The 144179-nt window shown below is 41.5% G+C and overlaps 1 protein-coding gene and 2 long non-coding RNA genes across 3 annotated transcripts; all 3 read left to right on the forward strand.

Moving 5' to 3' along the window:
• Positions 1 to 29100: 29100 nt before the first annotated feature.
• On the forward strand, positions 29101 to 57322 carry LOC310716352 (alpha-tectorin-like). The gene is given in 35 exon segments (XM_083523478.1): positions 29101 to 29152; positions 29287 to 29346; positions 29506 to 29554; positions 29974 to 30000; positions 32639 to 32665; positions 32826 to 32852; positions 32993 to 33019; positions 33174 to 33200; positions 33475 to 33501; positions 33636 to 33662; positions 34456 to 34480; positions 36319 to 36442; positions 36690 to 36968; positions 37099 to 37194; positions 37294 to 37447; positions 37540 to 37793; positions 37890 to 38036; positions 38113 to 38692; positions 38789 to 38934; positions 38938 to 39372; positions 39468 to 40014; positions 40101 to 40699; positions 41245 to 41800; positions 41957 to 42153; positions 43284 to 43493; positions 46879 to 47067; positions 47158 to 47447; positions 47642 to 47919; positions 48081 to 48200; positions 48293 to 48477; positions 48574 to 48734; positions 53053 to 53298; positions 54221 to 54383; positions 55373 to 55475; positions 56910 to 57322. Coding segments are annotated over 32 exon segments (6312 nt in total). The 5' UTR covers positions 29101 to 29152; positions 29287 to 29346; positions 29506 to 29514; the 3' UTR covers position 55475; positions 56910 to 57322.
• Positions 57323 to 76920: 19598 nt separating this feature from the next.
• LOC310716547 lies at positions 76921 to 78195 on the forward strand. Its single transcript, XR_014530602.1, has 3 exons — positions 76921 to 77070; positions 77143 to 77290; positions 77750 to 78195. It is a non-coding gene; the product is annotated as an uncharacterized lncRNA (long non-coding RNA).
• A 42746-nt stretch (positions 78196 to 120941) lies between these two features.
• On the forward strand, positions 120942 to 128454 carry LOC310716544. The gene is made up of 3 exons (XR_014530597.1): positions 120942 to 120994; positions 128078 to 128134; positions 128216 to 128454. It is a non-coding gene; the product is annotated as an uncharacterized lncRNA (long non-coding RNA).
• Positions 128455 to 144179: the final 15725 nt, after the last annotated feature.

The following is a 144179-nucleotide window of genomic DNA, read 5'->3' on the forward strand; positions in this document are numbered from 1 at the left end:
AGTAGCTTTTTAAATATAGTCACTCAACATTTAAAATCGTGGTAAGAATATATTGCTTACTCGTCCGGAATTATATCTTCCTCTGTGTCCAGACGCTTATCTGAGTCGCACTCTTTCTCTGAGAAGGTAAATTCTTCCTCACTGTCCAGAACCATCCAAAGTGCTTCTTCACTTGTGCAGCGTGGCATCATCCAAACGCACAGAAAAAAAACATTTAATTCTATGATGAAGCTTGATATTTCATGCCATTTTTGGGGGTCATGTACATGATTACCTGGCTCACCTCAGATCATTTTATAATCACACACTATTTGTTTGTGATTAATTGTTTATTTTGGTTTGTTTGTTTACTTTCTGTAGATTGTTAATTCATTTGAAAGTAGACATTTCAACTTTTCTATACATACGTTTATTAAGTCTGTGAGGTAGGTATTCAATGAGATTCAGGTTTAGTTTTAATGTTTAACACAGGTTTTTATTTGCGTGTCTGTGAGAAGAGATGACAGAGAGCGCCCCCTGTCTGTGTTCTTTATTTTACACAGATTTTCTTTATTTTGCACAGCATTTTATTATCAGTGAATACAAAAAAATGTAGACCCTTTACAGAGTTACAGAGTAAAAATAACAGAGGGTTAATTACAAAGTTGGATAAATGCCAGACATCTGGTAAGCTTTTCTTTTCATTTGTCCTTGAAGAAGAATTTGTGTTAAATGAATATCCTCAGTATAATTACAACCAGTTTCTAATATTTAATTTTTTGTTTTTTATGTCATTGGGTTAAAAAATGTATTTGTAATGAACCTTGAAGGTTTTTGAGATGCTTTTCATACATTACAAATAAATGTTTTAAGCCTGAGGCCACATCATTAAAAGTTGATTAGTCGAGGCAAGTCAAGTCAAGTGGCTTTTATTGTCATTTCTACTATACACAGTGGTACACAGTAAAAACGAGACAACGTTCCTCCGGAACCCTGGTGCTACACTAAACAACAACAACATAGAGCTACAACACAACACAAGCTACATAAAGTGCATCGAGTGCAACCTGGTGCAAACAGTGCAGACGAAAAACAGTACAGACAGACAGTGCAGACAGACAACACAAGACAAGACACAACACAAGTGTCTTGTCACAAACAAGACACAAGACAAGACACAAAACCCAAGATAGCGCCAACAAGTGGACTTACTGTATGCTCTGATTATATGACTTTGCGAGGAGAACTGTAAAAACTATACCCGGGAGTGAATATAAATGGACACAATGTAGTGCAAAAAACAGCAGCAGTCTAGAGGTGCAAAAAACAGCAGGTAAACAGTGTAGTACGGTCAAGTATAAATAATAATAAATAAATAATGGTGGAATGGATTAAGATGAGTAACGGGTGTGTGTTAAGTGTTAGGTCCAGGTTGTACATTTCAGTAACACACATTGAGTGTTTGTGTGTGTGCGTGTGTGTGTGTGCGCGTTTGTGTGTGAGTTCCCTTTCAGTTTTGTGTATTGAGGAGCCTGATGGCTTGCGGGAAATAAACTGTTGCACAGAGTACCGTACCAGTGTCTGGTGGTCGTACACATAAACACAGCTGACTCTGGTGTCTATGTATTGTGAAAGGTCGGGCTAAATATGGTGAAAGCACCATTTTTGTATCCAGAGAGGCCGCTGCGAGCTACTGCCGCGCCGCCATCTTGGATTACACAATGTACAAAACAGTAAATTACGTTTCATACATTACAGACATATCTTTTTACATTTATTACTTTAAACATGTTATGGATTGTTTTTTCTTTCATTTCACATAATGTTTCAAATATGTTAATTGTACACAAAGCTAGAACATGTTCACTGTAATTTTATTAAGAATGTTTTGAGAATATTGAGGTAACAATATTCTCAATAAAATGTTGGCACACTGTTTTATGATAACAAAGAAGGAAAACTCTTTGCCAAGGAAAAGGCATATGAGGAGCTAAATGAGAAATTGGACACTAAGGAAGGAGATGCAGTAGCCCGTTGCAGTAGCCCAGAGATGCAGTTACTCCCGTAGCGGCACTACGGAAGAAAACTAGATTCACAGTTCCAACATGGTGGCTCTAGGAGCCTGTGGCAGTAAGAGGTGAACATGTTCACCATCTCAGAGCATGATGTGAGGGGGGGCATTCAATAGAGTGAATACCAGAAAGGCAGCAGGACCAGATGGCATCACAGGTCGGGTTCTGAAAGCCTACGCTGACCAGGTAGCACCGGTGTTCACCGAGATATTAAACCTCTCACTGGAACTGTCTGTTGTCCCCTCATGTTTAAAGCAGTCCACCATTGTTCCTGTCTCGAAGAAACCCCAGATCACCTGCCTCAACGACTATCGCCCTGTAGCTTTGACCTCAGTAGTGATGAAGTGCTTTAAGAGACTGGTCAGAGACTTCATCACTAAATCACTACCAGCCACACTGGACCCATTACAGTTTGCTTACTGCTAGAACCGTTCTACTGAGGACGCCATGCTCATCTCCTCCACACTACGATGAGCCACCTGGACCACATAAATGGGAATTATACAAGGATGCTGTTTGTGGAGTACAGTTCAGCATTTAACACCATAATTCCCTCCACACTCACCTCTAAGTTGGAGGTCCTGGGACTCAGCCTGCCGCTGTGTCAATGGATCTCTAACTTCCTGACAGACAGACCACAAGCCGTACGGGTGGGCAAACACACCTTATCCACCCTCACCCTTAGCACTGGAGCTCCCCAGGGTTGTGTTCTGAGCCCCCTGCTGTACTCACTATACACATACGACTGTGTGGCCACTCCCAATCCACAACCATCATCAAGTTTGCTGATGACACTGTTGTGGTGGGACAACCTTCTCCTGAATGTCAGCAAAACTAAGGAGTTGATAGTGGACTTTAGCACGAAGCAGTAGCGGTCATACCAACTGCTAAACATCAACATCAAACACAACACCCTGGTGAAGAAAGCCCGGCAGCGTCTGTACCATCTGAGACGCTTAAGGGACTTTAAACTACCCCTTTAGGTGCTGAAGACTTTTTACACTTACCATTAAGAGTGTTCTGACGGGTAGCATCACTTGCTGGTTTGGGAAAAACACCATGCAGGACAGGCGAGCCCTCCAGAGGGTGGGGTGTTCAGCTGTACCATCCACACCGAGCTCCCTAACCTGCAGGACATCTACAGCACGCGGTGCAGGGCCAGGAAGATTGTTAAGGACTTCAGCCATCCCAACAATGGACTCTCTTCTCTGTTGCATTCAGGGAAACGCTTCCGCTCCCTGAAAGCGAACACAGAGAGAATGAGGAGGCGCTTCTTCCCACAGGCCATTCTAAGTTTAAACCAGGAAACACCCAGGATCTAAAATGTGGCCCACTCTCTCCATCATCACACATTTTCTCTTCACATTTTTATTTTTTTTGCACTACAACACTTTAAACTCTGGACTGTCACTTTAGCTCTGGACTCGCACCGCACAGTGCACTTTATATTTAATACCACACCATACCGCACACAAACACTTTGACAATCACATAAACCACCTGAAATTGTTTACTGATTTACTGTTTACTGCCATAAGCATATTTTGTAAATACACATTTTTTCTCATATATATCTTTATATATTCTTATATTTTATATAGTTTTATACTTTATTTATCTGCCTTCTTTTTCTTTGTTTTATATTCCTCATCCTATTCCCTCATGCCGGACGGTCGTAAAAAGCATTTCACTGCATGTCATACCCTGTATGTATGTGTATGTGACAAATAAAATTTTATTTGATTGGATTTGATTTGATTTATACCGATTGTCCAGACAGAGGAACCGAGCTGGGAAGGATGCTGTTAGTTAAAGCAATAAAGGATGGAGATGGAAATGTTAGGAGGATGAATAGTGGAAAGTCGGTTGGACCAGATGACATACCGATAGAAGCATGGGGATGTTAAGGAGAGATGCAGTAAACCAGATTGTTAAACAAGATTCTGGAAGGTAAGAGGATGCCTGAGGAATGGAGAAGGAGTCTTTTGGTACTGATAAAGGAGAAGAATAAGGGAGATGTGCAGAACTGCAGTAACTACAGGGGGATACAGTTGATCAGTCACAACATGAATTTATGAGACAGAGTAGTGGAAGCCAGACTGAGAGAAGAGGTGACCATCTGTAAACAACAGTATGGTTTCATGCTGATGAAGAGCACGACAGATGCATTATTTGCTTTGAAAATGTTGATGGAGAAGTATAGAGAAGGTCAGAAGGAAAATACACACGTACGACAGGGTGAAAATAGGAGTTTATGGTATCTGGGGTCAACAGTGCAAAGTAATAGAGGGTGTGTAAGAGAAGCGCATGTAGGACGTTTTGGAGACAAGGTGAGGGAGGCAAGTTTGAGATGGTTTTTACATGTGCAGAGGAGGGACATGGGGTATATCTGTAGGAGAATGCTGAGGATGGAGCCACCAGGAAGGGGGAAAAAAGGAAAATCCAGGAAAAAGGTTCATGGATGTGGTGAAGGAAGACATCAAGTCAAGTCAAGAATCATTTATTGTCATTTTAACCATATATAGCTGACTCATTACATATTGAAATGAAACAATGTTTCTCCTGAGCCCTGGTGCTACATAAAAACGACAATCACAGAAAACCCAGGGTTAAGGTCTAGTAAGTGTCATCAAGATGTCACAAGACACTGTAAGACAAATACACAAGACACAAAATAGTGCCGTCAGTAAACCTGTTGTATTTTCTTTAGAACGTGATAAGAATGGGAGGAGGAAATAAGCTTTCCTTAGCCTTCTCAGGACATAGAGACACTGCTGGGCTTTATTGGTGGTGACCAGGTGAGGTTATCCGCCAAATAAACACCAAGGAATTTGGTGTGTTTGACGATCTCCACAGAGGATCCATCAAAGTTCAGTGGAGAATGGTCTCTCTGTGCTCTCTTTTGATTTGTCGATGTTCAGAGACAGGTTGTTTGCTCCACATCATCATCATCATCATCGGTCGAGTCTAGGTTGCAGGGTCCAGAGGCTTCTTCGGTTTAGGCACGACGAAATGTTTCCTCCACAGTTCCTTGTTCTTCCCTAATGCTCGAATTTCCTCAGTACTGAGTGGCTCCTCGCCCTTAGGAATGAGGTATGAAGAGATCTGTTGTCGATACGTCCTCCTTGGCATGCCAGGTCGAAGTGATGGTCGAATTTTGGACTTGTACAGGACGAAACGATTGACTGGTTCATCTTCGGCCATGTGGATGCAGTGGCCGGTAAAGTTGAGCTGTCGCTGACGGATGGTGTCGTGCAGTGGGAGCTCATTAACTCGTTTGTAGAGTTCTTAACTCGGTCTACGGATTGATTGATACCCAGCATTGTCCGGTAGAATGCCCTGGCGTATTTGTTGATTTGATCACTGAGCGTTTCCGGTAAGATCTAGGTCTCTCAACCGTACAGCAAGATGGAGATGCAGGCGGCTTTGAAAATGCGGAGCCTGAGATGAAGACGAAGTTGAAGTTGTCAGGATGGTTCTGAGCTTGTTGAATGCTCCCCATGCAAGGCCAATGCGTGCGTTGATGTCCTTTTCGCTCGATGCCATGTGAGAGCCAAGGTACTTGAAGTCGTCGACGACTTCGATGGTTTCGCCATCGATGGTAAGTGGCTCGGTCTCGGTTGTGCCTTCGGGTAGATTGAGGCGCATCTGTTTGGTCTTCTTGATGCTGATATCGAGACCAACTTGCCCAGCGTTCAGTTTAAGTGCGTCCAATTGTCCCTGGGACTGTGCTGCGCTGTTTTCGAGTAGTGTGATGTCGTCTGCATGGGCAAGATCGTTGAGTTTGTAGTCCGGTATACGTGTTGTGTTTCGCAGTGTCCGGCCACTCTTGTCTTGGTCGTTGCCTTTGTGCGTTAGAGCGATCAGCAGGAGGGTTTGAATACTTAAAACGTAGTCAATCATGATGTCGAAGAGGAATGGTGCGAGCACGTCGCCTTGTAGCACTCCGGTTGTGATGTCGAAGGGTTCGGAGAGTTGGCCTTGGACGTATACTTGATTCTTTGCCTCGTCGTACAGTACCCTTATTGCAGCCACAATCTTCACGGGTATGCCATAATGTCGCAGGATTGCGAACATCATGTCTCGGTCGATTGAGTCGAAAGCCTTCTTGAAGTCAACGAAGGTGATGAATAGTGGAATGTCTTGTGAGTGCGCCCCGTCTATTATGCGTCGCAGGATGGTGATCTGCTGGATGCAGCTGCGACCCTTTCGGAAGCCGGCCTGATTTTTCTGTAGCTTCTTGTCGATGTGGTCACGGATGCGGTTCAAGAGCATCCGGTTGAAGACTTTGGCTGCAATGGACATCAAACTGATACCTCGCCAGTTCGTCATGAGTTGGAGGTTGCCCTTTTTCGGCAGCGGGATGATGTAGCTTGCGGTCCATTGTTTGGGCGCGTGACAATTCTTGTAGACGAGGTTGCAGATGGTGAGCAGTTCGGCCACAATGACGTCGCCACCGTCTTTGGGCGCCTCTGCTGTCATGGCGTAGTCTGGTCCGGGTGATTTGTTGCGACTCATGTCGGCGATTGCCTGTGCGATTTCACTTCGTGTGAACGCGGTCGTCTTGATGGCTGTGATTGGAGGAGATGGTCCTGGATGGTGACTCAGATCGGCATTAGAGTTGGAAGTTGCTCTACGACGTGACGGGACCAAATCGTCAGCGTGGCTTCGGACAAGTTTTGTCCACGCTTTGACCACGCTCCTTCATGGCGAGATTGCTCTCAGGCCCGCGTTGTCCGAGCGGTTTGGGTTGAATCCCGGTTCTGTATGTTGTGGCTCCATTTCGTATTCTTTGCATTTTTCTATCGGCATTTTGTATTTGTCTTGTGAGATTAGACTCTTACTGGGTTGCAATCCCTTTAGCAAGAGAATTTGGCTCGTATTTTTACAGTGGCCTTCTGTGTCGTTTCTTAGCCCTTATACCCACTCTCCTCCAGGAGTGTTAACGAGAGGGTACAGGTTTTCCATGGGACACCATGGAAAATGGTGAACGACTATGCTCCACACCAGGCTGTTAACCATTGCACCTCCTCTCTGTATGCTGACTCATCGTTCTTGCTGATGAGAACCACCATGGTCTTGTCTTCGGCAAACTTAAATATGTAATTCGAGTTGTGCATTGCTACACAGTCATAAGTCAGCAGAGTGAACAGCAGTGGACTGAGCACACAGCCCTGGGGTGCCCCAGTGCTCAGTGTGGTGGTGCTGGATATGCTGTTTCCGATCAGGACTGACTGAGGTCTCCCAGTCAGGAAGTTTAGGATCCAGATACAGAGGCAGGTGTTCAGGCCCAGTAAGCTCAACTTCTTAATCAGGTGCTGAGGAATGATTGTGTTCAATGCTGAAATGAAGTCTATGAACAGCATCCGTACATAAGAATCCTTGTTGTCTAGGTGGATGAGGGCCAGATAAAGGGTTTTGGGGATGGCATCGTCAATGGAGCAGTTTGGACGATATGCGAACTGCATTGGGTCCAGTGAGGGTGGTGGTTGGGTCTTGATGTGCCTCATGATGAGCCTCTCGAATCACGATGGGTGTGAGCATGACTGGATGATAGTCATTGAAGCAGGAGACAGTAGACTTCTTTGGCACGGAAATAATGGTCGTCATCTTGAGGCAGGTAGGAACAATGGCATCACAGTCACAAGCTGGGTGGTTCCGCTGTACTAGAAGTGGCCGTGGATTCTCTTGGCGTGTGCACGCTTCACCTCTCTCATGGCACAGGACAGTTTGGCCCTTGATGTCTTTAAGGGACCCCGCCTTCATAGCAGGGTCTCTTGATTTTAGCAGCGCACACACCTTGGCATTCATCCACTGCTTCAAATTGGAGCGTGTAGTAATAGTCTTGTAAATGGTCATCAATGCACTTGCCGATGTAGCTAGTCACTGTTGATGTGTACTCCTCCAAAATTGCTGTTGGTTGCAGCTTCCCTAAACATGTCCCAGACAGTGCATTCAAAGCAGTCCTGGAGAGCAGACATGGATCCTGCTGGCCAGGTTCTCACCTGGTTTTGAGCTGGTCTTGAACGCCTGCTGAGCAGTCTGTATTCTGGGATCAGCATAACGGAGATGTGGTCTGGAAACCCGAGGTGGGGGCGGGGCTTCACCCGGTATGCGCCCCAGATGTTTGTGTAAACAACATCCAGCGTGTTTTCTCCTCTGGTTGCAAAGTCCACATTCTGGTGAAATGTAGGCGCACAGTATTGAGATTTGCATGATTAAAATCTCTGGCGACAATAAACAATCCTTCAGGGTGTGTGTTTTGTAGTTTGCTAATAGTCCCGTAGAATACGCTGAGCGCTTCCTTAGCATTAGCACTTGGTGGTATGTACACTCCGAGTCTAATAGTGGTGGTGATTTCCTGTGGTAAATAAAAGGTCTACATCTCACAATCATAAACTCCAATGCACTCAGCAGTGTCTGAACTCACGCCGAGTAGCTTGTTGGAGTCTGATGTAGTCCAATTTATTGTCCAGGAAGCAGACATTTGCCAGCAGGAGAGATGGTAGAGCAGGCCAGCTAGGGTTAGTTTTTAGTCTAGCACTAGCCCCCGCACGCGGTAAGCTAGTGCACCTGCCTCTGTATCTGCATCGCTTTCCATTGCCCCTCCTCCGGTCGCATAGGTTCTGCCGCAGATCATCATTTATTGTGTTATTTATTGGGGTTGTTTCTAAGTTCGTGAAGTGTTTGGCGGTGGTACACAAGGACACCGGTTGCTCCGATGTCCATATGTTGCGTAAGGTGGGCTACAAAGTGAAAGTAGCACCATTTGGTTCTGGAGCGGCCACTGCTAGCTTTTGCCGTGCCACCATCTTGGATCCAGAAGATTGCAGGTAGTTGGTGATAAAGAGGCAGATGTAGAGGACACGGGGGTATGGAGACGGATGATCCGCTGTGGCGACCCCTCATAGGAGAAGCCGAAAGAAGTAGACCTGTGGAAGGGAAATAAATTGACAACTGATTTCCACCTACACCTACACTTTAGTTTGAGCTGCTGCCTTATAATGAAATTGTAATAAAATTAGTATAATGTAGAGTATAATGAAATTGTTAGTGTGCCAGTCATTCAGCTTAAATTATATTAAACTTCAGAATGAGTTATATTTCATATAACTTAAAAAAATAATAAAATTGGTTAAAAAATTTTGATGAGTTGAAGTATTAAAGTAAGACGATTTTTCACTCTAAGCCACTCATTAACAATGAGTAAAAAAAACAACAAAAAAAACAGACCATCAACTTCAAAAATGATGCACGTGCTGCCTAAATCTGCCTTTGTTCAAAAAAACAAATATTAGTGAAAGAAAATTAAATAGCCTAATAAAATTAAATATAGGATAAATATCAGTTGTGTATATATAATGAAGGCAAAAAAAAGCCTAGTTGTTGGAAATTATACAACATTTGTTCGAACTGATGAAGATGATCGTGTTATAAAGTTACTAAGAAAAAAAGGATTCCTGCTGGGTTTTTTTTCTGTTGCTTCAGTTTATAATTCAAAGGGTTTTATGAAGATAACTTTTTATCCGTATAGTCCTATGATGTGACTGACAATAGAACCAAAATATACACGAAAAACACAACGTAGATTCACGCCACAAATTTGTTCATGTGCTGTAATCTAAATTGAGGCAGCAAGCGACCGTCTTTAAACCTCAAATAAATACTACATTGAAAAAAATGGCGCCTATAAAAAGCAATGTGACATGTTTATTGGCAGTAACATCAAACACTTTAGCATGCTTCCTTAAAGTGTGGGACATGCCATGTTTTTAGTGCGCTTCTTCACAGAATTGATAACAGAGGTGTTGTAGAAACAGTCTGTGAGATCTGTGAGATCATATTTTTATTTGGATTTTTTATTTTTTGCAGTAAATACATGATCTTGAATAGGTCTGTCTGCATTTTAGCTTTTTCTTTATACATATACATATTTTATTATATGGTTATGGCTAGGTTTAGAAGTAGAATTGGGATTAGCGCCTCAAAAATATCTTAAGAATGCAGCTGGCCATACCACCATTCTCTCAGTAATATATCGTTTTTCCAGGATGACCCACTTCATACCACTTCCCAAATTGCCCTCGGCCAAGGAACCTGCCCGGCTCCTGATACAGCATGTTTTTTAGCTCTATGGCCTCCCAAGTAATATAGTCTCGGTTCACTGCCAATTTCTGGAAAGAATTCTGCCGCCTCCTGGGTATCTGTCAGCTTATCTTCCAGATTTCACTCGCAGAACAACAGGCAAGCAGAAAGGCTAAACCAAGACCTGGAGATAGCCCTTTGCATCCTTTGCACTGATGACAACACCTCGTGGGCTTCACAATTGATTTGGGCTGAATATAGCCATAATACTTTTTTGTCCTCAGCCACCGGCCACTCCCCTTTCCCGGCCGCTTATGGTTACCAGCCACCCATTTTTTCCTTCCAAGATGTTGAGGCCTCGGTACCGTCAGCAGGTGGCGGAGAGACGGCCACCACGGAGGCCCGGAGCGGAGCGATGCCCTCGGCGGAGAGCGGAGACTGAGCGATGTCCGCCACGAAGACCCGGAACTGAGCTATGTCCACCGAAGAGGACTGGAGCAGGGAGGTGTCCTCCAAGGAGATCCGGAATGGAGCGAGACCCTTGGCGAGGACTGGAGACGGGGCAAGGGGCGACCCAAGGCTGCGTGATGTCCTCGGTGGAGGTCTGGAGCTGAGAGACGACCACACCGGTGACCTGGAACGGATCGATGTTACCCAGGAAGGTCTGAAACGGAGCCTCTTTCACCACAGAAACCTGGAATGGAGTGACTCCCTCAGCGGAGACCCGGACCGGTACGACGACCTTGGCGACCACCGGAGGTGGGGTGGAGCTCTCAACGGGGCTTACGGGCTTGAAGACCTCCTTGATGGAGACCGGAGATGGAGCGACACCCCTGACGGAGTACCGAGGATGAGCCATGCCTTCAGCCAAGTCCTGAGGCCAGACGAAGCCCTCGATGGAGCTCAAAGCGAGTCTTAGCCTTGGGAGGAGCTCGGGAGCGAGACGTCGCCTTGGGACAAGCTCGCAGGCCTTATGTTGCCTTCAGGAAAGCTTGTATGTTGGCACACTGGAGATGAGTGAGTAACAAACCCCTGGTGTGCATGATTGAAGCCCTGATTGAAAGTGGAGGCAATGACAGCTGCCGAAGGGGGCGTGGCAGGTGGATTCCTGACAATATATATATATGAAAGATTTATGACCAAACTTTTGATGTCACCCATATGAGGATGGGTTCCCCTTTGAGTCTGGTTCCTCTCAAGGTTTCTTCCTCATATCATCTAAGGGAGTTTTTCCTTGCCACTGTCGCCACGGCTGCTCATCAGGGACAAACGCACACCATTCACCTTCACTGTTGTTTTCTGTAAAGCTGCTTTGAGACAATGTCTGTTGTGAAAAGCGCTATACAAATAAACTTGACTTGACTTGACTTGACTATATATATATATATATATATATATAGGGTGTCTGTGACCTGTTTGAATCTTAATTATTAAAAAATTAAATTCAAAAGTTTATAAATGTTTTTTTCGCAGTTGTTATATTAGATTTTTCGTGGTTTTTTAAAGTTATTGTATCGTTTACAAATGTTTAAACAATTAAATAAATGTTTGATGTGTTTCTTAAGCAGGCTAGTTTTCATAATATTGATTCTGCTATTTTTATGTTATTAAAGTATGCACTATAATCCATGTCTTTGGTGGTGGTGGTGGGGTGGGGTGCTGGGGGCAGGCCTTTATAGGATAGTTAGTGCACAATGTTTCAACAATGTTATAAGTGAAACATTCTATGAAAACAGTCTGGGAAAATAAAACTACCAGCTGAAAACATTATAAAAATGTTAAGGTATAATGTTTTAACAATTTAATCCAAATATTATGCCTAAGCTTTTATAGTTCATCACAAAACATTTTTATAATATATTTCGAGAATGTTATCTTGACAAACAGAACAAAATTTTAAGAACAAAAAACTTCCTGTAAAAATCTTAATTAGAATGTTAACATGTTAACAACGTTTTCACTAAACATTTTCAGAATGCTTTCAAAATATGTTATCCTATATTTGAAGAGAACAGAAAAAATTTAACTACCCCCTGAAAACATTTTAGAACATTATTCCCTAATGTTTTTGTAATATTATCACTAGACATTTAAAGAATGTTTTTAAAAAACTATTTCTTGCCTTTTAGGATGGCACAACCGCAGATGGCGCCCGGCCCCCAACTATCAGATTGGCCAAAGGGTCTGGCTTTCTACTTGTGACCTGCCACTCAAAGCTGTGTGCAACAAACTCACCCCTCATTTCATGGGCCCGTTCCACATCTCCAAGCTCATTAACCCCACCGCAGTACGTCTCAAACTCACCAGAATCCTACGAGTCCATCCTACTTTTCATGTCTCCCGCCTCAGACCTGTCTGGGCATGCTCCCCATTCATGAAGCTCATGTTGATTCTAACGCTGATTTTGATTCACTGATATAAAAGTAATGTTAAATAAACCACTGACATATTATTCTGGCATATAAAGTTGTAGCACATGTAGGCACATGTGGAAGCAGGCGCAGGGCCAAGTTTTAGTCTGTGAATGGTGCTAGAGCAATAAAAAGGATCACACACATGTATGTTTTAACGAATGAATGTTGTCATTTGCAATAAGTGAGGGATGGCCAAGAGAGAAAAAAAGACACACAGATTTAGGTCGGTGTGTGTGTCTACTAAGACTTTCTTACGTTTAAAAATGAAAGAAGCAAAGTGTACAGTAATGAACTAAAGCCAGAATTCGACATAACGCTTGAAAATCAGCTGCTTAATAATAAGTTGTTGGAGAATCTGCCACAGATCCTCTAGACACTGTCTTGTACTTTAATGTAGCAAAACCGAGAAGCCTTCATTATATTTAATAAAGTAGCAAGTTATTTTACAGTTTTTAAAGATTGCACCATTATTGTTTTAATTACATGGAAATTGTATAATAAAACATTCTATTTCTCCCTTAGATGAGTTTTATTTGTAATCCTAATCATTAAATTAATTAATAAATATCTTATAGTTAATAGTTTTATATTTTATATATATAACAAATATTTTTATATAATTATAAATTATTATACTTATTTCATTCATTTTTACCATACTTTAAACTTTTTTATCTTTTATTATATTTCTTTTATGTTTACTATTTAGACAGTCATAAAAAGCACTTCATTGTGACATGCTCTGTTTAAATTTGTAATTTTTATTTGCAAAATTATTATAATTAAATATGACCTGCATAAAGAAGTAATTTAACATTTCAAAAATGAAAATACATAACTCCTGATTCCAGCAGATCATGTGACCTGCAATTGATTTGCATTTAGCAGTTCAGTTAAACACCCAGAGATACAAAAATTGTTGGCAAAGTTTCTAATTCCTTCACGTATCCCAGGAATGAAACAAAACTAGTTAGTGTTGTGGCTACAGGGAAGGGCAAGAACAAACCCACAATTAACATAGATATTATCGCTACAGATCTTTTACACTGATACATTCTAGCACAATTGCACACATTAATTTCTCTTTCACTTGGACACATTGATCTCATCAAATTTTACACATTTGCAGAGCAGTAAAATCCCCCTATGTTTTACTTTCGGCATTCTTGCTGTTCTAAGTCAATTTTCCATATCCATATATTAAACCGTTTTTATTTAAATATTTATTTAAATGCATTTTAGCTCCACCAGTGAGGGTAACATCTAATAAAATCCTGGTTCTAGGGTTGGGGGTATCTGTAGATAATTGACAATAGACAATTGTGACAAGAGCTGGACAGAGAACTTAACATGGTCATGTGAACTGCTGAATTGTGTATAATCCCCTTACATTTACTCATTTTACCACCAAGACACCTGTTGGTCTTCAATGTGTCGCAAGGCAATTCTGAAATAGTGAAAGAGTAAAGCAGCATAGGAATGATCATATGTTGGATAATCACATAAGGAACAAAAGCCATAGGCTGCTTTGGCAATATTGTGAGATGTGCATCTGCAAGCACAAGTGCATAACTAATTTATTCCCATACTAAAAATTACAATTTACAAAATGGTAACAATCAGACAGGTGGGATTTAAACCAGCTTAAAGCTTGTCCCTGAATGCCGATGTAATTCTGTAAGCGATCCAGAAGAAGACCATGATCTTTGTAGCCTTAGTCTGAAGCTGAAAACAGGTCATTAGTGATTTTAACTAGAGCAGTTTCTATGCTATGATGGGGCCGGAAACCTGACTGAAACTCTTCAAAGATATAGTTTTTTTGTAAGTAGGAACATTACTAGGCAGAGACAATCTTTTCTAAGATCTTAGACATAAAAGGAAAATTTGAAAAGGGTCTGTAATTTGTTAGTGTGTTTAAATCCAAATGAGGTTACTTAATAAGGGGCTTAAAACTGCTAACTTGAGGGGTTTAGGGACAAGACTTAAAGATAGTGAGGAGTTAATAATATTGAGAGAAATCTCACCAGCTGTATGGAACACTTCTTTCGGTAGTTTAGTTGGAATTGGATCTAACAGACATGTTGTTGATTTGTCTTTGGTATTAACATTATACAGCTGGTGGTCCCCTGGTGGTCTAGTGGTTAAGATGCAGCGCTCCCACCGCTGCGACCCGGGTTCGATTCCCGGTCAGGGAACCATCCCCAGCCACTCTTAGTGCCGGTCCCAAGCCCGGATAAATTGGGGAGGGTTGCGTTAGGAAGGGCATCCAGCGTAAAACATGTGCCAAATCAAACGTGCGGAGGATCCGCTGTGGCGACCCCTAACGGGAGAAGCCGAAAAGAAACTTTATTAACATTATACAGCTCTTCCTGTCCTGTACGTGTAAAGAATTGTAGTTGTGGAGCTTTAGGTACTGGATTGGATCAGGAGATGCTGTCAGGGGTTGAACCTCAACCTTTGTGTTTCTGGATTTCTTCAATGAAAAGAATTTTAACTCCTCACTACTAAACTGTGATGAAATACATTTTTCAGATATCTGATTTGTAGTTAGTTTAGCTATTGTACTGAAAAGGAACCTGGAATTGTTTGGTTGTTTCCTATGAGTTTGCTCAGGTGCTCAGTTCTAACAGCTTTTAGTGCCTGTCTGTATCTGAGCATACTCTCTTTATATGCAATTCTAAATACCTCCAATTTGGTTTTCCTACATTTTCTTTCCAGATTAAGTTTAAGTTTAGGCAGGATACTTTTAAATCTGTCCTTAGTGGTCGGAACTATAGTCCTTCCAAGTCGATAACGTGGTGAGACATGACTGATCTGCTCTACCGGTAGTGTGTTCAATACGAGGTAATGGTCTGTGATGTCATCACTCTGTGGTAAAATATCTATATCAGTGACGTTGTCTCTGTGGGATATTAAGTCTAGTGTGTGATTAAAATAATGAGTCCGTCTGGTGATGTTTTATTTAACCCCAAAAGAGTTGAATAATTCCACAAATTATAGTCCTAGGGCATCATTTACATGATGATATCTACATGAATATTAAAATCTCCTACAAGCAACATTTTATCAAAATTGGGTTAGGGTTAATCAAGAAAATCAACATAGGGCCCTGGGGGTCTACACAAGGTGGCCAGAGCGAGAGATATTAGGAGTTTTCTATTTATGTCTGAAAGGTCATTTTTAAGAACGAGCACTTCAAATGATTTAAACCTGAATTCAAATTTTTAACTAACATTAAGAAGGGCACTATAAATGGTTGCTACACCTCCCCCACAACCAGTCTGACGGGGCTCATGCTTATAAACATATCCTGACGCTCTAGACTAATTTAGACCCATATAATCAACTTTGTTAATCCAAGACGGAGTGCATCAAGTTTAATATCTGTAATGATTTAGTTTACAACAGAAGACCAAACTTTAGAAATGTTTTGTGTTTGCCTATCTGGTATTTTAACTGTAATAAGATTATTGTAGTGCATTTATTCCTTGGTCTTATTATACAGGGAATAGACAAAGGAATTTCTCTATAAGGGGCTGTGTGTGTACTTGTAACTATTCGGTTTGTTGTACAGCAACTATCATTATTGTGAATTGCACGATGTCTTCCAAGTCAGATTGTGTGCAGTTGTGGAGAACTGCTGGGCATGCAATTAAATAGCTTTGAAACAACAAATAGAATAAACAGCGTAGATATTTGCCCTACAGCAGTCATTCCAGTTATACCTGCATGAATGCATCTAATACCTGTAGTTGATTTGCAGCTGGTTATTAAAACCTATGGTAAAAACAGAAAAGCCTCTTTAGACACAGCAGTCATTATTTGGACCTTAAAAATGCAGCATCAATCCAGGAATATATGGACAAACTGAAGATCCAATCACATGTCAAACTGAAGCAGCAATATACATTCTGACCTTCAATATAAAGTAGTAAAAAGGACATCAAACCACCTCTCAGTCTATAAAACACAAATGTTGGATATGTTATTGGCTTTGTCCTGATTCATATGCATCACTGAAAACTTTAAGGAGCATTCAATTCTTAAGTCCATCTCAAACCCTGGTCATGCCAGGATTAAAAATGAAGTCTTCTGTAAAATGGTAGACCCAACAGGGTGGTGAAGATCCTTTAATAAGAACTTTATTCAGAACAATGTACTTATTCCTGATGCCCTTTAATCATTAGATTCATTAGAACTCATTAGAAATAAATTTGATCCTTTGTTTAAAGAGATTTTATCGGTAAATAATCTTGCAAGTGTAAGGAAGAAGCCACAAGACATAATACAATTATTAATTGTATAGTATAGTATATTGAATTTAAAGATAGAAAGTATTAAACTAACCTTTGCTTTCCTTTTAAAAGATATTTTAGGGTTAAATGTTGCCATTTGTTTTGTTCCAGCATTGTGCAAGAAGCCTATAAAGATCAGACAGTCTATGGCAAAAAAAAAAAACTAACCATTTTATATCTGAAAAAAGAGAAATATAAAATTTATCTGAGCCACTGCTAAAGCTTTATATTAAAATTAATATAAATAAATGAATATAAATAATCAACTACTATATTGGGCAACAGACAATAAAAGGTTTGGTCATGAAAAAAACTATAACAACTGATAAGAAAAACTTTGTGGAAAACATTGCTTTAAATCTCACATTATTGTATACAATCGCAACATTTGTTTTTGCCCCTAATTTTCATGAGCTGACCTCAAAGATCTAAGACTTTTTCTATGTACTCAAGAAAGATGTAGACAGATTTGTAGACAGATTTGTGAACAATATTTGAGAGAAATAGGTCTATTTCTCTCAAATATTGTTCACAAATCTGTCTAAATTTGTGGTAGTAAGCACTTCTCCTTTGCCAAATTAATCCATCCACCTCACAGGTGTGGCAGATCAAGATGCTGATTAGACAGCATGATTGTTGCTTCAAGCTGGCAGCACAATGCCACAGAATGCAGGTTTTTTCCAAAGGAGTTTTAGAGAATTTGGCAGTACATCCAACCAGCCTCACAACCACAGACCACGTGTTACTACACCAGCCCAGGACCTCCACATCCAGGATCTTCACCTTCAACATTGTCTGAGACCAGACACCTGGACAGCTGCTGCCACAATTGGTTTGAATAAAGAAATAATTTCTGCTCAATCAGCACATAAACACCGACTGACTAAAGACTCCACTAATATATGTTTTCACCCTCGACTTGAACACAGTGTGTGTGAGTCCCGAACACTAATTGAAAGGTTGTTCCATAACTGTGGGGTTTATAAGAGAAACATCTGCCCCCTGCTGTAGTCTTCATTATACCAACAGATAGCCTGCACCTTTTGATCTAAGTAGGCGTGGAGGATCATACTGGTACAGAAGTTCACTCAGATACTGCGGTGTGAGAGCGTTAAGTGCTTTATACGTCAGTAGTAGTATTTTATAATCAGTGTGAGATGTAATTGGGAGCAGTGTAGATGATTAAAACAGGGCTGATGTGATCATATTTTCTAGATCTAGTGAGGACTCTTGCTGCTGCATTCTGAACTAACTGAAGCTTATTTATGCACTTACTCCAACACCCAGACAGTAAAGCGTTACAGTAGTCTAATCTAGATGTTACAATAGCATGGACTAGTTTTTCTCCATCCTGTAACAACATTCATATTTCTAATTTTAGCAATTTTTCTAAGTTGAAAGAAGGCGATCCTGGTGTCAAAAGCTGCACTAAGTCGAACTAAACAAATAAAAAGACAAAACCCTGATCATAAACCAATAACAGGTCATTTACCACCTTAACTAGCGCCGTCTCTAGCGCAGAACTGCTGTGCTTCAACCTTTTCTAGAATCTTGGAGATGGACAGCTGACAAGGGCCAAGTGCAGTGAAATTAAAGCCTGATCGGCCGCTAAGGAACTGTGCAAAAGTAAGGCCTATAAGTATGAAATATAAAAAATAGAATATATTTTTTAAACAATAGGGTGGTATATAAAAATGTGTACTCCTTTTGCACATCTAAATATATTTGCACTAAGTACAACAGGTAATCCGTGCTGTTTCTCTACAGATCCAAACAAATGACACACACCATGTGTATAAGCAGAATCAATAAAGATGTTGGCTGCTTTTCCCTTAGCCAACTGACATGCTGTAGTTGAAGCTTTAAGCTCTGCTAATTGTGCTGAACAAGGTTAAGGACAATGTTGTGGCACGATGGTGTCAAACTGATCACCAGTGTTGGGCAGTAACGCGTTACCGGTAACACCTTACTTTTGACAGTAACTAATACTGTAACGTGTTACTTTTAAAAATAAAGTAACTTTGTTACCGTTACCATATGATGCGTTACCCGTTACTTTTTTAAATGAATTAATTTGGGCTGAAGTGTAGACTACAGCCTAACTTGCTTACAGCAGCGTCGCATTGTAGGATTGGTGGATAAACCACTGTAAACACGGAGAAGACGCGCTGTAGGATTGGTGGATTACCCACTGTAAATTTGAAGAAGACGCGCTGTGGGCGTGTCTCCGTTTATTCAGGTCTGTGCAGCAGTAATGGCGAGTCGACAGCAAGACGAGTCTCTCAAAGTGGAAATATGCTCATTATTTCACTTTAGTTGAGCATAAAGACAAAAACTTTTAAGTCAAATGTAAGCTGTGTCTTTCTGGTTCGAAGCTCGTATCTACTGCGATAAACAGCAACTCCAATCTGTTGAAACACCTCCAGGACCTCCATGCCTGAGGAGCTAGTAGCTAGAAGCTAATCCGGTGTTCTGTTCTACATTGTTGATAGTTTTCATACTTCAGCTGTGAAAGGAACATTTTTAAGAGCTCAACACAACAGCAGAAGCCACTTTAGTTTTTGATTGTGAATATATTATTCTGCTTGTTTTGTTATTTATTTCAGAAATCCTTGTGATATATTCAGTATGTGCTGCTCTGACTTTAATAAAATAGTGTTTAAAAATTACTCTGTGTTTAAGTCAGTTTTGTGTTTGTATAGACCATAATGCATAAAAGGGCATTAATGGGAACATTAAAGAAGGTTCTTTAAAAAAGTAACTAAAGTTACTTTTAACAGTAACGCATTACTTTTTGGTGTCAGTAATCAACAAAGTAATTGAGTTACTTTTTGAATGAAGTAACGAGTAACTGTAACTAGTTACTATTTATTAGTAACGAGCACAACACTGCTGATCACTATCTTTTCTTACAACTGAATATCCTGCATGCGAACCAAGATGATCTCTGAAACATGAATCATCTACAAAATAATTAACATCTGCCTTAGGAATGGGTGTCGACTCTAAATCTGGGTGCAAACAAGTGAATGCTAATGACTCAGCAACACAATCATGTGGCGTTCCCTCAAACTTCAAAGGGAGCAATTCTGCTGGATTCACAGTTGTACATCTTTTAATTGTCACATCTGGATAAGCCAACATAGATGAATATGAGAGAGAATCAGCCTTCCTTGCTTTAATAGTTCCACAACTTTGTGGTGTGTGTAATTAATAACAGGATAAACCATAGTCTAAGTAGAAGCCTTCTCATATACATGAGCTGGCCTGCTGTTTTCACAAGTTCTCTAAAAGTGTTGGTTTTAAAAGCATAATCTTCTAACTGTCTGAGTGTCAGGGATCCACCAGCCACGGGAATTTACAACTGTTTACATTGTCGGAGTATATTTTGAATTGCCCCGCCCCCATCTCAGATACTCAGACCACTGCTCTGTTATGTTAATTCCAGCATACAGACCGCTCATCAGACGCTCTAAGCCGGTTCTAAAACAGGTGAAAACCTGGCCAGAAGGAGCTACTTCTGCTCTTCAGGACTGTTTGGAGTTTACTGACTGGGACATGTTTAGAGAGGCTGCAACCAACGGCGGTTCCATCAACTTGGAGAAGTACACGTCATCAGTGACCAGCTACATTAGCAAGTGCGTTGATGATGTGACCATCTCCAAGACAATCACTACACGCTCCAACCAGAAGCCGTGGATGACTGCAAATGTGCATGTGCTGTTAAAACAAAGAGACTCTGCCTTCAGATCAGGGGACAAGGTGGCCTTAAAAACAGCAAGGGCCAAACTGTCCCGTGCCATCAGAGAGGCAAAGCGCGCACACGCGAAGAAAATCCACGACCACTTCCAGGATGGCGGAGACACGCTGCGCATGTGGCAGGGCATCCAGGCGATCATGAATTAAAAGACAACATCACCTGCTTGTGACCATGACGCCTCCCTCCCAGATGCGCTAAACGACTTCTACGCCCGGTTTGAGGTACAGAACAACATGAAGGCAAGAAAGACCATCCCTCCTCCCACTGACCAGGTGCTCTGTCTAACCACAGCTGAAGTGAGGAAAACTCTATCCAGAGTTAACCCATGGAAGTCTGCTGGACCTGACAACATTCCTGGCAGAGTGCTCAGGGAATGTGCAGAACAACTAGCAGATGTCTTCACTGACATCTTCAACATCTTCCTGAGCAGTAACTATGTTCCCACATGCCTCAAGACAACGAGCATCATTCCTGTGCCAAAGAAATCGACTGTCTTCTGCCACAATGACTATTGTCCCGTCGCGCTTACACCCATCGTGATAAAGTGCTTTGAGAGGCACGATTAAGACACAGCTTCCACCATCCCTGGACCCCATGCAGTTTGCGTATCATCCGAACCATTCCACGGACGATGCCATCTCCACAACCCTCCATCTGGCCCTCACCCACCTGGATAACAAGGACTCATATGTTCGAATGCTGTTTATTGACTTCAGCTCAGCATTCAACACAATTATTCCTCAGCACCTGATCGAGAAGTTGAGCCTACTGGGCCTGAACACCTCCCTCTGCAACTGGATCCTGGTTCCAGACCCCAGTCAGTCCGGATCGGGAACAGCATCTTCAGCACCACCACACTGAGCACTGGGGCCCCTCAGGGCTGTGTGCTCAGCCCACTGCTGTTCACTCTGCTGACTCACGACTGTGTAGCAATGCACAGCTCGAACCACATCGTCAAGTTTGCCGATGACACGACCGTGGTGGGTCTAATCAGCAAAAACGACGAGTCAGCATATAGAGAGGAGGTGCAACGGTTAACTGCCTGGTGTGGAGCTAGCAACCTGTCTCTGAACGTGGACAAAATGAAAAAGAGATGGTTGTTGACTTCAGGAGAGGACAGAGCAACCAATCTCCACTGATTATTGATGGATCCTCAGTGGAGATCGTCAAGAGCACCAAATTCCTTGGTGTTCATCTGGCAGACAACCTCACCTGGTCACTTAACACCAGCTCCATCACCAAGAAAGCCCAGCAGCGTCTCTACTTTCTGAGAAGGCTGAGGAAAACCCACCTCCCTCCCCCCATCCTGTCCAAGTCTTAATCATAAATAACCTGCCTGATTTATCTCAGTTTCACATTAAACCCATAACTGCTGATCATCTTGATGAGATGGCGAACAACATAGACCTTATCCTCACTAGCACTTTAGACACTGTTGCCCCCATCTGGTTAAAAAAGGTTCGAGAACAAGCACCTGCACCTTGGTATAATAGTCATACGCATGCCCTAAAGAGAACAGCACGTAATCTGGAGAGAAAATGGAGGAAAACTAAATTGGAGGTATTTAGAATTGCGTATAAAGACAGTATGCTTAGCTACAGACAGGCGCTAAAAGCTGCTAGAGCTGAACACCTGAGCAAACTCATAGAAAATAGCAAAAACAACCCCAGGTTCCTTTTCAGTACAGTCGCTAAATTAACAACAAATCAGGGATCTGAAAAATGTGTTCCATCACAGTTTAGTAGTGAAGACTTTATGAATTTCTTCACTGAAAAAATAGATAACATTAGAAAAACAATTGTGGCAGTTCAACCTCTGACAGCATCTCCCGACACAATCGTACTTACAACTCCACAACTACACTGTTTTACATGTATAGGACAGGAAGAGCTGTATGATGCTATTATGAAAGCTAAATCAACAACATGTCAGTTAGATCCAATTCCCACTAAACTACTGAAGGAAGTGTTATATACAGCTGGTGAGCCTCTTTTAAATATTATTAACTCCTCACTATCGTTAGGTCATGTCCCTAAATCCCTCAAGTTAGCAGTTATTAAGCCCCTCATTAAAAAACCTAATCTGGATCCAAGCACGCTATCGAATTACAGACCAATTTCAAATCTCTTATTTATGTCTAAGATTTTAGAAAAGATTGTCGCTGCCCAGTTATGTAACCACTTGCAGGAGAACAATATCTTTGAAGAGTTTCAGTCAGGTTTTAGGCCCCAACATAGCACAGAAACTGCTCTAGTTAAAATCACTAATGACCTGTTTTTAGCTTCAGACCAAGGCTACATCTCCCTATCAGTTTTACTAGATCTTAGTGCTGCGTTCGACACTATAGATCATGATCTTCTCCTCGATCGCTTACAGAATTACATCGGTATTCAGGGACAGGCATTAAGCTGGTTTAAATCCTACCTGTCCAATCGTTACCATTTCGTAGATTTAAATGGAGAGCTATCCAGGATAATGCTAGTAAATTATGGCGTGCCACAAGGGTCAGTTCTGGGACCCCTGCTTTGTACAATATACATGCTTCCATTAGGAAATATTATTAGAAGGCATGGAATTAGCTTCCATTGTTATGCTGATGATACCCAGCTATATATTTCATCCAAACCAGGCGATACAGCTCAATTAGCTCGCATAACTGAGTGTGTTGAAGAAATAAGAGATTGGATGACCCATAACTTTCTGCTATTAAATTCTGATAAAACGGAGATTTTGCTCATCGGCCCAAAAAATAGTACACAGAAGCTCCAGCATCTCAGCCTGCATTTAGACGGTTGTTCTGTAACTACTAGTTCAACGGTAAAAGACCTGGGAGTTATTTTAGACAGCAACTTATCTTTTAAAAATCACATCAATCAAGTTACAAAAACAGCCTTCTTTCACCTTAGAAATATTTCTAAGCTAAGAAATATGTTATCTATATCTGATGCAGAGAAGCTCGTCCATGCGTTTATGACCTCTAGAATAGACTACTGTAATGCATTACTAGGTGGATGTCCTGCATCATTAATAAACAAGCTTCAGTTAGTTCAGAATGCCGCAGCAAGAGTTCTTACTAGGTCAAGAAAATACGATCATATAACCCCAATCTTATCGTCCCTACATTGGCTTCCTATTAAGTTTCGAATAGACTACAAACTACTGCTACTCACTTATAAAGCACTAAATGGTTTGGCTCCCATGTATCTCTCCAGTCTCTTAACACGCTACAATCCGTCACGCTCCCTGAGATCTCAAAACTCTGGGCTTCTAGTAGTTCCTAGAATAGCAAAGTCCACTAAAGGCGGTAGAGCATTTTCACATTTAGCTCCTAAACTCTGGAATAGTCTTCCTGACAGTGTTCGGGGCTCAGATACACTCTCCCAGTTTAAGTGTAGATTAAAAACATATCTTTTTAGCAAAGCCTACACATAACACACATCACACACATCACATCACAACCTTGTGCTCCAGAACATCTGATCACATGCACATTATCAACTTGTGCTGTTAATATCATGAACAGCAGCTACGCTAATTCCTCTCCACTGCTTCTCTTTCTCTCCCCATCCCGAGGCATCCTGAGGTTTGGCCAGCTCCAGTCACGTCCCACCTCGTGAAGATTATGGACCTATGGATGATCATGGAGAAGTAGATGCCGAGTGTTTAAAGGCCCTGGCATGGAGAAGCTGATGCTGGATCTATGATGATCACAAATTGTTCTGTATTGTTGAAAGATTTATGACCAAACTTTTGATGTCACCCATATGAGGATGGGTTCCCCTTTGAGTCTGGTTCCTTTCAAGGTTTCTTCCTCATATCATCTAAGGGAGTTTTTCCTTGCCACTGTCGCCACGGCTGCTCATCAGGGACAAACGCACACCATTCACCTTCACTGTTGTTTTCTGTAAAGCTGCTTTGAGACAATGTCTGTTGTGAAAAGCGCTATACAAATAAACTTGACTTGACTTGACATGTTCTACAGAGGGACCATTGAGAGCATCCTGAGCAGCTGCATCACTGCCTGGTTTGGGAACTGCACCGTCTCGGGTTCGCAAGACCCTACAGAGGATAGTGAGGACAGCTGAGAAGATCATTGGAGTCTTTCTCCCCTCTATCATGGACATTTACACTACACGCTACATCCGCAAAGCACACAGCATTGTGGATGACCACACACACTCTTTACACTCCTGCCATCAGGAAAAAGGTTCCTAAGCATTCGGGCCGCCACATCAAGCAACATTTTCTTTCCCCAAGCCATCAGGCTTCTGAATACACAGAAATGAAACGGAACACACACACACACACACACACACACACACACACACACACACACACACACACACTCACTCAATGTGTGTACCGAACTGTACAACCTGGACTAAACACTTATCACACACTCATCTCAATTCATTCCACAACCATTCATTTATTTATTATTGATTATACTCGACCGTACTACACTCCTTAACTGCTGTTTTTTGCACATTTATCATATGTATCACTTTTATCACTATTATACCGTTTACATGCTGTCTTTGCACCTCTTGACTGCTGCTGTTCTTTTGCACTACATTGTTATGTTTGTTCTGTTTATATTTACTCCCAGTTGTAGTTTTGACATTTTACATTTCACCTCGCACAGTACTGTATAATTTGAGTTTACAGTAGGTTTACTCGTCAGCGCTATATTGGTTTTTTGTCTTGTCTTGTCTGTCTGCACTGTTTGCACTAGGTTGCACTCGGTGCACTTTATGTAGCTTGTGTTGTGTTGTAGCTTTATGTTGTCTAGTGTAGCACCAGGGTTCCGGAGGAACATTGTCTCGTTTTTACTGTGTACTGTGTACTACTGTGTATAGCAAAAATGACAATAAAAGCCTCTTGACTTGACTTGACTAATACTGTGAGAGAATCTTAATGGTACTGTTCCAAAGATGAAAAACAAATCAGAATGTAATCCACATACTCTAATAACACTATCCAGCACTAATTCTTCATGGTCTGCTTTCAGCACTTGATTAAACACATGTGGTGAATGTTTAAAACCTTGAGCTATTCTGGTGTTTTTCTGCATATGTAAAGGCAAACAAATATCTAATTTCCTCTGCGAGAGGAACACTAACAGAGATCAATAACCTGAAAAAAATAATCCACAACTTCATTTGGAGCTCTTAGGTCATGGACTAGACACCATTTAGATTGCCAATATTGGTGTGCTACAATACCTGGGTGTCTGAATTAGTTATCCAGCTTTTAGCAATCTTTCTATCGTCTTATGAATGCCCTGTTCTGCTTCAGGACGTAATGAATACTGTTTGCCTTTGAGGCAAACAAGCATAACTTTAATCCTAATTGGGGTTGCTGACTTTACCAACCCTACTTCTGTGTCATGCTGAGATCATAGCTCATATACAGTATCATACCTCTACCGGTGTAGTTTTACCCTATTTTACACTCCTCTTGCTTTTGGACATTCCTAAACTAATCTTTTAGGGAGACTGCTTTCTATCTTAGGGATTATTGTTATAATTAAACTTTTCAAAGTTAAGGCTTCCACTTGTCTTAATGTACCATCAATTGCTTTGTGTCGAGTTGACCACTGTACTTTACAGAATGTTGAAACCACTACTTAGTAAAGATCTTCAAACTTCAAAAAAGGTCTAAGACGTATTTTCTCCCACAGATAGTCTATGATTGCTGACCAATTTACATATGGCCATTTAATATTCCCTGATTGTCCTTTACAAATTTCACCCAACAAAAAAAAACTTCAGTCAAGACACACACGCTCCCATACACATCCCTGTATATATTATCTCTTTGGAAATGTGTATAAATTCTCACAGTCTTGTACTCTGCAATTAGATCAGAAACGTTCTCGTACTCCTCTAAGGGATTTAGAAAACCCTCAGCCATATACTTTTTTTATTCTAATGTGTCTAGAACAATCTCTTCCAGTTAAAACCTTTTGACAGGACATATCACCTTCAGGGTCAACTAGGGTTTAACTATTAAAAGGGAATTTATCTTATAATATAAACTATAACTTCTCTGACTATAACTTCTATTTTTTTAAGTACGTGAATACATTTGCTCTACTACATTTACTTGTACAAAAGCTCCGCCTATTAATCTATAATGATATATATACACCGTCTCAAATGCGTGCTCAGAATGGGTTTGCTCAATCACTACGGCTTCTCCGTCTTGTTTATCAAATAATTTTCTACCCACACTAGTCCTGAACCTTAGTGGCTCTGTATATATCTACCTCTACCGTTATCATATATATTTACGTTTTTTACGTTATTTACAAATTTATTGTTTCACTATTTGGATCACACTAATTACAGCTATAAAAATAAAATATAAAACCAAGTTCTAGGAAGATTTTTCTTTAATCCTTTCCTCTCTAAAATACCAAGACCTAGTTCTATCGTGAGTATTATTACCTTCTTGAGCTTCTACAAAATACGTTTTTGCCTCGTACACACACACTCACTCCGACACTCTCCATCCCTCTCTCCCTGCTCTGCTCTCGGAGATTCACCAAGGTAGCAGAATCCAACATCAAAACAATACAAAACTCATAACAACAATACAACATATAATCCTTGCACCTGCTCCTCAGGTGCCTGCAGGTGCCTTGGGGTGACCTGGAATTCTCGGCCTCCTTTCACCTCAAGGGTGGTATTTACAGGATTTAGCGTGCAACACTTCTTACTTATAATCGCTGCCCATCAAGACCCACAATATACTAAAGGTACGTACTATGTCTTTGAGAACAAGAACCCTGTTTATTGATTATGTTCTTTATTTAGGAGAAGCCTTACAAGTGTTTTTACCACCACAGACAGACCCCAATTGTCCCACAAGCACTAATTAAACTAAAGCAAATATGCTTATCTTTTGTAGCTGCCACTGCTTGGGGAATGTCGAGATGTCTGTCTGCTACAGCAAACCCAGACAAGTCTCTAACTGAGACAAGAACAAACAAATTCAGTATAAAAAATTATAGATTTAATGCAGAATCCAGTGTTATGATTCCAAAGGCATTATTCCACCAGAAACAGTCAGACTGTCTCCAAAGTCACAGCAAAAGCATAGCCTTTTTATACTCTTTCTTACAGTCTAGATAACAACTCCATTATCTTTAAAATATTCGTAAGTTTAATAATTGGTAGGTGCTTTCTATCTTTATTATTATTATTATTATTATTATTATTATTATTATTATTATTATTATTATACAAAACAGGATAGAATCAGATTCAGCATGGTCCAGGATGGCCAGACATAGCCTGTCCATGACCTTCAAACATGGTCATTGCACCTGCACTGACTTATACTAGAAACTAATGCCTTCACACATTTAATCACTTTATTCGGTTATACTGATTGCTTAAAGTAATAATAAAAAGTAATTAAGATGAACAAAATTAAAGAATGAACAAAATAAATCAATCAAATATCAATCAAATATGACAAAGTACCATACACTCTTTAAATACATTTTACGGTGCACTATTTTAGTGCAAAGTTTGCACGAAAACATCTTACACAGAATGTCCCACAGAGATTTACCTGAAAGGGATTTACCTGTGCAGCGAAACAGAGAGAAAAAAAAGCATCTGATTCCTGTAAGTCACATGACCAGCTGTTTTCTGTAATTGAAATGGAGCATCTGAAAGTGTTTAAATATGCAGCTAAACCTGTGAGTGCAGTGGCCCCATGACAGGGATGATTGATTTGGGTGTGACAGTAAAATAATTAAGTTAAACAATGCAGTAAAAGATGAACATGATGATCTCTACACATATGTATATATTGTCATCTTTCGCCATCTAAAACAATTTAATGTTCTCAAAAAATATCTGAAAGATTGTGTTTTAATCTAAACTCTACTTGAAACAATAGATGAAACCTGAACTGTGGTGTTGTTTTTGTACAGATACTGATAAATCACCAAACAACTCAAATAAAATAACAATAAAAACATATCAAGAGTTCTAAATTTGCATTAGTGTCTAAATTCGTGTTGGATTATACTTAAGCATTAGAATTGTTAAAAATTCTCACTGAAATTCTAAGAATTTTTAATAGGGTGGTACACAAGCGACACATTACACATTACTCTAAATGTAGCGTGAGTTTAAGAGTTGAACTGGCAAAGTCACTGATTATTAAAAGATAATATTAATAGATTTGCATAATACAATGTAATAACATATATAAATAAATGTTGCCTTGAGAAAAAATCCTTTCTGTGCTTCATCTTGAAGAGAACATTTGAATGTAACTTTATAACATCCTGTTCAACCAGTGGCGAGATCATAAACTGACACCAGAACATTTATCCCAATTGTTTCGTTTAGAACATAACTGGCAAAAGAACAAGGAAATGGACTTGCCCAATACCTGGGTTAGGACATTCCGTATAGGGTATGGTCCTATAGGTATGGTCCACCCACTTAGCACCTTTCTCTATTTATGTACTTTTTTTAGAAGGTTGCTGCAGGGGTATGAGAGGCATCAATACTCACAGACAGAGAGAGAGAAAGAGAGAGAGAGAGAGAGAGAGAGAGAAAGAGAGAGAGAGAGAGAGAGAGAGAGAGAGAGAGAGAGAGAGAGAGAGAGAAAGAGAGAGAGAGAGAGAGAGAGAGAGAGAGAGAGAGAGAGAGAGAGAGAGAGAGAGAGAGCAGGGTAACTTTTTCAGAGGTTGCTCTGCAGTAGTTTAACAGGTAAGAAGAAAAAAGATTATTATTATTATTAGTAGTAGAGCTGAGAATGTAAATGAAACAAAATATTTCAATTAATTACACTAAAAAAAGTAATATTTTAATAAGAATCGTTTAATTAATATTGTATTATAATGATGTGATTTGATGTTTTTGATCCAGTTATACACAATGATGCGTCTAATTCCACTGTGTGTGCTGATCATCCATGGTAAGATACTGACAACTGAACTACAGGTTGTCCCAAAAGTCTCCATAGACAGGAAAAATTCATTTTATTCAGCAAAAAAATAACCGTATTTATTTAAAAAATCCTCTACATTATTGCCCTTTCAAAATGAAAATAAATAAAAAATTTAAAAAAATGTATTAATCATGGAGCCCTCTCTCCAAACTTTGACTGCTAGATTGGTGTGTGATGCACCGCAAATCATGTTAAAGAATATATATATATATATTTTTTTAGACATTTGGTAAATACATTTTGCCCAATTCGACTACTGTGGGTCACACTGTATTAACTACTGTTATAAAGTACAAAATAGCAATTAGTGAAGCTCATGTTATTTATGTTCTCTGTATGTTAAACATCTTACGTTTAAAACTGACAAAACATGATCTTCATTACAGTGGGACTAACCACAAGCCAAAGATCAGGTAAATAAACTTGAATTTTTTGCAGAAATATTTTACAGTATTAATTTACTGTTTCCTAAAGTGTTTTGTAGTCAATGGTAATACATTGTTCATATGTATGTTCTTTATTGCACTGTGACAACTCTGAAACCAAACAATAGGTTACTAAATTTCACTATAGAGAGATGTGACACATCTATCAGGATTAAATTAGGAACTATTTCCTCAAGTGTTCTGTGGTCAGTTGTGCCCATATGTTCAGTATGTTCAAATTGTCCATATTGATCTTTACTGCAGATAATCAAACTAAGGACCAAACAATTAATACATTTCAGTTTAAACACATGAAACATTTCTCAGTATTATTTGAAAAAAAATACTCTAGATTGATTCTCTGGCTTTTCTCTGGAGTGTTTTTTGTGGTTATTGGTGTTACATTGTGACAATGGTATAAACTGTTTTTTATATTATTCAGAAATGTCAATTGTATTAAATTGTCCATATATAGGCATTTTAATGCAGCAGGACAACCATCATATCGAACAACAGTTCCCTTTCAGGAACTCGAGCTGCTTCAAAATTAATTGTGACCGTTTCCACGTTATCCACACTCTGAATCACGTGTGTAATTTATCCGATTGTAAAGTGCGGCGCCACCGGCGTGGTGATGTCACGACCAGAAAGCAGCCGGCGCTAACTTCTGTGTGTATTGTCTGTCCATATTGTACGTTTAACAGTTTATGTGGGGAAAAAAAAATATGTCAAAGCACACCTTTCAGCTATGCCTATGTGTGGCTTGCCTGGAATCAGAAAATGCTAAGTTGGTTCTTGAGGGAGCCGACTGTGCACATTGTGCTCGCATGTCCATGCGTACGCTCCGCTGCCAGTGGGCACTCTCCTTATCAGATCTTTCCGATAAGGACAGGGCCATGCTGCTAGATGCCACTCTGGTGCCGACTGGACTATTCGGCAACTCCATAAACAGTGTAGTCGATGGAGGCCAAGAAGCCGGTGGCAGCATTGTCATCGAGAGTTTCAGAAACATAGCGTTGCAATTTGCACTTCCCCTACCAGAGATCCTGTACGATGTTCTGGGCTGAAGCCCCCTGTGAGATGACAGATTTGAGGACTATCACTTTCAATAAGAGAGCTTCTACCAAGAAGTCCTCACATGGGACATTCTTGGAATCCTGCCGAGAAAGGGCGTGGTGCACCTCATCACACGGACCGTCAACCATGCCACAATCAATGCTTTAGGGCACAACCAGCGCCAGCGAGCATCCTCCTCTATTTCTGCCTGGTATTGCAGAAGACTTGGAGAACTCCCTGCCTCCTTCAAGACTGCTAGAGCTGCAAAAAGACGTAGCCCTGGCTCTGAGCATACCAGAGGTCAGTCTCGAAAGACTGATTCCCTTAAGGGACTACATGGCAGCCTGGAAAGCTCTGCCAGAGGTGTGGTTTGGTTGGTCCTGCGTACTGTAGACAGAGGCTATACGATTGAGATCGAGTGGGACCCTAGTGGGACCTGAGCAGGCTCTGGTCATGGAACAAGAGGTAAACACTCTCCTGAGAAAGGAGGTCATTGAGGTGGTCTCTCCATCACAGGTAGACCTGTTTGTGACTCAAGGGACGTCACACTGTCCCCTCTGGTTCTCATTTACACCTCCATCCCCCTTAGGGCTGGAAGCCTTGGCTCAGGCATGGCCGAAGCTATGCTTGGACGTGTTTGCCCACGCTGCTTCTGGGAGTTCTGGAAAATGTTCACCAGATATCCATCTCCTCCTGGTGGCCCCGTGGTGGCCGGACAGACCATGGTTTGTGACCTGGTAGCCCTTCTCGACCACCCTCCCTGGAATATTCCTCTCAGGAGGGATCTTCTCTCTCAGGCAGGGATCACAAGAGTTCACCCCCCCCCAGAGTTGTTGAGGCAGTAGATGTGACCTCTGGGGGGGGGGTGTCACCCTAACCCTAACCCGTAGGGTAAAGTTTTAATGAAACTTCACTGCATAATTGGTCACCAAATCAAAACCCTGGAAGTTAAGCAGCTGGCTAGATATGTCCAGCCCACTGCTGGGTATTCGAATACTTCCCCGGTGGGTGGGTGTGAGAAATATACCTTGCACGTAAAAAAAAAAAAAAACTAGACAGCGATTGGCGGGGCTGTCAAATTTATCTGGTAATGCCATCTTTGGCAGAGCTTGCAGGTCTTGCAAGAGGTGTGTATTAGTGTCCTGGTGTGCCTTTAGCTGTTCTAGGTAGGCCGCTCGCATTTCTCCCTGATAAGCAACAACAAACTCCAACTCTTGAATAAAGAGAAAAGGCAGGCAAAAGGTTCGGTAAACAGGAAATCTAAATCAGCAAGGCAAACAAAGTTCGATAAACACACAGGCAAAAATACGAAGGTCAATGATTGGAAACAGGTTTCAGACACAAAGTAAAAAAGTGAATAAAAGTTAAACGAGTTAGCACAATACGTCCTGAATTTAGGTAGCATTAGCACTAGGTAAATATGCTAAAAGCAGGAAGGGTTAGAGGTTCACAGAAGTGTTCACAACTCGGGGAAAGGTGCCCTCTTTTGGCATGGCAGGGACGTTAAAACTTGGTCTGTTGCATTGTCTCAGTACTATTTAATTGTTTATATATATTTTCTCCATTGCAGCCAGACAAATGTTGAACCAAACATCACGTATAAAAGTTTTCATTTAAACAGATTTCACACATTTCTTTCTATTAATGTAGAAAATATTTCATTTAAATGTTTTGTGTTCTGTAATATTTTGGTTTTCCTATGGTGTTAAATTATGTAACTGGTATAAAATGTTCTTTATGTATGGTCTTTATTCCAGCAAGTCAACCCACAATCCAAACTACAGGTAAATCATTTTCAGTTTAGACCGACTTAACACATTTTTCTGTATTTATTTAAACAACACTTTCTCCTGGTTTTTGTGGTCTATGTGATTAAATAGTGTTAATCGTATTACAATTTCCATATGTATTTTCTTTATTGCAGCTGGGCAACCATTAAACCAAACAGCAGGTACAGATATGGTGCATTACCCAGTATAGTTAAAATAATTTTTTTAAATGTATTTAAAAACTACATTTAAAAAGTCCATGTTCAGTGTTATTTGGTTATACTGGTATTAAATGGTGTTAATAGTAATTGTTAATATGTATGTTCTTTTTTGCAGTGGTACAACTGTCAAACCAAACAACAGGTATATCATTTTAAAATAATTTAGAACAAATATGACACGTTTATTAGTTTTGATTAAGAAAATATTTTTGCAGCTCTTTAAGTAATTGTGCAGTAAGACAAACTTTGAGCCAAACAGCAGGTAAATAATTTTAGATTTAGACAGATATGATACATTTCTCAGTATTGTTAAAGAAAATTCATTCAATGTTTTGTGGACAATGGTTTTTATTTGTGCCATTGGTTTTAAATTGTATCAGTGGTAATTGTCCATATATATATGTTCTTTATTCTAGTTAGTCAACCTACAAACCAAACTGCAGGTCAATAAATATCACTTTAGACAGCTGTAACATTCTGCAGTATCGATTTAAAAGCTATTTTCTAAAGTGTTTTGTAATCTATATTATTAAATAGTGTCAATAATATTGAAATGTCTATATGTTCTATATTGCAGCTGGACAACCATTGAACCAAAGAACAGGTAAATATATTTTAATTTAGACAGATGTAAGATCATTCTTAGTATTGACTACCTTATTTTGACAGTGGTGTGAAATTATGCCAGTAGTAATGCGAGAATTTCTCAGTTTTTATTTACAAACATTTTTTTTTCTATTTTTTCCCCCCTCATTGGTGTTAAATTGTCCTGACGGTATTAAATTGTACAAGTAGTATTCAACCGGGGTCGACTGCATGTGAGACAGGAGTTTTAGCAGTCTACCACAGAAATGATTGTAAACCAACTGCAGAGAAACTGATATTTTGGAAGAAAAAAAAAATTGTGTCTAAAAAAAAAATCACAAAATAAAAAAAAAAGTAAAAAAAAAATTAATTGTTTATAATAAAAAAGTTGGCAAAAAAAATTGAGGCAGAGCAAAAAAAATAAATAAATAAACCCACAAAAAAAGCACAAACACAATGGCGACATCTAGTGGGAAAAAACAGGAGAACACAAGAAAAAAATTTGATATAGCCGGATCCCTCATATTCTGACAGTATTCAGTCAATAGTATTAAACTGTCTGACTGTATGGTTTTATTGCAGCATCACAACCCTCGAGCAAACAAAATATATATTTAAATTTAAACAGATGATAGACATTCCTCAGTATTGATTCAGGAACTTTTTCATCCTTTTTATGGTTAACAGTGTTTTTAATAGTATTCAGTATTGTTAATCGTATAATATTGTTTTCAATACATTTTGTTACTAGTTTTGTTAATTTGTGTCAGTCGTATTGTGTCAGTCGTTCATATGTGTGTTCTTTATTGCAGTGAGTCCAACTACAACCCAAACAACAGTAAAAACGTAAAACGTTTAGTTAAGACAGATGTGTCATTTTTTTTATATTGTTTTAGAATCAGTTTACACAAGTGTTCTGGGTCAAAGCTATATCATTTAAAATGTACACAGATATAACAAATTTCTCATTTCTTAAAATTTGTGGTCATGTGTGTAAGTCGTGCCTGTTTATACATGAGATTTGGACGGTGCGCAACAAACGTTCGCTGTAAAAGCCTTTAAGAAGAATGGTGATAGTGTGAGTGCTGCTCAAGTGGAATGTCGGTGTCATTACCAGTTAGGACATCATGATTGTGTCCTGTCTGCTAATTTCGAAGAGAATATTGAGGCTGTTCGAGTTGCCATCATAAGGAGCCCTCACAGCTCTGTTTGACAACACGTATCATCAACGGGTTGAACTGTTTCTTTGAAATGACACAGCCATGCTGTAATTGCATGAGCAGATGGGACCACTCTACTGCTCCATTATAATTAATGGAAAGAGGGTTCTCTCCATGTTTCTTTCAAAAACCTTAAAAGACTACAGTTGTTGTTTTTTTTTTAACTTATTGTGCATCCGGAAAGTTTCACAGCCCTTCACTTTTTTTCCCACATATTATGTTTTGTTACAGCCTTTATTCCGAAATGGATGCAATTCATTATTATCAACATTCTACAAACAAAATCTCATAATGACAAAATGAAAGAAGTTTGTTTAAACATTTATTTAAAATAAAAAAATGTGAAAATTTACATGTACATAAGTTTTCACAGCGTTGCCATGTCACTCAAAATTAAGCTCAGGTGCATTCTGTTTCCACTGATCATCCTTGAGATGTTTCTACAACTTGATTGGAAAAGGCACATGACAGCTCGCTTTTGGTCTGATGAAACATAGATTGAACTCATCATAGGAGGAACGGCTCATCACCTGGCCAATACCATAGCTACAGAAAAGAATGGTGGTGGCAGCATTATGCTTTGGGGATGTTTTTCAATGGCAGGAACTGAGAGACTGGTCAGGATCAAGGGAATTAATGCAGCCATGTACAGAGACATCCATTGATAAAAAAAAAAACCTGCTCCAGAGTGCTCTGGACCTCAGACTGGGTTGATGGTTCATCTGCCAACAGGACAATGCCTCTAAACTAGACTACTTTGTAAATGTCCTTGAGTGGCGAGCCAGAGCCCAGACTTGAACCTGATTAAACATCTTTTTAGAGATCTGAAAATGTCTGTGCACTGACACTCCCCATACAACCTGATGGAGCTCAAGAGGTTCTGAAAAGAAGAATGGGAGAAACTGTCCAAAAATGGTGTGCCAAGCATGTAGCATCAAACTCCAAAAAGACTTTAGGCTGTAAAAGGTGCCTAAGGAGCTTTAACAAAGTGTTAAGCAAAGGCTGGGAATACTCATGAACATTTTGGAATAAATCTGTAACAACAAAATGTGTAAAAAGTGAAGTGCTGTGAATACTTTCCTGATGCACTGTATATTTTTGTGTATAAGTTGTGATATACTGTGTGTATTGACAACTTTCAATCAAAGACATCAATAACTTATCCACCAGCTAGATCAACTACATTACAACTTTACTTTGGGTACAGAAGGAAAGTAGTATGGTAGAAATCATCAATCAGACTCAAAAATAACTTTAGAATGCAAAGGTGCAGAATTTAATTACTGGAAATTATAGATAATGATAATGATTAGAAAGAAATGGGCTACCCCACTCATCTAGGGAATCCTTTTTTTGCAGGTACTTTTGCTTATCTAATTAAACAAATTTGGTATTTTTTCATTTATTTTGCCTTATGCTGTTTTAATGTGTTGTATATCTGTTCTGCTATGTCTTAGGACCCTTTTACCCATTTGGAACTGGAGACATAGTAAATGACCGGATAGATGATGGAAGTTCATCTGTTATCACTCTTCAGCAACCATTTATATATTTTGGAACCACATACAACCAAATGTTTGTAAGTAGAACTTAAATTAATGTGTATCATGCCTAGTAATTGGGACAGTTACTTGGTAATTACCCAGTAATTTGACTTCTATATAATGTAAATGTACAATCTGCATTTTAAGTTAAAATGATCATGTGAACCCAGTAGTGCTGTAGCAGAGCCTGTAACTGCATATTTTAAAAGTACACTTAAACACCATTAATAATTTTTTGCCTTTTTCATTTTATGTAATTGAACTAAAAAAAATGTCTTATAGGTAAACAACAATGGACACTTAACCTTTAATCAAGCCTGGTACAGTTACACTCCCTACCAATTCCCGGCATATGGTGGCCCAGACTTGATTGCCCCATTTTGGACTGACCTTGATAACCGTGGAAATGGAGTCATTTCATATCACCAGTTCACTTCTGGCAATGTTCTCACTCAAGCTACTCAAGACATCAGTCGCTATTTCCCTCAGCTGAGTTTCAATGCTACATGGGTTTTTGTTGCAACATGGGATCGAGTGGCATATGTCCCTCAAACTGGCACGGTAAGAAGAACTTTGTAGCTACTTTATTAGAATAAACATCATTTAAGATTTCTAGCAAATAAAAAGAATGAAATGTCTACTGTCCAATGTACATTTTGTGAGAACATAAATAAATATTTGATTGTTTCAGGAAACATCTTTCCAAGTAGTTTTGATTTCCAATGGCCATTTTTCCTTCATTTTGATGAACTATGGTGTGATTGCTCCAACAAACCGAAGTGTGCAGGTACAAATGATTTAGAGACATAAACCATTTATTTATTTTAACCAGTGACGTTGACAAAATTATAGTTAATAAATGCATTTTCTTAATTATTTTTATCAGGCTGGTTATGACACAGCTAACTCCAGCTACTTTTTCTCAATTCCTGGGTCATTTCAATACAACTACACAAGTTTTTCCTACAGCAGCAATGTGAATGTCCCAGGACGATGGGCTTTTCGTGTAGATCATGGATCACAAACCTGTCAGTTTAATGGTAATGTCAGGACAAAATACATTTAGTTGTCACATTAAGTTCCTATTTATTTTTACAGACTAGAAATAATCTAAATTTTTTTATTCAACCAGGTAATATAGTGCCACAAGGTACTGTATTCTGGACAGATAACTCTTGCCAGCAGAAATGCACTTGCACTCGGTCGGGTCTCCGGTGCGTCTCAGAGCCATGTACGTTTTCACAAGCTTGCCGTCCGGCTGCTTTCCAGTATAGCTGCCAAAACGTACAACGCCGAACCTGCACTATTTCTGGTGATCCGCACTACTACACCTTTGATAATCAAATCTTCCACTTTCAAGGAACTTGCACATACATCTTGTCTGAGGTTTGAAAGAATTTATTTTTGTGCAATTATTTTAGTTTAATTTACTAACACACACATGTGGGCTCGGGAAATATCTAAACATACATTTCTTTGAAGGCTTGTGGCAGCGGCTTGCCATACTACCGCATTGAAGGGAAAAACGAGCATCGGGGTAGTACACATGTGTCATGGACACGACTGGTCAGGGTGTTTGTGTATGAGGAGCAACTGGAATTAGTAAAAGATCATCCATATGAGGCCAAGGTCATTATTACCACATTTTACTATATATAAATAATTTTTACTATTAGCTGATTTTGTTTTCATTTTGTTTTATTAGGTGAATGGAACCTTTGCAGCAACACCATTCAGCCTGAACAATGGCTCTATCCAAGTCTACCGGTCAGGTTTTTCAATTGTAATCAGTACAGCATTTGGATTGGTTGTTACATATGATGCATTTTCCTATGTAACCATCAATGTACCTTATGAATACCAAAATTCCACATGTGGTCTGTGTGGTAACTTCAACCACCAACCAGCGGATGACTATATTTCTCCTTCAGGAGTAATCCTGAGCTCAGATAGGGAATTTGGAGACTCCTGGAAGGTACAGGGAGACACAGATCCTGGGTGCGAGTATACCCGGTGCTCAGGTCTTGCATGTGCAGGTTGTACCACATACCAGAGTAGCCTTTACAGTAACTCAGACCACTGTGGTATCTTGGCAGCTGCCAGTGGCCCATTTGCAAATTGCCACTCCACTCTGTCACCACAGAATTTTCTAGACAGCTGTGTCTATGATCTATGTGTCGGAGGTGGATACCAACCAATTCTTTGTCAAGCAATCAGTGTTTATGCTGCTCAATGCCAGCAGCAAGGCATACAGCTGGGTCAATGGAGAAGAACGGGATTCTGTGGTAAGTAAAATATAAAAAAATAGTCATACTTGCCAGGAAAATGTTTTGTTACAGCATAAAATATAATAATACTGTTCTACTACAATCTACTTTCAGAAATACCATGTCCAGAGCACAGTCACTATGAGTTTCAGGGAACAAGCTGCCCAGCAACGTGCAGTAACCCCTTTTCACCTTTAAACTGCACCTTACCAAACCAGGAAAGCTGTATCTGTGATGCAGGCTATGTCTTAAGCGGTGGTTAATGTGTTCCTCAAAGTAACTGTGGCTGCACTTTAGAAGGACTTTACTATGCTGATGGTCAATCAGTGGTATTGGACAATGACTGTGGTAGGATATGTACCTGTAGAAACAGTGTTATGACCTGTCAACATCATCAGTGTGGTTCACAGGAGGTGTGTACCATCAATAATGGTGTAAGAGGCTGCAGACCTACCAGTTATTCCACCTGTTGGGTTGACCGACTAGGCTCATATCACACCTTTGATGGGGTGGCTTTCACTTATCCAGGAGCCTGTGAACTCACACTCACAAGATTTATTGGATCTTCCACAAGACCTAATTTTTCAGTTAACCTGCAGAGAGTCCCCATGGGCACCGTTGGCTTTTCTAAGATCCTGAAGTTTGAGGCAGAGGGATTTCAGATTTCTATAGACATTGGGGAAGGTGGAAATATACAGGTGAGTTAATCGTTTACAGAAACAAGACAGTGCTGATCAATCAGACCTTTGACAATTTATCATTTAATTTGACAACATATTGCTTTCCCTTACAGGTTGATGGACACCTGGTTGCTCTACCATACAGTGTTGGTGCTGGTCAAATCCGTATCTACCATGGCAGTGTAGATAGTATAATTATGGAAACATCATTTGGGGTAACTGTGAGATCCGATTGGTCACATCTAATTAGAATTACAGCACCCAACACCTACAGTGGGGCACTTGCTGGTCTGTGTGGAAATTTCAATGGAAACCAAGGAGATGAGTTTTACAGCCCAGATGGAGTTTTGTTAAACAATACACAGGAGTTTGCGGATAGCTGGAGAAATGGTTCTCTTTCAACCTTCTGCATAGGATCAGAGGTCATCTCACCAGTACATAACAGCAGCGAGTACTGTAGCATCATTACCTTTACAAACGGGCCGTTTGCTCAGTGCCACGGCAGCCTGGACCCTCAGATTTGGTTAGAACACTGCAGACACAATTTCCAACAGACACATGGTGCCAGAGAGGCCATGTGTGAGGCTCTAAGAGACTACGCTGTACTTTGCCAGCAAAATGGTATCAGTGTGGGAGAATGGAGAAATATAACCAACTGTGGTGAGTACTTAAAATAGTAGTTTAAAATAAGGCAATGGCTAGTTTGTATATATATATAAATATTTATTCATTACATTTTTTGTCAGATTCCACATGCCCCGCCCACAGCCATTATGAGCTATGTGGCACTTCCTGTCCTGCAGCCTGTCCAAGTCTGTCTTTTCCATTCCCTTGTACCCAACATTGCCAGGAAGGTTGCCAGTGTGATAATGGGCTACTGCTAAGTGGAGATCAGTGTGTTCCTCCTACAGACTGTGGCTGTTTTCATGAAGGTCGGTACAGACAGAGTGGAGAGCAGTTCTGGTCAGGTGAGCAGTGCCTGTTACACTGTGTATGTGATGGGACATCAGGTATTGTTCGCTGTACTCCTGCCTCTTGCCAAGAGCAGGAAATATGCCGTTTCATGGACGGAGAATATGGCTGCCATGCTCAACCCAGTGCCACATGCTCAGCTTCAGGGGACCCCCACTACAGCACGTTTGATGGACATAGATTTGACTTTCAGGGCACATGCCACTATACACTGGCAACTGTATGTAATGATACTCGAGGGCTACCATATTTTCATGTCACTGCACGAAATGAAGCATGGAATGGCGGATCAGTGTCAATCACTGTTGAAGTTTATGTCAATGTGTCAGGACACCTGGTGCACATTTCACGCGACATGTATGGCACAGCTGAGGTGAGTTTTAAGGACAAAAATAAAGTATGTTCAATTTTAAACAGTGGAAAGGTATTAATTCAGTAAGAAAAGACAATGCAATATATGAGGTGGAATATTTTGGGCTAGATCTGTTTACAAGAACTAATTTTATTCAATTCATTTTAATTCATTTAATTCAAGAAGCTTTACATAGTGTGATCACATTCAAAATAGTCAACTTGCAATGCAACACGGTGCGCTCAGCGTTCCTGCCACTTCTGGAATGTGTTCTGGAAGTCTTGTTTTTTAAAGATTGTCAAGCACCTTCTGGATCTTCAACTTCTGCTTAAGGGCAAAGTGTATTGTTCAATGATCATGATCAAATGCTTAGTTTCACCAAAATGTTAGAGTTGCTCATTGTAATAACTTGCTGTCAATGATTAAATCACAGATGTGGTGATGCACGTGTTTAAAATAGTACCCACTTAGCACCATAAGTCTGGACACATTTCAATACCACCTTGTAAACTTCCCTTTGTTACCACTATAAAAATTAGTGTAAGATTTAACTTTCTTTCCTCCAGATTGACAGTGAAACCAGAAATCTTCCTGCCCTGCTCGACTCTGGCCGTGTGTTGGTTTATTTCAGTGGAAGAAACACATTTATTACAACTGACTTTGGTCTAAGTGTGAGTTATGATGGCTCTTGGGTGGTACGAATCACCGTTCCAGGGAATTACAGTGGAGCCACATGTGGCCTTTGCGGTAACTTCAATGGTGACACCAGTGATGATTTCCGTTTGCGTTCTGGTACGCTGACTTCTTCTGCTTCAGAGTTTGGAGCTGACTGGAAAGAGGGCAACGACACAACATGTAATCACGGATGTGGAGACGCCTGCTCACTGTGTCCAAACCCATCTAGAGCACAGTCTCTGTGTGCACTCATAATGGACAGTCAGGGTCCTCTGAGTTTCTGTCATGCATATGTTGATCCACTTGTCTATTTTAATGACTGTGTCTTTGACCTGTGCCTCTCTCAACACTCGAATGATGTACTGTGTCGTTCCATTGAAACGTATGTCAGTGCCTGCCAGTCTGCCAACATCAGGATTTATCCCTGGAGAGAAAATACAACATGTCGTAAGTGATTTTAAAGGGAATTAAAACAGTTAGATTTAAGTCCTTAATGATGCAATTTTGTGTAGATTAGATTATTTAAAATGAATAAGGTTTATCATTATTATAAATATAATAATTCTTAGTGAAAGGTCACATGTGTGTATACTAATTCCTCAGGTATATCCTGTCCTACAAACAGTCACTATGAGCTGTGTGGCTCAGACTGTGGACACACCTGTACCAGCACTATGAATAACACATGTGAGGGGACATGCAGAGAGGGCTGTTTCTGTGATGATGGCTTTGTAAGGAGTGGAGGAAACTGTATGCCTGTAGAGCAATGTGGTTGCTCACACTATGGATTCTACTTCCAGGTGAATTTCTGCCACTATTTGATTCTATCTTTCACAGCTGTACACCACTTTTAAACCAATCTACATTTTGCAGTGTTACAATTTAAAATTCAATCTGACTTAATGGCATTATCTATGTTGTGTGATATGGTGAAACAAATAGTTATTTGTTTCATTTTGACTGAACATATATACTTTTTTCCCACGCTTAAACAACGAAGCGGCTTATTTATGTATTTTTCCTGGGTTTTTCCCGGTTTCACAAACTTCAAGCCAAAAAACTGAGCGACATAACATTAGACAAATGAAATTTCCGAACGGAAAGAAAAAACGCACTTCACCTGTGTTCTGAGCTGCACGGCATCGGGAGAAAAGCTTCCACCGGTGGAGATTTTTAAACGCACGGCGATGCCAAAAGATAAACTCTCGAGAGAAATAGTTGTGAAAGGAAGGAGGAAGACAGTGAACAAGGACTTTCTTGGTAGGCTACTGTTTAGATACAAGCCGTTGTAACGTGTTGAGTCTGGGTGAAGGGAGAGCTCGCTAACTCCAGTTACAACAAAAATCATATAAGCACAGACAGGTTTCCAAAACTCGTGCTTTTTTATTTTTCTTGGCAACAGCATTACAGTTTTAAAGAAACTTAAATAAGCATCAGAAAATAATAAGGACATATTCCTCGCTCTTGCACACATGCAGTAATACCGGTAAAAAATGCAGCGGCAGGCTATTCACAAAATACCGCTATGCTCTTAAAAGGGCCGCAACATATTTCACCCGTTACACCATGTAATGTGTCTTTCATTAAAGCCTGTGTAAAGTTTATTAGTTTCAGTGTAGACACCTGTGGCTTATTTATGTTCAAAATAAAAATCTTTGTAAAATTCAGTGGGTACTTATATTTGCGCTTAATAGTCCGGAAATTATGGTACATATAAAATTGGCTATTATATAATTAAATACAACACAGTTAAGCTACATAACAGAACATAGAGATACATAACGGCCATGGACAGAAATTATTTTAATTTAAATTATTTGTATATTTTTATTGCATAAATGATAAGTATATGGTTAAAATAACTATATATCCCTCTAATCTTTAATCTAAACTCTTTTCATAGTAAACCCACAGTCTTTTTTTCTTGCAGATCGGTGAGGAGTTCTGGACTGAACAATGTTTACAACACTGTAAATGCTTTGGTCCCGAAGATCTGCACTGCATCTCTGCCTCCTGCACGCCCACTGAGGAGTGTGTGGTTAAGAATGGTAGAGTCGGCTGCCACAGTCAAATGTCAACATGCATGGTCTCGGGAGATCCCCATTATTATACCTTTGATGGAGCTGTGGCTCACTTTCAGGTTAGAACTGACTGTGTACATTTATGAAAATTCTGAAAAAAAAGGTTAGGGTTTAATTTTGGAAATCAAACATTGTATGGCATGGCAGCATAGTGGTGCAGAAGGTAACCTCAGTGCCATACAGCTCCAGGGCCCTATCTTTAATCTAGAGTTCAGGTTACTGTCTGTGTAATGTTCCTTCAGCACGGTCCTCATACATGTGGGTTTCCTCTGAGGATCTTCTTTCACTCCATTTCATGAGTGGCTTGGCTCAGATCCTAATGTGCAAGTTGTGTCTCAAGTCAAGTCAAGTCAAGAAGCTTTTATTGTCATTCAACCATGTATAGCTGATGCAGTACACAGTGAAATGAGACAACGTTCCTCCTGAACCCAGGTGCTACATAAAACAACATAAAACAACAGTAAACAACAGTCACAGAACAGAAGAACACAGGGCCAGGAACTAAGATCCTCGCCACATAAAGTGCATGTGTGCAACTGGTGCAAACAGTGCAAAGACATCACAAGACAGTGCGAGACAACACAGGACAGTGCAGGACAATACAAAATACACAAAATATAAAAATAAAAACAACAATAGCTCCGCCAGTAAAACCTGTCGTAACAGAATAAGGTGCACAGTAGCAGAAAAATGTAAACAGAGAAATGTAAACAATTGTGCAATAGCAGCAATCAAAAATAAAGTGATCAGTGACCAAAGGATTTGGAGAGAATATTGTGCAAAGAGAGCAAGTCCCGGAAGATCAGCAACAAACAACAAACGGCATGTAAACATTATTGCGACAATGAAAGGTGTAAATGGTGTTGAAACCTGGGTATGCGAAGTGTATGTGTGTTGAGTCCGGTTGTACAGATCAGTCACACAGTTGTGTGTAAGTGTGTGTGTGTGAGTATGTGTGTGTGTGTGAGAGAGAGTTCAGTTCAGATGTTTGTTGAGTAAGTGTGAGTGTGTGTGTGTGAGTATGTGTGTGTGTGTGAGAGAGAGTTCAGTTCAGATGTTTGTTGAGGAGCCTGATGGCTTGCGGGAAAAAACTGTTGCACAGTCTTGTTGTGACGGCCCGAATGCTTCGGAACCGTTTCCCTGATGGTAGGAGGGTGAAGTGTGTGTGTGACGGGTGTGTGTGATCGTCCACAATGCTGTGTGCTTTGCGGATGCAGTGTGTGGTGTAAATGTCCATGATAGAGGGGAGAGAGACTCCGATGATCTTCTCAGCTGTCCTCACTAATCTCTGTAGGGTCTTGCGATCCGAGACGTTGCAGTTCCCAAACCAGGCAGTGATGCAGCTGCTCAAGATGCTCTCGAAGGCCCCTCTGTAGAACATGGTCAGGATGGGGGGAGGGAGATGAGCTTTCCTCAGCCTTCTCAGGAAGTAGAGACGCTGCTGGGCTTTCTTGGTGATGGAGCTGGTGTTAAGTGACCAGGTGAGGTTATCCGCCAGATGAACACCAAGGAATTTGGTGCTCTTGACGATCTCCTCTGAAGATCCCTCGATGATCAGTGGAGAATGGTCTCTCTGTGCTCTTCTGAAGTCAACAACCATCTCTTTGGTTTTGTCCACGTTCAGAGACAGGTTGTTGGCTCCACACCAGGCTGTTAACCGTTGCACCTCCTCTCTGTATTCTGACTCGTCGTTCTTGCTGATTAGACCCACCACGGTCGTGTCATCAGCAAACTTAATGATATGATTCGAGCTGTGCGTTGGTGCACAGTCGTGAGTCAGCAGAGTGAACAGCAGTGGACTGAGCACACAGCCCTGAGGGGCTCCAGTGCTCAGTGTGGTGGTGCTGGAGATGCTGTTCCCGATCCTGACTGACTGAGGTCTCTCAGTCAGGAAGTCCAGGATCCAGTTGCAGAGGGAGGTGTTCATGCCCAGTAGGCTCAACTTCTCAATCAGGTGCTGAGGAATGATTGTGTTAAATGCTGAACTGAAGTCTATGAACAGCATCCTTACATAAGAGTCTTTGTTATCCAGATGGGTGAGGGCCAGATGGAGGGTTGTGGAGATGGCATCGTCCGTGGAGCGGTTTGGACGATACGCAAACTGCATGGGGTCCAGTGCGGGTGGGAGCTGGGTCTTTATGTGCCTCATGACGAGCCTCTCGAAGCACTTCATCATGATGGGTGTGAGTGCAACGGGACGATAGTCATTGAGGCAGGAGACAGAAGACTTGTTCGGCACAGGAATGATGGTCGTTGTCTTGAGGCACGTGGGAACAGTGGCGCTGCTCAGGGAGATGTTAAAGATGTCAGTGAATACATCTGCTAGTTGTTCTGCACATTCACTGAGCACTCTGCCAGGAATGTTGTCAGGTCCAGCAGACTTCGGTGGGTTAACTCTGCATAGAGTTTTCCTCACTTCAGCTGTGGTTAGACAGAGCACCTGGTCACTGGGAGGAGGGATGGTCTTCCTCGCCACCACGTTGTTCTGCACCTCGAACCGGGCGTAGAAGTCATTCAGCGCATCTGGGAGGGAGGGGTCACGGTCACAAGCAGGTGATGTGGTCTTGTAATTTGTGATCGCCAGGATGCCCTGCCACATGCGCCGGGTGTCTCCGCTGTCCTGGAAGTGGCCATGAATTCTCTTGGCGTGTGCCCGCTTCGCCTCTCTGATGGCACGGGACAGTTTGGCCCTTGTTGTTTTCAAGGCCGCCCTGTCCCCTGCTCTGAAGGCACAGTCTCTTGTTTTTAGCAGCGCACGCACCTTGGCGGTCATCCACAGCTTCTGGTTGGAGCGTGTAGTGATGGTCTTGGAAATAGTCACGTCATCAATGAACTTGCCGATGTAGCTGGTCACTGTTGACGTGTATTCCTCCAAGTTGATGAAATCGCCATTGGTTGCAGCTTCCCTGAACATGACCCAGTCAGTGCATTCAAAACAGTCCTGGAGAGCAGACATGGATCCTGCTGGCCAGGTTCTCACTTGTTTTTGAGCTGGTCTTGAACGCCTGCTGAGTGGTCTGTATGCTGGGATCAGCATAACAGAGATGTGGTCTGAGTACCCGAGGTGGGGGCGGGGCTTCGCCCGGTATGCGCCCCGGATGTTTGTGTAAACAACATCCAGCGTGTTTTCTCCTCTGGTTGCAAAGTCCACATTCTGATAGAATTTAGGAAGCACAGTCCTGAGATTTGCGTGATTAAAATCTCCGGCGACAATAAACAATCCGTCAGGGTGTGAGTTTTGAAGTCCGCTAATGGTCCCGTAGAGCATGCTGAGCGCTTCCTTAGCAATGACCTCTATGACCTTATATAGTGTGATTTTTTTAGAAATAAACAGTCTGTTCTTATTATTACAGTAATAGCAAAAATTACTTAAATACTTTGTTACTTTACGTATTTTACTACATTAAATTATATATTTGTTATATTTATTCCAATATTCTGTAGGGCACTTGTTCATATGAGATTTCTCAGACATGTGGAAATGTCCCTCATGATGGTCTACAATTCCGTGTGGTGGCAACCAACATGCATCGTGGGAGCAGAGCAGTTTCCTTTGTATCTGCAGTGGACATGTGGCTAAATAAACAAGAAACACAAACACAAATTACAATTGGACAAAACAAGAGAGTAAAGGTACTAAAATAATGTTATATTCCTGCTTCCAGAGAAATGTGTGTTACACACATGCTTAAAGAACGTTTTCCTTCTGTTTCACTTTTGCAGGTGAATGGAGTTGAAGTGGATTCATCTGCTTATCACATCAATCATCTTGCAGAAATATATCAGGAGCAGAATTTTATAGTTGTAAATGCTTCACATGAGCTCATGGTCTACTACGATGGCCGTTATACACTTTTGGTCAGGCTGGGCCCAAGCTTCCATGGATCTGTGTGTGGAATGTGTGGGAACAATAATGGAGATCCTACAGATGACAAGACCCTGCCGAATGGAGAACTTGCACCCAATGATTATGTTTTTGGCAACAGCTGGAAATCAAACACCAGTAGCTCAAGGTAGTAAATTTAAATATAATGAAAAAGATTTATATGATAATAACATTAGATCCAACTCACTGCTATGCAGAGCTGTTAATCTTTGTTCTTTTGTTAGTTATCATTGTTTATATAAGATGTCTAAAGCATAGCATTTGCAAAAGCTCTCTTTTCACACTTTCATTATATTATTGTCCGTCCTGTTCCCTGTCTAGATGTGGTGTTAATGACCAGCCTGTTGATCCTAATGACTGCCCCTTCAGAGAGGAGTACTCTAAACTCTGCAGCATCATCACCAACACCAGTGGACCATTTCAGCACTGCCAGTTCCGTATTAACCCTGAATCCTACTTCAGTTCCTGTGTGTATGACATGTGTGCTTACCCAGAGGCATGGGGACAAGACATACTCTGTTCAGCTGTGGAGGCCTATGATGCTGCTTGCACCACACTGGAGCTCCAGATCCCAGACTGGCGCTCTGATTTATCTTGCTGTAAGATTGCTATATTTATGTACCCAGCAATGATTCAGTATTTTAAAAATAAGATTTATTTTCCCAGAAGCAACAAAACTCCTGGGGAAAATGTTATACTTAATTATATAGAAGTATTCTGACTAGACTCTAATTTTTTACTATACTCTTCCTCTAATTAGCAAGAATGGATCCCTGTGAGAATCTGAACTGCACTGCAGATGAGTGGTGTGGGGAGAAAGATGGCATCTATGGCTGCTTCTGTAATGAAAATGATCCCAGACCAAACCCTGATCATTATGGTATACATTTCTAAAATATTATTGTCATGGAAACATTCTCCAATTAGTTTATTTACACAAACTCTACTGTGAATTACTGCTTTTTTCATTAGATGCTACTGAAATATGTGAAAGCAGCTCTGGCACCATGTCTCTGTCCCGCTGTCAGCTGTTTGAAGCTGGTTTTCCTGCGAGTAACCTCCACTTAAATGACCCGAGCTGCAAAGGAACAGTTCATGATGGCAGACTGGTGTTCCACTTTGACAATGATGGACACGTCTGTGGCACAAATCTTACGGTACACCTATCTTTACATTTTGATTGGTTTAAATTATAAAGTAAATTATAAAGTAGGATACATTTACATTTTCTTTTATTGCAATAATACTCTCAGGCCAATGGCACCCATTTTATTTATGAGAACCAAATCCAAGGGGATGTAGACTCTCCAGAAGGCCCTATTCACAGAGCGAAAAGACTGGAACTGTTCTTCTCCTGCATTTACAAGCTCACTCAGACATCTAGCATGGATACTGAGCTAAATCCTATTCAGAGGTAGGGGTGCGGTTCACTAATAAAGCTTTTTGGAATGGATGTAGGTTAACCCATGTATGCATTGATTTCAATTATGCAGTGCACCAGGAGAGTATTCACAGATTCACTTTTTCCACATTTTATGTTATGTTACAGCTTTGTTAGAAAAAAAGGATAAAATTAATAATTTCCCCCAAATTCTACAAACAAAACCCTATAATGACAACGTGAAAGAAGTGTTTATGAAACAAGATAAGATATACATTTGTCCGTCCCACAGTGGGGAAATTTCTCTGTTACAGCAGCAAAGGAAAAAACATCCAAATATATAAAAAAATAGAGACATAATATAGTAAACAGTATATACACAACACAATGTATAAATACAAAAGAAGAAAAAAGAGACCATGAGTTTATAGTTACGAGAACAGACATATTTCACACAGTTATTATTGCACGGTTTTAAACATTTATGTTATTGCACATAAGTTTTTACACAAGTGTTGCTTAAAATACTTTGTTATTGTTATAGCAGTTAAACAGTAATAACAGTGTATATTTTGGTGGATGGTTCACTAAGAACAGCTGTGATTGTAAAGTCTAACCGCAGCAGGGAGAAAAGACCTTCTACATCGCTCCTTTAACCACTTAGAATGTAACAGTCTTTCACTGAAGGAGCTGCTCAATGAAGAAAGAAAGTCCCACAAGTGGTGGGAGTCACTCTCCAGCAATGTTGATAGTTTTGCTACCATCCTCCTTTCCTCCACCTCCTGTACAATGTCTAGGAAAATCCCAGGACTGAGCTTGCCTTCCTGATCAGCTTGTCCAGTCTCTTCCTTTCTGCACCAGCATACCACACCATAAAATATCGCTAAGGCCAAAACAGAGTTAAAAAAGGTTTTAGTAGCTCTCATTTTATTTCAAAAGACCTTAGTCTCTTCAGCAGAAAGAATCTGCTTTGTCCTTTCTAATAAAATGCCTCAATATTGTCTGTCCAGTTTAGTTTGCTGTTCAGATGAAGACACAGGTGTTTGTAAGAGTCCACTCTCACAATGTCCTTTCCCTGAATTTTCACTGGTGGTAATGAAGTTTGTTTGTGCCTACGGAAATCTACCACCAGTTCTTTGGTTTTCGCTGAGTTTATCTGGATGCAGCTCCGTTGGAACCAGTCCACAAAGTTCTGGATCAGGTACTCCCTGTCATCATCATCCGTACTCAGAACGACGATGGCAGAGTCATCAGAAAACGTCTGCAGGTGACAGGTTGCTGAACTGAACATGAAGTCTGCAGTGTAGACAGTGAAAAAAAACGGGGCTAGAACCATTCCCTGCAGGGCTCCAGTGTTGCAGACAACCATGTCAGACTCACAGTCATGAGTCTTCACATACTGTGGTTGGTCTGTAAAGTAGTCCAGTATCCAGGTAAACAGATGATGGTTTACTCCCATGTACACCATCTTATCCCTCAGGAGCACAGGTTGGATGGTGTTAAAAGCACAAGAGAAGTTAAAAAGCTTGACTCTCACTGTGCTCCTAGCCTTTTCCAGGTGTGAAATAGCCCGATTTAGAAGGAAGATGACAACGTCTTCCATTCCAATGCCAGGTTGGTAGGCAAACTAAAGTGGATAGATTGATAGGCTCACCAGAGGTCAGAGATGAGTGAGCACCAGCCTCTGCAATGGCTTTATCAGATGTGAGGTCAGTGCTACTTGTCGGTAGTCCTCAAGTTTTTTGGGTGTGTCGTCTTTGGTACAGGCACCACGCAGGATGTTTTCCATAGCTGTGGCACCCCTTGGATTCAGCACAATAAATTTGCAGTGTTTGCCCAAAAATAGGTGTAAAGCTTGTATAATCAAACTCAAAAAGACTTGAGGCTGTAATTGGTGCCAAAGAAGCTTTAACAAAGTGTTGAGCATTTCTTCCATTCTACTTTGCAGAACCACTCAAGCTCCATCAGGTTGGATAGGAAGTGTAGGTGCACAGCCATTTTCAGATCTCTCCACAGATGCTTAATCAGGTGGGCTCTGGCTGGGCCACTTAAGGACATTCACATCCCTTTACATCAGTCATCCCTTAGCCACTCCTCTGTTATCTTGGCTGTGTTTTTAGGATCAGTGTCCTATTGGAGGATTAACCATTGCCAGTTCGAACGATCTGAGGTCCAGAGCACTCTGGAGAAGGTTTTTTAAGAACGTCTCTGTACATTGCTGCATTAACCTTCCCCTGACTATTCTCCCAGTTCCTAAAAACCATCTCTGCAGCATGATGCTGCCACCACCATGCTTCACTGTAGAGATGGTATTGGTACAGGTGATGAGATGTGCCTGGTTTACACCAGAAATGACACTTATCATTCAGGCCAAAGAGTTCAATCTTTGTTTCTCATGGTCTGAGAGTCCTTCAGGTGCCTTTTGGCAAACTCCAGGTTGGCCGTCATGTGCCTTATACTGAGGAGTGGCTTCCGTCTGGCCACTGGTGGTTTTTAGTGTACCATTCAATCCTGACTAGTGGAGTGCTGCAGAGATAGTTGTTTTTTTCCTGGAAAGTTCTCCTCTCTCTACAAAGAAATGCTGGCACCCTTTTAGAATGACCATTAGGTTCTTGGTCACTTCCCTGACTAAGGCCCTTCTCCCCCGATCGCTCAGTTTAGCCAGACGACCAGCACTAGGAGAGTTTTTCATTTACGGATGATGGAGGCCAATGTGCTCAATGATACCCTCAATGCTGCAGATATTTTACTGTCTGCTTTCTAAGTTCTGTACCTCAATACCTGTCTCTACAAACAATTCATTGGACTTAATGGCTTGGTATGTGCTCTGACATGCATTGTAATCTGTGGGACCTTCTATAGACAGGTGTGTGCCGTTTCCAAATCATGTCTAATCAACTGAATTTACCACAGGTGGACGCCAATCAAGTTGAAGAAACATCTCAAGGATGATCAGTGGAAATAGGATGCACCTGAGCTCAATTTTTACTGTCATGGCAAATCTTTTGCAAAGATTTCAAACAAACTTCTTTTATGTAGTCATTATGGGTTTTTTTTGTAGAATATTGAGGAAAATAATAAATTTTAATCCATTTTGGAATAGGGCTGTAACATAAACTGTGGGAAAAGTAAAGCGCTGTGAAAACTTTCTGGATACACTCTATACCAGTGATTTTCAACCTTTTTTGAGCCGCGGCACATTTTTTACACTTACAAAATTCTGGGGCACACCACCAACCAAAATGACACTCTAACACAGTACAAAAAAAACATATAGTTAATAATATAGTTTCTAAATGTATTTATACTCAGGAAAACTTAGGAAGTTTTCTCTAATGGTTTCTCCATCCACAAAACGCACGTTGGCCAAGAGCTGACAATGTCCACTAATATCCGTCGACTCAAGTTGCAAGGCAAATTTCTTACTGATGCGCATCTTTTCCAAAACAACAGTTTCGATGTCCGCAGACATGTCATCAATACGTCTGGCAATTGTGTTATCTCAGAGAGGCACTTTAGCTATCTCTTTGTCCGCGTCAGGGCCGAGCATCTCATTTACAATGGCTTTACAAGCTGGCAGTATTAATGTTTCTGCCACAGTGTGGGACTTTTTTGATTTAGCTACGAGTTCAGCAACAAGGTAGCTAGCTTTGAGGGCTCTCTCGTTTAACTTTGTGGTTTTTCTTAAAAAAGTTGCCTGTTTCTCATTGTTTGTACGTAAGCGTACAAAATAGTCCATCGGCTTGTTTTGAACGGAAGGGTGTTTCGTTTGGAGATGGCGTTTAAGCTTGCTTGGCACCATGGCGCTATTAGATAGCTTCTTACCACACACCAAGCACAGCGGCGTCGGTGCTGTCGCATCCCCGGTAAGAGTAAATCCAAATAAAAGATAGCTTTCGCTTGTATTGCCTCGAGCTCACTGTCTTGGCTTTGTTCTTTTGACCACTCATACTGGGGCATTCATCTGTGTCAGAATTTTGTCCAAGGCCCTGTTCGGCATTTGCATTTTCCCGTCTCAAAAACTTCTCCATCACGGTCACTTGCTCGTCTTGCTGAGATCCCAAACTGTCACGTGTCGTGCAGCACTAACTCTATTGTCTTTACAGGCATTTATCGCCCTCTGCTGCCACCTACTGAAATAGAAGTATATTACATTATCTGTTACACTTTATTACAGCACAGACACCCGACAATGGTTAATTAGATGATATTAGATAATTTCCCGCGGCACACCTGACGATCTCTCACGGCACACTAGTGTGTCGCGGCACACTGGTTGAAAATCACTGCTCTATACACACTCCTAATCATAGTGCCTATTCTAACTTGTCTATATTTTACTGTCCCAAAGCATTGTGCACAAGGCCCTTCCAGATGGAAAGGGCATGTACCAGGTCAGGATGATTCCCTTTGAGGATGCTGGCTTTTTACACCGGTACACTGGCAGGGTGAATATAGAGGTGGGCCAACAAATTTACATAGGAGTCTTTGTTCAAGGAGTGGACAGCCGTCAGATTGCCACAGTGATAGATTCATGTTGGGCCACACCTGTACATGAAGCAAACTACACTGTCCGCTGGGACCTGATTAATCACAAGTAAGTAACTTTCTTCTTCTCTGGATATATAAATATATGTTCATCCTAATCAAGGACATTGGAAATTTTCTGTTTACTCTTGCTTTGCAATTCAAGTGAAAAGTGCAGAGATACTCAGAGTTCATATGAAGTTTATTTAGAGATTGTACACAAATTCAGGTTGGTAACTGGATCCAGGTAATTAAGATTAAAATGAAGGATCAATATTAGAGCTATAATTAGCTGGGCTGACAAGCTAATAAAATAGACTTCATTTATATTTAACTAAAAATACACAAAATCCAATCCAGTGAATAAGACGGTTTTTATATTCTATACAAGACAATAGCTTAGTGGCGTTTCTGAATCTTAAATAAATGTATAAATGAATCTTAAGCACTTCAGAAAGATATGATTTAATGTGTAATGTGGAAAAAAGATATAGATACAAATTGTACAGTAACATTACTACCAAAGTAATGTTGAGACTAGAGTCAATCATTACAATCACCAATGTCTTTTTGATGAAAGTCTACACTCCATCATCAGAGAATTTTCTGTGAGAAAAGCCTAATTTATCATCACCAACATGAACCTGTCCCAGGGAATACTTATTTAAACTTTTAATTTCAGATCCTGGTACAGCAATATCACAAGCCATACAATGATGATAGAAATACTTTAGACCACCCTTGAAATCTTTTCTTCATGTTAAATGTTTGTTGTTTCTTTTGTTTATTTTTACTGTATTTTAAGACAGTAATTAAACTGCTGATCTTTAATTAGTTTGTCCTGATGAAGATTTAATGTTTAATGATGAAGAATATGCATTACACAGTGCAATGTTTACTTATAATGCATTGCCTAGAAGGACTTCATGTGTAAATCTAATCAAAAATACATCTTCCTGATTTAAACCAATTGGAAAATGATATATTTTTAGGTGTCCAAATGCAAATGATGGCACAGTAAAGGTGATTGAAAATGGTGTCTCCACAACTGGACGATTCTCCTTCAAGATGTTTTCATTTTACCATGATGAATCCAAGGTTTTCCTTCACTGCAGCATTCATCTTTGCCTTTTGAGAAATAACAACTGTGCAGAGGTGAGTGAATACACTTCTGATGATTAACATGCACCATGCACACAAGATAACATAATGATTGTGCAATAATAACACCCATAATATAATGGGTCTTTTTTTTTTTTTCTTTTTCTTTTTTTTTTTTTTAGAAATGGGTAAAAACATTAAAGATAAATTCAAGAAATATAATTACAACTTTAAAGTTCTATTAAAATAAAAGCTTAAGTTCATGTAAATGTATAATAGTTCACCTGATAGTAAAAGAACAATATATACAACTGCAAATCTACCTAATAAATTTAGATTTTTATTGCAAAATATGTTTGATGCATAAATCAATAAAGATATGAAAATATATATACAATGATGCATGTACAATAACAACATAGTTCTAACTGTGTTATAAATAACACGGAATATGATTACTAATATATATATATAAATAATATATAATATATAATTAATAATATCTTACTATCAGGGGCTTTGTTTGACACATTTTGTGTTAGAGGTTCCTGCCCCATGTCTCTATCACCTAAGCGGTCCTTGGCTTGAAAAATGTTAAAGACCCCCGATGTAGCTGATCCGCACACAATCACACATGTATTACTGTTCCACTAACAGTCCGGTTCGAGGGGTGCCAATACTTACAAAATGTTTAAATATCTATGTTACATAGCAGATGGACCTAATAAAATAAGTTATTAAGAAAGTTTACTGTAACACAAACATTGCTAAAGACAGAAAATAACATTTACCCACTATGTTAAAGTCGGCCAATATATTCAAATATATCAATAATTTAAATTCTAAAAATGCCTGTAAGGTTTTGTTACTTCAACGACATACACTTTAGATGTAATAAACTAACACTAGCATTAGCCCATCGCTTGAGCTGCTGCAGTAACAGAGCTCTTTAATAGTGCAGGAAGAAACTCAAACTATGTGAAATAAATAAACAAATAACAAAATCTAAATAATAATAAAAACATGTTGTGTGTTTTCTGCAGCGTTGCTTCCCTGGAAATCACCATCGTTCAGGCAGATCTGTGGACGTCCATGACAGGGCCTCAATTTCCATGGGGCCTTTTATCTGGTCCACAAAACGCTGAGGTAAAAATACAAAAATTGAAAGAGATGCCATTTTTAAATCCATTAAACTGTAGTGAGTACAGCAGCAAGATTGCACCAGATTTCATGTAACTGGAAAAATCTGTAAATAATCCAACTGGGAAATGGACAAGATCCCATTTCATTGACAGCAATGTTAAAAAGAAAGTATACCCTCTTTGAACTCTACATTTACATATTTTACATATCAAGATTAAAAAAAAAAAACTCCTAGTACTTTTTATATCTTTAAATTTAGTTAAAACAACTTCAGATAAACAACACATGAAATAATTATTGACGAAATTAGCCAAAATTAAGAAGTGTGAGAAAACCGCTTCCAAATGAATTAAAAGTGTAAATAAAAGTACAGAAGCAGTCAGCAACTGCTAATGAAGAGCCCTTGATTAATTCATCAACAGCAAGTGTGACCACCTCTATAAAAGTATTAGTGATTATCTGCTCTGGAGCATTCAGGTGTGTTTTAGCACAACGCCAATGAGGATACTGTAAATACATTTTTAAAAAAAACAAACAAACAAGAAAAAAAACCCACATCATTTATTAGGCACAAGTGGAAAACGTTCAAAATGATCTTTCCAGGAATGAATGTCGCAGGAAATTTACCCCAAGGTCAGATAATACAATGCTTTTGAGAGATTACAAAAAAATGCTAAAGTTATATCCAGAACTATACAGGCCTCAGTTAGCATGGTAACTTAAAAAAAAAAGTAAAAAGAAATGCTAGTTCATGACAGTACAATTAGCTGTGTGATTCAAAGCAGCTTTACACAGATAATGTGGTAGAAAAGAATGTATACAATTATACAAGTAATTCTCTAAAATCCTCAGTCTGTATCTGTGTACATGTGAACTACTGTATATGTAGCCACCATATATACAAAAGCATATGTGTTTAGTGGGATCTCGCACCCTAGAAAAGTCCTGGTTAACCTGATCCTCATGTTGTGGAATCAACTTCCCACACATGTCCTCAGCTCCCAGCAGAAACAGTATTCCTCCACTGGAGAGTGTAATCCATGCACATGTCTCTTAGCCAAATTTATATCCACATCCATTATCAAATACACCTTATTTGATCATTCACATCACACATGTGATGACCTCACACAATCCCAGAATATATAGTGATACCGTGAGCTAGGGCAGGTTGATGGTGAGGATGCAAGACATTAAAAAATTGATTGCAACAGCTGCATTACACAACCTACAAGTAATAAATTGACTAATGTGTGGTGACGATACAAGCTGTATTTAATATTTCACACATACCTTCTTTAACTTTTTCACATTACTGTATGTAGAATTCACTGAACACCACTGGACACAGCTGGAATTTTTTTACTAAAAGAGAATGAAAAAAAAAAAAATTATGTCAAATCACTGACAAAAATGTTTACCTTTTTCTGTTAACAGGTCTGTAAGTCCACAAGGAAATGAAAAGGCATTTTATCAATTTCCTGAGTATCTGGATGATTCACTGAAGGCATTTCCTGCTAATTATTTCTCTGTTAATGAATTTTCAATTAATCATAAAACTATTTTATTACTCCATGAGTGAACCTGTCTTTTTAATTGACTTAACATTGATTTTTATTAATATTAACCATGAGGGAATTTTTGCTGTGAATAAATCAGAAAGTATGTACCCTGAGGAACAGTACAGATTATACTGATATGCTTTAATGAATAAAATTAGACTGTAAATCAATGTTGTGTGGTTAAATAATCTAAAATGTATTCTTCAGCTCATCAAATGATTCTACTGTAATTGAGTCTACTACAGTTCTAAATCTGTGTTGCACAATAAAATCTCTCTAACTCTCTAACTAATGTTCTATTTATTTTCCATCATCTCCAGGCATATCACATAAAATAAAAATGCCCAACCTAAATTTAACATGTTAACAGTTCCTGAGAAAATGTGCTACATACACAGTTTAAATATCTTTGGAAAGACACTTTGTGCTTTACTGTCCATCATTCAAAGTGGATGCTGTTTAAAAAAAATAAGTTATAGTCAAGTCAAGTCAAGTCAAGTCAAGTTTATTTGTATAGCGCTTTTCACAACAGACATTGTCTCAAAGCAGCTTTACAGAAAACAAAAAAAATGAAGTGTATAGATGAAGTGTCATAAATATACATTAACTGCATTGAACATTATTTTTATTTCATATATAAATACATGAAATCAGTCATGGAGCAATCCAGAAAAGTACTGGGTTGAAAGCCACATGTCTCATGAGTTTATATTTTCTAAATTTCTGAGGAGTTTTATGAAACACACACACACACACACACACACACACACACACACACACACACACACACACTTTACAAGCATTTTTCTTATAAAAACAAACGGATAATAAAACGTATAACATTTTATCCTATAAAACTGTAAAAGGGAATTATATTCTAAAATAGGATTCAGATTTTCCATCTCCATGCAGATTTCCAAGTCTCTTTTGTTACTCCGCCCCTAAGAATATTTTCCACATTGCTACTTTGTGCAAATCTCCGATAAAACAACTTATTTGACTGTCCACTTTTTTTTTTTTGTCTTTGTATTTTTTTTTTGTAAATAAAGTCCAGTTAGCACTAGTTGGAAACAGCTGTTTGTGCAGAACCAATAGCTGCATCCACTTCCTGTTGTGTCACAGTGCACGTGCTCCACTTTTTGACCAAAAAGAGCTTCTAAAGAGTAATAAAACTAAGACTCACCCACGTGGGGAATAAAATCCTCCCATATATCATTAGAATCCTGCACTTATTGGCTACATTTTCTATTAATCATTTTGTTTCCATAAGTCTACTGGCCGGAAATAAAAGGTTTGAAATTATAGGTGGTAATAATAAAAACGTCACAGCACCTGCCTATAGAGTGAATACTCAAGGCCAAGATTTCCGCCTGTTTTTTTTTTTGCTTTAGTGTATGGTCTCATTTTTTTTGTAACACTATATTCTACCAGACACATTTATTTTTTTACCACAAAGATGGTGTTTTTATGCAAGAGTTATTCCGAAACATATACAAGCAATACCCCAAACGAAGAACTGTGATGTAAACAAAAGAATAACCATCAAAATTACAACATTACATTATATACAACATTTTCTAATAAACTAGGAATTGTAGCAGTGAATGCGTTTGTAACTCGTTATTACAATAATTGTGTTAGTAGTGCATTTTTTTTATGCATGTTGTTTGTGTGTACATGCGGATGATCCACTGTGGTGACCCCTAATGAGAGAACCTGAAAGAAAGTTTGTGTGTACTGCTTACACAAATTCAGCAAATACATTTGTTATATGGGAGGGAGTGGTGGCTCCAGCGGTTAAGGCGCTGGGATATCGATCGGAAGGTCTGGGGTTCAAGCCCCGGTATCGCCAAGCTGCCACTCTTGGGCCCTTGAGCAAGGCCCTTAACCCTCTATGCTCCGGGGGTTCCTTATGAGGGAAATATCAAGGTCCGTGACGTCGGACTGACGTGGGGCCGCCTTCCCGTGGGTTCACCACCTGCAGGAGGGACCGTAAGGGACGGTGCTGTGAGGATTGGGCAGCAGTCGAAGGCGGGGGTCTGCTTAGACTGCTGCCCCCGCGACCCGAATTACAGATAAGCGGGAGAAAATAAATGAACATTTGTTATACATTTTTCATTTGTAAACAGTGATCTAAAATCGATTATTGGGGCTTAGACCTTTAGAATGATTTATAGTTTGTAATGGATACTTTTTTTTGGTCGCTTTTTATTTAATCTATTGTTAAACACCTGTGAACAATGGGATATCAGTCGTGCGGGCACAATGCTGAAGGCTAAGATTCTTTAAACCATTACATTAACCAGTTTACATTCACATTGGCTTTTGATCCAAGACTGTTGGAGAGCTGAAAAAAAGATAAACAATAATCAATGTGCTTAAATGCAGATCCCAGAATGAGCGGGAGGGCAGTGGAGTGGTGCAGTTGCAGAGAGAAGAGGTGGAGAAGGTGGAGGAGTTTAGGTACTTCGGGTCAACAGTGCAAATTAATGGAGAGTGTGTTAGAGAAGTGAAGAAAAAAGTGCAGGCAGGGTGGATTGGGTGAAAAAGAGTGATAGCAGGAATGATAGAGACATTGAGTAAAAGACAGGAGGTGGAGCAGGAGGTAGCAGAGCTGAAGATGCTGAGATTTTGATTGGGGGGTGATGATGATGGACACGACTAAAAATGAGCAAGCGGGTGGGTCACAAACAGCATGTGTAGTTTATTTCTAAATAAAGAGATTTTGTGAAGGTCACATTAAGAGCTGCTTCTAAACTTTGTGCATGGCAACTCACAGATGATGTGTGGCTTTTTTTCCTAATACCATATAGAGCAATGTCAGTAAATATGAATGTCATCAAATCACCTCCCTAATCAAAGCAAAAAGTAAATTTCTGTGAGCATGTGTCTTATTCTTAGAACTCAATACCTGGGCCATGGGTGTCATGAGGCTCTTGAGTCTCGTTCCTATAAATTCACCTTTCATGCTATATGCCTTGATTAGATCACTTATTATATTAATAAGTGAATGCACAATCACAACCGATGAAGTGTGACCAGTTCATGCGTCTTTTCATTGTACTCTAAATCCTCTAACAAAAAGGAGTATAATGTTTCACCTACCTCACACACACTGAAGACTGCTGGCCATCTTGTTTTGATATCTGCTATCATGGGTGCATCTCGAACCACTTCTTGCCATCTGTGAGCAAACGTCTTCTCCATCAACAGTGCCCCCTTATTTTCATTGTTTCTTTATTCCACTTCTGAGAGGAGAGCTACTCTTAAATGTTCTTGAGTCTCCTTTGTTTCACCAGATAGATAAGCAGGGCAATAATTGACTTCTGCTTTTTTTGGGCTTTTTTACACACAGGACACAGGATACACAGGACTGCATCCATCATTAGGTTTGTTTATAAGAGCATTTACCGATACCTCTAGGGATCCAAGACGTCTCAGCTTTGTTCGGTAGTTACCGAAGTTTATACATCAATCTTGTCTTCCAGCCGTCATATTCAGTGGCTGAAACAGGCTCTTTCAAACAAGGATGGGCTGACACAAGAGCTGCAGCTACATCCTTAAACTCTGCATCAGAGAGGTAGACTTTGTACTGAATAATTGTTTCAATTAAGCTATCAAGAATGGTAGACTTAAGTTTAGTATCAGGACTCAATAAAGTTCCATTTTCTTTAAATGCAGCATTGGCCCTTTCTAGCTGTACTTCAGCATCATAAGAGAACCTGGGCACCTTAAAGACCAAGGGCTGTGCAGAGAATCTTGGGGAGATCGACTCGGGAGAAGATGATATGTCTATCAAATGAGGTACAAGATGAAAGGAACACAGTCATCTGAAGAGTGAGAGGAGGCAACAGAAGAAAACGGCTGGGGGGCAGTCACCAAGCAGGGCAGGATGGTGTAAAGGCTACTGTATTAGAGATGACTTTAATAGTGCTTTTGTCCCTAATATCAGAAATTGAGGTCAGGTTGGTAAACTCATTAATATCTGCATCCATGAACTGGAGTCTGAAGTCCCCTTCTACTCCACATAGCCTCTTTATATGCTGTATGACTGACAGATTCTGGTAACCTGTCTTTAAGGATCAATCTCTGGGAATCATTTTCGCCCTGAATAATTCACTGTGGCAGGGACAGCCATTTCACAACTGTAAATGTGTAAAGAGTAAATGTCTTAGTGCAGCTTTTGACACCATTGATCACACTATACTACTTGCTAGACTTGAGAACGTTGTTGGAATAAAGGGAACGGCTCTCTCTTGGCTCAGGTCTTATTTGACTGATCGCTATCAGTTTGTTGATGTTAATGGTGAGTTCTCCACACTCTCTGAGGTAAAGTTTGGTGTTCCTCAAGGATCTGTCTTAGGCCCTCTGCTTTTCTCTTTATATATGCTGCCTCTTGGTGAAATTATTCATAAACATGGTATTAGATTCCATTGCTATGCTGATGATACACAGCTGTATATTTCAGCAAAGCCAGATGAGAGAGATCAGCTTAACAATGTTGAAAAATGTGTAAAGGACATTAGACAGTGGATGCTCGATAACTTTCTTCTGCTAAACTCAGATAAGACAGAAGTACTTTTACTAGGACCACATGCAGCTAGAAGCAAACTTTCCGATTACCTAACATCTCTGGATGGTGTTTCTGTTTTAGCGTGTACGGCTGTCAAAGACCTTGGTGTGATTATTGACTCGAGTCTTTCCTTTGAGGCTCACGTGAATAATATTACCAGGATCGCCTTCTTTCACCTTAGAAATATTGCTAAAATTAGAAATATGATGTCGTTACAGGATGCAGAAAAACTAGTTCATGCTTTTGTTACTTCTAGATTAGACTACTGTAACGCTTTACTGTCTGGGTGTGCGAGTAGGTGCATAAATAAGCTTCAGTTAGTTCAGAATGCAGCAGCAAGAGTCCTCACTAGATCTAGGAAATATGACCACATCACCCCTGTATTAATCAGTCTACACTGCTCCCAATCAAATCTCGCATTGATTATAAAATTCTACTACTGACATTACATTAATATTATTATTTTTTTCTTTCATTGTTACATTTATACAACTAATATAATTTTAATATGGAAGTTTACACACTCCTACCAGCTGTTAGACATGTCCTCTGATGGTACTGAACTTGATCCCATCTGGTGTTTATTCACAATGTACCAATTCAACTGCACTAATGCACAGCCCAGTACTACACTGTAACATAACCACATAACTAGTATGTACTAACAAATTGACAAGGTATTTGGCAACTATTTTAATTATAGCTATTCTATTTCTGATTTACTTATTATATTTGTGTATATAGTTCAGCTTCTGTGTGTTTATTCTTTTACAAAAGTCTAATCTTTTTGTATGTTTACTTATATCAATTCCTGTAAAACTTAATTTTTCCCCTTCCCTTATTTTTATTATGTAAATCATTATGGCTATCATACATTGGCTTTACAGCTGGTGAACTTTTAAAACTGTTATTTAAAAATTGTTCAGTTTACATTACGGTTCCTTCTTTCTTAGCAAGCAGAATCACCTGTGCAAGGTCTCTCCCTCTTCTGTTGAGCTGATTGTGCAAGATTCACTTATATCGCATGTGTAGTTTAGACATGTGACAGTTAATGCTAATCAGACTACTGCCCTGTTATTAGCAAAACAAAGAAGAGCTTCATTTAAAACGCGTAGAAATTTAAAAGGGTTGGTTAATTAAATGAGTGTATTTGTTTAACGAGTTAACGCATTATGTTACGAAATTAAACTGCTAACGTCATTACCTACAGTCCACCATGCTAATCGTTAACTGTACAGTAATTCGCTCGCTTTCTCCTAACCTGAATGAACATTACATCTCATCGAATGACAACGAAAAACGTTACATTCGGTATACTATCAACAAAAAAGAATAAGACGTTGAGTTTATAGTGATTTAGTTTACATTTTAATTCATTTTAAAAGTGTATAACAAAGGATTTGCTCTTCTCAAAAGTGCGCAAAAAACAGTTGAATTCATGAAGCCAGGCTTTGCTTAAAATCTCGTGATATCGGCTGTGATTTTCCCAGAAGCGTGTGAGAGTTTGATTGTGTTATGTTATTTTGACATAAGTGAATCTAATAAAAGCTAAGTAGTTGACCTTATAGAAAATCCTATATGATTTATTCGCGTTTATTTAGTAAACATAAAATGATAAATGTACGGAATCTGTTACATTTAAATTTAACAAGCAGCAGAATTCATTTTTTTGAATGTACTCTTCCGTCAGGCGGGTCAATGCCACTGATTTTTTTTTTTAGATCTTTGACAAGGGAGACCATGACTAAATCTTGACCAAAATATTTGAAATCCTGTTCTTTACAAAGAAGAACAAGCTGCATATGATCAGTGCTTGACCTGTTTTGAGTCAAAAATGTCTGCAAGATACACTGCAAGCATCTTGTGTTTTCTCTTGTCAAGTAGATTTACTACTTTAAATGCATCCTGATACAAAATGAAATCAAGTGAACAAGACATTCTCCCTAATATTAGTGCCATCCTGACCATCTTGAAGAACATCCTCAGATAGAACATTACACTGTACTTGCTTGTACGGCTCCCTCACTGACTGACACTGGAAAAGAGATTCTATTGTTTGTTTGGTTGGGACATACTGAGCAAAATACTCAGCCTGCCTCATTTTGTCCCAAGCAAATGGGAACTGGTTCAACATAATTAACATAATTAAAGCTATTTTTGAAAACAGTTTTCGTGTCTTGTTGAGATTTTCGGTTTTCAGCACATTAATTACTGTGCTTATGTCAGCCTCTGGCACCCTAAGTGCAACCAAGTTTTCTTTTAATATGAAAAGTAAGTGTGACAGGCAATTATTGAGGATTTTCAAGAAATACATGATATCAGCCAGAATAACAGAACAACAACTTAGCTTGCAGTTTAAGGTAAAACAGGGCTGCATTTTCTGGGTAGACATCTGATTGCTCACCACTTACATCATTTGGGAGCATTAATCTCTTTCATTTCTCTCATGGGAAATAGTGTTTTACAAATGAAGCTGCCACAAAAGTGTCAACCAGACTATCCCCAGAACTGTTTCTGTTTTCTAGCCATACAGTAGTGTGCATGTTTGTCACACTTTAATGTTTCAGATCATCAAACCTATTTCAATATTAGTAAAAGATAACCCATGTGAACACAACATGCAGTTTTTAAATGAAGGTTTTTACTATTAAGGGAAAACAAAATCTACATGGTCCTGTGTGGAAAAAAAAGTTTTTAAAACTGATTATCACACCTGAGTTCAATTTCTCTCGCCACACCAAGGCCTGATTACTGCTAGACCTGTTCGCAATCAAGAAATCTCCTAAATAAGACCTGCCTGATAAAGAGAAGTACAACAAAGGATCTTCAAAAGCTAAACATCATGCAGAGATCCAAAGAAATTCAGAAACAAATGAGAATGAAAGTAATTGAGATCTATCAGTCTGGAAAAGGTTATAAAGCCATTTCTCGTCTCTGATCCTCATAGCACCCAGGTGGCCCAAAGCACCGTGGCTAGCAGAGATTATCCCTCTTCTGTATGCAGAGCCATTGACCCTCCTATTGGGCACAGACCTCCTGGCCCAAAGGGAATGGGGAGATCTACCATCCTTTCCCAGAATAGGTGGCTTCCTGGGCCTGACCCGTGAGAGGGCAAATTTAAACACTTTGGGGCTTCCCCCTCATGTTGTTGCCACTATTAAGAATGCCAGGGCCTCTTCCACGCTTTCCTCTATGATTGCAAGTGACGTATTTAAAGAGAAGTGTGCGAGGCACCAGGTCATATCACATCTGTGCTCAGTCGTTGAAATTTTGGGCTTCTTGGAGGACCTTATAGATTGTGGAAGATCCTTTTCTATGAATAAAGTCTATATAGCGGCTGTCGCTGCATGTCATGCCGGGTTTGGTGGCACTACGGTGGGGTAAGACCCCCTTGACCATAGATTTATAAAGGTTGCTTGCCGACTCCTTACCAGTCACCAGAAGTATAATCCCAGAATGGTACCTCTCCATGGTGCAGGAGGTGCTGGCTCAACGGCCTTTTGAGCCCATTGGGGATATCTCCCTTAAACTCCTGTTCTTAAAGACCGTTTTGCTTCTGGACTTGGCTTCTGCCAAACGTGTCAGTGATTTGCATGCACTCTCGGTTTATTCCTCATGCACCAAATTCTAGCTCAATAGGGAAAAGTTTTTGCTCAGGCCTAACCTGGCCTTTATGCCTAAATGCTTTTCACCCTCCTCCTTTTTCCTCTGTGGAGGACCAGAGGCTAAAGGCTTTATGCCCTGTGGGGTTACTTTGACACGACTAGCCCCTTTAGAAGGAGCAACCGGCTCTTCATTTCTTGGGCCCTCTCGAAAACAGGAATCTCATCTCTAAGCAACGCCTCTCTCATTGGCTTGTGAAAGCTTTCTCCTTGGCATATGAATCTAAGGGAGTGCAGCCTGGTAAAAAACCAAACATGGCTGGTAGAATATAATGTTACAAAACAAATGAGACCCCACACTATAAAAAAAAAAAAAAGCTTGCTCCAGAACTGATTTCATGTAAAAAAATTCAATTCTTGGAGTCTCTTGGAGATGTACAAAATAATTTGAACCTACTGTAAATGAAAATGTAGACAGGATCAAACACAATCCTCTAAAAGCCATAAAAAATGCCGAAAAGCAATTGCTTCTACATGCAAAGCCTTTAAGGGTAGTCATGTTTATCCTAAACAAGAGCTCAGGTTGTTGCATGAAGCTTCAGTTTACCTGTCTGAAGTGACCTGTATTGCCTTGTTTGGTCAATGGAAATATTTCACAGATTTGTCTCTACTTTGTGGCGTCCAGCTCTTATTGCTGGATTATTAAAGACTATTAACTGCTATAGCATCTGCATTTGACTGCATTAAGAGCCAATAGAGATTTGTGCTGCAAATCCCCATCCAGAACACTTCCAGACATTATTAGACCCTGGTTTACTGATAACAGTTGCTGTCAAACTAGATGAAATTCACATCACAGGTCTGGTTCCACATAATGAGCTGAATTATTGGCCATTTGAAGCTCTAATGGAATTTAACAAAGATGGTGCTTCACAAGTCAGCCAGCAATTCCTAAGCAGAAAACTGAAGAGCTTTAAAATTTTAGTACAGACATGCAAATTCCACCCTTTTACTTAAAGGACTAACCCTGAACTTAACTCCAACTCTAAGTTTTGACTCACCCTTTGCCCACCCAATTTAAACTGAACAAAAATAGTAATTACATGTAAACTTCATTACGATCACCGTTGTCCTTATAATTTTTACTTACATTGGCGAGCCACCCAGCGAGGGATTTCTGGAAAAAAAATACAGTGTGGAAAGGTATCAGCCTGACGTAGTGTGGTGGAATTGTATTGGAATTGTATTGTTTCTAAAGTAGCTGAAGCAAAGTGCTTAAGTTTCTAAAGTCATTTAAACTTTCTATGGGGGAACTATTCTAGTTTCTAACGTAAGTGAAACTGTTGACAATGTAAAGAGCGTGACGCACAGCGGCACTGTAAAGTTTAAAACAGTAACCCGAAGTACTGTGGTTTGTCCAACGGACTGTGACACTGTTTTAAACTCATGTTTTAAGCCCGAAGTATGATGGTTTAGGATATAACGCGGTATTGTGACAGCGGAATATTTTAAACAGTATGTTTGTATTATTGCGGAGACTTTATTAGGCTATTTCAAGCAACTACCGTATTTTTCGGACTATAAGTCGCTACTTTTTTTCCACGTTTTGAACCCCGCAGCTTAAACAATGAATCGGCTAATATATGTATTTTTCCTGTTTTTTTTTTCTTGGTTTCACAAACTTCAAGCCAAAAAACTAAGCGACATAACATTAGACCAATGAAATTTCCGAACGGAAACGAAAAACGCACCTTACCTGTGTTCTGAGCTGCACGGCATCAGGAGAAAAACTTTCACTGGTTGTGATTTTTAAACGCATGACGATGACAAAAGATAAACTCCCCAGAGAAATACCGTGGTACCTTGACCTACGAGTTTAATTCGTTCCGTGGACGAGCTCGTATCTTAATTTGCTCACACATCAAATTAGTTTTCCCCATTAAAATACTTAAAATGGCATTAATCCGTTCCAACCCTCAAAATGACACACCGTTTTTATGTTTCATGTTAATAAATTGGAAAATATATTTCTAAATAACAAATCTTGTAAACAAAAATAATAGAAAGAGTATGTAAAGATATAATAAGGTTTTATTCAGTGTATTTTCTTTGGAGATGAGACGACTTGAGCTAACGAAAACGCCGGTGGGGTGTGTGTGTGTGTCTGTGTGTGTGTGTGTGTGTGTGTGTGTGTGTGTGTGTGTGTGTGTGTGTGTGTGTGTGTGTGTGTGTGTGTGTGTGGAGGGGGGGTAGAGGTGATAAGCGGAGGCGGAGGGAAAACTAGTTTTTTACTATCACTTCTGTACACTACGTATCCCTAAACTTTAAAATTTTTACTTTTTCTTTTTTGCTTATCTTAATTTTCGTCACAATCTTTGCTTCGCCATCTAGCAGCGGCGTCTCGAGCTCGTACCTCAATTTATGCACTTTATGTACATTAATGCACTCGTAGGTCAAGGTACCACTGTAGTTGTGAAAGTAAGGAGGAAGACAGTAAACAATGACTTTCTTGGTAGGCTACTGTTTAGATACAAGCCGTTGTAACGCGTTGAGTCTGGGTGAAGGGAGAGCTCACTAAAACTCCAGTTGCAACAGAAATCATATAAGTACAGACAGGTTTCCAAAACTCATGCTTTTTTATTTTTTTTGGCAACAGCGTGACGTGCTATTCCCAAAATGCCGCTCTGCTCTTAAAGGAGCCACAACATATATTTCACCTGTTACACCCTGTAACAGACACTGTCTTTTCGTTAAAGCCTGTGTAAAGTTCATTAATTTCAGTGTAGACACGGCTTATACACAGGTGCGGCTTATTTATGTTAAAAATAAAAATATTTGTAAAAGTCAGCTTATACAAGGGTGCGCTTTATAGTCCGGAAATTACGGTACATAACTACATTTTGCACTAGAAGTATTGTTACGGTGAATAAATAGACGGTTATCTTAAAGTAACTACATAACGTGTATTTGTAAGTTAGTATTTTGGAAATGGAAGAGCTGATTTAAGTACATTGCTAAACACGGCTCACAAGGGATGTTTGACGGAACTGAGAAGGTTGGTGATAAGCCGGATGAGTGGGCTGTTTCTAATTCGAGAGTTATCCCAAAATGCCCAGGAGTAAAAAAAGTAACTAGAAGGAGGCTGGATGAGCTACAGGCTAAAAATAAGCGGCTTCATTCTAGACTCTAGACGGAGACATTTCTACTTAAAATTTCTACTTAAAATTAAAAAAGTCAGTAAAACAATTTGGAAAGAAGAAAAAGATCAGAATGCAGAAAGAGATCGCATTTCTGAAAATGCTTAAATCATTTGTTGAAAGTTTTAGTGATTTGGAGGAAGCTAAGGCTGCCTGCCAATTCATGATAAAAAATATCACAACTTAAAAAAAAAACCAGTAAAAAGTTGATGGATGTCACATCGTATAATCGAGTTCCAGCCGCTTCAGACTTACAAGTACAGTGATGATGGTTGGGAAGAGTGTCAATTACTCATCAATGGTCTCTACTCTGGTCAAGTTTAGCCCCAATGAGCTAGAAGTCGTAATTAAGAATATTAGTAAATTTGAGCCTGAAAAACAAGATCCTTTTGATTTTCTGAAAAACCTGGATCGCTATGCCGACATTTACAAATTTACAGATGGCGATGTATGTGTTTTGTTAACTATGTGCTTGCCGGATACTCTTTCGGGAGCTCTCTCTCAGAGGGTCAAGCATAGAATTGCCAATAAGGTTAGAGAGAAAACAGGGTTGAGGTCTTAGGTATGATGTCAGTTAACTGGGATAAAATTTTTGATATGCACATGAGGAAAGGGGAGCACCCAGTAGCATTTTCAGTGCGATTACTGGAGGCATTTAAAACTTTCAGTGGCAATCCAGACATTACTTCGAATGATGTCAGATTCAAATCTGTTTTACTTAATAAATGTGATTCGCTCACCTGTACGGCTGTAGCAATGCATGTAACACAACTATCAGAATTTCATGACATTATTGCCAAAATGACAGTTTTACAACAGTAATTTTAAAACTAAAAGGTCTCATCCTTTGTCAGTAATAGGGGTAAGAAAGTCCTATCAAAACAACAATCACAAAGTATCCTTGACAAGAGAGGGTTGTGCTGGTGGAGATAGAGAGGCGAGACCACCTACTTATAACCCAGATAATCTTCCCGTTTGTTATTCATTCATTCATTCAATTATTCATTTTCTCCCGCTTATCCGTAAGTCCCTTACGAGGGAAATATCAAGGTCCGTGACGTCAGAGTGACGTGGGGCCGCCTTCCCGTGGGCTCACCACCTGCAGGAGGGACCGTAAGGGACGGTGCTGTGAGGATTGGGCAGCAGTCGAAGGCGGGGGCCTGCTTAGACTGCTGCCCCCGCGACCCGTTTGTTATTCATGTGACATATTTCCAGAGAGTGCAAATTGTCTGACAGGAAGACAGGCTCAGGGAACTACTTCCAATCACTTACAGGCCACAATAAGCAGACTAATCAAAGAGGATGAGGGACTGCGTTCTCAGAAAGAGAGACAGACCTCTCACACCAAGTCTTTTTCTGAATATTTTTATCAGGCCTCCCTAACACATGTAGCACCTTTGTCACAGGGTAGTCATGGTAGACCAATCATAAATATTGCTGTTGGAGTTCGATGCAATGATTGGTTAGTAGATTCTGGTGCTTCATTAACCATTCTTCATTCAGAACAACTCCCCACACATATGTAAGATTACAGTAACATTGGAGGGTTTTGACGGAACAGTTTCACTGGCATAACACAAACTGAAAGTATGTCTTTTCAAGTTGGTCACGACGAATTTAAAAGCAAAGACTGGCTCAGTAAAACTGGTGAAGTTCATAGTATCTTAGGATCAGATATTATGACCACACAGGGCTATGTTCTTGACTATGGCAACAATTGTATTTGGCGTAACCCTCAGAGTAAAGATAAAGTGGTGGAGATTTCTGATGTACATGCAATAAAAAAGTTAGATGACTATGATTTAGATGCATTGTTATCAGTAGAAGATTCTGAATTATCAGATCTGTTACATCACAACAGGTGTTTTTGCTAGATCAAAACATGATTGTGGTGAAGTTGATACCAGCATGATTGAGGTGAAGATTCAAGGACATGATCCGCCCTCCCGCCAATCTGGCCTGTTCGAAAATCAGATGATTCTAGGAGAATATGCATAGACTATAGGAAACTTAACGAATGCACTCAAACTTGCGCACCTGTATTGGCCTCCACTCCAGATGTGTTAGCATCCCTTTTACCCGAGGCAAGTTATTATTCAGCTCTCTATGTGTCTAATGGTTTTTGGTCTATTCCAGTGCATCCAGAATGTCAATACAAATTTGCTTTTAAGTTTTATAACACCCAGTATACCTGGAATGTACTTTCCCAAGGATTTGTGAATTTTCCCAACCTGTTTTAGTGTTTAGCTAAAATACTGGAGAGGTTCTCTAAACCTGAATGTTGGATGATTTGTTGTTGCAGACCACCCACCAGAGAGGAACATCTTACTTTGTTGACAGAATTACTTCAATTTCTGAAAGCAGTTTAACTCAAGTTAAATCCAAAAAAGTCAGAAGTCAGAAGTCGCTTATCTAGGCATTAAGATAAGTGAAGGAGGCCGTACACCTGACCCACACAAAGTAGAAATTATTAAGAGACTACCAGTTCCTAGTTCGTCAGATGACACATAGCACATCACACTGGCTTTTAATGTCAGGAATGCGAGGAGTTGGACCCAAATGCAGGACGCCAGCAAAAGTATATGTTTGAAGTCTTTAATAAACAACACCAATAAAGGCAAATACGATGTCTTTGAATAAAAAAGGCACACAACCAAAAAACTTATGACAGCCAGGCAGAAGAAGTCCACATGTGAAAAAAATCCCCACAAAAACTAAGTGTCCAAAAACTTATGACCATCAGGCTGAAGTAACCCACACAAACACACAAAACAAAGTGTCCGAAAACCTACGGCCGCTATGCCGAGCGGGAGATAAGCCGAGCGAGAGAGAGAGAGAGAGAGTTTGTGAATGGAAAATAAAATTTTAAAATACCACGACCGGTGGCATGGCACAAAGCCAGAAAAAAAAAAACGGAAGATCCAAAACCGAAACCAAAAATGCAGGAAGCAAAAACGTCTCAAACGGAACACGGAAGCCAACGAGACAATCTGGCAGAGAGCATGAGGAATCCGTGTCTATTTATGCAACGGCAAGATGGTTGCGAGTTTGCGCTACCCTGGAAGCGGAAGCGCCAGAAGTGCACGTGCCGCTGGCTGACAGTACCCCTCCCCTTAGGCCGGCTCCAGACGGCCCACCAGGTTGGTCCGGGTGTTCCAGGTGAAAACAGGAAACAAGGCTGGGATCCAAAATGTGATGCGCAGGCACCCATTAGCATTCCTCAGGGCCGTAGCCTTCCCAGTCCACAAGGTATTGTAAGCCCTCTACGCCTTAAGTGTAGGAGACGACGCACAGTAAAGGCGGGGCCACCGTCAATGACCCAGGCAGGTGGAGTGGTCTAGTGGAGGGAACCAGGGAGCAAGCTTGAACAGGTTTGAGGCATGAAACATGGAAGGTGGGGTGGACACAGAAGACTCTGGGAAGGCGGAGGCGGACCGCCACAGGGTTGAGGACCTTGGATATAGGAAAAGGTCCAATAAAGCAAGGGGCTAGCTTTCTGCATGTGACCTTCAGCGGCAGGTCCTTGGTAGAGAGCCAGACCCTCTGGCCAGAGCGGTAAGCGGGTGCTGGCCTGCACCTGCGGTTGGCCCAGCGGGCATAACAGCGGGAAGACCTGAGAAGAGCAACCCGGGTCTTCTTCCAGGCACGACAGCATCACATGACCAAGGCTCTAGCTGAGGGTACCGAGGCCTCAACTTCTTGAGGAGAAAAAATCGGTGTGTGGTAGCCATAAGCGGCTTGGAAAGGGGAGAGGCCAGTGGCTGAGGACGGCAGAGTATTATGGGCATATTCGGCCCATATCAATTTCAAAGCCCAGGAAGCGTTGTCATCAGTGCAAAGGATGCGAAGGGCTGTCTCCAGGTCTTGATTTAGCCTTTCCGCTTGCCTGTTGGTCTGCGGGTGAAACCCGGTAGACAAGCTGACTGAGATACCCAGGAGGCGGCAGAACTCTCTCCAAAAATTGGTAGTAAACTGTGGGCCCCGATCTGAGACGGTATTACTTGGGAGGCCATGGAGCCGGAACACATGCAGTAGCAGGAGCTGGGCAGTCTCCTTGGCCGAGGCCAATTTAGGAAGAGGTACGAAATGAGCCATCTTGAAAAACCAATCTATCACAGAGAGAATGGTGGTATGGCCAGCTGAGGGGGGTAGACCAGTGACAAAGTCTAGGGCTATATGGGACCATGGCCGATGAGGAACGGGAAGTGGACGGAGGAGACCCGCCGGGGTGTTTCTGGGGCTCTTGTGCTGGGCACAAATAGGACAGGAGGCCATAAACTGACAAACATCTTCTCTAATTGTGGGCCACCAAAAACGTTGCTGCTGAAGGGCCAAGGTGCAAGGGGTCCCCGGGTGGCAGAAAAACTGAGAGCAGTGGCACCACTGGAGGACCTGTGAAGGGAGCTGGTCCGGAACATAGAGTCTACCCTTAGGACAGCCATCTGGTGTGGGTTGCCCCAAAGAAGCTCTGTGCACCTTGCGTTCAATGTCCAAGCAAAGGACTCGGAAGGATGTGACCTGGGTCTTCCCCTTCCTCCTTGCCGCAGGAACCCAGTCGGGACAGGGCATCTGGTTTGCTGTTTTTGGAGCCCGGACGGTAGGACAGGGTAAAACAAAAACGCCCAAAAAATAGCCCCCACCTGGCCTGCCAGGGGTTAAGGCGCTTGGCTGCCCGTAGATACTCCAGGTTGCGATGGTCTGTCCACACAATAAACGGGTGTTCGGTGCCCTCCAACCAATGTCGCCATTCCTTAATTGCCAGCTTGACAGCCAGCAGCTCGCGGTCCCCAATGGAGTAGTACTGTTCCGCAGGACATAGTCGTTGTGAGAAGAAGGCACAAGGATCGAGGCGGTTGTCAGTGGCTCCTCTCTGACACAGGGTGGCCCACACCCTTGTCAGAGGCATCAACCTCAACAACAAATTGCCGGGAAGGGTCAGGCAGAGTAAGGATAGGTGCAGAAATAAACCGGGTCTTGAGTTCCAGAAAGGCCTGTTCCGCCTCAGGATTCCAAGTGAATGGCTGATCCTGCCGGGGGGTGGCTGGGTCGAAGATCTTGTGTAGCTCCTCTGAGAATGCATGGTAAGAGGCACAGAACGAGGAATGGTGTTCCCACTCCACCGTGGCCCACCGTTTGGTCTTACCTGAAAGTAGGGAGATCACATAGGCCACCTTGGTGAGTTCATCTGGAAAAGATGAAGGCTGAAGCTAAAAAGTTTCTGTATCTGCTGGTGATGAGAGGTGGTGATCTGCACCAGAGAGGAGAGTTGAGTCTGGAAGTAATCCACACAAGTAGTAAGTAGAAGTAATCCACTGGAAGTAATCCACACAAAAAGTGTCTTAGTGTCGAAAACTTACGGCCGATATGCCGAGCGAGAGATAAGCCAAGAGAGAGAGAGCCAGTTTGTGCTGCTTTTTTATGATGACATTCCCACCTTACCCAACAAAGCTGGTCCTAGTGTGTCTACACTTAATGGAACGCCTCCAGTCAGCCCTAAGGAATTAACTCCAGTGCAGAAAAAAAGCCCAAAGAATACCCTACAGCTTTCTAATCCTCCAGAATATGTGGCCTACACAGACACAGAGTTGGAGCAAGCTCGTTAACATTATTTTGAAATGGCCCACACTGGCAGGGAGCAGGAATGTGTCCTGTCCAAAGAGCTGAGATGCAGGCTAGTGAGGAACACGGTCACCAGCCTGATTTCTATTTTGAGAGCAAGCCAGCAAGGAGAGTTGGTCCGGTACCCTCCCAAGCATGAAGTTACTGCAATGGCTAGAAGAGTAGTGGATTATTATCCAATGCTACAAGACAAAGACAAAACAATCAAAATGTAAGTGATAGATTTATGCTATATTGCTTTTCGCACTTTATAACATCTATGCGTTATTATTGTTTTCTTATGGTGCTCATTGTGACAAAGTTAAATGTTTTCTTTTTTATTTGTTTGATCTGCATGCCTGTTTTTAAACCACAGACGAGTATTTACAAAAATATCCACAAAAGGCTGTAAAATGTCCCCACTAAAGAGACAGGGACCCACACCAGAGAGGGGCCATCCAAAGAAAAGTCGTAGAATTGATTAATCATCAAGTGACAATGAAGAAGATTATGATACCGACACAAGTGGTGGATCGACCACTGTTTTGCAAGAAACATTAGGGAGCAGTACCGATGATGGCCACTCTGCATGTAAGTTGTATGTGGATTGCTATAAGGATGTGTAGCGAATTTAGCTTGCAAAGAAAGGTAAATATTTATAGTAATTATAAATATTTAAGTTAAGTTGAATTGACGGTAATGGAATTAACATTACACTTATTTGTCTGTTCGTCCGCCAAACAGACAGTATAATTTTAGATTAATTCTATAAAAGAGGTATCTCCCTGGCCAAGAAAGACGTAACCCCCTTTTAATTTATACCGTAAATTTAATTAAAAGAGCATGTAGTTCAGACCGGATGTAGCAGGAACTTTGCATTTGCGAACGTACTCAGAGACAACTACTTGTGAAAAATATGGCGTTTAATAAATGAGACAAACACACATAGAACTAGCTACACGAACAAACAAAGAAATAAAGAAAACAAAAATAAAATAAACAAAGGTTAAATCTAGGAAAGGAGGAAGAGAAAAGAAAAAAGAATAAATAGAGAATGGAAAGAGGAGGGATGGAAATGCTTAAGCTTCAAAATTAAGCACACCCTAACTGGGAAATCGTCACAGGAATTTAAATTCACCTTAAGATTCACTAAGACTTAAAGTACGCATCTAAATTCGTTGGTAAAGGAAACGGTTACTTGCATTGGCTTGTTGCACAAGAGTCCGGATGCGAAAAGGAAATCTTTGAAGAGCCAGTTAGGGTGGGGTCAGATGTTCTTCCAGGTTCTCCTGAAGATCATTGTTGGTGTTTGTGACATTTAAAAGGTCTCGAACTCCACCCATCTTCGGGGGAACAGCCAATACTAAGGGTTGAGATTTTGGAGGGGAATCTCCCCTTTGTTTCATGTGTTTGTGGGCATGGTTTGGACTATGGAACTTTAAAGTTTTATCTTAGGTGTATTAAGATGGTATGGTGACTTTCGTGATCCAATAAAATGTACCATTGTTTGAAAAGTAAGTTACAGATAATTTTGTGGTCATTTGGATACTAAACACGAGAGGATTGACGGCATAACGGTAGCGGTACATTACATACATAGATCAGTAGTCAAAGTGTAACTAATGTTACTACGACATTATGTTCTGATAAAAAAATATGAAAACACAAAACAAAATGCACATTCATTAGGAAAGTGAAGAGCAGATAATTTTGTATAAATTCTGACATCAGGCCTTAAAAGGACATAAAGCATTAGAACAGGTATACATTAACGAGCTGGGACCAGTACTTAACGTATAACGGATGTTAGTACTATGCCGTATTCTGATTAAATGAAATGCACCCTTGTCAGGAAAGTAAAGAACAGATAATTTTAAGTCAATTAAGCATTAAAAGAAGAGACACATTAATAGAGTTACATTAATAGGATCTTTAGCGTACAACTATAAACAATAAAGGAGATACATACAAGTATAGGTTAATGTCGTGGGATGTGGAGCATCTTATTCTTTTGATTAACTGGAAAAGGAATGCTTTATTGTATCAGTGTGTGTGTGTGTGTGTGTGTGTGTGTGTGTGTGTGTGTGTGTGTGTGTGTGTGTGTTCATGTGTGTTCATGTGTATGTGGGGGGGGGGGGTTTATGGTCGAGGTCTCTATGCGGTCAAACAGAGAAACGGCATGGGGTTATCTCGTCTTGTAGTAGGATCCAGACCTTCTGGAGCCAGTTGTGTGTGGGTGTGTGTTTTTAGGATTAGAGTATTCGTGTCTTTGAAAGGGGGAGTGGGACATTTTACAGATATATCACCCCCAATAAAAGGGTTTGGATTGAGGTGAAGATGTCATAGGTTAAAAGGAATGCCTGGGACATGAAATCTACATGATCTGTGCCAGACGCTACAGATGTGAAATAATATGATGGTTTTCCCATCAGTGCAAGCTTTTTACTCACATATGCCACTAAAAATAGATGGGAGAACCTTTAGCATGGGTGTGAAGGAAACATCACAGTCCTAAACGGCAGCCTATAGATGGTTTTAACATGAACAAATGGCTTTTGCGGACCAAACTTAACTTCCAGTAGACTTTCGCATAGAATCAATAACAACAGAGTCCTTCAAGAGTAGATTATTTTCAGATGCGTAACTGCAGCAAGGCGCGTGTGTCCAAAGAAACCATCTGTAACAAAGGTCTTAATATCTTCAGTAGTAGTAATACTTTCAGTTCATTAGTAAGACTGGGCGACATGGACAAAATGTCATGGTTTCATTTTCCACTGTGGGGCTGATAATAGCTTCCTGGAATGTAATGCAACACTCATTGCCTTTGTAACAAAATAACCTAGTGGTAATTAATTATAAACGTATTAACCTTTTTACCATTTCTCAATTTTAGCAGACATGTATAAAAAAAAACAAACAAAAAAAACAACCAAGGTGCAGTCTCCCACATCCTTGACCTTGAGTTTCAAGCAAAACAAGCCTTCATTCACAGTAATGCCCTGAAAGAAGAGGAAAGGCCCTTAAAAGATCCTTGATGCTTATCCATGTTTCAAGGAACTTCATAATGTAAGCAATAAAGTTATTTTTTCTCCTTTAAAAAGCAAACATACTTGCAAATTTGAACACATATTTGTATAGGTGATGGGTGAGCTGTGTCGGATCTTGAATAAAGGCAACAGCAAATTCATTGATGAAATAAAGAAAAGATGGGAAGGCTTCTGTGGCAAGATGCAGTTTTACGCTGTTTGTAAGAAAGTGATGAAGCCACCCATGACCCTGGATAGAGGTAAGCCACATGTAGTAGAGTGCACCAGAACCTCAAATAATAATTATTCTTTAGTTGTCTATTGGGAACCGTGGGAGAAACCTGATCAATATTTAAAATTTTAAAAAAGCATGACTCTCAAATTATCCACAATTGTGCTGCTCTACTTTCTATGGTGACAAAATAAGAATTATGTTAACCCACATCCAACACCCAACAAGATAGTCATCTTGTTTAATATTTTTTTGTTCTGTTGTAGTGGAGTATGCCATAGCGCTATTCAAGGCGCTTCCTAGACTCTTCCCTTCACCAACTGCACCGCCAGTGAGGCATTGCTTTATGTCCTTCAGGTGATACTGTGTTTACATTTTGTCACATCCAATACTCTTTGTTTGTCTATTAGTATGCATTGGCTTTTAGACTTTGTTTTTCTCAAAAAAAAAATTTCACAGAAACTCATGTTTTTCTCGAATATTTCAGCAAACAGAAGATCTCACCATCGACCTTCAGAAGAGATCTCTTTTCAGCCCGGTTTTGCTTTTTGATGGTTCCAACATTCTCATCGCAATAGGAACCACTCCCATCACCACATTTGCCAAGAAAGACATCAGTGAAGGCCTGCTTTATCTGATGGCTTACTACTACACCCTTCATCTTTACATATCCTAAGTGTGTATTAACCCTCCTTTCTGTCATTCAGACAAAAATATTAGGGGATTAAATTAATGAGATGGATTCCACAGCTTCATATAAAAAAGCCATGACAGAGTAAAAAGACTTTATTGGGAAGTAATTTATTGGTGATTACTGGGAAGTAGTAGGGGTACTGAAGGGAGAAATGGCACTGCCATTATCAGCACCCTGGTAAAACGTATGTGAGGGAGGGAGTCATGTTCTGTCACACGTAAATGTTAAAGTAAATTCAGTGAGTTAACTTTTTTTTTTTTTTTTTGGGGGGGGGGTTATACAAAATACATTTTGTATGTTTTTTGTGCTTTTTTCTTGGGCATCTCTGTTACAAGTTGTTTTGTAGTTTTATTATTCAGATTCTCATGTTGATTGTGATTCCGTGTTCAGCAATGGCAACACGTACTGTTTTATGTTACAGTAAGTTGAAGTATTTTGGGAAGCAGCAAAGTAAGCTTTGTTTTGTGCATGGTAACTATTCTGTGTAAAAAGACAGGTTTTCATTTGAGTAAATCATTTTTGACTCTGAATGCATGGTCTTGATTTTAGTTTATATAACCTTGTTTTAATTTTAAATGCTTTATTTATTTAAAGACAGATTACCTTATGACAAATCCTAAATTAAGAAGAATTGTCTTGTTTAATTGCTCTGGTTTTAAGATCTTTTCACACAAATTAAGAAAAACAAACTCTTAAAAAAGAATTAACAACTTAGTTTTAAGTAAAATTAACTAAATATACTGCTTCAAATAAGTATTTTAATCCTTGTTTTAAAACCCTTTGCTATTTTCTAAAGACAGTTGTGCATTGTGTATCGGTGACAGTTTCAAAATCATGTTTAGGAATAGTAGGATTTTGTAGAGATTTCATTGAAGGATTTGCTAAACCTCTGAATACCCTCCTTTCAGGAAAAAGAAAAAGAATGATTCTTTAGACTGGGGTACTGAGCATCAGACAGCCTTTCAAAGGTTGAAGGCATAAATTGCAACTCCAGAACATGGCCATTTATTTTGCAGACAGCTGCCACTGAGGAGGCTCTCTCAGCTGTTCTTCTCCAGGAAGAACAAGAAAATATGCATCCCATTGTGTATGCATCGCGGGTATATCCCCAGACGAAAAAGATTTTGACTCCTGTACGTGACACCTTCTGTCTGTTCACTGGGCTAGGTCACATTTTGAGTACATATATGGCTTCAATGAAGCGACACTGCATACTCCACATACCCCTTTACAGCTCCTCTTAAATGGAAAGGTGAAGGGAGTATCTAGCACTAGATTAGCCAGGTGGATGTAAGATTTAGGCTCTAAAAATCAGAACACCGTGTACAAACCCAACTCCGTGCAGTCCCGAACACTCCTATATGAAGGTAGCCCACACACTTGTGAAGCCGAACACACTAGTCACTCTGAAAGTGTCTTTACGGTAAAAGCGATTGAACGAGCTGTGGATGTGTATGTTGAAGGTTCTAGATACTGGCAAGAGGGCCAATATTATACATGTTTCGCTATTGATTCTGATAGAGAAAATATTTTTGTATAAATGTCAGCATAATTTTTCAGTTTAAAAAGCAGAGATCACAGCAGTGCTAAAGACATAGGAGGTCATCACAGACTCAGACTTAAATATCTACTCAGATTCTGCCTTTGTAGTTAATTTTCTTACAGATAATTCTGCGTATATTTGCAGATATTTACAGGGTTTTACTAGTGCAGATGGTCAACCTTTGGTTGACTGTGCTCCAATTCAGGCTTTGTGGTCAGCTGTACAGAATAGCACTCATAAGGTAGCATTGCTGAAAGTAAAAGCCCACCAGAAAAAATGAACTAACAAACATGGTGATGGGAATCTGTCTTTTGATGAACTAGCAAAAAAGGCTGCCATAGTAGGAAGGATGTTTTTGGATGTCACAGGACAAGAACCGCTTGCAACCATCAACATTACAAAGCCTTTAAACTTAAAGTGCTCAACATAAGCACTTTAAGTTATTGTTTTTTAATAAAATTAAAAAACAATAAGCAAAAATTGTTGCTGGTCCATTCACTCAGCATGATGCACGGTTGATTGTCCTTGACAATTACTGTACAAAGATAGAGATACTATAGTATGGGTGCCACCAACAAAATTGCAATCGGGGGGACATGTAGGTGTCACAAAAGTCAAGGATAGAATGATAAATATGTTTAGGTTAACAAATGTGAAAAACTATTGTGAGAACTGCTTAACGTGTGCCCAAATGAATCTATCGGCAGTTAAAAAGAGGGGATCCTTAAGACCTACGTGTCTTGCGGAAGATCTATGGACAAACGTCCAGATTGATTATATTGTTCCATTATCAGCATCAAAAGGTGGATACAGATATATTCAAGTGGTGGTTGACACATTTAGCAAATAGATTGAAGCCTTTCCAATCAAACCTGACACTGCCTCTGCTATAGCAAGAGTGCTATGGGAACAAATCTATTGTAGATTTGGCCTTCTAGTCTATAGTCTGGAAAGTGGTAGAGGCACCCACTTCACAGGAAAAAAAATCATGTTGATCTAGCAAAACTGCTTCAAATAAAAAACAGCGGCTGCATATAGCACATCACCCGCAATCATACGGAGGCTTGGAGAGATTAAACAAAACACTAAAAACGGCCTTGAAAAAAATGTCCCAACTGGGCTCAAAACTTCTTCCAAACCTTTTAATCTCAGTAGGGGGAATTGTACATAAAAGCACAGATTATAGTCCCTATGAGTTAATGACAGAAAGGAAAATTAGATTACCCGAACACCTCCTCTTTGTAGTCCCTAAGCCAATGATTGAGGTATGGATAACTGAAATGTTTTTTAAAAACTTCTGTAAATCTTTACCAACCATGTATTACCAAGCAGCTCAGCAAATTGGACTCCGTCAAAAATACAAGATGGATTATGATCAAGATGTACACAAACATAAATTTGAGCTTGGTGATGAAGTTATGGTAAAGAATTACTACCGCAAGGGACCATGGGTGGGCCCATATGCAGTGATTGACAAATGTGGAGATACAGTGTACAAAATTTGTCATAAATCTAAAAACAACAGATCCCACATTGATCAGATGAAGTTGTAAAAAACCTTAGGCAATTCTACCGAGCCAATTGTATAAACAATGTTTGTTTTTGTTTTTTTGTTGCCCTCAGTTAATGAAACTGTGTGGATATATACAGTGGGTACGGAAAGTATTCAGACCCCCTTAAATTTTTCACTCTTTTTTATTTTGCAGCCATTTGCTAAAATCATTTAAGTTCATTTCTTTTCCTCATTAATGTACACATAGCACCCTATATTGACAGAAAAACACAGAATTTTTGACACTGTTGCAGATTTATTAAAAAAGAAAAACTGAAATATCACATGGTCCTAAGTATTCAGACCCTTTGCTCAGTATTTAGTAGAAGCCCCCTTTTGATCTAATACAGACAGGAGTCTTTTTGGGAAAGATGCAACAAGTTTTTCACACCTGGATTCAGGGATCCTCTGCCATTCCTCCTTGCAGATCCTCTCCAGTTCTGTCAGGTTGGACGGTAAACGTTGGTGGACAGCTATTTTTAGGTCTCTCCAGAGATGCTCAATTGGGTTTAAGTCATTGCTCTGGCTGGGCCATTCAAGAACAGTCACAGAGTTGTTGTGAAGCCACTCCATCGTTATTTTAGCTGTGTGCTTAGGGTCATTGTCTTGTTGGAAGGTAAACCTTCAGCCCAGTCTGAGGTCCAAAGCACTCTGGAGAAGGTTTTCGTCCAGGATATCCCTGTGCTTGGCCGCATTCATCTTTCCCTTGATTGCAATCAGTCGTCCTGTCCCTGCAGCTGAAAAACACCCCCACAGCATGATGCTGCCACCACCATGCTTCATTGTTGAGACTGTACTGGACAGGTGATGAGCAGTGCCTGGTTTTCTCCACACATACCGCTTAGAATTAAGGCCAAAAAGTTCTATCTTGGTCTCATCAGACCAGAGAATCTTATTTCTCACCATCTTGGAGAACTCCATGCGGGTTTTCATGTGTCCTGCACTGAGGAGAGGCTTCCGTCGGGCCACTCTGCTATAAAGCCCCACTGGTGAAGGGCTGCAGTGATGGTTGACTTTCTACAACTTTCTCCCATCTCCCGAATGCATCTCTGGAGCTCAGCCACAGTGATCTTTGGGTTCTTCTTTACCTCTCTCACCAAGGCTCTTCTCCCCCGATAGCTCAGTTTGGCCAGTCGGCCAGCTCTAGGAATGGTTCTGGTCGTCCCAAAAGTCTTCCATTTGAGGATTATGGAGGCCACTGTGCTCTTGGAAACCTTAAGTGCAGCAAAAAATTTTTTGGAACCTTGGCCAGATCTGTGCCTTGCCACAATTCTGTCTCTGAGCTCTTCAGGCAGTTCCTTTGACCTTAATGATTCTCATTTGCTCTGACATGCATTGTGATCTGGAAGGTCTTATATAAACAGGTGTGTGGCTTTCCTAATCAAGTCCAATCAGTATAATCAAACATTTCTGGACTCAAATGAAGGTGTAGAACCATCTCAAGGATGATCAGAAGAAATGGAGAGCACCTGAGTTAAATATATGAGTGTCACAGCAAAGGGTCTGAATACTTAGGACCATGTGATTTCAGTTTTTCTTTTTTAATAAATCTGCAAAAAGGTCAACAATTCTGTGTTTTTCTGTCAGTATGGGGTGCTATGTGTACATTCATGAGGAAGAAGAATGAAATCAAATGATTTTAGCAAATGGCTGCAATATAACAAAAAGTGAAAAATGTAAGGGGGTCTGAATACTTTCCGTACCCACTGTATATATTATGTTTAACCTACATTTTTTCAACAGGATAATTTGCTGTGATTAAAATTTTGGGTCCGTTTTAGAATCCTTAATTAAAAGAACCCAATGATGTGCCGGTGGGTTCTAGCAATGATGCTTCCGATGATGGTGCTGATGCAAGAGTGTCCAGAACCTCGACCAGCCTCTTTATCTGGCGTGCTGACAAAGCCATACCAAAGAGTGCTGATCAACAACATTCAGTGGATCCATGTTCTAGTCAATCTAACAGCCTGGTCCGCAGACATGAATGAGCTATGCAGTGGAGTGTCACAGAAATGTATAAAGAACTCTTGAGGTACCGTGAAGCGGTAGCTACCAGCTGACCTATTGACCAGCTATCAAATGAATCTCTACCAGATTAAAAAAGGTATCCCGTCTGGATGAAAACTGTTAAATTTGTTAATAGCATCCTTGGGGCCAATGGCACAGGGTTAGGCATATTCAATTGGATCAGTGCACAAGAACTTAGATTGCATGAACTCAAACTAAAAGCTCTTGTTAGACAACAGATTATGCAAAGAGATGTATATTTGCAAAAAGGACTGAGTAAAGAAAAAGAAACCATTGAAAATATTCACATAATCAGATCCGCTCTCTCTATCATAACTCAACAGACAAAAAAAATACTAACTTTACCAGTATGCAAAACAATTATACTGTGCACAGTTTTCCTCTGTCAAGCATCAAGAAATCACCCACATACTGAAGGAAGTATTAGCTGGAAAGGTTCCATCAACTCTTTTTACTGAAGAGGTCCTTATTAAATGGTTTGGAATGAAAGACTGTTTAAATACTACATCAGATGATTTAAAGAACTTTATGGATAGATTAGGTAAGTGCTAATTGCCTATTTCATACAGCTACATTGTGCAAATGGCAAAGGTTTCTTCTCATCCTATTCCTGCTGGGTTTTACAGTCCCTTAGACTATGGTCCTTTGCTGGAAGGCGTTCACTTGCCTTTCTCTCAGTAGGAGGAAGAACCTTCGAAATCCACCAACAGAGATCCACCTATAAAGATATTAAGGTGGTGGAATGAGACTGTGATCAATAAACCTAAGGACATTTCCTGGGCTTGCTCTGCCGGGAATAGTTTTGACAGGTTCAGGTGTTTGAGACAAATGCATGCTTTGCTTTTGACTGTTTCTGTTCCAGTTTTTCAGAAAGAAGCAGTGTTTAAAAGGATCCTGAAGGTGGCAAATTGGGAATGTTACAGAAAAATGTACTAAAAGGAAAGAAAGGACCTACCCAGATTATTCACTAAATTGCCATCATTAATGTTGTGATAAGCAGTGTTGGGTGTAACGCGTTACAAGTAACGTGCGTTACGTAATAATATTACTTTTCTGGAGTAACAAGTAAAGTAAATCAATTTACACATTAATATCTGAGTTACTTTTTTAAAAAGTAATGCGAGTTACTTCTTAAATTATTTTGCATAAAAAAAATTAATACTAAATTAAAATGAACGTAGTCACGTAGAATCGCGCACTCATACGTGTTAAGTCAAATGTAAGCTGTGTCTTTCTGGTTCGAAGCTCATATCTACTGCAATAAACAGCAACTCCAATTTGTTGAAGCTGCTCCAGGACCTCCATGCCTGAGGAGCTAGTAGCCGGTGTTCTGTTCTACATTGTTGATAGTTTTCATACTTAAGCTGTGAAAGGAAAATTTTTAAGAGCTCAACACAACAGCAGAAGCCACTTTAGTTTTTGATTGTGAATATATTATTCAGCTTGTTTTGTTATTTATTTCAGAAATCCTTGTGATATATTCAGTTTGTGCTGCTCTGACTTTAATAAAATAGTGTTTAAAAATTACTTTGTGTTTGTCAGTTTTGTGTTTGTATAAAACATAACGCATAAAAGAGCATTAATAGGAACATTAAAGAACGTTCTTTAAAATTGTAACTAAAAAGTTACTTTTAACAGTAACGCATTACTTTTTGGTGTCAGTAATCAACAAAGTAACGGAGTTACTTTTTGACGAATAACAAATAACTGTAACTAGTTACTATTTTTTAGTAACGAGCACAACACTGGTGATGGAAGTATTCTTATTATTTTGAAATAGTCGAGGAAAAGGAGAAAGGAATAATGGTTAAGTGTAGATTATGTGTTGGTGAAAAGCTAGTCAACTGATCAAAAAATAGCACTTCAAAAAAAAAAAACATCTGCATGCAAAGCACAGCACTACAGATGTGTGTGAGTGTGTGTGTGTGTATAATGTTAAATATATGGAAATGGAGACAGAAATATAGAAAACTTTTGCCGACTTTCCACCACTGCAGATCTATGGACTGCTCAGAATAAAAGTTTTCCATGGGAGACACATGTACGATGCCATCGCAGCGGAGAAAGTAAGAGAGAGAGAGAGAGAGAGAGAGAGAGTAAATTCACAGCTCATTTGCTCATTTTGGGAAGATAAACTGCCACGGTCACTGATAATAGCGCGAACTTTGTAAAAGCGTTTAGAATGTTTCAAGCTGATGATGAAGCAGAGAATGATGTAGACGAGGACAAGGTCATATTTACATAATTGCACGAAGTTTTACGAGATGACAGTGAAAGGTATGTTCTCCCTCCACATCACCGGTGTGCAGCCCACACCCTTAATCTTATATACACGAACGATTCCTGACAGCGAAGGCAGATTGAAAAGGAGTGTACAGAAGTGCGACTGGAAAGTGTTCAGCCTTGTGGTCAAAATTTAGTCGATCATCTTATTGTTCTCCAAGAAGTTATTAATCATTTTAAATGTTTAAGAAATTTCTTTTGCCCTAATATAACTTATTTCTTAAAGCCAATTATCTATATTACACCTGTAAGGCGTGAAAGAGATACAAGTAAGGCAAAAGTAACGCAAAAGTAATATAACGCATTACTTTCCATAAAAAGTACTAAGTAACGTAATTAGTTACTTTTTTTGGGGAGTAACTCAATATTGTAATGCATTATTTTTAAAAGTAACGTTGCCCAACACTGGTGATAAGACACCATTTGGTTTTATCTGTGAGTGCGATGCTATCAAAAAAATAAAAAAATTGTCTGGTTTATCCCCGCCCAGAGTTATGGAGGCTAGGGCTGTGGCCCCTGGAGGGGGCACTGTTTCTAGTGGCTGGTCTCTCTACTGAGGTAGTTGAGACCATCCTCCATTTGTTCCAACTGTTCTCCACATGGTGTGAGCACCATCGGTTAGACCCAGTCAACTGCCCGGTTCTGAAGTTCTTGCAGAAACAGTTTGCCACAGGATTGGCCCTGTGCACCTTGAAGGTTTACGTGTCCGCTATCACAGCTCATTGTACCCCGCTGGCGAGGCTTTCGCTAGGGAAACCCTCTTGTAAAACGTTTTCTGCACGGCACCTGGAGGCTGAGGCCTGGGATACGAGCCTGTGTGGGATTTGGCTATCATTTCTACCTTTGAGCCTTTGGCCGAGGTGGCCCTTGGGTTCGGTTAAGACCATCTTCTTATCGGCTATATCCTTCCTTAAAAGGATCGGGGACCTACAGGCCCTGTCTGTGGCCAGTGCTTTTCTCTATTCTAGAGCAGGGTATGTACCTAAGATCCCTACGGCTCCCTCACGACCTGTCATGTTGCAGGCATTCTCACCTCTTCCTAGCTTCAGACAAGGAGAAGCAGAAACGACTGTGTACAGTGCGAGCATCGGATATGTACCTCCACAGGACGAGTCCTTAGAGAAAGTCGGAGCAGCTGTTTGTATGCTATGGCACTTATAGAAAATACTTTCCAGCCAATAAGCAGACTCTCAGCGGATGGATAGTGGATGTGATTTCCTCTGGGTATGAGTCCTCAGGTCTTCCCACTCCTTTCAGAGTACGGCCTGGTCCGCGGGGGGGCCCCTGCAAGACATATGTAACTCTGTGGGTTAGTTCACGCCTTTGACCTTTGTCAGGTTTTACGACCTCGACATCAGAGCCACTCCCGGCTTCTCTGTTCTGCATGCTGGTGGTGCCCAGACAAACTATGCAGGGACTGGTCAGTATAGTGTGATGGGATACCTTCTCTTTTTTTCAGAAGTTAATGTCACTACCATCTTCCATCTTCCATTTTGTCGCTTTCTGGGTTATGCGACGTCGCCCGCCAATGACAGAGCGTGGACAGCGCTCGCCATTCCCAAAGCATTTTGACGCAGTGTCTTGTTCCCTCAGGGAACTAGTTTTACATATGTAACCTAGAGACATTGTATGTGTTACCTGTAGGGTGTCAGATTTCAGACAATTCTATGATCACTATAGGACAATTTTATCATTTAATTGTTTTTGTTTTTTTTTTATTATTAAGACTTTACTGTTTGTGTATGTAATTTTCCTCTTTTTGACAGTGTATTATGTTCTCTTGTGTTAGTTCTATGTTAAGACGTCAGATCGCATATTATTCAATGTTCAATGTAGGATGTCTCTATTGGTTGTGATGGTTCTTGAAGACCTCCTTTCCAAACCCAGTTAAAATTTTACATATAGCCAAATATTCAATAGAAATTGGATGACACAATAACAGGTGTGCCTAAAGGGATGACCTAATGACGGACAAGATTTTACATACCAAAAAGATTTTTGAGACAATCCTGTAGGGTAAGAATGTCGAATGGGATGGAGAAATAACTTGAAAACAGAAACAAATAATAAAAAGAAGGCAAAGTCTGTTCTTTTTAGTAAAGCAGAACCAGATGTTGTGCAAATAGCAATTCAACAATTAAATTTTTTTTTATAAAATAACCCAGTTGAGTTTGTCCAGAAAAAACTGAGCCTAGGCTTTGCGAGTCCTTTAAAACTCCATAGGGGTCGGTGTGAAATTGATTGCAGATGTAATCAATCAGGAACTGGGTGACTGTGAACATTGAACTGAGCTGAGGTCTGGGGGTGTGGTCCACAGCAGCCATGTTTGTAGGCTGCAATGTATGCTGGGAATTGTAGTTTTTGGTTCCTGTTCCATGACATTCACATTGTAGCCTGTGGAAAAACAAGCATTTCCAACTAAAATATTTACAGAAGCCCTTATTAATAGCTTGATAGGTTATTTTTTGCTAAGTTTATTTTTTGCATTACTGTGCATTGACCAAAATTTTAGATTGAATATTATACATAAAAGATGGTAGAGAGGTGCAGAGTAAAAGAGAAGTGTAGTGCACAGTGTGAAAGTCATGGCTTTGGTCTTAGTGGTTGGGGAAAATATTTAGCTAGGTAGGGCATAACAGTTAGGAGGTTAGGGGTGCGGTAGGATTATAAATAAGGGTTAGAAGGTTATGGAAAGGGGTTATAATTTAGGGTAACAGGGTTGGGGTAGGGTTATAAATTAGGGTAAAAGGGTTAGGGGTAGGTTTATGAGTTAGGGTTACAGGGTTAGGGGTAGGGTTATGAGTTAGGGTTACAGGGTTAGGGGTAGGGTTATGAGTTAGGGTAAGAGGGTTGGGGTAGGGTTGTAAATTAGAGTTACAGGGATAGGGTTAATATTTAGGGTTAGGGGTAGGTTTATAATTGAGGCTTGTAGGGTTATAAATTAGGCTTAGGCGTAGGGTTATAAATTAGGGTTACAGGGTTAGGGTAGGGTTATGAGTTAGGGTGACAGGGTTAGAAGTAGGGTTATGAGTTAGGGTTACAGGGTTATGAGTTAGGGGAGAAGGGTTGGGGTAGGGTTGTAAATTAGAGTTACAGGGATAGGGTTATAATTTAGGGTTAGGGGTAGGGTTATAATTATGGCTTGTAGGGTTATTTTTTAGGGTAAGGGGTAGGGTAATGAATTAAGGTTGCAGCGTTAGGGGTAGGGTTAAGTTAAGGTAACAGGGTTAGGGTTATGAGTTAGGGTGACAGGGTTAGGGGTAGGGTTATGAATTAGGGTTACAGGGTTAGGGGTAGGGTTATGAGTTAGGGAAAGAGGGTTGGGGTAGGGTTGTAAATTAGAGTTACACGGATAGGGTTATAATTTAGGGTTAGGGTTAGGGTTATAATTGAGGCTTGTAGGGTTATAAATTAGGGTTAGGGGTAGGGTAATAAATTAGGGTTCCAGGGTTAGGGGTAGGGTTAAGTTAGGGTAACAGGGTTAGGGGTAGGGTTATGAGTTAGGGTAACAGGAGTAGGGGTATGGGTTGGGGTAGGGTTATAATTTGGGTTACTGGGTGAGGGGTAGGGTTATAATTTAGGATAACATGGTTAGGGGGTAGGGTTATAAATCAGGGATAGGTGTATGGTTATAAATATAAAGGTAGGGAGAATAAATTGGGTTACAGGGTTATGGGTAGGGTTATGAGTTAGGGTAACAGGATTAAGGATAGGGCTATGAGTTAGGGTAAGAGGGTTAGGGGTAGGGTTATAATTTAGGGGTAGGTTAATAATTTAGGCTTACAGGGTTAGCAGGTAGGGTTTTAAATTAGGGGTAGGGTAATAAATAAGGGTTACCGGGTTAGGGGCAGGGTTTAAAATTAGAGTTACAGGGTTGGGGTAGGGTTATAATTTGGGTTACTGGGTGAGGGGTAGGGTTATAATTTAAGATAACATGGTTAGGGGGTAGGGTTATATGTCAGGGTTAGGTGTATGGTTATAAATATAAGGTAGGGTAAGAAATTTGGGTTACAGGGTTATGGGTAGGGTTATGAGTTAGGGTAACAGGGTTAGGGGTAGGGTTATGAGTTAGGGTAATAGGGTAGGGTAACAGATAACCCTGTAACCCTAACTCATAACCTTACCCCAACCCTGTAATCCTAATTCATAACCCTACCCCTAACCCTGCAACCCTCATTTATTACCCTACCCCAAATTTATAACCCTACCTGCTAACCCTGTAATCCTAAATTGTAACCCTACTCCTAACCCTAAATTATAACCCTAACCCTAAATTATAACCCTACCCCTAACCCTGTTACCCTAACTCATAACCTTACCCCATAACCCTGTGACCTTAACTCATAACCCCACCCATAACCCTGTAACCCTAATTTATGACCATACTAACGTTACATTAAAAACACTACCCGTAACTCTGTAACCCTAATGTATAACCCTAGCCCCTAACCCTGTGGCCTTAATTTCTTCCTACCCCTAACCATGTAACCTTAAATTATAACCCTGCCCCTCAACATGTAACCTTAACTTGTAACCGTACCCATAACAATGTAAGCCTAATTTATAAGACTACCCCTGACCCTGACTTATAACCCTACCCCCTAACCCTGTTACCCTAAATTATAACCCTACCCTAGCCCTGTAACCCTAATTTATTACCCTACTCCTAACCCTGCTTCCTTACTTATAACCCTATCCCTAACCCTGTAACCCTACCCCCTTATATAATCTAGGGTTATAATCTAGGGTTACAGTGTTAGGGGTAGGGTTATAAATGTACATTTACATTTGTGGCATTTAGCAGACGGCCTCATCCAGGGTGATGTACAAAAGTGAGTCTCCAGCAATGAATAAATCTACACTGGTATGCCAGATTACAAAATTAATATAAATATAACTCTTGAATTCTAGGGTTAGGGTTAGAAGTATTGTTATAATTTAGGGTTAGGGTTATTATTTAGGGTTACTGCGTTATGGGTTGAGCAATAAATTAGGGTTGCCTGTTAGGGTTAGGAGTAGGGTTATAAATTAGGGTTACAGGGTTGGGGTAGGGTTATAATTTAGGGTAACAGGGTTGGGGTGAATTTATAAATTAGGGTTACAGGTTTAGGGTTACAGGATTAGGGATGGGGTTACACGTTAGGAAGCAGGGTTAGGAGTAGGGTTATAAATTAGGGTTACAGGGCTAAGGTAGGGTTATAATTTAGGGTTACTGGGTCAGGGTTATAATTTAGGATAACAGGGTTAGGGGGTAGGGTTATAAGTCAGGGTCAGGGGTAAGCTTATTCATTAGGCTTACATTGTTAGGGGTAGGGTTACAAGTTAAGGTTACATGTTTAGGGGTAGGGTTATAAATTAAGGTTACAGGGTTAGGGTAGGAACAAATTAAGGCCACAGGGTTAGGGGCTAGGGTTATACGTTAGGGTTACAGCGTTACGGGTAGGGTTATAAGTTAACGTTAGTATGTTATAAATTATGGTTACAGGGTTATGTGTAGGGTTCTTAATTACAGTAACAGGGTTAGGGGTAGGGTTATAATTTAGGGTAACATGGTTAAGGAACGGGTTATAAATTAGGGGTAGGGATATAATTTAGGGTAACAAGGTTAGGGGTAGGGAAATACATTAGGGTCACAGGAGTAAGGTTAGGTTTATGAGTTAGGGAAACAGGGTTAGGGGTGAGGTTATAAATTAGGGTTAGTTGGTAGGCTTATAAGTTAGGGTTAAGGGTAAATTATAAGTTAGGGTAACAGGGATAGTGATAGGGTTATAATTTAGGTTAACAGGGTTAGGTATAGGGTTATATGTTAGGTTAACAGGGTTATGTGTAGGGCAATAAGTTAGGGTAACAGGGATAGGGGTAGATATATAATTTCGGGTAACAGGGTTAGGGGTTGGGCTATAAATTAGGGTTACAAGGATAAGGGTAGGGTTATAAATTTGGGTTACAGTGTCAGGGGTAGGGTTATAAATTTACATTTACAGTTGCAGCATTTAGCAGACGCTCACATCCAGAGTGACGTACAAAAGTGCTTTGAGTCTTTAGTAATGAATAAATCTACACTGGTACACCAGTTTACAAACTTAATATAAATATAACTCTTGGATTCTAGGGTTAGGGTTAGGGTTAAATTAGGGTAGCAGTGTTTCGAAGTATGGTTATAATGTAGGGTTACGGTCACAATCTCACCTACAACTCCACAACTACACTGTTTTACATGTATAGGACAGGAAGAGCTGTATAATGTTATTACCAAAGCTAAATCAACAACCTGTCAGTAAGATCCCATTCCAACTAATCCATTGAAGGAAGTGGTACATACAGCTGGTGAACCTCTTCTCAATATTATTAACCCCTCCCTATCTTTAGGTCACAAAAGATGTTACATTTTCAAAAGTTCATGAAATACATACACTATCATACATGGGAACATTATTTCAGTCACATCATTAAAAACTCTAAAAACACTCTCCACTTCATAATTTAACTGAAGTTACACAAGAAAAACCTTACTTCACTCATCATAAAAACACTCCACTTCATGAATCTAGCACTCACTCACTCACAGTCTTCATTGTTCGTATCACAGTCATTCAGCGCTCACAAATTTGCTTCATTAATAGCCACTGTTTGGTCAGGCATGTAAATGTGCTATAGTTTGTACATAAAATAATATCATCTGGAAGAGTGTACCAAAGGCTTGCTGCTTTATAAAAGAACGAATGTTGACCATAAGTGGTTCTGCATCTTGGAACGCTGCACTCTTCTCTGACTGTCGACCGTGTGGCTATTAAGTCTATCTGAATTTAGTGTGAGAAATTTTCTCAAAGGGGGAGCATATTATGGATAATTTTAAATAAAACAGAAATTTGGTTATGTTTAAAGAGGTTTTCAAATCTCAAAATATTATATTTACTCAGTACATTACAATGATGGTACTGACGAGGCTTTTTATCATGAATTTTAATTGCCCTTTTATATAATGATTCTAGTAATTTTAACGATGTTTTACACGCTTGAGACCAACTAGACATGCAATACAGTAGATGGGGAACAATCATAGCATTAAAATAAATATTCAAGGCTTCCGTAGTTAATGAATTTCTAATATGTTTATAATTTATCAAATTAAATTGAAAAATTATTACCAATTACCAATTTCTAAAATCTTATGTCTAAGATTTTAGAAAAGATTGTCGCTGCCCAGTTATGTTCCCACTTACAAGAGAACAATATCTTTGAAGAGTTTCAGTCAGGTTTTAGGCCCCATCATAGCACAGAAACTGCTCTAGTTAAAATCACTAATGACCTGTTTTTTAGCAAAATTATATTGGCATTCAGGGTCAGGCGTTAAACTGGTTTAAATCCTACCTTTCCGATCGTTACCATTTCGTAGACTTTAATGGTGGGCTATCCAGGCTAATGCTAGTAAATGTTGGCGTGCCACAAGGTTCAGTTTTAGGACCCCTGCTTTTCACAATATACATGCTTTCCTTAGGAAATATTATTAGAAGGCATGGAATTAGCTTCCAATGTTATGCTGATAATACCAAGCTATATATATAATCAAAACCATGTGATACAGCTCAATTAGTTTGGATAACTAAGTGTGTTAAAGAAATAAGAGATTGGATGACCAATCTAAACGACCTGGGTGTTATTTTAGACAGCAACTTGTCTTTCAAAAATCATATCAACCATGCTACAAAAACAGATTTCTTTCACCTTAGGAATAATTCTAAGCTAAGAAACGTGTTATCTATATTTGATATCTGAGTTCTTACAAGGTCAAGAAAATATGATCATATAACCCCAATCTTATTGTCCCTACACTGGCTACCTTCTAGGGTTAGGGTTAGGGTTAGGGTTAGGGTAACCTAACCTAACCCTAACCCTAACCCTAACCCTAACCCAACTACAAACTACTACTTCTTACTTATGAAGCCCTAAATGGTTTGGCTTCCATGTATCTATCCAGTCTTATAACACGCTAGAATCCGTCACGCTCCCTGAGATCTTAAAACGCTAGACTTTTAGTAGTTCCTTAAATAGCAGAGTCCACTAAAGGCGGTAGATCATTCTCACATTTAGCTCCTAAACTTTGGAATAGTCTTTCTGACAGTGTTCGGGGCTCAGACACACTCTCCCAGTTTAAGTGCAGATTAAAAACATATCTTTCTAGCAAAGCCTACACATAACATACGTCTCACATCACACGTGCTTTAGAACATCTGATCACATGCACATTATCAACTTGTGCTTTAAATATCATGAACAGCATCTACGCTAATTTCTCTCCACTGCTTCTCTTTCTCTCCCCATCCCGAGGCATCCTGAGGTTTGGGCAGCTCCAGTCACGTCCCACCTCATGAAGATTATGGATCTTGACTAAAGTAATAAATGCAGAAATCGCAAACATCCCGTACCATCTAGGGACGTACCAGTGCCAATTGGATCCCACTACATGTGTGGAGTTTTGACATTGAACCTCCTGGAATGTTTAAAGGCTCTAGCATGGAGAAGCTGGTGTTGGATCTGTGATGATCACAAATGTTGAACTATTTCATGAGTTGCTCAGTAGCTCCTAGTTTTATAACCATAAAGACTGTTTATGTCTGTAGAAAGAACATTACTTATAATCACACACTCCAGTGCTAATGTTAGTTCTCACTCTCCAGTGTTCTGTATTGTTGAAAGATTTATGATCACACTCTTGATGTCACCCAAAAGAGGACGGTTTCCCCTTTTGAGTCTGGTTCCTCTCAAAGTTTTTTTTCTCATAACATCTAAGGGAGTTTTTACTTGCCACAGTCGCCACAGCTTGCTCTTCAGGGATAAATGGACACCATTCACCTTGACTGTTGATTCATGTAAAGCTGCTTTGAGATGATGTCTGTTGTGAAAAGCTCTATAGAAATAAACTTGACTTGACATTATTTAGGGTTACTGCGTTATGGGTTGGGTAATAAAATAGGGTTGCAGGTTGGGTTTAGGGTTATAAATTAGGGTTACAGGGTTCAGGTAGGGTATATATTTTTATGCTTACTGGGTTAGGGGTAGGGTTATAATTTAGGATAACAGGGTTAGGGGGTAGGGTTATAAGTCAGGGTTAGAGGTAGGGTAAAAAATTAGGGTTACAGGGTTATGGGTAGGGTTATGAGTTTGAGTTACAGGGTTATGGGTAGGGTTATGAGTTAGGGTAACAGGATTAGGGGTAGGGTTATAATTAAGGGTAACATGGTTAGGGATAGGGTTATAAATTAGCGTTACAGAGTTAGCGGGTAGGGTTTTAAGTTAGGGTCACAGGGTTAGAGGTAGGGTTATAAATTAGGGTAACAGGGTTGGGTTAAATTATAAGATAGGGTAACAGGGTTAGTGGTAGGTTTATAAATTAGGGTAACATGGTTAATGGTAGGGTTAGGTTTACAGGATTATGGGTAGGGCAATAAATTAGAGCAATAGGGTTAGGGATATCATTTTGTGTTACATGGTTAGGGGTAGGGTTATGATGTAGAGTTGCAGGGTTAGAGGGTATGGTTATAATTTTGGGTTACAGGATTAAGAATAGGATTATAATTTAGTGTTACAGAATTAGGGGTAGGGTTATAAATTAGGGTTACAGGGTTAGAGGTGGGGTTCCAAATTAGTTTTACAGGGTTAGGAGTAGGATTATAAATTAGAATTAGGGGAAGGGTTATAATTTTGGGTTACAGGATTAGGGTGTAGTCTTAAAATTTAGGGTTACCAGGTTCGGGTAGGTTAACAAATTAGAGTTACAGGATTAGGGGTAGGATTACAAGTTAAGGTAGCCGGGTTAGCGGTTGAGTTACAAATTAGAGTTGCAGGGTTAAGGGTGGGGTTATAAATTAGGGTAACAGGGTTAGATGTATGCTTATAATTTAGGGTTATGGTCATAATTTAGGATTACATGGTTAGCAGGTATGGTTACAAATTAGGGTTACAAGGTTAGTGTTAAGGTTATAAATTAGTGTTAGGGGTAGGGTTATAAGTTAGGGTTACATGATTAGGGGGTAGGGTTATAAATGAGGGTTACAAGGTTTGGGGTAGGGTTATAAGTTAGTGTTACAGAGTTAGAGGGTACGGTTATAAATAAGGGTTACAGGGTTAGGGATAGGGTTGTAAATTATGATTACATGGTTTGGGGTAGGGTTTTAAGTTAGGGTTATAGCAGAGATGGGCAAACTTTTTGACTCACAGGCCACAATGGGTTCTAAAATTTGACAGAGGAGCCGGGTCATACATATACATTCATTATTTATTTTTATATATATATATATATATATGTGTGTACACACAATATATAGTCTGGAGTAAGTTTTGTTGTGGCAATTCTCAAGATAGATCCGAGGTGTTTGTCAGAAACTGTCGCAGTTTTTAAAGAGTATCAGAATAAGCTCTCTTAAGAGAAGAAGAGAGTATTACACGTGAACAACATCAATGGAGCTGAAGTGCGACATCTTTAGGGGAAACGTGGGCATTACAGGGGAAAGGTAAATTGAACAATGTTTACCCGTACCTATTTTAAGAGAATTTGGTCACGTTCGGCGGCCCGGATTAGTAAACCCAACGGGCCGTGTGTGGCCCGCGGGCCGTAGTTTGCCCATGTCTGGGTTATAGGGTTAGGGGAAGAATTATAAATTAGGGTTACAGGGTCAGGGGTAGGGTCATAATTTAGAGTTACAGGGTTAGGGGGTAGGATTGTACTTAGGGTTACAGGGTTAGGGGTAGGGTTAAACGTTAAGGTTACAGGGTTAGGGCACAGGGTAATAAATAAGGGTTACAGGTAACAGGGCTAGGTGTATGGGTACATTAGCACTTTCCAAGTTTGCTTTGTAGAATTAAAGAGTTATATTTATATTAAGTTTTTAATCTGGCGTACCAGTGTAGATTTATTTATTGCTAGAGACTCAAAGCACTTTTTTTTTTTACGTCGCTCTGGATAAGGGCGTCTGCTAAAAGCCGCAAATGTAAATGTAAATGCTATAAATTAAGGTAACAAGGTTGGGTTGGTGTAGGGTCATAACCCATACATGGATGAGGTGGGGTAGGAGAATACATTAGGTTTACAGGGTTAGGTTCAGGGTTATAAATTAGGGTTGCAAGAGTAGGGGTTTGGGTAGGGTCATAACTCCTACATGGATACAGGTGGGCTAGGGGTATACATTAGGGTTACAAGGTTAGGTTTGGGGTTATAAACAAGGGTTACAGTGTTAGGGGTAGGGTTATAAATTAGGGTTTCAGGGTTAGGGACATAATTTAGGGTTATAGGGTTAGGGGTAGTGGTTGGGGTAGGGTCATGACCCCAACATGGATAGGGGTGGCGTAGGGGTATACATTAGGGTTACAGAATTAGGGTTATGCATTTTTAATGCCCCTTCCATCACAGGCAGACAGACATAAACAGCACATGTTTATGACTGCTAGAGCTCTGATAGATACTGTTTCTCAGCAGCAGTTCCCTTTGGGTTATGGATGGATAACGCTTTGGTTTTTATTATTTCTCCATCCATGGGGTTACAGGAAAAAGTAGCAAAGTGGGAGTGAGCAATCAGATAGAGCAGCTTGAATCCTTATACCCATATGGTCATATTTCTCCTCACCTCTAAACAATAATCGATAAATTTACCGTCGGGCAGAACGAGTAGTCAGAGTTAGAGCATTGCTTTGAAGCTGATTTTAATTTTTCTCATTTTAGGTGACTTGTTTGATTAAATTGTCATTATTTCTAATAATTTTGGGTACTCTGCTTGTATCTTATGACTAATTGGAATTGGTTTATTTATTTATTAACCAATTTTTAATATAATTTATTCCATGCAAGTGTGTGAATAATCAATGATTTGTATCCCTTCTTATAGTTTCTATAATAAAACCGATTAGTGAAAAGTGCTTGCTGTAATATCGCTATAAACACTGTGTGCCTCAGGGGTGGATCCTGTGGTAAGTGCTATTATGAATGGGGGGAGGACGGAAAAGAAAATGAAAGATGGAAAAATGAAGAAGAATGAGGGTTGATTCGGAAAGCGGTGCAGCTTCAACTACTGTTGAACTCTATACTTTAGGAAGGGGGTTTTATGGCTGAAAAGAGATGTTGAATCTTGTAATTCTCTGCCTATTCTGTTGATTCCTGGTTAGGTTCCTACAGGTCGGGAGCAAATATTTCAGTAGAAGTGCTTCAAAGAGGATACATTTTTTTTAAATGTACATTGACATTGTATAAAATCTTTGTAATTTGCACAAGAATTGCTTTCCGTTACAAGTACGATTGCCACCCACAAGCTACAACGAGAATGTCATGACACAGGAAACCACAAACCGCAATTCCCAGCAGTCATTGCCGCCTACAAACATGGCTGCCGTGGACTACATTTCCCAGACCTCAGCAACAGTTCCATGTTCACAGTCACCCAGTTCCTGATTGTTTACACCTGCACGCAATTTGGTGGTAGAATTTAAAAGGACTCACAAAGCCTATGCGCATGAAATGTCATCTGAGAGCACACAAGACAAAGCATATGTATGGAAACAGCTTTAAAGAAAACAGGCCATATGATATTAGGTTAATCATAAGTTTTAAGAATTGGACCAAAGGTACACAGCAGCACTAATGGAGTCAAAAGGGACACCTGTTAAAGTTATAAGAAATGCAAGGGAGAAAGCGGAACAAAAGGAAACTCCAAAATAGAGATTGTTCAAAGAACCTTGAGGTGATATGAAGGTGTGGGAAAAGTGAGGCAAAGCTCACCAGCTGTATATAACACTTCCTTCAATAGATTAGTTGGAATGGGATCTAATTGACATGATGTTCACTTATGAAAAATACAACATTTAATGAATGAGACAAAAACAACATAGAACTAACTACACGAACATACAAAAAGAAATAAAGAAGATAAATATGAAAATAAAAAAGTTAAACAGGAAAAGGAGGAAGAGAAGGGAAAAGAATAAAGGAGAGAAAGAAAGGAAAGGAATGGTAAACTTAAACTTTAAAATTAATCCTATCTTAAATAAGAACTCATCAAAAGAATTCAAATTCACCTTAAAATTAAGGGGCTCAAGCTTAAACATGCATTTAGACTGGTTGGTAAAACGTTTACTGCCTTTGGCTTGTTGCACAAGAGTCCAGATGCGGTAGACAAAGAAATCTTTGAAGAGTCTGTTTGGAGGGAGTCAGATGTTCTTTCATGTTCTCCTGAAGATCAGAGCAGTTGTTGTTGTTCTTGAAGGTAAGGCTTGCCAGAAGATCTCAAAAAGAGTTTAAGATCTCGTCTCGAAGAGTCACTGCTGGCCTGTTCTAAGCTTCCGACTCTCCGGGCATTCAGGCCCCTGGTCCTCCGAGCTCCAATCGAGCCGAGTGTGCTTGCCTAGACTTGATTTGTTGGGTTCAAGATACTTTTACCCTCTGGAGTCTGAGGGTGTTTTGGGCCTCATGAGAGATTTTGACATGCTCTTACATTTGGTTCTTTTTAGTTGCTTTTAAATATATTATTGACAAATCATCCTGCCTGGTCATTCACACTTAACAATACTTTGATTTAAAATTTAAAAGACACTTTCTACTGATGTATCTTTTATCCTGTTCGTGATGTATATTTCTTGTCTTGATGGAGTGTAGCTGTTTCTTGGAATGCATCTTCGCCGACACTGTTATTTCTTTGTAAATAAAGTTTATTATTTAACACAGAAATTCAGCATCTTCATGAGCCTCCTGGATCAGCTCGGAGCCGCCGTATCGAAGAACCGACGACTCCCGATCCATGGCTACACACACGTTAAATAGTTTGCCCGTTCTCTGGGTCCGCCACTTAATGTATAACAGATGTATATGAGCTCATTTTGCAATAATGTTTAACACAAAGCGAAGCCTGTCTTTGTCCAGACTAAATGTATCTCAGATGTACCAGAGCTCGCTTTCCCAGACCATTCATCTTAACATAAACACTATGGGTCTTTCATACATTTGGCTTAAAGGAAAACATCTGGCCAGACAGTTTAGTATAGGAGCAGAGAATTATCTTCAGCTCCTACATGAATTTCATCAGAAGAGAAATAATCTGAATTAAGGCATTCAGATATTACATATTTAAGATACTATATATTTCCCCCCTACGAGGGATCAAAAAGCCCTTGACAAACAAAAGAATATAACATACATGTTCATCATTGTTTACAGAAATAGTAATAATACTTCCTGTCACATAACCTTAACAATATAATGAATTTATGGAGTGTAAAAGTGAAAAAAACCTGTCAGGCAGTCGTTTCTCCTTAAATATCCTTCAAACAATCAAGACAGGAAAACCGCTCTCACGGCCCCTCTGCCCCAGGTGGCCACAAACTGTACTCCAGCCCAATTAAAACTTTAATATTGTGTTTAAGGATATAACTTAAGCAAATACATATGAAACCCCAGAAAATAAAAACTATTATTCCTTAAACAATTACAACAAGAAGTAATACATATGCATTTGTTATGCAACAGAAGAAACTTAAAAACTATCATGACTTACTATGATTACTACTAGTGTACAAACATTTTCTATCAATGTCACTGGATATACTGCAACACATTAAATCCAATAATAAACATATATATGTATGTATGGGGAAAATGTCCAACCGCAGCTTCTTCAGCCGCGTTGATTCTCAGTATGGGGATGTGTAGAATCACAGCATTCTCGTTCCGAGCCTTCCAATCTCAGATTGTTGTCCATGCTGGAACGTATGTAACTCCACCAATATTGTTTCTTTGGAGAAAAGTAAAGAAAAAAAAAACAACCAGTATCGTCGTCTCAGGTAACAAATGAATCATATCACATTCCATTCTCCCCTTTCATCCTAACTCTGTATAGGAGGAAACCACTAAAAAGTAAGCTATAGTCAAAACATATAAAAAATTATAATATGAACTAATGTCAAAATGGATACTTCTCCACCAGTTCACCTTCTAATTCCACTTCATCTATAGCAGTTGTTTGCAATAGTGGCATCTGGGCTCGATCCCCAGGCATCACAACTCCAACCCATCGCAATATCATTGCCTTCGCAAAGGTCAACAACAGCGTACAGAAACAAAACATCACGCACAACGATAAGATAACTGCCACAAAAATTTGTCTTAGGACTGCACCTACAGGTCCTAATTTGTCCTGCAGCCAAGAATTTGCAGACCATCCAGCTCCTTCTGATGGACCAAACGCATCTCGTATGTTTCGCAATGCCTCTATAACACTAGTCATATTATCAGAAGAATCGGGGATCAAGGTGTAACATGCATCACTAGTTAAGTTCAAAGCCACACATAGGCCACCTTGCTTGGCCAATATATAATCTAAAGCCATGTCATGCTTTAGCAATGTCAATCTATGACTCCTTTTGAGTATTTGACAGAAAATCAAACCCCCTTATTGTCTCATTGCGAAACCCTGTAACGTATAAGTGATGTTATCAATATGATCAGCTAAAAATGTCACGCCGTACCATGGGAACAGTCCTATACCCCACTTTTCTCCTAGACTTATCCTCCAATGATAGGACTCCAAATTATGGAACTGTGCCAATGCTCTTTTCATCCTATTTGCAGAAACATTTGACTGATTTCTATCAGGTCCTTCTCCCTGCCGCACAGCAAAAACCTTATATGGAAGTTTCAACCTTGCCATGTAACAACATCCTATCCATCCATAAGGCAGAAATATATAAGCCTTATCACCGCAAACCCACCAAATATCTCTAAAATTCCCTACTGTCACATTTCCAGGCAAGTCTTGATTCCTTACCATCAAAGTTTTACTATATTTCTGATGTGTCGCACAAAACTTTACTTCATACAACTTATTAATATTTTTATAATCATGTTGGCCCAAATTCATCAAATAGCTGTCACAATCAGATACTCCCATAAACATCCCCCGAACCAGTATATGTTTCATTTGAACAGAAACAACCAGCAGCTTTCACAGGTGTCACCTTCATCGGCTCAACAGACTACTTGACAAGGCCATTATTATATCCGTCGATGCCTGCTGCTGAAACAACCACGATAATGCAAAGGACTGACACCTAATAGTTAGTGGTTCTGGCACGGTTTCTAAAATTGAAGGCCATGTGCCTGGTGATGAAACTTTCACCACACATGGACAATTCAAATTTTTAACTGATCTAACAGAATGTGTTTTCTGCTGGAACCATAAGTTCCTAATTGCCCATGGGTCAGCAATCTGTAACACTGATGAATCAAATCCATATGCTTTTCAGTTACTGTTTCTCCTTTGTAAGGCATGATTTTGAGTAGAATCACAATACTTACTCTTTGTATCTAATACTTTTTTCTGAGCTGTCTCAGCTGATTCTACAGCATGCTCTTCCATCATCTGTTTCCCAGCTTCAAAGGTCTCCTTACTACCATTTTACTTTAGGCTCAGTTTTCAACATAGGCTTCTGAGTTAGATTTACCACCTCTTTTGACTTTAAGGTCACTATGTCAGGTGCCTGTTACGTTTACAAATTTCACAGACATCAAAGGTATCGACACTGTTGTACCATTTATTTTCTTTTACAGTCCTAGATAAAGTAGTAGTAGTCTGGGTTGATGTATTAACATTCTTAGTTGTATCCAGAGCTACAGTAACAAGCTCCATTCGAGTATTATTCATCCTTAGAGTAGTAATTGTAATAGGTTGATCTTGAACCTCTTTAGTATCCGTGACACTCCCACTGGGTTCCAAATCTTTTATCACAAGTGTCACTTTATGCGTTACATAATCATCCACCTAATAATTAAGAATTGGTACAAATTTAAATGCTGGTTCTACATAAGTACACACACATATTCACCTTCATCTTCCCATGTTGCATTACACAAGACTAGTGAACAATCTGTCTGCATCTTCACCAACTTCATGTCATTATACAAAAAATACTTGCTTTGATCGCGAGGCACACTTTCAAATTCAGGTCCTGTCAACAACAGATCTTCACCACGATTATTCCTCCACTTAGGAGTATCAGTACTACCAACAATCCATCTTCCACATCAACAAGGAAGAACAGCCGCTTTCCCTAACTTAACTCTAATAACAACCTTCGGAGGAGAGGGCGTTGTAGCAATCTGCTGAGGAATTATAGTCGCATGGGCTCTAGTTCTCATACCGTTTTGGTCTAAACCTTTTCCGAGCTGGTCTTGGACTCCTTCTTTCAACTATCTCCCCCTTGATTCTCCTGCAGTTGAGTCACAGTCCTTCTTAACCTGTGACGCTTGTCTCTCGACTGCCACAGGCTCTGCTGTTTCAGGAACCTGCTGGAAATCAATGTTCTTTCCTGTCCGTTAACTGTAATGTCATTTCTGGCATCATCAAAAATGTACCAGCATCATTAACATCGTCCATATCACGGACAATCTCCCCTTCTGGGTTTTGACTCTGGTTATTTTCTTGCATCTCCTTTCCTGCTGCATGCTCATCCACACTTTCTTCCAACTTTCTTGAACCCTCACCATCTTGACTCTGGGAACACGTTATCTCCTCTTTCGGTGCTTTAACACAATGTGATAAATGATACCACGTTGGAGACCCTTTGACCTGGACCGCTGTTCCAGTACTGCGGACCACTTCTTCAAATAGTCCTTCCCGACGTTCGTTGTACCACTTTCTTCTAAACACTTTCACAAACACCTTGTCTCCAGGTTGCACTGTGGTGCTCTTTTGCTCATCAAGTTTCTGCTGCACCTCGTCTTTCCTCTGCCTGTCAAAAACATAAGCGGGTATCCTTTAATGTAAGCTGACCATGTATGTTATAAAAATATGCATTTCGTCTTCCAAAAGTGCTAGACTTGGACCTTTCCCACTGGTACGCAAACAAGGAGTCGGCATCCGTCTTCCCGTTAGCAACTCATGAGGCGTCATATGCAAATCACGCAGCTCACTTGAGCGACACGCCATCAGTGCCAGTGGAAGAGCCGCTACCCAGTTTAAGCCCGTGTGCTAAAAGTTATTAACAATGCGATTCTTTAAAACACCATTCATCCTTTCACAAATTCCTTGACTTTGTGGGTGGTATACTGCTCCAAGACGCTGTTTAATTCCCAACTTTTGTAAGATCAATTTAACTGTTTTATCCACGAATTATTTTCCATTATCTGAGGATATCCGATCCGGAAGTCCCCACCTACTTATAACCTCTCTGCACAAAAACTTGTTCAAATGCACATCCAAGCATTAACATTTTTTCTTTTTTTTGGATAAAACAGCACTGGCCTTGATCAAACAGAAGCAATGCGCTGACCATGTTGTTTCGTCAGCGTGCTTTAATCCGTGTGACGTTCTGAGCAGCGGTCTCAGCAACGCGCACACACCAAAGATTCAACAAGAGAGGCAGACAGGACCTTAGATCTTTTTTTAGTTCTGATAGTGGAGGTTGAAAAGGTGGGTCTTAAGCCTTGATTTAAATTCAGTCAAAGTGGTAATGGTTCTGAGTGCAATGGTTAAGGAGTGCCATAGTATTAGAGCAATGACAGAAAAGGATCTGCCACCCGCAGAGGATAGACGGTATCTAGGTACACAAAGAAGTTCAGAATTTAAAGACCGGAGTGATCGTGAAGGAACATAGGATGAGAGAAGATAGTGAGGGGAAAGAGCATTTAGTGCCTTATAAGTGAGGAGTATGATTTTATATTTTATGCGAGATGAGACTGGCAGCCAGTGAAGATCAAATAATATTGGGATTAATGTGGGCAGATTTTTTTAGGTTTTTGAGGTTAACATTCTGGCAGCCGAGTTTGTATGTACTGTAAACGTGAGATTGAGTGAGCTGATAGACCAGAGAAGAGTGAATTGCAGTAGTCGAGACGGGACGTAATCAGAGCATGCACTAATGTTTCAGCATCATTTCTGCAGATGAAAATGTCGCAGTTTGACAATGCGTTGTAAATTAAAAAAAGATGTTTTGGAGAGGCTGCGAATATGGGCATCAAAGGATAGTGAGGGGTCGAGTATGATACCTAAATTTCTAACAGTAGCTGAGGGGAAAATCGTAGTAGCATCCAGATCAAGACTAAAGTCCACAGAGTTGTTTTTCATTAGAGATGCGGGACCAGTTATCAGAATGTCGGTTTTACCCAGATTCAGGCTAAGAAAATTTAAGTGGAGCCATTGTTTTAACTCGCTAACACAAGAGGAGAGTGAGGATTTTACATTAACAGAATCTGGTTGACAAGCAGTATATAACTGAATATCAGCATAACAATAATAACTAAAACCATGTCTACGAATGATGTTGCCAAGCGGCTGAATGTACAGAATGAATAGTAGTGGGCCAAGAACAGAGCCCTGTGGGACACCCTGTTTAAGTAAGACAGTGGGAGATTTGGAATTGTGTATGGAGATGTGATATTGCCTGCCTGTGAGATAAGGGGAAAACCAGGATAGTGCAGGATAATCGGGATATGCCTAATTCCGCTAATCGTGAAAGTAAAATCTTATGACAGACAGTGTCAAAGGCAGAGCTGAGGTCTAATAACAGAAGAATAGAGAGACTACCTGAGTCTCCAATTAGTAAAAGATCATTAACAACCTTTACTAGCGCGGTCTCCGTGCTATGCTGCTGGCGGAAGCCAGATTGAAAAATATCAAAGAGGTTGTTACCAGCTAGGAATGACTGCAGCTGAGAGGCCACAGCCTTTTCCATGATCTTCGATACAAATGGCAGGTTGGAAATAGGGCGGTAGTTGGATAAGTCTGCCGGGTCCAGATTAGTCTTTTTGAGTATGGGAGTAACAGCAGCAGTCTTAAGTGACACAGGTACAGTAGAGGAGATAAATGACATATTAATAAGGTGGGAGATGGGGGCAGAAATCGCCGATGTACAGTCTTTTAGCAGGAAAGTAGGTGCAGGATCAAGAGTGCATGATGAGGAGTTAGATTTTTGTATTAGCTCAGTAATTGAAGAGGAATTGGTCATGGCTAGGGTTGTCATAGAATTAATAGTTTGAGATTTCATATGCTCATCGGTAGTTGGTTCCTCACCAAATGTCGCATACAAAGTGTCTAGCTTACCCTGGAAATGGTTCAGGAAAGAGCAGCACATAACCATGGATTCAGAGTCACTAAGGCTTTGCTTTGGTGCTTGAGTCAGTTTATTAATTGTGCTAAATAACATTTTGGGCTTATTGCTTGCTTTGTTAATGATGCTGGAGATATGGGAAGAGCGGGCTGTATTTAAGGCCAGTTTGTATTGCTGAAGGCATTCAGCGTATATAAGAAAATGGCCAGTTGAACCCGTTTTCCTGAAGAGACGTCCTGAAGCTCTGCATTGAACCACGGGGAGGAATGGGACATAGGGACAGACCTAAACTTAGTTGGGGCAAACTCATCCAACAATTTTTAAACAGTACAGCAATACTTGTCATAGATCATAGATGGACAGGTTAAATTTAGCACATCAGAAAGAGCAGAGGAGGCAACAGAATCACAAAAGGAGCTAGTGTCAACAGTATTTAAATGACGATAACGTATGGTTAGATTTGTGATGTGGTTGACTGGACAAATAGATGTAAAATCAAAGGAGATAAGTCTATGGTCAAAAAGAGGGGTAGCTAAACTATCAACAGAGATATTATTTAGACCAGATGTACAAACAAGATCAAGCGTGTGACCATGAGTATGAGTTGGAAAATTAACATGCTGGATGAGGTCAAAACAGTCAAAGACAACATTTAGCTGAGTAGCAGTGGAGCAAGCAGTATCAACATGAATGTTGAAATCACCAAGAAGAAGAACTTGGGATGGCACAGCACATGCTTGGGTTAGTAGTTCACTGAGTTCTGAGAAAAAATCACTTTGTTGTTTAGGTGGTCTGTAAATTAATATAAGTACAACGGGATGTTTGATACCAAACTTCATAACCATGTACTCAAATGTCGTGGTATTGTGAAAAACCAGTTTAGAGACAGTTAAAGACGCACGAAGAATGACAGCAAGACCACCCCCTTTACCAGTTGTACGTGGTTCTGACATATGTCGATATCCAATAGGGGTAAGCAGATTCAGCTGGATAAAATCATCTGGTACCTGCCAAGTCTCTGTGAGAAATAACATGTCATATTTATTGTCATATATACTTTTTACTTCATTTTCAACATGAATGTTGAAATCACCAAGAAGAAGAACTTGGGATGGCACAGCACATGCTTGGGTTAGTAGTTCACTGAGTTCTGAGAAAAAATCACTTTGTTGTTTAGGTGGTCTGTAAATTAATATAAGTACAACGGGATGTTTGATACCAAACTTCATAACCATGTACTCAAATGTCGTGGTATTGTGAAAAACCAGTTTAGAGACAGTTAAAGACGCACGAAGAATGACAGCAAGACCACCCCCTTTACCAGTTGTACGTGGTTCTGACATATGTCGATATCCAATAGGGGTAAGCAGATTCAGCTGGATAAAATCATCTGGTACCTGCCAAGTCTCTGTGAGAAATAACATGTCATATTTATTGTCATATATACTTTTTACTTCATTTTCAACTCTTATTTTCTTCTTCTCTTTTTATTCCTGTTTCTTTTATCACTTAAGCTTTTTTACTCCTTCTTTTTCTATTGTATTTCAACATTTTATTTTCTTTAAAACATTTATTACAGTCAGTCCCCCCTTTTGCGCTGCCTAGCAGTGCAAAAAAATTTTAGAACGGAGAATCTCCCAGAAACAGCCACAACACAAAACCCACACACAGGCCTTTAAACGGTGTGACCCAGCCACAGAGAAACAGAACCACCCAGGGGGCGAAAGCTCACCGTTTCAGCCGGCCGGACAGATTCGGAAGCAGACGATGGAGCAGATCCGCAAAGCTGAAGGCCTTGATGTATCTTTTCATCCTGTTCGTGATGCCAGGAAATGATGTATATGTCTTGTCTTGATGGAGTGTAGCTGTTTCTTGGAATGAATCTTCGCAGGCACTGTTATTTCTTTGTAAATAAAGTTTATTATTTAACACAGAAATTCAGCATCTTCACGAGCCTCCTGGATCAGCTCGGAGCCGCCGTATCGATGAATCGATGACTCCAGATCCATGGCTGCTACACACGTTAAATAGTCTGCCCGTTCTCTGGGTCCGCCTATTAATGTATAACAGATGTATATGAGCTCATTTTGCAATAATGTTTAACACAATGCGAAGCCTGTCTTTGTCCAGACTAAATGTATCTCAGATGTACCAGAGCTCGCTTTCCCAGACCATTCATCTTAACATAAACACTATGGGTCTTTCATACATTTGGCTTAAAGAAAAACATCTGGCCAGACAGTTCAGTATAGGAGCAGAGAATTATCTTCAGCTCCTAAATGAATTTCATCAGAAGAGAAATAATCGGAATTAAGGCATTCAGATACTACATCCATCCATCCATCTTCTCCCGCTTATCCGAGGCCGGGTTGCGGGGGCAGCAGTCTAAGCAAAGATGCCCAGACTTCCCTCTCCCTAGACACTTCTTCCAGCTCTTCCGGGGGGATGCCAAGGCGTTCCCAGGCCAGCCGGGAGACATAGTCTCTCCAGCGTGTCCTAGGTCTTCCCCGGGGTCTCCTCCCAGTGGGAAGCGCCCGAACACCTTCCCAGGAAGGCGTCCAGGAGGCATCCGGAACAGATGCCCGAGCCACCTCAGCTGACCCCTCTCGATGTGGAGGAGCAGCGGATCTACTCTGAGCTCCTCCCGAGTGACTGAGCTTCTCACCCTATCTCTAAGGGATCGCCCAGCCACCCTGCGGAGAAAGCACATTTCGGCCGCCTGTATCCGGGATCTTGTCCTTTTGGTCATGACCCAGAGCCCATGACCATAGGTGAGAGTAGGAACGTAGATTGACCGGTAAATCGAGAGTTTCGCCTTGCGGCTCAGCTCTTTCTTCACCACGACAGACCGGTACATCGACCGCATTACTGCAGAAGCTGCACCGTCCGTCTGTCAATCTCCCGTTCCACCCTTCCCTCACTCGTGAACAAAACCCCAAGATACTTAAACTCCTCCACTTGCGGCAGGAACTCCCCACCAACCTGGAGTGGGCAAGCCACCCTTTTCCGACTGAGGACCATGGCCTCGGATTTGGAGGTGCTGATTCTCATCCCAGCCGCTTCACACTCGGCTGCAAGGGACACAGTCGAATGCCTTTTCCAAATCCACAAAACACATGTGGACTGGTTGGGAAAACTCCCATGAACCCTCCAGCACCCTGTAGGAGGGTATAGAGCTGGTCCAGTGTTCTACGGCCTGGACGAAAACCACATTGTTCCTCCTGAATCCAAGGTTCTACTATCGGCCGTATTCTCCTCTCCAGTACCCTGGCATAGACTTTCCCAGGTAGGCTGAGAAGTGTGATCCCCCTATAGTTGGAACACACCCTCCGGTCCCCCTTCTTAAAAAGAGGGACCACCACCCCCGGTCTGCCATTCCAGAGGCACTGTCCCCGACCGCCAGGCGATGCTGCAGAGGCGTGTCAGCCAAGACAGCCCCACAACATCCAGAGACTTGAGGTACTCAGGGCGGATCTCATCCACCCCCGGCGCCTTGCCACCGAGAAGTTTCTTTACTACCTCGGTGACTTCAGCTTGGGTGATGGACGAGTCCGCCTCTGAGCCCTCAGCCTCTGCTTCCTCAATGGAAGACGTGACGGCGGGATTGAGGAGATCCTCAAAGTATTCCTTCCACCGTCCAATGACATCCCCAGTTGAGGTCAACAGCTCCCCACCTCTACTGTAAACAGCATTGGTGGGGCACTGCTTTCCCCTCCTGAGGCGCCGGACAGTTTGCCAGAATCTCTTCGAGGCCAGCCGATAGTCCTTCTCCATGGCCTCACCGAACTCCTCCCAGGCCCGAGTTTTTGCCTCGATAACCACCCGGGCTGCAGTTCGCTTGGCCTGCCGGTACCCGTCAGCTGCCTCAGGAGTCCCACAAGCCAACCAGGCCCGATAGGACTCCTTCTTCAGCTTGACGGCATCCCTTACTTCCGGTTTCCACCACCGGGTTCGGGGATTGCCGCCTCGACAGGCACCGGAGACCTTACGGCCGCAGCTCCGAGCGGCCGCTTCGACAATGGAGGTGGAGAACATGGTCCACTCGGACTCAATATCTCCGGCCTCCCTCGGGATCTGGTCAAAGCTCCGCCGGAGGTGGGAGTTGAAGATCTCTCTGACAGGAGGCTCGGCCAAATGTTCCCAGCAGACCCTCACAGTACGCTTGGGTCTGCCGAGTCCGTCCAGCTTCCTCCCCCGCTATCGAATCCAACTCACCACCAGGTGGTGATCAGTTGACAGCTCCACCCCTCTCTTTACCCGAGTGTCCAAGACATACGGCCGCAGGTCAGATGAAATGACCACAAAGTCGATCATCGACCTACGGCCTAGGGTGTCCTGGTGCCACGTGCACTGATGGACACCCTTATGCTTGAACATGGTGTTCGTTATGGACAAACTGTAACTAGCACAGAAGTCCAATAACTGAACACCGCTCGGGTTCAGATCAGGGGGGCCGTTCCTCCCAATCACGCCCCTCCAGGTGTCACTGTCGCTGCCCACGTGGGCATTAAAGTCTCCTAGTAGAACGACGGAGTCCCCAGTCGGAGCACTGTCCAGCACCCCTCCCAGAGACCCCAAGAAGGCCGGGTACTCTATACTGCCGTTTGGCCCGTAGGCACACACGACAGTGAGAGACCTATCCCTGAACCGTAGGCGCAGGGAAACGACCCTCTCGTTCACCGGGGTAAACTCCAACACATGGCGGCTGAGCTGGGGGGCTATAAGCAAACCCACACCAGCCCGACGCCTTTCACCATGGGCAGCTCCAGAGTTGTAAAGAGTCCATCCTCTCTCGAGGAGTGTGGTTCCAGAGCCCAGGCCGTGTGTAGAGGTGATCCCGACTATCTCTAGTCGGAATCTCTCAACCTTGCGCACAATCTCAGGCTCCTTCCCCGCCAGCAAGGTGACATTCCACTTCCCTAGAGCTAGCTTCCGTGTCCAGGGATCAGGTTGTCGAGGCCCCCGCCTTCGACTGCTGCCCGATACTCTTAGCACCGGCCCCTTACGGTCCCTCCTGCAGGTGGTGAGCCCACTGGAAGGCGGCCCCACGTCGCTCCTTCGGGCTAAGCCCGGCCGGACCCTGTGGGGGAAGGCCCGGCCACCAGGCACTCGCATACGAGCCCCAACCCCGGGCCTGGCTCCAGGGCGGGGCCCTGGCTGCACCATACCGGGCGACGTCACGGTCCTTGATTTAGTATCTCTCATAAGGGGTTTTAAACCGCTCTTAGTCTGACCCATCGCCCAGGACCTGTTTGCCTTGGGAGACCCTACCAGGGGCATATAGCCCCGGACAACATAGCTCCTAGGGTCATTCGGGTACTCAAACCCCTCCACCACGTTAAGGTGGCAGTTCAAGGAGAGGTCAGATAATACATATTCAGATACATATTTAGATACTATATATTTATGATATTACATATTTAAGATACTATACTACTTTGAAAGGCCAAATGCGAAGAGGCGTCAACATGCTGTGACTGACAGCTTTGTCAACAAAATGTGTTTTCTTTGTGGTTTATTTAAAATACACATTAGCAAGGACAGCATTAAAAAGGGAATTGTTTAACTAACAATACAGTAAAGTATGTATAAAAGAGTGCAACAATAACACAATACACTACAATACTATGCAAAATCCCTGTGCCACTCTTGAAAACAGTTACTGTTCAACTGAAGACAGAGGTGAACAGCGCATGCCAGGCATTTCCATGGTGTTTTGTGGTGCTTACTATGCAATGTTTTGCAATGTACACAGCTCTTGCCGCCAGCAGTGGCAACATTTCTGACAGACGACAGTTCATATCCTGGAACTAGTACATGATCAGAGTTGGCCTGTTTTGGCACTGCTTTCTGTCAAGTCAAGTTTATTTGTATATCGCTTTTTACAACAGACATTGTCTCAAAGCAGCTTTACAGAAATCAACAGTGAAGGTGAGCGGTGTGTATTTATCCCTGATGAGCAAGCCGTGGCGACTGTGGCAAGGAAAAACTCCCTTAGATGTTATGAGGAAGAAACCTTGACAGGAACCAGACTTAAAAGGGGAACCCATCCTCATTTGGGTGACATCAAGAGTGTGATCATAAATCTTTCAACAATACAGAACACTGGAGAGTGAGAACTAGCATGATTACTGAAGTATAAGATTATAAGTGATGTTCTTTATACAGTCTTATACAGTCTCTATGGTTAGTAGCTCCTAGTTTTATGAGCTCAACATTTGTGATCATCACAGATCCAGCATCAGCTTCTCCATGCCAGAGCCTTTAAACACTCCAGGAGGTCCAGTGTCAAAACTCCACACATGTAGTTGGATCCAATTGGCACTGGTACGTCTCTAGATGGTTCGGGATGTTTGCGAGTTTGGCATCTACTTCTTCAAAGGTCCGTAATCATCACGAGGTGGGAGGTGACTGGAGCTGGCCAAACCTCAAGGTGTCTCGGGATGGGGAGAGAAAGAGAAGCAGTGGAGAGGAATTAGCGTAGCTGCTGTTCATGAAATTAACAGCACAAGTTGATAATGTGCATGTGATTAGATGTTCTGGAGCACAAGGTTATGATGTGAGACGTGTTATGTGTAGACTTTGCTGAAAAGATATGTTTTTAATCTACACTTAAACTGGGTGAGTGTGTCTGAGCCCCGAACACTGTCAGAAAGACTGTTGCAGAGTTTAGGAGCTAAAAGTGAAAATGCTCTACCGCCTTCAGTGGACTTTGCTATTCTAAGAACTACTAGAAGTCCAGATTTTTGAGATCTCAGGAAGCTTGACGGATTGTAGCTTATAAGACTGGAGAGATACATGGGAGCCAAACCATTTAGTGCTTTATAAGTGAGAAGTAATAGTTTGTAGTCTATTCGAAACTTAACAGGAAGCCAGTGTAGGGATGATAAGATTGGGGTTATATGGTCATGTTTTCTTGACCTTGTAAGAACTCTGGCTGCTGCATTCTGAACTAACTGAAGCTTGTTTTATTAATGATGCAGGACATCCACCTAGTAATGCATTACAAAGGTCTATTCTGGAGGTCATGAACGCATGGACGAGCTTCTCTGCATCAGATATAGATAACATTTTTTTTAACTTAGAAATATTTCTAAGGTGAAAGGCTGTTTTTGTGACTTGGTTGATATGATATTTGAAAGACAAGTTGCTGTCTAAAATAACTCCCAGGTCTTTTACCGTTGAACTAGTGGTTACAGAACATCCGTCTAAATGCAGGTTCAGATGCTGGAGCTTCTGTATACTAGTCTTATCAGAATATAAGTCTCATCAGAATTTAGTAGTAGAAAGACCTATGGGTCATCCAATCTCTTATTTTCTTAACACACTCAGTTATTCGAGCTAATTGAGCTGTATCGCCTGGTTTGGATGAAATATATAGCTGAGTATCATCAGCATAACAATGGAAGCTAATTCCATGGCTTCTAATAATATTTCCTAAGGGAAGCATGTATATTGTGAAGAGCAGGGGTCCTAGAACTGAACCTTGCGGCACGCCATATTTTATTTGCATTAGCCTGGATAGCTCTCCATTTAAATCTACGAAATGGTAACGATCGGATAGGTAGGATTTAAACCAGCTTAATGCCTGTCCCTGAATGCCGATGTAATTCTGTAGGCGATCGAGGAGGAGATCATGATAGTGTATAGTGTCGAATGCAGCATTACGATCTATTAAAACCAACAGTGAGATGAAGCCTTGGTCTGAAGCTAAAAACAGGCTATTAGTGATATTACCTAGGGGAGTTTCTGTGCTATGATGGGGCCTAAAACCTGACTGAAACTCTTCAAATATATTGTTCTCTTGCAAGTAGGAACATAACTGGGCAGCGACAATCTTTTCTAAAATCTTAGACATAAATGGGAGATTTGAAATGGGTCTGTAATTCAATAGCGTGTTTGGATCCAGATTAGGTTTTTTAATGAGGGGCTTAATAACTGCTAACTTGAGGGATTTAGGGACGTGACCTAACGACAGTGAGGAGTTAATAATATTGAGAGAAGGCTCACCAGTTGTATTTAACATTTTCTTTAGTAGATTAGTAGGAATTGGATCTAACTGACATGTTGTTGATTTAGCTTTGATAATAACATCATACATCTCTTCCTGTCCTATACATGTAAAGTAGTGTAGATGTGAAGTTGTGGGCGAGATAATGTCAGAAGATGCTGTCAGAGGTTGGACTGCCACAATTGTTTTTCTAATGTTATCTATTTTTTTTTCAGTAAAGAAATTCAATTCAATTTTCAGATCCCTGATTTGTGGTTAGTTTAGCTACTGCACTGAAAAGGAACCTGGGATTGTTTATTTTCTATGAGTTTGCTCAGATGTTCAGCTCTAGCAGCTTTTAGCGCCTGTCTGTAGCTGAGCATACTGTCTTTATACGCAATTCTAAATACCTCCAATTTAGTTTTCCTCCATTTTCTCTCCAGATTACGGGCTGTTCTTGAGGGCATGCTTATGACTCTTATACCAAGGTGCAGGTGCTTGTTCTCTAAACTTTTTTAACCGGATGGGGGCAACAGTGTCTAATTTGCTAGTGAGGATAAGGTCTATGTTTTTAGCCATTTCATCAAGATTATTAGCATTTATGGGTTTAGTGTGAAATTGAGGTAAATCAGGCAGGTTATTTATGAATCTGTCCTCAGTGGTTGAAACAATAGTCCTACCAGGTTGATTACATGGTGAAACACGGCTAATCTGCTCTACCGGTAGTGTGAACAGTATGAGATAATGGTCTGTGATGTCATCAATCTGAGGTAAAATATCTATATCGGTGACGTCTGCTCTGTGGGATATTAAGTCTAGTGTGTGGTTAAAACGATGAGTTGGTCCGGTGACATTTTGTTTAACCCCAAAAGAGTTTAATAAGTTGACAAATGATAATCCTAGGGCATCGTTTACATCATCTACATGAATATTAAAATCTCCTACAAGCAGCACTTTATCAAAATTGATCAAGATGTCTGAGAGAAAACAAGCAAACTCTTGAAGAAAATCAGCGTAGGGCCCTGGGGGTCTGTACACGGTTACCAGAGCGAGTTTTCTATGCATGTCTGGAAGTACAATTTTAAGAACGAGCACTTCAAATGATTTAAAGCTGAATCCTCATCTCTGACTAACATTAAGAGAGGCACTATAAATGGTAGCTACACCTCCTCCACGACCAGTCTGACGGGGCTCATGCTTATAAACATATCCTGATGGTGTCGACTCGTTTAGACCCATATAATCACCTGGTTTAATCCATGTCTCAGTGAGACAGAGTGCTGAGAGATTATCTGTGATCATCTCATTTACAATCAGTGCTTTGGGTGCAAGTGATCTAATGTTTAAAAGACCAAACTTTAGAACTTTGTTGTGTTTTGTTTATCTGGCATTTTTCAGTTTTAACTGTAATAAGATTATTTCTAGATCTTGTGTATTTAATTCTTGGTTTTACTACACGAGGAATAGATACGGTTTCTATAAATTGGGCTTTGTGTGAACTTGTAACTATTTGGTCTGTTGTATACGTGTTCTCATAGTTGAAGAATTCCTGATGTCTTACCAGTCAGATGGTGTGAAGTATCCTAGAGATGTTATCTGATAGCGCTGCTGCTCCAACTCTGCTGGGGTGCAGGCCATCAGGGCGGAAGAACCTAGGACGCTCCCAGAAACAGTTCCAGTTATTAATAAAGAGAAGTTTGTGCTCCCGACACCATGACTGTAACCATTCATTTAGTGCTAAGTCAACTAAACTTCTCAGCCCCTCGCTGGTAAGTGGGAAGAGGTCCTGACACTATGATCCTCGTTGTGGGTGATGTGCTTTTTTTTTTTTTTTTTTTTTTTTTTATTAAAAGAGAAAAACAAAACAAATACAAACACGGAACTCGCAGCAAACAAGTCAAACACAGGAAGCTACGTCACCGGAAGTTACACTCAGGAATACAGGAAACTAAGTCTACACAGGGCTGTGTGTGTTCCACAGCTTCTCTCAAGAAATCGCACTCCCACTAGTCCTGTGTGATGCTACAAAGCTCGGCAATAAGTTGTTCCATAAATTCTTTATGGGACACGTCACCATACAGTTCTTTATGCACAATGAAACAGTTGGTGGCAGCGATGTCCAAGAAGTGTAGAAAAATCTTTCGGTACCACTTCATTGTTTTGTGCTGTGTAGTATTGTAACAGTTGATCAGACTGGTCAATGCCCCCCATGTGCTGGTTGTATGCAGTTACAAGTGCAGTGCATGGAAATGTCTTTTGTTTCCCATTTACATGGTAATTTCACCCTCCTCTGCACAGTGTCTCCTGTATATGCAGAATGAATGGTGGAACACAATGAGACCTCTCGTGTGCCCATCCACGTCACAAATACAAGAGGCCCATCCCGAATCCACCTGATGGATCCCCTAGGAGAGTTTTTAGAGAGAGAATTATCTGTATTTCGAGGGCAATCTTTCCTGTTCTCTCTGTACGTCCCACATGCGCCAAACTGCATAGATAGCAGGTCTTTTAATAGCTTTGGACTTGTTTAAAAATTGTCCATGTACACATGGTACCCAGAGCCTAAAACTTTACCATCCAAAAGAGATGTCACAGCATTATATTGTCCATGGCATGTGGGGAAAGTTGTTCTTTCCTGTGTATACAAAAAAGTCCATGGTGTATCTAGAACCAGAGGGGACAGTGCAAGGTCTCCTGGGTCGCAAAAAGATCCACCTGGGCTCTGTAGAACCTCCGCCATATGAGCTCCACCACCTTGGGGTGGAGACGCCATTCCCCAGGCCTCGGCCCCTGCCCCGACAGGACGTCTGCTCTGACATTCAACCGTCCCGGGATGTAAATGGCCCTCAAAGACAGAAGCCTGTCCCGAGACCACAAGAAGAACGCTCGCGCTAGCTTGTACAAGGGGCAAGATCAGAGACCCCCCTGGTGGTTGATGTAAGAGACCACCGCAGTATTGTCCGTGCGAAATAACACATGGCGATCTCCCAGGTCCGGGAGGAAGTGTTTCAACCCCAAAAACACTGCCATCATCTCCAGTCAATTTATGTGCCATGAGATACGTGGGCCGCTCCACAGACCCTGGGCAGAGTGGCCACTCATGACGATCCCCACCCTGTGAGGAAAGTGGCCGTTGTTAGTGTCACGCGACAACACGGAGTCCCCAACACTGGGCCACAGGACAAAAATGTCGTCTTTCCAGACAGCCAAGGCTCGACGGGCATGCCGCGAGACCTTGATAGTACGATCCCCTGAGGGAGAGCCACCACTGGAGGGGCCTCATGTGCAGGAGCCCGAGCGGAACTATGCTGGACGCTGCCTCCATGAGACCCAGCAGCCTCTGGAACTGCCGGACAGTGAGTGGCTGGCCTTCCCGCACTCTCCCGACGGCAGTAAGGATGACCCGAGCAGGCGACAACCGTGCCTGCATCCTGGCCGCGTCCCACACTACGCCCAAAAAAGGTGGTTCTCTGTGCTGGAGGAAGCACGCTTTTGCTGGCGTTTAGCTGAACCCCAAGCACCTTCATGCAGGCTAGGATGACATGTCGATGCCGAATCGCCTGGTGCTCTGAATGAGCCAGGATCAACCAATCGTCGATGTAATTTAAAATGCGGATGCTCAGGAGCTGCAACGGGTTCAGTGCCTCATCGACGCATTTTGTGAAGGTGCGTGGTGAAAGTGCCAGGCCGAACGGGAGGACCCGATATTGGTATGCTATGCCCACGAAAGCAAACCTCAGGAACCTCCTGTGCGCAGGAAGGATGGAGATGTGAAAGTACGCATCCTTCAGATCTATAGTGACAAACCAGTCCCCGGACCTGATCTGTGTCACGACCCCCTTGAGGGTGAGCAACCTGAGCCTCCTGAAAGAATGGTTTAGGGAGCAAAGATCTAGAATGGGACGCAACCCACCATCCTTCTTTGGAACAACGAAGTACAGGCTGTAGAAGCCTGACTCTTGAACCGACGGGGTAACCACTTTGATGGCCTCTCGAGCGCACTTCTTGTTCCAGGACCAGAGCCTGCTCGGGTCCCACCAGGGTGGGACACATCCCGTTAAAACGGGGAGGAGAAGACACGAACTGAATCGCGTAACAGCCCTCTATAGTCCGCAGGACCAACCGGAAGACTTCCTCAGGGGTTCCTTAGGGGACCCAGGCCCTCGGAGCTGGCCTCTGGCCCACTCAGAGCAGCTGGGGCGGGGCCCTGCAGCTGATGACACCTCGTGAGAGGCGTCGGGTCTCCAAGACTTTGGGCAGAAGTGAAGAGAGACGCCCGCTGGAGGGAGGCCGTGCTCTGAAGCACATCCTGTGACAGAGCCAATGGCCCGGCCTCCTGGTGGTGCAGGGGAGGGACCAGCACCATAGCGTGACATGTATACCGCCCCCTCGACCGCAGATCCTCAGGATCTCCGCACCACAGTCCATTTGCTGGAGGCGAGGGTGACCTGGTGGTCTTTCTGCTCCTTTATGGGCCTAGAGTTGGGCCTAGAGCCTCTGTTTCTGGGCTTCGCGGTGCCCGGACGGACCAGGTTGGGGCTGCCGCTGACTAGCCCCACAAGATCGGCGAGGGAGGTACTGCTGAAACGCAGCCGACTGCTTTTTAGACACCTGAAACCTGTTCACGACCGCCATCACAGCATCACCAAACAGGCCAGGAGGAGACCTTACGGCCACAGAGACCTTACGGCCACAGCTCCGAGCAGCCACTTCGACAATGGAGGTGGAGAACATGGTCCACTCGGACTCGATATCTCCGGCCTCCCTCAGGATCCGGTCAAAGCTCCGCCGGAGGTGGGAGTTGAAGATCTCTCTGACAGGAGACTCTGCCAAACGTTCCCAGCAGACCCTCACAGTACTCTTGGGTCTGCCGAGTCTGTCCAGCTTCCTCCCCCGCCATCGGGTCCAATTCACCACCAGGTGGTGATCAGTTGACAGCTCCGCCCCTCTCTTTACCCGATTGTCCAAGACATACGGCCGCAGGTCAAATGAAACGACCACAAAGTCGATCATCGACCTACGGCCTAGGGTGTCCTGGTGCCACGTGCACTAATGGACACCCTTATGCTTGAACATGGTGTTCGTTATGGACAAACTGTAACTAGCACAGAAGTCCAATAACTAATCACCGCTCGTGTTCAGATCAGGGGGGCCGTTCCTTCCAATCACGCCCCTCCAGGTGTCACTGTCGCTGCCCACGTGAGCATTGAAGTCTCCGAGTAGAACGACGGAGTCCCCAGTCGGAGCACTGTCCAGCACCCCTCCCAGAGACCCTTAAGAAGGCCGGGTACTCTATACTGCCGTTTGGCCCGTAAGCACACACGACAGTGAGAGACCCGACCCGTAGGCGCAGGGAAACGACCCTCTCAGTCACTGGGGTAAACTCCAACACATGGCGGCTGAGCTGGGGGGCTATAAGCAAACCCACACCAGCCCGCCGCCTTTCACCATGGGCAACTCCAGAGTGGTAAAGAGTCCATCCTCTCTCGAGGAGTGTGGTTCCAGAGCCCAAGCCGTGCGGAGAGGTGATCCCAACTATCTCTAGTCGGAACCTTTTTAACCTCACGCACAATCTCAGGCTCCTTCCCCGCCAGCGAGGTGACATTCCACGTCCCTAGAGCTAGCTTCCATGTCCAGGGATCGGGTTGTCGAGGCCCCCGCCTTCGACTGCCGCCCGATCCTCTTCGCACCGGTTGCTTACGGTCCCTCCTGCAGGTGGTGAGCCCACGTGAAGGCGGCTCTACGTCGCTCCTCCGTGCTGAGCCCAGCCCGCATAGGCCCGCATACGAGCCCCAACCCCGGGCCTGGCTCCAGGGTGAGGCCCTGGCTGCGCCATACCGGGCGACGTCACGGTCCTTGATCTATTCTGTCTCATAAGGGGTTTTTTGAACCGCTCTTAGTCTGGCCCGTCACCTAGGACCTGTTTGCCTTGGGAGACCCTACCAGGGGCATATAGCCCCGGAGAACATAGCTCCTAGGGTCATTCGGGTACTCAAACCCCTCCACCACATTTAAGGTGGCAGTTCAAGGAGGGGGGAATAGATACGGTTTCTATAAACTGGACTGTGTGTTTACTTGTAACTATTTGGTTTGTTGTATACATGTTCTCATAGTTGAAGATTTCTTGATGTCTTACCAGTCAGATGGTGTAAAGTATCCTAGAAATGTTATCTAATAGCACTGCTGCTCCAACTCTGCTGGGGTGCAGGCCATCAGGGCGGAAGAACCTAGGACGCTCCCAGAAACAGTTCCGGTTATTAAAAAAAGAAAAGTTTGTGCTCTCGACACCATGACTGTAACCATTCATTTAGTGCTAAAAGTCTACTAAACTTCTCAGCCCCTCGCTGGTAAGTGGGAAGAGGTCCTGACACTATGATCCTCGTTGTGGGCGATGTGCTGCGTACCGTCTCTCCGTTTGCCGCAGCCTGGTGTCGTTTGCTCCGCCATGGAGAACAACAGCTCCGAAGTTCTCGTTCAGGATCGTGGGTACCTGCGCAGCGACATCGAGAACACTAGCACCAGGAAAACAGCGAGTGTGCACCTTACCTTTAGCTCCGGTAGCGCAGACATGCCGGACAATGGAATCTCCGAGAATTACATTGTCGCGTTCAGTCTCGCGGAAAGGGACGAAGCGGTTCTCGGTCGAGATCTCGAAGGCCGGTGGTGGCGGGGGAGACGTCCTCGATCGGGGCTTGGCTTGTCTCTTCCGCCGCGGCCGCATCCAGGGTCCGTGTTGCACCGGTGCCGGAGTTGTAGGTGCGCTGGGCCTGGGCAGAGAAGCAAGCGGAGTTGATGTGCTGGGAGCGTTAGATTCAACCCAGGAATTTACCTGGGACGAGTGCGCGTCCGCCCGGGATGTTTCCAGCGCCGCTCTCGCAGCCGGGCATGCTTTGCATGCAGTTAGCAAATTTGTTTCTCCAAGGCCTCCATCTCCAACTCCACCATTTGCAACTCGAACGAGTCCTCACCTGTGCTCAAATGCAGACACACAGCCGACATAGTGCTTATAATCATGAACAGAGTTAAGATACAGAGATATGAGGTGAGAGGCAATGAATATAGACAACACTAGTGATAGTCGAGTTAATAAACTACAGGCACAAGTCAGGAAGACAAAAACAATTTAGTATTATTAAAAGTGAAAAAAGGATAGATAAATAGCAAAGTTTGTTTGAAAACGCTGAGAGAAATACAAACACGGAACTCGCGGCAAACAAGTCAAACACAGGAAGCTGCATCACAGGAAGTCATTCATGTAACCCAGATAAAGTTGTGGGTATTTGTTTTAGATTTATGCATTTATGCTAAAGAATTTTTTTTATTCTATATAAATAGTTTTACAAATGAATTATGAAAATTATAATTTATTGGCCAGCAATGAGGTGATGTAATAAGGTCACGTGACACCTGTATAAGGTAACAGTAATTAAAAACAATAAATTTTTTGTTTAAATAATATGAATATGCTGGTTAAAATTATTTAAAAAGAACTTGCATTTTGTTTAAGTTTTATTAATTTATGTGTCATGTTATGAGGCATGCGGTGTGCGCACGTGCACGGTGAGGGGGGAGAGAGCGCGAGAGAAAAAAAGCGAAGCTAATTAGGTGTTCAACCCGAACCCTGTGTAGTGATAGTTTCCGTGCAGAGTTGGAAACACATCAGAAAGACGTGGACATCGCCTCTGACGAACGGAGATTTAAGTGGTGGTTTACTGCGCCATGTGCTGAGACTTTGCTAATGGACTGGCGGATAGCTAGCTCAACTAGCAGGGACTAAGTGTGGCAAAGGAGTATCCCTTGAAGCATCCAAGCTCTGGCTGTGTTTTACATCGACCCTTTTTTCTGTCTGACGTGTGCACGGTGTGCAAACAAACTTCATACCAGGTACTATTTTCCGTTAGTTGCCCTCGTGGTGAAGGAGCCATTTTGTTGGTTTTTACGAACCCCAGCTACGTACAAGCCTGCAACTGGTAGACGGAGTAAAGTTTTCATTACTTTTGCCGGCTTTTATTATTTGTTTTGTTGCCATTTTTGAATAATGAGTGAATGTTACTGATATTTTTCATTTAAAACTGAACTTGACTTTGAAAGTTATTTAAGTTTTTTTTTTATTTTTTATATATCCCATTTAGTAAACTGTTATTGTTTAAATTGTGTTGTGTCTATATTTACAATATAGAATTGCATTTCACTTCCTTGGTACCGGTTGGTTAATACATTAATTTATACATAGAACCCATACTCAAAGTAAAGATAAGACAAACTGATTAGGTTTAATATTTTCAGACATTTATTAAAAAGAACTCAGGTTAGCCACCCCATTATAGCCAGTAACGCTAGGGGCGCTACATAAATTGGAGGCACCGCTGGGATTGTTAAATGGGTTCTGAATAATTAACGTGTTAAGTAGTGATAAATTACAACATGGCAAGCCGAGCAGAGCTAGCATTAGAGCTTAAAGAGTGGTGCCGTGGTGAAGCTTTAGATAAAACTCGTGCATTTATGGTTATCAGCCCAAATGACGTGAGTGATGTTGAAGATACGCTTTAGAAGGTGAAGAGCTGGGGCCGTGTTCGTGTCAGAGGCCGGATTTTTAGCCTGCAGCACAATAAATATATGGTCTTGTGTGAATGTAAAGAAACTAAGAGAAGAGTGTTCCTCCCGAAATTGTTCCTGATACTGGTGGTGAACCATGGCCTATCATCAGAGCAGATGAGTGCACACGAAAGGAGGTGCCAGGGTTTACTCAGAAGTTAGCAGGACTACTGCAGGCTGAAGGTAAAACCTTGGATGATCTTCGCACTTTCTCTAACACCTCCAACCAAACAGAGGCGATATTGCGAGCTGTGTCAGATCTTTTGGATAAGACCTCTAAGCCCTCAAGTGAACATGTCAGTTATCGCCGCCTACGATTTTTCTCTGGAATGTTCCCTACTCCAGCAGGGGAAGAACAGTTTGACCACTGGCTGGAGCAGGCACGTGTCATGGTGGAGGAATGTGACTGCTCCTTCAAAGAGAAAAAACGGAGACTGATGGAAAGTCTTAGAGGCCCAGCACTAGAACTTGTTAAAGCTGTGAGAGCTAGTAATCCAGATGTGAGTCCTGAAGACTGTATAGAGGCTCTCGAGCATACTTTTGGTACAGCAGAGTCAGGAGATGACTTGTACTTTGCATTTCGTTCATTGCAGCAGCAAGCTGGTGAGAAGCTCTCTGATTTCCTTAGACGGCTCGAACAGTCACTAAATAAGGTGGTCCAGAAAGGTGGTCTTCCTCCTGCATGTGCTGATAAAACAAGATTAGAACAGTTATTGCGAGGTGCTATAGCTTCTGACTTGATGTTAATCTCCGATTAAGAGAAAGGAAAGCAAATCCGCCCACATTTCTGTAATTATTGAATGAGATACGTGAAGAGGAAGAATATGAAGCCTTAAGGAGAAGGATTAGTCCTGTTGTGCAAAGTGCCTGCATCAGACAGGAGATGGAGGTAAAGCAGACTGAAATTCAACACATGAAATCTGAGATAAAAGAGCTCAAGTCATTAGTTGCTGCTGTGGTGTCAAAGCCAGCTCAAGTTAGATCAGACCATGTAGAGAAATCTCCCCTGACTACACCTAATGAAAACGGTTCTGACAGTGAAGTATTAGCATAAAAAAAATAGAATGAAGCGTCTACAAAAGAAATTCACACAGAATGTTGATGAATCACAAGCTGCAGTTTCAGCCATAAATTCCTCAAAGCCAGTGGCCAGTTCTCCCAGAAAATCATTCTGGGGTTCAGATCAACACTTCTGTTATCGATGTGGCGGAAACGGGTATTTTGCTGCGAAGTGTCAAAACCCTGAAGATCAGTCAAAAGTCATTAAAAAGCTCATTCAAGCCTTGAAAGTGTCAAAGAACAGCCAACAGCCAGGTGACACCACCGCTAGTGGTTTGAATCGCACAGTGAAGAACAATACTATTGAAAAGCCAGTGGGTACAGGAGTTCCTGATGGCCTGGTTAGCACCTAGCATAGTGCTGTTGAGAATAAATGGAAAGCCCTGCACTGCTCTGCTGGACAGTGGCTCACAAGTGACGATCATTTTTGAGCATTGGTATGAAAAACACTTGTCCGATACAGCCTGTTTCTGGGTTGTCACTTTGGGGTTTGAGTAAATCTAGTACAAGCTACCCTTACTGTGGTTATGTAGTGGTAGACTTAGAATATCCAGCGGAGGTGCTTGGGACCAGCCAGGTCGTAACACTTCTTGCTCTCATATGTCCAAGCTCTAGAGCCGAAGACCAAACACCAGTTATTGTTGGTACAAATGCTAGTCACGTCAGACGGCTAGTGAAACAATGTAGGGAAAATGGTATTGATGTCACCCAAACCCTTGGCATTTCTGGTAATGTACAGGAAGATGAACCTGCACACAATGAGTTCAATGCTTCTGCCCAAGGAGATGAAGAGATTGGTCAGGTCAGATGGCAAGGTGCATGCTCTTTGATTTTACAGCCAGGAGATGCTACACATGCAGTGTGCAAAGTTGTGTTAAAGAATCATGTGGAGCATGAGATCCTGATGATTGACTCATCACCAAAAGCTGATCTTCCTGCAGGTGTATTTCTTCACCCTATGGTTGTGCCCAGTAGAGCATTAGACATCAATAGTTTCAGAGTACTGGTCAAGAACAAATGTTTGAAAGAGACCGCTATACCTGTCGGAGCAGTAATAGAATGTATTTATCATGCTGATGCAGTCACTACTATTCCTCCTCGAGAGACAGTTTCATCTGAGTTTGATGTAAATTTGATGAACTTTGGCGACTCTCTAATCTCAGAACAATGGAAGAATAGACTGCTAGAAAACTGGCCCAGAAGTCTCATGTCTTCTCTATGCATGAATGGGATGTGGGATTAGCTAAAGGAGTGGAGCATAAAATTCGATTTTAAGATGCTCGTCCCTTTCGTCAGAGGTCTCGTCGGCTGGCTCCTGCTGACATAGAAGATGTGCGAAAGCATCTGCAGGAACTGTTGCAGGCAGGGTTCATAGCTGAATCCAGAAGCCCCTATGCATCTCCGATTGTAGTGGTTAGAAAGAAGAATGGGACTGTCAGGATGTGCATAGATTACAGACTGCTAAATAGCCGGACCATACCTGACCAATATACTACAGCCTGCATTGAGGATGCACTGAATGCACTGTCAGGGAGTCAATGGTTCTCCGTACTTGATCTGCATAGTGGCTACTACCAGATAGCAATGTCTGAAGAAGACAAAGAGAAAACTGCATTTATATGCCCATTAGGGTTTTTCCAATTTGAACGTATGCCACAGGGCATTACAGGGGCTCCAGCTACTTTCCAAAGATTAATGGAGAAGGCAGTTGGGGACATGAACCTCTTACAAGTCTTGGTATATCTGGATGACTTAATTGTTTTCGGAAAGACACTGGAAGAGCACGAAGAGAGGTTGCTCAAGGTCCTTGACCGTCTTGGAGAGGTTGGGCTGAAACTTTCTGTAGATAGGTGTCAGATCTGCTTGTCCAAGGTAAAATATCTTGACCATATTGTGTCTGCAGAGGGGGTTGCTCCTGACCCAGAAAAAATTGACGCTGTTACTCAGTGGCCTATGCCAACAAACCTCAAGACACTGCAGTCTTTTCTTGGATTTTGCGGCTATTATCGCAGATTTATTGCAAATTATTCTGCAATTGTTAGACCCCTTACAGAGCTCACTAAGGGCTATGCTCCCACTCAAAAGGGTAAGAAAAAAGCCTTGGATGTGACAAGAGTTTACTTGAGAGAGTCCGAACCGTTTGGAGCAAGATGGGATCAATCTTGTACAGACGCATTTCACCAAATTATCCACTGTTTGACGCATGCCCCAGTACTGGCCTTTGCAAATCCTCAAAAGCCATACAACCTACATGTTGATGCCAGCTTAAATGGACTAGGCGCTGTACTACATCAAGAGTCTGCTGAGGGCTTACGACCATTCGCGTTTGCTAGCCGAAAGCTGAGCACATTGGAAAGAAACTACCCTGTGCATCAGTTAGAATTCTTGTCGCTCAAGTGGGCTGTAGTGGACAAGTTTCATGAGTACTTGTATGGAGCAAGATTTACAGTACGTACTGATAACAACCCCCTTACATACGTGCTGTCCACCGCAAAGCTCAGTGCTGTAGGGCATCGCTGGTTAGCTGCCCTCTCGACATACGAGTTTGACATTCAGTATCGACCAGGCCGACTTATCTAGAAACATGCCAAATGTGAATGGAGCAGATGAATGGGTGACAATACCTCAGTCTGGAGTGAAGACACTCTGCCAGCCTGGGTCTCAGCCAGCATTTCCTACCAGTTCACCTGTCTACGTTACTCAGTTGGGGGCATCTCCCCATTGTGTACCAAGCCTGTATGCTTTCCCGACACACCTGGAGTTAAAGTCCCTTGAACTTCTGTCTAGGCAGAATCTCAGGAGAGCTCAGGAAGAGGATGATGCTATTGGACCAGCCATCCAGGCTGTAAATCATGGGACTTGGCCAGATGACAGACACCAACCCAGAGCTCTTACGTCTGAAAAGAGAAAGTGGAAAGTTGTCAATGAAAGATGGCTTGTTGTACTGTTTCAGCAAACGATCATCAGGAGATGAAGTCTGTCAACTTCTTCTGCCAAGAAAGTTCAGAGAGATGGTTATGCGGGCTATGCATGATGATTTAGGACACTTTGGGCAGGAAAGGACCATTGAACTACTCAGGAGTATGTTCTTCTGGCCAAAAATGTCAAATAGATGTCAGAGTACATAAAAAATTGTGGACAGTGCATTTCTTACAAGACCCCTCCTCAGAAAGCTTCTCCATTACACTAGATTATAAGCCAGGGGCCTATGGACCTAGTCTGCATGGATTTTCTTTCCATGGAGCCAGACTCCAGAGGGTTTGGTAACGTACTTGTAGTCACAGACCATTTTACACGATACGCTCAGGCTTTCCTAACCAAATGCCAAAAGGCCCAAGTTGTGGCAAAGATCCTTATGAAAGAGTACTTTGTACATTATGGACTCCCTACCAGGATACATTCAGATCAAGGTAGAGACTTTGAGAGCCGATTGATACGGGAACTCCTGCAACTGATGGTGATTCGTAAGTCTCGGACAACCCCTTATCATCCACAAGGAGACCCGCAGCCCGAAAGGTTCAATCTTACCTTATTGTCAATGCTTGGTACTCTGGGCCATGAGAAGAAACGCACTTGGATTTAACAAGTGAGTTATTTGGTTCACGCATATAATAGTACAAAGTGTGATGCCACTGGGTATTCACCTTATTACTTAATGTTTGGGCATGAGGCAAGACTTCCAGTGGACTTGTGCTTTGGAACATCCCCTGATGGTATAGAAACCACCTGTCATTCTCGTTATGTTGCAAAGCTAAAAGAGAACTTGAAGCAAGCCTACAAGTTAGCCTCTGCTGCTGCAGATAAAAGGCACCAGAGAAACAAACAATTGTACGACCAACGAGTCACTTTTCGAGCATTAGAAATTGGTGACAGAGGAACTTAGGGTTCCTGCTTCCACTTGCTTTCTAGCTTGTGTTTTCCTCTCAAGCCTATGTTATGGGAAAACTGCCTAATCTGCCTGTTTTTAAGGTCAAGCGGGAGGATGGTAGTCCTGGGACAATGACCATACACAGAGATCATCATCTTCCTATTGGACAGCTAGTGAGAATGCCCCCTGCTGATCCTGGTAAAAATCTGCCAGTCCGACCTCGAACCAGAGCAGTTACCCAAAAGAAGAGGGATGTAAGATCAGAAACTCCAGAGTTATTAGAGTCTTCCGATTCATCTTCTGAGTTGGAGTATTGTATAACTTTACAGAGAGAGTTTGCACCTATAGTTTCTAGACCTACGAGTGATGTGGACTCCCACCTTACTCCAGAAGGAGATTTCGCAGGTGATGAATACCCTGAGAGAGAATTGGACTCTGAGTCTGATGAAAACAGAGATGAGGAGTGCAAAGAAAGTCTAACTTCAGAAGGGACATCTGGTCTTGAATCAGAGTCTGAACCAGAAAAAGAAGAGACTGATGTTCGTAAAGACATTGTTGAGCCCAGACAAAAGAGATCTGTGAAGCCAACCAATTAGACTCACGTATAATGAGTTAGGTAGATCCAAAGATCAGCCTCTAACTATTGTGCACAGGGGTATTGTTATTAAGATTGGATCAGAGTAAGAAAACAATGAATACATTAGTAGTACATACAATAGTTATTGCACCCCTAAAGATCCTTAGGTAATGTTTTCTAGTGTCTTATGAGGACATAGACATTTAGAAGGGGGAGAGTGTAACCCAGATAAAGTTGTGGGTATTTGTTTTAGATTTATGCTAAAGGAATTTTTGAGTTCCATATAAATAGTTTGACAAATGAATGTTATGAAAATTATAATTCATTGGCCAGCAATGAGGTGATGTAATAAGGACACGTGTCACCTGTATAAGGTAACAGTAATTAAAAACAATTATTTGTTAAATGCTTTTTTGTTTAAATAATATGAATATGCTGGTTAAAATTATTTAAAAAGAACTTGTATTTTGTTTATAAGTTTATTAATTTATGTGTCATGTTATGAGGCATGCGGTGTGCGCACGTGCACGGTGAGGGGGGAGAGTGCGCGAAAGAAAAAAAGAGGAGGGAGAGTAAGACAACGGAGCTGCTGAACTAACAAGTACGACCTGTTCTTCAATTAGTGTAACGAAGCTAATTAGGTGTTCAACCCGAACCCTGTGTAGTGATAGTTTCCGTGCAGAGTTGGAAACACATCAGAAAGACGTGGACATCGCCTCTGACGAACGGAGATTTAAGTGGTGGTTTACTGCGCCATGTGCTGAGACTTTGCTAATGGACTGGCGGATAGCTAGCTCAACTAGCAGGGACTAAGTGTGGCAAAGGAGTATCCCTTGAAGCATCCAAGCTCTGGCTGTGTTTTACATCAACCCTTTTTTTCTGTCTGACGCGTGCACGGTGTGCAAACAAACTTCATACCAGGTACTATTTTCCATTTGTTGCCCTCGTGGTGAAGGAGTCATTTTATTGTTTTTTACGAACCCCATCTATGTACAGGCCTGCAACTGGTAGACTGAGTAAAGTTTTAATTTACCTTTGCCGGCTTTTATTATTTGTTTTGTGGCCATTTTTGAATAATGAGTGAATGTTACTGATATTTTTCATTTAAAACTGAACTTGCCTTTGAAAGTTATTTACACCTTATTTTATTTGATATCCCATTTAGTAAACTGTTATTGTTGTTTAAATTGTGTTCTGTGTCTATATTTACAATATAGAATTGCATTTCATTTCCTTGGTACCGGTTGGTTAATTCATTCATTTATACATAGAACCCATACTCAAAGTAAAGATAAGACAAACTGAGTAGGTTTAATATTTTCAGACATTTATTAAAAAGAACTCAGGTTAGCCACCCCATTATAGCCAGTAACGCTAGGGGTGCTACATAAAGTTTGTTTCCATATGAAAAGGTTTAACATTACGCATCTAGAGAAAAGGGAAAACGTGCACAATTGCAGTCATTTTTTCAATAAATTTTGAGTTTGACCCGCGACTTCATCCCAGTTTTTAATTTTGGCCCACTGTGAATTAGAGTTTGACACCACTGGTTTAGAGTGTACCTATTGTTGAGGTAGAGTTTAACACTGTTTATTTACAGGAGAAGATGCAAACAAGATGTTTGTGTCATGCAATGTGGGACATTAAATAATAAATAAAATTAGTTTTTCTTAATTGATTTGGTACATTTCTCCAAACTCAGGTAACAGCTCTCAAAACAGTTAACACAGCAAATTAAACACACTCTTATGCTGGCGAAACCGTTAAGTATTCACTGCACATTTATTGCATTTATTAAAATTCAATATTGACATCAAAACTAAAAGTGTTCTCTGTTGATTTTATAACAAATTCAGCCGAAGATACACAAATAAATAAATAAAAATACATGTTTTTCATTAAGTTATTTTAATGAGGAGTTCAGGTGTATAACAAGTTGTCACCCCACACATTATATATATATATATATATATATATATATATATATATATATATATATATATATATATATATATATATACAGTGAGGAAAATAAGTATTTGAACACGCCGCTATTTTGCAAGTTCTCCCACTTAGAAATCATGGAGGGGTCTGAAATTGTCATCGTAGGTGCATGTCCACTGTGAGAGACATAATCTAAAAAAAAAATCCAGAAATCACAATATATGATTTTTAAACTTTTTATTTGTATGATACAGCTGCAAATAAGTATTTGAACACCTGTCTATCAGCTAGAATTCTGACCCTCAAAGACCTGTTAGTCTGCCTTTAAAATGTCCACCTCCACTACATTTATTATCCTAAATTAGATGCACCTGTTTGAGGTCGTTAGCTGCATAAAGACACCTGTCCACCCCATACAATCAGTAAGAATCCAACTACTAACATGGCCAAGACCAAAGAGCTGTCCAAAGACACTAGAGACAAAATTGTACACCTCCACAAGGCTGGAAAGGGCTACGGGGAAATTGCCAAGCAGCTTGGTGAAAAAAGGTCCACTGTTGGAGCAATCATTAGAAAATGGAAGAAGCTAAACATGACTGTCAATCTCCCTCGGACTGGGGCTCCATGCAAGATCTCACCTCGTGGGGTCTCAATGATCCTAAGGAAGGTGAGAAATCAGCCCAGAACTACACGGGAGGAGCTGGTCAATGACCTGAAAAGAGCTGGGACCACCGTTTCCAAGGTTACTGTTGGTAATACACTAAGACGTCATGGTTTGAAATCATGCATGGCACGGAAGGTTCCCCTGCTTAAACCAGCACATGTCCAGGCACGTCTTAAGTTTGCCAATGACCATTTGGATGATCCAGAGGAGTCATGGGAGAAAGTCATGTGGTCAGATGAGACCAAAATATAACTTTTGGGTCATAATTCCATTAAACGTGTTTGGAGGAAGAAGAGTGATGAGCACCATCCCAAGAACACCATTCCTTCTGTGAAGCATGGGGGTGGTAGCATCATGCTTTTTGGGGGTGTTTTCTGCACATGGGACAGGGCGACTGCACTGTATTAAGGAGAGAATTAATGCGAGATTTTGGGGACCAAACCTCCTTCCCTCAGTTAGAGCATTGTAGATGGGTCGAGGCTGGGTCTTCCAACATGACAATGACCCGAAGCACACAGCCAGGATACCCAAGGAGTGGCTCTGTAAGAAGCATATCAAGGTTCTGGCATGGCCTAGCCAGTCTCCAGACCTAAACCCAATAGAGAATCTTTGGAGGGAGCTCAAACTCAGTGTTTCTCAGCGACAGTCCAGAAACCTGACTGATCTAGAGAAGATCTGTGTGGAGGAGTGGGCCAAAATCCCTCCTGCAGTGTGTGCAAACCTGGTGAAAAACTACAGGAAATGTTTGACCTCTGTAATTGCAAACAAAGGCTCCTGTACCAAATATTAACATTGACTTTCTCAGGTGTTCAAATACTTATTTGCAGCTGTATCATACAAATAAATAGTTAAAAAATCATATATTGTGATTTCTGGATTTTTTTTTTTGATTATGTCTCTCACAGTGGACATGCACCTACGATGACAATTTCAGACCCCTTCATGATTTCTAAGTGGGAGAACTTGCAAAATAGCAGGGTGTTCAAATACTTATTTTCCTCACTGTATATACAGTGAGGAAAATAAGTATTTGAACACTCTGGGTTTCCTGTAGTTTTTCACCAGGTTTGCACACACTGCAGGAGGGATTTTGGCCCACTCCTCCACACAGATCTTCTCTAGATCAGTCAGGTTTCTGGCCTGTCGCTGAGAAACACGGAGTTTGAGCTCCCTCCAAAGATTCTCTATTGGGTTTAGGTCTGGAGACTGGCTAGACCACGCCAGAACCTTGATATGCTTCTTACAGAGCCACTCCTTGGTTATCCTGGCTGTGTGCTTCGGGTCATTGTCATGTTGGAAGACCCAGCCTCGACCCATCTTCAATGCTCTAACTGAGGAAAGGAGGTTGTTCCCCAATATCTCGCAATACATGGCCCCGGTCATCCTCTCCTTAATACAGTGCAGTCGCCCTGTCCCATGTGCAGAAAAACACCCCCAAAGCATGATGCTACCACCCCCATGCTTCCCAGTTGGGATGGTGTTCTTGGGATGGTACTCATCATTCTTCTTCCTCCTAACACGTTTAGTGGAATTATGACCCAAAAGTTCTATTTTGGTCTCATCTGACCACATGACTTTCTCCCATGACTCCTCTGGATCATCCAAATAATCATTGGCAAACTTAAGACATGCCTGGACATGTGCTGGTTTAAGCAGGGGAACCTTCCGTGCCATGCATGATTTCAAACCATGACGTCTTAGTGTATTACCAACAGTAACCTTGGAAACGGTGGTCCCAGCTCTTTTCAGGTCATTGACCAGCTCCTCCCGTGTAGTTCTGGGCTGATTTCTCACCTTCCTTAGGATCATTGAGACCCCACGAGGTAAGATCTTGCATGGAGCCCCAGACCGAGGGAGATTGACAGTCATGTTTAGCTTCTTCCATTTTCTAATGATTGCTCCAACAGTGGATCTTTTTTCACCAAGCTGCTTGGCAATTTCCACGTAGCCCTTTCCAGCCTTGTGGAGGTGTACAATTGTGTCTTTAGTGTCTTTGGACAGCTCTTTGATCTTGGCCATGTTAGTAGTTGGATTCTTACTGATTGTATGGGGTGGACAGGTGTCTTTATGCAGCTAACGACCTCAAACAGGTTCATCTATTTAGGATAATAAATGTAGTGGAGGTGGACATTTTAAAGGCAGACTAACAGGTCTTTGAGGGTCAGAATTCTAGCTGATAGACAGGTGTTCAAATACTTATTTGCAGCTGTATCATACAAATAAATAGTTTTAAAATCATACATTGTGATTTCTGGATTTTTTTTTTTTAGATTATGTCTCTCACAGTGGACATGCACCTACAATGACAATTTCAGACCCCTCCATGATTTCTAAGTGGGAGAACTTGCAAAATAGCAGCGTGTTCAAATACTTATTTTCCTCACTGTATATATATATATATATATATATATATATATATATATATATATATATATATATATATATATATATATATATATATATTATGCAAATAAGTACATTGGTAAATAAATAGTGATGAATGTACTGCATTCATTGAATCAATTATTTTATTGATCATGCCTCTCAATTACATCTGGCCAGAGAATTTCATCAACATCACAGAAAATATTTTCACGAGTCATGCATCGTGGGGAAAAAACGCCTTGAATGCTGTATCCATCCTTGACATGCTTGTGCCCCAATATCTCCACAGGCCTCTTCCATCGCTTGAAGAAGACCTTACTTGGTTGTAAGGGTTGCGATCATTTACTTTCCATCTCCAAGAGGAGAATTATTCCTCAATTGGATTTAGGAAAGGAGAATATGGTGGAAGAAACACCATCCTGAATTGTGGGTGATTCTCAAACCACTCTCGAAATGCTTTATACGACGGTCCGGCATGAGGGCATTGGATGGGGAAAAATAAAAGAAGGCAGATAAATAAGTATAAAGTATAAAAAAAACGATAAAATAAAATAAGAATATAAAGATATAAAAGATATATATATATATATATATATATATATATATATATATATATATATATATATATATATATATATATAATGTGAAAAAGAGAAAAAGATGTATATACAAAAAATGGCAGTAAACAGTAAACAATGTGTAACAAAGTGTAAACAATAGACAATTTTAGTGGTGGGTTGTCCATAAAGTGTCCGTGTGCGGTATGGTGTGGTGAAAAGGTCCGTAAAGTGTCCATGTGCAGTATGGTGTGGTATAAAAATTTTATTAAATATAAAGTGCACTGTGCTGTGCGAGTCCAGAGTTTAAAGTGTCGTAGTTGCGAAAGGTTAGATATGTACAGAGAGGAATTGTGATGATGGAGAGAGTGGGCCAGTTTTTAGATCCTGGGTGTTTCCTGGTTTAAACTCCTAATGGCCTGCGGGAAGAAGCTCCTCCTCATTCTGTGTTCGCTTTCAGGGAGCGGAAGCGTTTCCCTGAATGCAACAGAGAAAAGAGTCCATTGTTGGGATGGCTGAGGTCCTTCATAATCTTCCTGGCTCTGGTCCGGCACCGCGTGCTGTAAATGTCCTGCAGGTTAGGGAGCTCGGTGTGGATGGTACGTTTAGCTGAACGCACCACCCTCTGGAGGGCTCGCCTGTCCTGCATGGTGCTGTTCCCAAACCAGGAAGTGATGCTACTGTGATGCTACCTAAGTGATTTCTCCCTCTTCTCCTTTTTTTTGGAAGATTTAGACCTGCGTCATCAATATACAGGTACTCATAATGAGTTCCACTGCTATCCAACTCCAAGATTCTCTAGAGTAAAAAGAACACAAGGTAAAATATAGTAAATTTGTGTTTTACAGTAATGGCATTGATTGCAGTCAATACTACAGTGAAATTGTTGCTGAAGTTTAAGTTCACACTTGGAAGCAGCAGTATACATAGATATGCCTAAATCTTTTCACATATAGTAGCATGGAATAGTTTATAGACACATACTTAAAATTCAGAAAAAATATATCTGAGTTGACAGTAAAATTGCAGTAATTGGGTTGCACATACTTGAACAAACTGGAATCGCAACTCCTTCACTCTAACGGCGTTCCTCTCAAAGGGCACTTTGTATACTTGCTTCATTCGGATAGCATTTCTTCTTAGAACACGGTCAATTGTGGAGCGACTGCACTGGTGGATATTGTGGAACAGTTGATTGTCCTGTGTTATTCTTTGCTGAATTTCTTTGAGGCGGAGGGTGTTGTTCTGGACCACCATGTCAACAATGGCATGCTCTTGTTCAACTAAAAAAAAGTCTTGTTTGTCCACCTGAATGTTCTCTAACTTAAATTCTGAAAAAGGTTTGGACAAGCAGGAACATTTACTGTAGAGATCTAGACCTATGTCAAACAAGACTACATGGACCGGTTTTCCCTCTGAAATGTACGGATAATTGAAGCCACTGTGGATCTGTTTATATTGGGCTGAACTCTCTGGCCAGCTTCTCTCAGTGAGAGACCATGATTTATGACATGGTCAATAAGTGTGGCTCTGATTTCATTTGAAACACGCGTGTACACTACCTTCATTCTACCTCTCCTCCCTCCTCTTACACCTTGGCCTCCTCTTTGCCCTCCTCTTCCTCCCTGTCCACCTCTTTTTATATTTTCTCTTTCCACTATACCATTGCCCTCCAATCTATCCATCTCTTCAATCTTTTCTCCTCTTCCTACATCCTCAGCTTTTCCTCAGCCGGAGTCCCCGTCCTACCAACCAGGGGACAGGGTGTGGCTTTCCACGAGCGACCTGCGGTTCCATCTCCTGTGCAGGAAGCTGAGCCCCCGATTCATTGGGCCGTTCCGGGTGACTCAGCCCTGGACATAACGTACCATGTCCCAGTGCATGTTGGGCCACCAGAACCGGGCTTGAAGGAGAAGGAGGGTTCCTTGGCGCCCTTGGTGGCCGGTCCCAGGAGTATCGTGGACGGAGTTCAACAAGACAGGCCGTGGGGACGAACATCCTGCCTTCCGGGCACCCGAGGGGTGCGGGCTCCTGACTTGCGGCTAAGCGGATTTCCTCTTCGAGGTCCCACACGATGGGGCAAAGGAACAGCTCGGGAGGAATCACAGGTTCTGGTTCGGCAGGTTCATCCGGACCGTAGACGTGGGAGAGGGCGTCGGCCTTGCCGTTCTTAGACCCCGGTTGGTAGGTGAGGGTGTAGCTGAACCGGGTAAAGAACAGGGCCCATCGGGCTTGTCGGGGGTTCAGCCTCTTGGCCTCTCTAAGGGTATTGCAGGTTCTTGTGGTCCGTGATCACCACAAACGGATGTTTTGCCCCCTCCAGCCAGTGCCTTCACTCCTCGAGCGCCAGCTTGATGGCGAGGAGCTCCCGGTTCCCAGTGTCGTAGTTCTGTTCGGCGGGGGACAGTTTCTTCGAGAAGTAGGAGAAGGGGTGAAGTCGAGCGGGGCTCCCAGAGTACTGGGAGAGGGTAGCCCCGACCCCGGTGGATGACGCGTCCACCTCCATGACAAAGGGACGTTTAGGGTTTGGGTGATTGAGGAGTGGAGCTGCGCAGAACCGATCCTGGAGCTCCTGGAATGCCTCTTCAGCCTCGGACGTCCAGGGCAGTTCTTTGGGTTTGCCCCTGAGGAGGGAGCAGGGCTGTGACCTGACTGAAACCCCGTATGAAGCGCCGGTGGAAGTTCACGAACCCCAGGAACCTCTGCAACTCTTTCACGGAGTGGGGGGGCGGCCATTACCGCACAGCCTGCACTTTCCTTTGGTCTATCTGGATTCCCTTGGCGCTAATCATGTAGCCAAGGAACTGGACCCAGGTTTGGTGGAACTCGCACTTAGGGAGATTCAGGTATAGCTGGTGCTTTCGTAGGAGCTCCAGCACTTGGAACACGTGGTCGTGATGTTCTTGAGGCGTCCCGGAGTAGACCAGAATGTCGTCGATGTAGACGATTACGGATTGGTGTAGGAGTTGCTGAAACACCTCGTTCATGAAGTCCTGAAACACGGCCAGTGAGATTGAAAGGCCGTACGGCATTACCCAGTACTCGTAGTGGACAGCGGGAGTGATGAAGGCGGTCTTCCACTCGTCTCCTTTTCGAATCCGCACGAGGTTGTAAGCATTCCTGAGGTCTAGCTTGGTGAAGTAGTGTGCTTCACGGAGGTCCTCTAGTGCAGCAGGAACGAGCGGGAGCGGATAAGGGAGAGGTGTGATGAGGGCATTGAGGCTCCGGTAGTCGATACACGGCCTGAGACCCCTGTCCTTCTTTGCCACAAAGAAGAAGCTCGAGGCAGCGGGAGAGGATGACGGGGTGATGAAACCCTGGTCGAGGGCCTGCTGGATGCGAGTTCAGGGACCGACAGGGGATAAATCCGGCCCTTTGGGAGTTTAGCTCCAGGAGCCAAATCTATGGCACAATCCCAGGGTTGGTGAGGAGGTAGTCGTGTTGCAGCTTGCTCGCTGAACACATCCGCAAACCCATTGTATTTAGGTGGAATCTCCACCTGAGAGGGTGTAGGGGAGTTTTCGAAGGCGGCGGAGGTGGAAAGACGGGTGTTAGGACTGAGAAGAGTCACCGAAAGCATGGCTAAACGAGAAATCTTGGAGAAAAAGCTAATGTTGCTCACCTCAGTGCGTTGGGGTCGAACGGTGCACAGCGGAAGGGAGTGACCCGGATTGCCACAGTACGGACAGGCCCCAGTGGTTCAGCGTCTCTCTCTCTCTCTCTCTCTCTCTCTCTCTCTCTCTCTCTCTTTCCTCTAGATGGGCATGGATTCGGGGGCAGTCCCTGGTACAGTGGCTGATGCAGCTGGAGGTGTGTAATCGGGCATATGACAAGCTGATAGATGTTGTGAGACCCGAATGGAACATTGTCTAAAGGTCTCTAGTCCTACCGCAGCATCATGGGTGGCCATTGCCCTCCGAATTGCCGGATTCAGACCTTGCCGATACATGTTTAGGAGTGCGTTCTCATTCCAACCGCTGGAGGCCGCTAGAGTGCGGAAACGCAGGCTGTACTCCGCCACGCCATCCGCTCCTTGGTGGAGATTCAGGAGTTCATCCGCGTTGTTTAGCGCTCCCGATCCCGTGCAAAAAAACTGTCAAGTGCGCTGTAAACGCTGCGAAGGAGGCGAGAGCTACGCTATTTGCGCTCCACAGCGCACAGGCCCACGCAAGAGCTCTTCCGGATAACAGCGAGATCAGAAAGGCGATTTTCGCGCGGTCGGAAGCGAAGCGGTGCGGCTGCATGGTAATGTACAACTCCACCTGGAGCAGGAAGCCGCGGCATTCAGCCGCATCCCCGGAGAAGGAGCTCGGGAGAGCCATCGGGCTATTGGAATGTAGCGGCGCCAGAGGTGGAGCCCTGTGGGTCGGGTTAGCAGCGACTGCAGCCCGGAGCGCTCCAATGAGTTCCTGGAGGAGCTCCGCGCTTGCACCCGGCTGCGTATCTGGCTCCATCGGTAAGGCTGCGTGGTTCTTTCTTTTCTCCTTCTGTTTGAAAGGTCAGTTCTTCTGTCACGGTTGCGGAGTGACTGAAGCAAAACCCAGCTTTAGTGAAGAAACAGGTTTTAATGAAGTGTTGATGCAATGGGTAGATAAACAGAAATGCCAAATAAAAGGCAGAATGAGTCTTCGGGGAGCAAGAACAGAGCGGTCTCTGAGGAACAGAGATCGCAGCGGTATCCTCAGAAAAGCAAATCTTGGGTTGTCAAGGTCTGTGTTCTTCTACGTGAGATAGTAGAACTGACAGAGAATGAGAGAGAGTGACGGGTTTATGTAGGCTGCGGTTAACGAGCTGCAGGTGTCGATACTTAGTAAGATGGGGACAGACTACATGTGTGTGTGTGTGTGTGGAGCTGAGGGATGGTGTGGCAGCCTGTCCCCTGACACCGTTAGTGCAATTACAGAGTGTGAGGTGAGAAATGATCAAGTGTCCAAGTGAGCATGAGTTTTTGTGCAGACAGTCCATTAGCGAAATAACGAAGTGTGAGGGGAAATGTGGTCGTGTGTCAGCGAGGGGCAGAGTTCAGTAAAGAGACAGCTCTAGGAAAAAAGCTGTTCTTTAATCGGCTGGTCCTGGTCCGGAGGCACCTGAAACGCCTACCGGAGGGCAGAAGAGAGAACAGTCTATGGGCGGGATAAGAGGAGTCCTTAAGAATGCTGCGAGCTCGACGCAGACAGCGTTTCTTTTGGATGTCCACATTGGCTGGTAAAGTCCCTGTGATGCGCTGGGCAGTTTTAACCAACCGCTGCAGTGCCTTGCACTCTGCAACAGAGCAGCTCCCATACCAGACTGTGACACAGCTGGTCAGGATGCTTTCAACTGCGCAGCGGTAGAAGTTCACCAGGATATCCGAGGAGAGCTGATTTTTCTTAAGTGTCCTCAGGAAAAAGAGGCGCATGGTGAGCCTTCTTGACCAGGCTGGAGGTGTGGGTGGTCCAGGACAGGTCCGCCAAGATGTGGATCCCCAGGAACTTGAAACTGGAGACGTGTTTAACGGCCATCCTATTGATGTGGGTGGTGTCGTGTGTGCCTCTTGTCTCCTTCCTGAAGTCAACAATGAGCTCCTTTGTCTTGGAGGTGTTAAGGAGAAGGTTATTGTTGTTGCACCATGTGGCTAGGTGCTGGATCTCCTCCCTGTAGGCAGTCTCATCGTTGTTGGTGATGAGACCGATCACGGTAGTGTCCTCTGCAAACTTGATGATGGAGTTAGATCCATTCACAGGCCTGCAGTCGGAGGTGAAGAGGGAGTAGTGGAAGGGGCTCAGCACACAGCCCTGTGGTACACCAGTGTTGAGTGTGATGGTGTTGGAGCAGATAGAGCCAGATCGAACCTGCTGGGGTCTGTTGGTCAGAAAGTCCAAGATCCAGTTGCAGGTGGAGGTGTTAATGCCCAGATCTACAAGTTTGGCTGTTAACTTGGAAGGAATGATGGTATTAAATGCTGAGCTGAAGTCAACAAACAGCATACGTATGTAAGTGTTCTTATTGTCCAGGTGTGTGAGCACAGAGTGCAGTGCCATGGCAACTGCATTTTCTGTGCTTCTATTGCTTCGGTAGGCAAACTGGTGAGAGTCTAATGTGGTTGGCAGAGAGTCCTTCAGGTGTGCCAGGACCAGCCGCTCAAAGCACTTCATGACAATGGGTGTGAGTGCTACAGGGCGGTAGTCGTTCAGGCACGTTGGGTTGGAGTGTTTTAGCACTGGCACAATGAAGGTGCCTTTAAGGCAACTGGGAACAGCTGCTTGGGCGAGAGACAGGTTGAAGATGTTGGTAAAGACCCCAGTGAGCTGCACAGCACATGCCCTGAGTACGTGTCCAGGGATGTTGTCTGGTCCAAGCGGCTTTGTGTGCGCTGATCCGGCTCAGTGCATTGCAGACATCTGTGGAGGAGAGTTTGATTGGAGAGTGATCAGCTGAGAGTTTGAGCTTGGTGGCAGTTTCTTTGTTGTCTCTCGCAAAACGAGCATAAAAGTCATTAAGCTCATTCAAGAAGAGGACATCAGTGGCAGCGGGGGTGGAGTGGGAGGATTTGTAATTACTGATGACCTGGATGCCTTGCCACATGCGTCGAGGGTCAGAGTTGGAAAAATGCTCCTATATCTTTTGCTTGTAGCAGTGCATGGCCTCTTTGATGCCCCTCTTCAGGTTAGCTCTGGATGTGCTGTAGGCCTAAGCGTCACCTGACCTGAAGGCAGTAGTGCGTGCCTTCAGCAGGAGGCGCACCTCCTTGTTCATCCATGGCTTCTGATTTGGGTATGTGATGATCTGTTTCTGGGTAGTAACACTGTCTATGGTTGAACTGCTGTAATCCAGTACAGAGGAGGTGTAGCAGTCGATGTCTGTGAGAGTGTCACTGGTGGCCCGAGAAGCAAATGTACACCAGTCTGTGTGTAAAATCTGCCTCTGCAGGCCACACCTTGATGGTTCTCACTGATGGCTTTACCCGGTTAATTAGGGGTGCATATTTGGGGGTGAGGAACAAAGAAAGGTGATCTGACTGTCCCAGGTGGGGGAGGGGGGTAGCATCGTAAGCTCCAGCCATGTTTGTGTATACATGGTCTAATGTTTTGTTCCCTCTGGTGTGACATGAAACATGCTGATGAAACTTTGGAAGCACTGCCTTTAAGTTTGAGTGATTAAAATCTCCTGCAACAATAAACGCAGCTTCCGGGTGAACAGTCTGTTGTTTACTGATGGTCGCATAAAGTTCTTTCATAGCGAGCTTAGCATCAGCATCAGGGGGAATGTAAGCAGCAGTAATAATGGTGGAAGTGAACTCCCGCGGTAGATAAAACGGTCTACATTTGAGAAACTCCAGGTTAACTGAACAATGACTCTCGACAATAACAGAGTTTGTGCACCAAGCATTGTTAACGTAAATGCACAATCCACCGCCTCTGGTCTTACCGGAGCCATCTAATGTCCTATCCGCCCGGAGTGTGTGTCGTCCCGTAGCCATGTTTCCGTGAAGATCATGACATTACAGTTCCGAGGTTTCATGCTGTGTGTGATGCTGAGTCGAATCTCCTCCATTTTGTTTACCAGTGACCAAACATTGGCGAGGAAGATGCTGGGTAAAGTGAGCCGGTGTGGTGTTAGCTTTAGCTTAGCTTTCACTCCACCAAGCTTCCCCAGCCTTTGTTTACGATCTCTACGCCGCCTGCGAGCACTTCCGCCCGGCCGAGTAGAGTGAGCTGCCTCAGGTGTTCTGGTGATCTCAGGATATCTCTTGAATCCGAATTGCATTGTTGGCCAAAACCATATTTATAATTGCAGTCTCTTGTACATCTGTAAACAAGCGTCCTCGATGATGTCTTAGCCTTTCCACTCTGTACAGAATTTAAACACAGTATGTGTCCAGCATAGGAACTGTAAGCCATTTACAAAAAAATGTAGTACAGCATAACCAACCTCATTCATTCAATGCAGTGTAGTAAATGGATGGCTTAGAGTTACAAATGTTTATGCAATACTATGCAGTCATACGTATTTTACTGTACATTACTATAATGCTAAAATAGTCATTACATAGTTGCATACCTGTTCTCATTTCTGAAGGTTCGAATTATGGACGTCACTGTAAATCAACTCAAGTTGGGCTGGACTCTCAGTCCAGCCTCTCTCAGAGTCAAACCATGGTTGATTACATGATCAACAAGTGTTGCCCTAATCTCATCAGAGATGGCTCTCCTTCCTTCTCTTATTTGAAATCATCCTCCTCCTCCTCCTCCCCCCCCCTCCTCCCCCTCCTCCCTCCCCCTCCCCCCCCTCCTCCCCCTCCTCCCCCTCCCCCCCTCCTCCCCCTCCTCCCCCTCCCCCCCCTCCTCCCCCTCCTCCTCTTGCTCTCTGTTTGTTAGCATCCATTGTTCAAAACAGGTAATCTGATCTTTGACCTATTTATAGGCCTATCTATACTACTGCAAAGTAAAGCAGTGATTGGTTAGTGATCAATTAAGCAATTAGTGTTTGCAGATGTGTCTGTGTGACCTGGTGACTAAGTGTAGCATTTTGATTGGTTGTGTTTGGAAAAGGAAAGCAAGTCACTTCCTGACAGAGGTGGGAAAAGTTCACACATCCATTACTTAAGTAGAAGTACAGATACTTATGTTTTAAAATACTCGGGTAAAAGTTGAAGTACTGATTATACCTTTTTACTTAAGTGAAAGTAAAGAAGTCTTGGCTCTGACATGTACTTAAGTAAAAAGTAGTTATTACTTCTACATGTTTTAGCTGTTAACTGGACCTCACATCATGATAGATAGATAGATAGATAGATAGATAGATAGATAGATAGATAGATAGATAGATAGATAGATAGATAGATAGATAGATAGAACTTTATTGTCATTGCATAGTACAGGTACACAGCAACAAAATGCATTTTGCCATCTACCAGAAGTGCAAAAAGTAGCAATCGTGCAAATAGTGCAGATAAATATGTAGCATTTGTACAGTGATTAAATATAAAGGCTATAACAGTGCAGAGATGTGTGGACATCAAGAGCCTTTGCTATGTTTCCACACGGACAGTTAATGAGGTGATACCGGAGAAAGTGCACCTCGTCAAGTCAAGAAGCTTTTATATATATATATCACATATACATTTTACAGATTTGAATGATGTATTGTTTTTATCTCTAGGATCAATAAAGACAGTAATTTAAGTTCGTTTTGCCATTATGAAGGAAAAACCCACAAAACACCACCCAGAGGGTAAAATGTGTGAATCATGGCAGATTTGGTGTTTGATTTGAGACTTGGTGCAGAAATAAAACAAAAGTTTACTGATTAAAAATATTTTTCGCTGGAGTTTATTTATTTTATATCTAAGTAAAGAAGGGACGTCGTGAATAAGTGTATGTTTTGCTGGAGGTTTTAATTTCGCCTCTTTTATATTTACTTATTTATTTATGTATTTAAATAAAAATGGTAAAAATAGAAATGCGCGCTGAATTGATAGCGCGTTAATAACATTTAGTGCCGTTTTTTAAATAATTTGAAATTTGAGTGAAACACTTTGCTTTTATTATTGTAGCATGGAGACTGCGTCATTATGGTTATTTTAAGTTTAAGTTTTTCTCAGGTTCAATGACAAAGCAAAACAAGGAATTAAAAAAAGGTTTGAAATTGTAATTAAAAATTAAGACACTTAAGAACAGAATAGAAATTGATTATAAAAATACAGTGGGGTCAGTTCGGACGTAGCACAGTGCTCATTTAATAAATACACAGATAAACAATATGCTAATTGTGTCCGTTAATGTTGTTAACATTATGCCAACTCGTCCCAAATAAAACACTGCATGGGAAACTGCTTTGACGTGTTAGTGTCAGTGCACTAGTACATTAGTTGCAGTGCACTATGCTACAAGCTATTGTAAACAAGCTAACGTTAACTAGATAAGTCATATTTTAATCACTAATAGAGCAAATGGAAAATTACGTCGCTAATCAGCATTTTTGCCGCAACTAATTTATAAATGAGTCTGCATCAACTACATTAAAGAAAATCGCTTTATTTAAAGTGAATAAAATACCCTAGTTAATGGAGTTGAACATTAATTGAGCCGCAGACACACACCTGACTCGTGTGTGTGTGTGTGTGTGGAGTAGGTGAGATGAACTGGGAAAGCAGGCAGTGGGTCAAACCACTGTGAGGGGGGGAACTGTTTCTGAAAGCATTTTTGCATTTTTTTTTTTTTTATTTACACAATTATTTAGGTATACATAGATATATTGTTTACAAGAGAAAAGATGATGATGATCAGGAATGTGTCTGTTCTCAGTCATGTTCACATCACTGACTCCCCCTGTCTCATCCACGTTAAACCCAAACTTCTTACTGCCTTCTGTCTGCTGATTCTTATCTTCGTAAAGAGTGAGTCAGGACACCAGCGGATTGAAAAAGACGCGCAGTAACAGGAAATCGGTTGTTCGGCTGAAATCAGCACGCAGTGAAAAACATTTTGATATTTCACCAAATCAATGGATTAAAACTAAAGTAACGATCCTGTTTTGAAAATGTAAGAAGTAAAAAGTACAGATATTTGTGTAAAAATGTAATCAGTAAAAGTAAAAAGTTGTCTAAAAAATAAATAGTGGAGTAAAGTACTAATACCAGAAAAATCTACTTAAGTACAGTAACAAAGTATTTGTACTCCGTCACTTCCCACCTCTGCTTCCTAATAGATCATTGTGTGTAGTGTTTTGAAAAAAGTGTTTTATGCAATTGAAAACTGAGTCAAAGGCTGAGAAATAGCTTATGGTTTTGAAGATTTGGCATGTTTTGCACTTTGAGTGAGAGATTTAAAAAATCGTGTGACATGAAAAGATTTTGTGTGTAAGCAATTGGTAAAAACTGTAATACAAACTCTTTTATCGCTCAAATCAATATTTAACAAACTGAGGGAAGATTCTTTTGTTCCAACAATCGATTTTGATGATATTAGAAGGTGCAGTAAAGTGATTTCTTCGTCTTTACTGAGTGATTTGGATATATTGACTGCAGTTTACTTTAACAATGAACCGTGACTAAACACAAGACAAATATGGGACGTTAAAGTCTAGACCAGGAGGCAGAGAGAGAGAGAGCTGAC

Source organism: Silurus aristotelis (assembly GCF_946808225.1).
Source record: "Silurus aristotelis genome assembly, chromosome: 21".
Classification (NCBI taxonomy): Eukaryota; Metazoa; Chordata; class Actinopteri; order Siluriformes; family Siluridae; genus Silurus; species Silurus aristotelis.